Here is a 144,179-nt window from a genome sequence, read left to right as displayed (position 1 = left end):
AAATTTTTAAAGTAATTTAATTATGTAATTAGTTACATAAAACGTTATGTAACCCAGTCCAGATTAAATTTTCCAAGTATATACAGCTACAACTTATCCCATGGCTACCAAATCTGCCATTTTGCTTCTACAGCAGGATATCATAGCTAATTAAAGGGATAACAAATAAAATGTTCTGTTTGTTTAGGACATTTTATGTTTAAATAAATGCTAAATTTGTAATGTATGTTTAATCCTTATGCTTTTTAAAATATATTTAGTTTCAGGCAGCCTGCAAGCTCCCTTGCTAAATTCTTTAGACACCACTGGTAATTGGTAAATATTTACATATGCCTCTCCTATTTGAGGTACAGTCATTTCCATCCCTGTATTGCTCAGTTTTAATTGGAATGTACTAAAAAGGAATGACAAGGGTGAATGACAAAATTAAATGCTCATAGACCTTTTTTATTGAGCTAAATACATAAAATGTTTAAAAATAAAAATTTCTTAACCCCTTAATGACCACAGCACTTTTCCATTTTCTGTCCGTTTGGGACCAAGGCTATTTTTACATTTCTGCGGTGTTTGTGTTTAGCTGTAATTTTCCCCTTGCTCATTTAATGTACCCACACATATTATATACCGTTTTTCTCGCCATTAAATGGACTTTCAAAATATACCATTATTTTCCTCATATCTTATAATTTACTATAAATTTTTTTATAAAATATGAGGAAAAAATAGAAAAAAACACACTTTTTCTAACTTTGACCCCCAAAATCTGTTATACATCTACAACCACCAAACAAAAACCATGCTAAATAGTTTCTAAATTTTGTCCTGAGTTTAGAAATACCCAATGTTTACATGTTCTTTGCTTTTTTTGCAAGTTATAGGGCCATAAATACAAGTAGCACTTTGCTATTTCCAAACCACTTTTTTTCAAAATTAGCGCTAGTTACATTGGAACACTGATATCTTTCAGGAATCCCTGAATATCCCTTGACATGTATATATTTTTTTTTAGAAGACATCCCAAAGTATTGATCTAGGCCCATTTTGGTATATTTCATGCCACCATTTCACCGCCAAATGCGATCAAATAAAAAAAAATGTTCACTTTTTCACAATTTTTTTCACAAACTTTAGGTTTCTCACTGAAATTATTTACAAAAAACTTATGCAATTATAGCATACATGGTTGTAAATGCTTCTCTGGGATCCCCTTTGTTCATAAATAGCAGACATATATGGCTTTGGTTTTGCTTTTTAATAATTAGAAGGCTGCTAAATGCGACTGCGCACCACACGTGTATTATGCCCAGCAGTGAAGGGGTTAATTAGGGAGCATGTAGGGAGCTTCTAGGGTTAATTTTAGCTTCAGTGTAGTGTAGTAGACAACCCCAAGTATTGATCTAGGCCCATTTTGGTATATTTCATGCCACCATTTCACCGCCAAATGCAATCAAATTAAAAAAAACGCTAAATTTTTCACAATTTTAGGTTTCTCACTGAAATTATTTACAAACAGCATGTGCAATTATGGCACAAATAGTTGTAAATGCTTCTCTGGGATCCCCTTTGTTCAGAAATAGCAGACATATATGACTTTGGGGTTGCTTTTTGGTAATTAGAAGGCCGCAAAGTGCTGCTGCGCATCACACATGTATTATGGCTAGCAGTCAAGGGGTTAATTAGGTAGTTTGTAGGGAGCTTGCGGGGTTAATTTTAGCTTTAGTGTAGAGATCAGCCTCCCACCTGACACATCAGACCCCCTGATATCTCCCAAACAGCTCCCTTCCCTCCCCCACCCCACAATTGTCCCCGCCATCTTAAGTACTGGCAGAAAGTCTGCCAGTACTAAAATAAAAGTTTTTTTTTTTAAAAAAAAAATACATCTTTAGCATATTTACATATGCTACTTTGTAGGATCCCCCCTTAGCCCCCAACCTCCCTGATCCCCCCCAAAAACAGCTCTCTAACCCCCCCCCCTGCCTTATTGGGGGCCATCTTGGGTACTGGCAGCTGTCTGTCAGTACCCAGTTAACAATATTTTTTCCTCTTTTTGTATTTATTTTTTTTACATTTTGCTGTAGTGTAGCTTCCCCACGACCAACCCCTACCCCCACCCCCTCCCAGATCCCTTAGATTAGTTTTTGGGGGCATTTACTCCCCCTCTTCCTCCCACTTACTACATAATTATTTCTGTAGTGTAAGTGGTTCCCACCCGCTCCCTCCCGTGCACGCGCCCGCCCGCCGATCCCCCGTGCACGCGCGCGTGTCTGTGCGCGCCCCTGACTCTCCCGCCCCCGATCCCGCCCCCCTCTGTGAATCTGAAGCCATCGATGGCCGCCCACCCGCCTCCCACTGCAGCTCCCACCCACCAACGATTGCGGCCATCGATGGCCGGTGTAGAGAGGGCCACAGAGTGGCTCTCTCTGCACCGGAGGGGTACAAATTGTTATTGCAGGATGCCTCGATATTGAGGCATCCTGCAATAACCGGAAAGCAGCTGGAAGCGATGAGGATCGCTTCCAGCTGCTTTCCAAACCGAGGACGTACGCCACACGTCCTCAGGCGTTAACTGCCTTTTTTCTGAGGACGTGTGGCGTACGTCCTCGGTCATTAAGGGGTTAATGGGATACTAAACCCAATTTTTTTTCTTTCATGATTGAGATAGAGCATGAGATTTTAAGCACCTTTCTAATTTACTCCTATTATCATTTTTTCTTTGTTCTCATGCTATCTTGATTTGAAAAAGCAGTACTGTAGGCTTTAGAGCCAGACCATTTTTTGTTCAGCACATAGGTAGCACTTGCTGATTTGTGGCTAAATGTAGCAAACCAATCAGCAGCTCTACCAAGGTGCTGAACTAAAAAATGGGCCGGTTCCTAACCTTTTATTACTGCTTTTTCAAATCAAGATAACATGAGAACAAAGAAAAATTGATAATAGGAGTAAATTAGAAAGTTGCTTAAAATTGCATGCTCTATCTGAATCATGAAAGAAAAAACGTGGGGTTAGTATCCCTTTAAGAAAAATAGCAATTTATTTTTATTTGATAATGTCCCTTTAAAGCCAGGGTTTATGTTGCCATAGATTTCAAGACATATTTTTCTTTAACCCTTTCCTGCCTGGGTTAAAGTGTCTACATTGGAACAACTGTTCCGATGTAAACAATTTACAATCTCACAATCATGCACGTGATAACGAGATTTCAATGATGGGATCACGTCAGCAGGGCGTCCTTATGATGCTAGGCACTCCCCCCAGACCGTGATCCCATCAGGGAAGTGCCAGTGGCTTCAGGAAAGCCAAGCCGTTAGGACGTTCTATTCCGTCCATCGGCGCTAAAGCCCAGAAAAATTCAGATGGAATACAACGGTGTTAAAGGGTTAAATTAAACACACAGTTTTGAATGCACACCTGGGGGTAAACAGCAGAGTTATTTATCCATTCTTAGCTCCCTTCTCATCAGCCCCCTACACTACACAATGCACGGCCCCTAAACAATAGATATTTAGTAGTAAACAAGCCTATGTCTTAAAGGGATAGTCTACTCCAGATTTGTATTGTTTAAAAAGATAGATAATCCCTTTATTTACCATTCCCCAGTTTTGCATAACCAACACTGTTATATTAGTACACTTTTTACCTCTGTGATTACCTTGTATCTAAGCCTCTGCAGACTGCCCACTTTTTTCAGTTATTTAAAGTTTCATTTTAGCTAATCAGTGCTGATTCATAAATAACAACACAGGAGTGAGCACAATGGTATCTATATGGCACACCTGAGCTAGCACTGTCAAGCTTTGAAATAAAAACTGTCAAAATGCACTGACATAAGAGGCGGTCTCCAAGGGTTTAGAAATTAGCATATTAACCTACCTAGGTTTAGCTTTCCACAAAGAATACCAAGAGAACAAAGCAAATTTGATGATAAAAACAAATTGGAAAGTTGTTTAAAATTGCATGTCCTATCTGAATCATGAAAGTTTAATTTTGACTAGACTGTCCCTTTAATGAGGTATGTTAGTAAACTTCCAAATCCCACTAGTTTTCTAATACATTTACCAACTTTATCATGCTTTTTATTAAATAAAATATTACCTAATACACGTGCTTTTTGTGCAGTTACTGTGCTCGTCCTTTTTCTTTTAATTTTTTAGTACAAAAACAAACAGCCAATCTAGATGCATATTCTAATGTAGTATAATGAGTGCTGATTGCGTGTACAAAAGAAGCGACAATCAGTTTTTTTATGCATCTCTATAAAAGAACGCATAAGCGGTTTTCCACAAAAACTTAGGAAATGGACAGAAAAAGAGAAGGATAAAAGTACAAGGGCTAGGAGGAGACAGATACACGGCCGGCGTTGCTTCATTTTAAAGGGACATTAAACACTAAATACATTTTATATACATAGTATTGAGGTTATTTCCCACCTCCCTCTAGACATGGGTGCCGCCATGTTGAAATTTAGTTGTCACTACTTCTACTGCTGATGTGTTTGCACGTGTGCAGTAACTCTGCCTGCAGTGTAACCTATAGGTTCCATAATGGCAGCACCATTTATTACATTACTGGCATTTTGTACTGGTCACTAACATATTTATTTCAAACATATTCTTACACATTGTTGCAGATGTAGCGCACACTCACAAGTCAGTGACATTACTGGCATTTTGTACTGGTCACTAACATATTGTATCACACATATCCTTACACATTGTTACAGACGTAGCTCACACTCACAGGTCAGTATCATTGCTGGCATTTTGTACTGGTGACCAACATATTGTATCACACATATCCTTACACATTGTTACAGAAGTAGTGCACACTAACAGGTCAGTATCATTGCTGGCATTTTGTACTGGTGACCAACATATTGTATCACACATATCCTTACACATTGTTACAGACGTGCACAATCACAGGTCAGTGACATTACTGTCTTTTTGTACTGGTCACTAACATATCACACATATCCTAACACATTGTTACAGAAGTAGTGCACAATCACAGGTCAGTGACATTACTGGCATTTTGTACTGGTCACTAACATATTGTATCACACATATCCTTACACATTGTTACAGACGTAGCGCACAATCACAGGTCAGTGACATTACTGGCATTTTGTACTAGTCACTAACATATTGTATCACACATATCCTTACACATTGTTACAGAAGTAGTGCACAATCACAGGTCAGTGACATTACTGGCCTTTTGTACTGGTCACTAACATATCACACATATCCTTACACATTGTTACAGAAGTAGCGCACAATCACAGGTCAGTGACATTACTGGCATTTTGTACTAGTCACTAACATATTGTATCACACATATCCTTACACATTGTTACAGACGTAGCGCACAATCACAGGTCAGTGACATTACTGGCATTTTGTACTGGTCACTAACATATTGTATCACACATATCCTTACACATTGTTACAGACGTAGCGCACAATCACAGGTCAGTGACATTACTGGCATTTTGTACTGGTCACTAACATATTGTATCACACATATCCTTACACATTGTTACAGAAGTAGTGCACAATCACAGGTCAGTGACATTACTGGCTTTTTGACAGATGTACCTTGCACTTTGGTTTAGGTCACACAATAGGGAGCAGAAGTTTTTTAATTACATTTTTTTTTTTAGAAAGTTTAAAAATTACATAACAAATATAGTAAAGAGAAGTATAGCCACTTCACAAATGTAAAGCTCCTGCTCTTTATTGTGTAGGTTAAACTGAAATTCAGCTTGCTCTGTCAATGTGCACCGCTTACACCGCACGCCGCGACAATACACGATGGATGCGCCCAGTGTGGTGATGCAGAACTTCAAAAACTGGCACCAGTAAGGGTTTAAAACAAGAGAACAGCTTTAAAGGGAAATGAAACCCAACACTTTTCTTTCATGATTCAGATAGAGATTACAATTTTAAACAGCATTCCAGATTACTTCTATTATCTAATTTGCTTCATTCTTTAGGTATCCTTTGTTGAATAAATAACAATACACATGGGTAATCCAATAACATAAGGCATGTATGTGCAGCCACCAATTAGCAGCTACTGAGTCTATTTAGATATGCTTTTCAATCAAGGATATAAAGATAATGAAACAAATTAGAACATAGAAGTAAATTGGAAAGTTTTTAAAATTGCATGCTCTTTCTAAATCACAAAAGAAAATTTGTAGGCACCAACTGGACCATGCAGAAACAAGAGTCTTTAATGAGGTTAGAAGTTCTCTGTGAAACCCATCTGAATCCCAGGATCCCCTGAAACTGTCCAGGCCCCTAGACGTAAGGACTCTTGAAGGAACAACGGATGAGGATTGTCGAGGGGATCTAGGAGGAGATGAGGAATATTGGGTATCAGAAGGGGATGTTCGAAACACATCTGAAGGAGGGACGAAAACCATGACTGGGAGGACCAGAGAGGGGTGATGAGAACTAGAGAAACTTCTTCCTGACAACATTTTGCAAGGACTCTTGGGATCATTGCAAAGGGGCTTAGTTTGGAGAAATGCATCTGTGGCTAAGGTTAGAGGGTCTGGCCTCCAGCTGTAAAAATGTGGAATTTGAGAATTTAGTCTGGAGGCAAAAAGATCTATGGAGAAAGGACCTTGCAGTAACAAGATTTTTTGTAAAGTATGTTCATGTAACATACAATCACTGGAATTTGAAAGATGTTGGGAGCCTCAATCCACTGCTGCATTTGAAAGACCTGGAAGATATTCTGCTGAAATAGATATGTTTTTTTTCTAAGCAAAAATGAATAAAATGTTAGATTAGAGCGGATTTTTGAATTGTTACCTCCAAAGCGATTTATGTAAACTGCAGACAGATTGTCCATCTTAAAAAGGATGGAAATTGTGAAATTTGATTTTGAGAAGATTTTTACGGCAAGAGAAATGGTGATTAGCTCTAAATAGTTTATATGAAGGTGTTTCTACGAATGGGACCATTTGCCTCCCATAATACTTCGCCACAACAAGCACCACTGCCTAGGGAGCTGGCATCTGACTCTATAATAATGTCTGGAGCATTCCTGAAAACTGCTCAGCCATTCCAGTCATCTATATGAACAAGCTACCATTAAAGTTATCTTGCTTCTGAGGAGAGGTATATGATGTAAGAGTATGAGAGGCCTTCCTGAAGGTTTAAAATTTTCAATCTTTGGAGAGCACAGTAGAAGTGCTGGGAATATGACTTGAATTGTGGCCAATAGTAGGTCCACAATTCAAACCAAATTCCTCAGAGGAAAACTGTTCTTTTTCAAAAAGGTAGAAATCTCTTTTTTGATAAGTTTTATTTATTTCCTAAGATATGGTGAGTCCACGGCTTGAGTAATTACTGTTGGGAATATCACTCCTGGCCAGCAGGAGGAGGCAAAGAGCACCACAATTAAACTGCTAAGCATCACTCCCTTACCCACAACCCCCAGTCATTCTCTTTGTCTTCGGTGCATGGAGGAGGTGAAGTTTTGGAGTCTGAAGAAATTTTTTTATTTCATCTACAAGCAAGTTTTGTGGTATAGCCGTATTCCACGTCATTCCTTGCAGTTGGGTATTGGTGGCTTTAAAGCAGTTAGGAACTTGTAAAGAGGTACTTACTGCGTTTTCCTAACAATTGCTGCCCTTGTTTAGAAAGCCAGAGTTGGCTACTCTGTTCTTTCTTTTCCAAAGGTCTCTGTGAAGAACTGTGTCTTCTCATACCTTGTAACAGTCTACATGCCAGACAGCGGAGCAGGTAAGTGCTTTTTCTTCCAGTTGGGGAGACCATACACTTAAGAAATTAAAATACACTGCTTTTTTATTGGGACATAGATAATCCTGTTGTATGGGTTACACTGGGGCATGAAGCAGGCACTGTAGCATGTGTGAGACTAACATTTAAACTCTTAAAAAGAAAGGGTAAAATGTTTTTATTAGGCTTTATTTTCTAACACATATTTACTTGATAAAACAATACAAGTTTAAACTGAAAGTAAGGCTGATTTTTCTATTTCAGCAGCTTATTCATTTCCCCTTTGTTTTAAAATAAAACAATGCAACATTTTAAACTGTCCGGTTTGAAAAACTGGTTATTTCTGGTACTCAGTGTACCAGGAAGCTATTTTTAGTGCCTTTCTGTGTCGCAGCAGTAATTTGAGCTCGACCGGCTTTACTTCATAACGCTTCTGAGGAAAAAGTTGTTTTTCACCATTTTTGGGTGATCCGGTCTTAATTGGTAGCGGTAAGGCACCTCAGTAATTGAGGTGTGGGGTTGCCTGAGGGGTATTTTAGAAGTTTATTTGATGTTAATTAAATGTTTTTTCTTAACTTTTCTCAAATAATTTTAGCTGGGGATCGATCCTAATTTGGGCTAAAAGTTAAAGTGTATTTTTTCCTTGGCTTATTTTAATTGAATATTAAAATCTTTGAAACTTATCTGATATGGAGCAAGAGCCCGCTCTCATGAATTCATGCATATTATGTTTAGATGCACAAATTGCAGCTCCTATGCAATTTTGTTCTTCATGTGCCAAGAAAACCTTGCAAAATAAAGGTAACATTTTTGAGCCTAATGTCTCTCAGGATGATACTGTTAAAATAATACCTCAGCTTTCTCCTGCTACGTCCCAAGCCTCAATGACATCACATGCAATGCCCTGCAGTTCCTCTATAACTCCTAGTGGAGTTTATTTAAAAGCAGAAATTGCTGCCATTCCCAGATTACAGGGAAAATGCAAGAGGACATCTAGAAATTCAGAAAGTAAGGTGCCTGTCCTGAGTTCTGCTTCCCAAGTTGCCTTTTCTTATAAGTCTGATGAGGAAGATACATCGGGACTTTCTGAGGGTGAAATCTCAGATTCGGACAGTATAATTCCTTCTTCTGAGACTGAGGTTGTATGCTTCAGATTTAAGCTTGAACACCTTTGTGTATTGTTAAAGAAGGTTTTAGCTACTTTAGATGACTCCGATACCCCTGTTGTTATCAATCCTAAGAAATCTAGTAAACTTAATAGGTTCTTTGATGAACCTTCCACTTTGGAGGTTTTTCCTGTGCCGGACCGTGCTAGGGAGATTATCTCACAGGAATGGGAGAAAACATAATTTATGTAAGAATTTACCTCAAAAATTCATTTCTTTCATATTGGCAAGAGTCCATGAGCTAATGACGTATGGGATATACATTCCTACCAAACCTCAAAATGCCTATAAATACACCCCCACCACACCCACAATTCAGTTTAACGAATAGCCAAGAAGTGGGGTGATAAGAAAGGAGCGAAAGCATCAACAAGGAATTGGAATAATTGTATACAAAAAAATCATAACCACCACAAAAAGGGTGGGCCTCATGGACTCTTGCCAATATGAAAGAAATTAATTTATCACGTAAATTCTTACATAAATTATGTTTTCTTTCATGTAATTGGCAAGAGTCCATGAGCTAGTGACGTATGGGATAGCAAATACCGAAGACGTGGAACTCCACGCAAGAGTCACTAGAGAGGGAGGGATAAAAATAAAGACAGCCAATTCCGCTGAAAAAGAATCCACAACCCAAATCAAAAGTTTTAATCTTTATAATGAAAAAAACTGAAATTATAAGCAGAAGAATCAAACTAAAACAACTGCCTGAAGTACTTTTCTACCAAAACCTGCTTCTGAAGAAGAGAAAACATCAAAATGGTAGAATTTAGTAAAAGTATGCAAAGAAGACCAAGTTGCTGCTTTGCAAATCTGATCAACAGAAGCTTCATTCTTAAATGCCCAGGAAGTAGAAACTGACCTAGTAGAATGAGCCGTAATCCTTCGAGGCGGGGACTTACCCGACTCCAAATAAGCATGATGAATCAAAAGCTTTAACCAAGACGCCAAAGAAATGGCAGAAGCCTTCTGACCTTTCCTAGAACCAGAAAAGATAACAAATAGACTAGAAGTCTTTCTGAAATCTTTAGTAGCTTCAACATAATATTTCAAAGCTCTTACCACATCCAAAGAATGTAAAGATCTTTCCAAAGAATTCTTAGGATTAGGACACAATGAAGGGACAACACTTTCTCTAATAATGTTGTTGGAATTCACAACTTTAGGTAAAAATTTAAATGAAGTCTGCAAAACCGCCTGATGAAAAATCAGAAAAGGAGACTCACAAGAAAGAGAAGATAATTCAGAAACTCTTCTAGCAGAAGAGATGGCCAAAAGGAACAATACTTTCCAAGAAAGTAATTTAATGTCCAATGAATGCATAGGCTCAAACGGAGGAGCCTGTAAAGCCCTCAAAACCAAATTAAGACTCCAAGGAGGAGAAATTTTCATGGTAGTTATGATTTTTTTTGTATAAAGCACAATTATTCCAATTCCTGTGGCTAAAAAAGTCCATAGTGAAAAACGGAGGGACCAGAGGTGTTGAATGAATAGGTATTCATGTTAAAATCAATCAGCTTTTGTTATAGTGTAACACAGAGTGTTACAATTAAACCGGTAATAAACCCGTATCTCTAAATCTTACTGCGGTATATTAGAGGGTGTATTAGAACCATATCACCACATATGTGGACGATGTTTTGACCATATCACACTGTGGGGGGTAATTCCAGACTTATTGCGAGACTGGTCATATTGTTTTAAGTCTAATCTTCCTGCTTAAAAAGAGAGAGACACCTCTGGTCCCTCCGTTTTTCACTATGGACTTTTTTAGCCACAGCATCAAGAACTAAATATATAGGAGGCATCTTCTTGAGATTACAAAATGAATGTATACACAGCTAACGTTTCATATAACACTGTTATGGAATACGTTTGTATAAAAGATTAGTTGGGGCTTCTAGGCGCATATATATTTATATAAACAAGATCGATATAAGTAAGACTTTTAATTATTATTTCTATTTTTCTATTAAAGAACAATCAGTGAGTTATTTCAAAAGGAGACAAGTTTGAAATTAATGTCAACAAGATCAGCACTGAAACCGACCAGTTTGCACACACCTCTAGTATCAATCAATAGAAATTTACACCTCCAGTATCAACCAATAGAAACTTACTTCTCACACACCTCTGAAAATAACCAATGGCAGCTATTCTGTTTTCATCTACTGTTTGTAAGATGACTGTCTTCTGATGGAAAGTTAGACATGCAATTTACTTACAGTTTAGTAGAATCCAGCAGTAGCTTTAACTCAAACAAATTGCAAACAAGAATTCTGAGGTTCCAGAAGTGGTAATTGCCAGATAAAAAGAATTTGCCTCTAAAAAGCTATTAGCAGAAAGTTCTAGCAAACTTTACACATTGAAAGTGAAACTAATTTACACACACAAGTGAAACAAAAATGGAGGCAGGAAGTGACCTCAAAAAGGTCAGAGGTAGAACAGAGAATATACATTAAATTGAATACAATAATAAAACATAACACTAGAGGGAACACAAGAACTAAAATAGCACTTAAAGATGTACATATTAATATATGGACAGAACACTCCCCGTCTGGTATCTGTAGATACCACTATATAAATCAACCAATAAACATAAAAATGTTGATTGAAGCGTCTTTGTCCATGAGACCTGCAAGACAAAGAATGAGAGAAAAATATACAAAATGCAATCGCAAACATAAGTCCATGTTGTGTTCACATGATAATTCTTGAAGAGAAGCAGGGCTGGCACTGTCCCATGTAGTCATCTCTCTATTGTAATCCTTACAAATTGTCAACCAGTGTCTACGAGTATAATCACAGTCCATGTGAAATAGAAGAAGTACAACTTCTGTAATCCAAGACCAGGTACACTGGTAAGAAGTGTAGTAGCTTTCTCTTTATCAAGTCCCACAAACTCAAATGTAGTACTGGTTGATGTTGTAACTGTAGCGTTTAACAAGAATGCGGGTCCTGTCAACCATGTCAATTTCATGAATTGTGCTGAAGTTAATGACCTGGTTGCAAGATCTGCAGTATTTTGGTCAGTAGGTACGTAATACCATTGCTCTGGTTTTGTAGATCTCCTGATGTGTTCTACTCGGTTGCTGATAAATCCTTCATGTGGTTTTTCTTCAATGTCGGTCACTTTTCGGTAGGCCACAGCTGCATTAGCTTCTGTAGATGCATCTGAGAAGATGTAGATCTCTGTTACTGTAGCTGTTGATAGAGATGTAGAAGCATAACAACGTGTAATACAGAGCTTTTCAAGAGCCTTCAAAGAATCCGTCCACTTTTCCCACATCTGACGTTTCTCTGTAGGTAGTAAAGTATCCCAGGATTTTGACTCAGATGAAAGCTGTCTAAGCAGAGACTTTCCTTGTATAGTCACTGGAGCTACAAACCCCAGTGGGTCATAAAGACTGTTAATAATTGATAAAACACAACGTCTAGTGTATGACTTTTCATCAGTAGAAACTTTGAAAACAAATTCATCAGTTTATATGTTCCAATGTAGACCAAGACTTTGTTGTACAGGTGGTGTATCTGTACCTATATCTAAGTCTTTGAGGTCCGTTGCATGGTCTGCTGGAGGAAAGGCTTTCAACACCTTGCTGCTGTTTGAGACTATTTTATGAAGCCTTAAGTTTGCTACAGATAGCATCTTTTGTGTTCTTTTAAGCAGATCAATGGCTTCTTCATCTGTCGGTACAGACTTGATTCCATCATCCACATAGAAGTTTCTTTCTACATATTGTCTGGCTTCTGTTCCATATTTATTATCTCAGCACTAGTATCATTGTTGCGATGCCACAAAAACCTGAGGTAATTCCTATTGCCTTCTCTAACAATGAAACAATAGAACATCTGTTGTATGTCAGCCATGAATGCTACAGGTTCTTTCCTGAACCTGATCAATACTCCTAAGAGACTGTTAGTAAGGTTAGGTCCAGTAATAAGAACACTATTGAGTGACATGCCTTCATACTGTGCACTTGAATCAAACACAACCCTTATTTGACCTGGTTTGCATGGATGATAGACGCCAAATGAAGGAAGATACCAACATTCTTCACCTTCTTTTAGTGGAGGAGCTGGCTCTGCATGCTTATTTTCAAATATCTTCTGCATGAATGATACAAAGTGTTCTTTTATCTTTGGATCTTTCTCTAGAGTAGGTTGTAAGGAAGAAAGTCTAGAGAGTGCTTGAACTCTGTTGTTAGGTAACCTTTGTCTTGGATTGCGAAATGGCAGAGGGGCTTCCCAACTGTTTGAGTCATCCTTGTAAAACTCTTTGTCCATTAACTTGAGAAATTCTTTATCTTCGATAGAAGGAGCTAGTTTATTGTCATGCTGTGTTGTGTGGAACACTGTACTTCCAATGTTGTCATCATCTGGTAAGGGAGTAACTATATCATCTTGACTGGCATAGTATGAATGTTCATAGATTCCAGGTTTTTCCTTTACATGGTAGTGATTTGGGCATGGCTCAAAGTAAGATGGACGTCCATTAATTAACACATTAGTTTTCAAGGAGTTAGTAATATCTGTTCTGTAGATCTTTCCTATACAGGCATCTCCAACTATTACCCAGCCAAGGTCAAGTCTCTGAGCATATGGAGAATTATGAGGTCCATTACATTGCTGGCGTACCTTGTGTATTCGTAGAATGTCTCTAGCAAGTAAAAGCAATATCTGGGCATTCTTCTCTAGAGCTGGTATGCAACTAGCTATGTGTTTCATATGAGGATGGTAATGGGCTATTTCTGGCGTAGGAATCTCATCCCTGTTATCTGGTATTTGATTGCATTCAATAAGTGTAGGTAAAGGCAACTGTATACCATCTGTAATAGAAGCTATTATGAAATCACTAGCTCTTCTTCCTTTTGTTTCAAACTGACCTGCACATGTACCAAGGGTGTAAGATGAAGGATTACCATTTACCTTGAATATGTTGAAGAATTCAGTTCTAGCCAGTGATCGATTACTTTGATCATCCAGAATTGCATACATTCTTACTGATTTATCAGGCTCTCCCTTAGGATACACTTTAACAAGACATATTTTAGAGCAGGACCGTCCACTAAGTCCTTCTCCGCATATTTCAGTACATTTAGAAGCAACAGATGTTTTGTTTGTTGTCTCTTCTTCTTTCTCCCCGCCATGCTTTTCAGCAGGGGCAATACTTTCAAGTGGAAGGGAACTTGAAGACTCTGGGTGGAGAGCAAACACATGTCTGTCACTATTGCATTCTGAACATCTAATATTGACTTTACAGTTTCTAGAAAGATGATCTGTTGAAGCACAGCACCTGAAGCATAGTCCATAATTTTTAAGAAGCTCTATGCGTTCTTGCAAAGGTTTTTCTCTAAAGCTACAACATTTCTTAAGTGGGTGAGGCTTCTTGTGCAATGTGCATTCTTGAATTAAATTCTTTAATTTCTCACTTTGCATTTCCTGTCTGGAAGGTGCTACATCTGTATTTTGGACAAATACTGATTTCTTTGAGTTCTTGAATCTTGAAGTTTCTTTCTCATGTTCTGGAGAAGTCACCGCCCACTGATTTAATTTGGTTAAAGAGAAACTTGGATCATTTCTTGTCTTTGCTATATCTTGGATGAACTTACTGAAAAAGGAAAAGGGAGGGAATGATACATTATTCTCTTGCTTGTATCTTGATCCTTGTGTTGCCCATTTATCTTGAAGAGCATGAGGTAACTTAGCCACAATTGGATTCACACCTTGTGCAGTATCAAGATAACTCAGTCCTGATAGACATGGATCTGCTTTAGCTGCTTCTAGTTCCAGCAGAAGATCACTTAACTCTTGTAGCGTGCGATTGTCCCTAACTGTGACTTTTGGAAATTTTTGGATTTTCTTTAAAAGGGAATTTTCAATTACTTCTGGACTACCATAGGTCTGATCCAAACGTTCCCAAACCATTTTTAAACCTGCAACTAGGTTGTCTACATGGACAGCTCTGAGCCTCTTTACACGTTCTGCAGATTCAGCACCTAACCACTTTACCAGCAGATCAAGCTCTTCTCTAGCAGATAATACCTAAATCTTCAACAGCAGTCTTGAATGTAGACTTCCAAGACCTGTAGTTCTCTGGCAGATCATCAAATTTTGTAAGACTTGTATTAGTAAGCTCACGTCGAATCATATACCTTGCAAACTCAGACATCTCTAACCTTTCAGTCTTTGTTACTTGAGGTGCCTGAAGATCACTTGGGTAATAGGAATTGAATGCTGATGGATAGTATGGGTTCGCGGATACATTTAATCCAGCTGAAGCCTTTTCTTTTTCCTTCTCCTGTTTTGCTGCCTCCATTTTCAGTGTTGCTTCTTTTTTGCTAAAAGAGGCGCGCACCATTGCAGCTTCTGCTTCTGCACGTGCTTTGATAATGGCGGAGCTTATAGATGAAGAGGAAGTACTTCTAGATTTAGCAGAGCGAATTGTTGAAGCAGCACGCTGTGATCTGGATTCTAGCAAGTCTGCAATCCTGCTTTCAACTGTTGCTAATGTGCTTTGCACTACTTTCTTGCGCTGTAGATTAGATTCATTAAACTGGGTTTGAATTTGCACAGTTTCCTCAACATTAGTTTTTGATAGCAGATTAAAATATTTGCGTGACAACCTTTCATAATTTTCATAACAAGCATTAAGTCTGTCAGCAATCTTGTTTAACTGTTCTTTGTCATTAATAGTTTCATTTGCTAAAGACACACATTTTCTAAGCTTCTCCCACATTTCATCCAATGCATCCACTAATTCATCTTTCTCAGCTTGATAACTTTGAATGACTTTCTCAGTGGGTTTTATTGTATGCTGTGGTCTAATGCTCTGCTCTTTCTCCTGTGACAGTGTACCTTGTATTGCAATTTCTTTTTCAGACATTTTAAGTAACTAGATTAGAGCTATTTAACTGCAGTCATAAATTTCTCTGAGGAAACTGACAGTTTATACAAAAGTTCAGTGTACACTTCTCAGCTGCAGATATCTTGTGTGAGTGCATATGCTTAATGGAATCTTCCTTGTTAAATGCAGAGACATTTACTGAGCTGTGTGCAGCAAGCAATGCAGCTTTTCATTATATAAAGTCCTTAGTTACACACTGAGCTGTGTACAGTTTAACAAATATGAGTCTTTCTATTGAAGATTAATAACTCTGAAGGTATTCTTTTTACTATTCTGTTTTCATCTACTGTTTGCAAGATGACTGTCTTCTGATTGAAAGTTAGACACGCAATTTACTTACAGTTTATTAGAATCCAGCAGTAGCTTTAACTCAAACAAATTCCACAGCAGAGATTTATGAATCCTTCAAGCTTTATTGTTGCAAACAAGAATTCTGAGGTTCCAGAAGTGGTAATTGCCAGATAAAAAGAATTTGCCTCTACAAAGCTATTAGCAGAAAGTTCTAGCAAACTTTACACATTGAAAGTGAAACTAATTTACACACACAAGTGAAACAAAAATGGAGGCAGGAAGTGACCTCAAAAAGGTCAGAGGTAGAACAGAGAATATACATTAAATTGAATACAATAATAAAACATAACACTAGAGGGAACACAAGAACTAAAATAGCACTTAAAGATGTACATATTAATATATGGACAGAACACTCCCCGTCTGGTATCTGTAGATACCACTATATAAATCAACCAATAAACATAAAAATGTTGATTGAAGCGTCTTTGTCCATGAGACCTGCAAGACAAAGAATGAGAGAAAAATATACAAAATGCAATCGCAAACATAAGTCCATGTTGTGTTCACATGATAATTCTTGAAGAGAAGCAGGGCTGGCACTGTCCCATGTAGTCATCTCTCTATTGTAATCCTTACAAATTGTCAACCAGTGTCTACGAGTATAATCACAGTCCATGTGAAATAGAAGAAGTACAACTTCTGTAATCCAAGACCAGGTACACTGGTAAGAAGTGTAGTAGCTTTCTCTTTATCAAGTCCCACAAACTCAAATGTAGTACTGGTTGATGTTGTAACTGTAGCGTTTAACAAGAATGCGGGTCCTGTCAACCATGTCAATTTCATGAATTGTGCTGAAGTTAATGACCTGGTTGCAAGATCTGCAGTATTTTGGTCAGTAGGTACGTAATACCATTGCTCTGGTTTTGTAGATCTCCTGATGTGTTCTACTCGGTTGCTGATAAATCCTTCATGTGGTTTTTCTTCAATGTCGGTCACTTTTCGGTAGGCCACAGCTGCATTAGCTTCTGTAGATGCATCTGAGAAGATGTAGATCTCTGTTACTGTAGCTGTTGATAGAGATGTAGAAGCATAACAACGTGTAATACAGAGCTTTTCAAGAGCCTTCAAAGAATCCGTCCACTTTTCCCACATCTGACGTTTCTCTGTAGGTAGTAAAGTATCCCAGGATTTTGACTCAGATGAAAGCTGTCTAAGCAGAGACTTTCCTTGTATAGTCACTGGAGCTACAAACCCCAGTGGGTCATAAAGACTGTTAATAATTGATAAAACACAACGTCTAGTGTATGACTTTTCATCAGTAGAAACTTTGAAAACAAATTCATCAGTTTATATGTTCCAATGTAGACCAAGACTTTGTTGTACAGGTGGTGTATCTGTACCTATATCTAAGTCTTTGAGGTCCGTTGCATGGTCTGCTGGAGGAAAGGCTTTCAACACCTTGCTGCTGTTTGAGACTATTTTATGAAGCCTTAAGTTTGCTACAGATAGCATCTTTTGTGTTCTTTTAAGCAGATCAATGGCTTCTTCATCTGTCGGTACAGACTTGATTCCATCATCCACATAGAAGTTTCTTTCTACATATTGTCTGGCTTCTGTTCCATATTTATTATCTCAGCACTAGTATCATTGTTGCGATGCCACAAAAACCTGAGGTAATTCCTATTGCCTTCTCTAACAATGAAACAATAGAACATCTGTTGTATGTCAGCCATGAATGCTACAGGTTCTTTCCTGAACCTGATCAATACTCCTAAGAGACTGTTAGTAAGGTTAGGTCCAGTAATAAGAACACTATTGAGTGACATGCCTTCATACTGTGCACTTGAATCAAACACAACCCTTATTTGACCTGGTTTGCATGGATGATAGACGCCAAATGAAGGAAGATACCAACATTCTTCACCTTCTTTTAGTGGAGGAGCTGGCTCTGCATGCTTATTTTCAAATATCTTCTGCATGAATGATACAAAGTGTTCTTTTATCTTTGGATCTTTCTCTAGAGTAGGTTGTAAGGAAGAAAGTCTAGAGAGTGCTTGAACTCTGTTGTTAGGTAACCTTTGTCTTGGATTGCGAAATGGCAGAGGGGCTTCCCAACTGTTTGAGTCATCCTTGTAAAACTCTTTGTCCATTAACTTGAGAAATTCTTTATCTTCGATAGAAGGAGCTAGTTTATTGTCATGCTGTGTTGTGTGGAACACTGTACTTCCAATGTTGTCATCATCTGGTAAGGGAGTAACTATATCATCTTGACTGGCATAGTATGAATGTTCATAGATTCCAGGTTTTTCCTTTACATGGTAGTGATTTGGGCATGGCTCAAAGTAAGATGGACGTCCATTAATTAACACATTAGTTTTCAAGGAGTTAGTAATATCTGTTCTGTAGATCTTTCCTATACAGGCATCTCCAACTATTACCCAGCCAAGGTCAAGTCTCTGAGCATATGGAGAATTATGAGGTCCATTACATTGCTGGCGTACCTTGTGTATTCGTAGAATGTCTCTAGCAAGTAAAAGCAATATCTGGGCATTCTTCTCTAGAGCTGGTATGCAACTAGCTATGTGTTTCATATGAGGATGGTAATGGGCTATTTCTGGCGTAGGAATCTCATCCCTGTTATCTGGTATTTGATTGCATTCAATAAGTGTAGGTAAAGGCAACTGTATACCATCTGTAATAGAAGCTATTATGAAATCACTAGCTCTTCTTCCTTTTGTTTCAAACTGACCTGCACATGTACCAAGGGTGTAAGATGAAGGATTACCATTTACCTTGAATATGTTGAAGAATTCAGTTCTAGCCAGTGATCGATTACTTTGATCATCCAGAATTGCATACATTCTTACTGATTTATCAGGCTCTCCCTTAGGATACACTTTAACAAGACATATTTTAGAGCAGGACCGTCCACTAAGTCCTTCTCCGCATATTTCAGTACATTTAGAAGCAACAGATGTTTTGTTTGTTGTCTCTTCTTCTTTCTCCCCGCCATGCTTTTCAGCAGGGGCAATACTTTCAAGTGGAAGGGAACTTGAAGACTCTGGGTGGAGAGCAAACACATGTCTGTCACTATTGCATTCTGAACATCTAATATTGACTTTACAGTTTCTAGAAAGATGATCTGTTGAAGCACAGCACCTGAAGCATAGTCCATAATTTTTAAGAAGCTCTATGCGTTCTTGCAAAGGTTTTTCTCTAAAGCTACAACATTTCTTAAGTGGGTGAGGCTTCTTGTGCAATGGGCATTCTTGAATTAAATTCTTTAATTTCTCACTTTGCATTTCCTGTCTGGAAGGTGCTACATCTGTATTTTGGACAAATACTGATTTCTTTGAGTTCTTGAATCTTGAAGTTTCTTTCTCATGTTCTGGAGAAGTCACCGCCCACTGATTTAATTTGGTTAAAGAGAAACTTGGATCATTTCTTGTCTTTGCTATATCTTGGATGAACTTACTGAAAAAGGAAAAGGGAGGGAATGATACATTATTCTCTTGCTTGTATCTTGATCCTTGTGTTGCCCATTTATCTTGAAGAGCATGAGGTAACTTAGCCACAATTGGATTCACACCTTGTGCAGTATCAAGATAACTCAGTCCTGATAGACATGGATCTGCTTTAGCTGCTTCTAGTTCCAGCAGAAGATCACTTAACTCTTGTAGCGTGCGATTGTCCCTAACTGTGACTTTTGGAAATTTTTGGATTTTCTTTAAAAGGGAATTTTCAATTACTTCTGGACTACCATAGGTCTGATCCAAACGTTCCCAAACCATTTTTAAACCTGCAACTAGGTTGTCTACATGGACAGCTCTGAGCCTCTTTACACGTTCTGCAGATTCAGCACCTAACCACTTTACCAGCAGATCAAGCTCTTCTCTAGCAGATAATACCTAAATCTTCAACAGCAGTCTTGAATGTAGACTTCCAAGACCTGTAGTTCTCTGGCAGATCATCAAATTTTGTAAGACTTGTATTAGTAAGCTCACGTCGAATCATATACCTTGCAAACTCAGACATCTCTAACCTTTCAGTCTTTGTTACTTGAGGTGCCTGAAGATCACTTGGGTAATAGGAATTGAATGCTGATGGATAGTATGGGTTCGCGGATACATTTAATCCAGCTGAAGCCTTTTCTTTTTCCTTCTCCTGTTTTGCTGCCTCCATTTTCAGTGTTGCTTCTTTTTTGCTAAAAGAGGCGCGCACCATTGCAGCTTCTGCTTCTGCACGTGCTTTGATAATGGCGGAGCTTATAGATGAAGAGGAAGTACTTCTAGATTTAGCAGAGCGAATTGTTGAAGCAGCACGCTGTGATCTGGATTCTAGCAAGTCTGCAATCCTGCTTTCAACTGTTGCTAATGTGCTTTGCACTACTTTCTTGCGCTGTAGATTAGATTCATTAAACTGGGTTTGAATTTGCACAGTTTCCTCAACATTAGTTTTTGATAGCAGATTAAAATATTTGCGTGACAACCTTTCATAATTTTCATAACAAGCATTAAGTCTGTCAGCAATCTTGTTTAACTGTTCTTTGTCATTAATAGTTTCATTTGCTAAAGACACACATTTTCTAAGCTTCTCCCACATTTCATCCAATGCATCCACTAATTCATCTTTCTCAGCTTGATAACTTTGAATGACTTTCTCAGTGGGTTTTATTGTATGCTGTGGTCTAATGCTCTGCTCTTTCTCCTGTGACAGTGTACCTTGTATTGCAATTTCTTTTTCAGACATTTTAAGTAACTAGATTAGAGCTATTTAACTGCAGTCATAAATTTCTCTGAGGAAACTGACAGTTTATACAAAAGTTCAGTGTACACTTCTCAGCTGCAGATATCTTGTGTGAGTGCATATGCTTAATGGAATCTTCCTTGTTAAATGCAGAGACATTTACTGAGCTGTGTGCAGCAAGCAATGCAGCTTTTCATTATATAAAGTCCTTAGTTACACACTGAGCTGTGTACAGTTTAACAAATATGAGTCTTTCTATTGAAGATTAATAACTCTGAAGGTATTCTTTTTACTATTCTGTTTTCATCTACTGTTTGCAAGATGACTGTCTTCTGATTGAAAGTTAGACACGCAATTTACTTACAGTTTATTAGAATCCAGCAGTAGCTTTAACTCAAACAAATTCCACAGCAGAGATTTATGAATCCTTCAAGCTTTATTGTTGCAAACAAGAATTCTGAGGTTCCAGAAGTGGTAATTGCCAGATAAAAAGAATTTGCCTCTACAAAGCTATTAGCAGAAAGTTCTAGCAAACTTTACACATTGAAAGTGAAACTAATTTACACACACAAGTGAAACAAAAATGGAGGCAGGAAGTGACCTCAAAAAGGTCAGAGATAGAACAGAGAATATACATTAAATTGAATACAATAATAAAACATAACACTAGAGGGGACACAAGAACTAAAATAGCACTTAAAGATGTATATATGAATATATGGACAGAACAGCAGCGGTACAATACAAGTCAAAGTACCAATAGAACCAATAGAAACTTACTCTTCACACACCTCTGAAAGGAACCAATGACAGGGGAACAATATACGTTAAAAGTACCAAATAGGTAAATAAATAAAAAAGAACCGATCCAGGATCATGTTATCTGTTAAAAGAAAGAAGCGGTTGATTTAACATAACACATTACCCTGAATTAAAAAAAAACAGAATTTATGCTTACCTGATAAATTACTTTCTCCAACGGTGTGTCCGGTCCACGGTGTCATCCATAACTTGTGGGAATATTCTCCTCCCCAACAGGAAATGGCAAAGAGCACAGCAAAAACTGTCCATATAGTCCCTCCCAGGCTCCGCCCCCCAGTCATTTGACCGACGGACAGGAGAAAAAAAGGAGAAACTATAGGGTGCCGTGGTGACTGTAGTTAAAGAAAGAAATTTATCAAACCTGATTAAAAAACCAGGGCGGGCCGTGGACCGGACACACCGTTGGAGAAAGTAATTTATCAGGTAAGCATAAATTCTGTTTTCTCCAACATTGGTGTGTCCGGTCCACGGCGTCATCCATAACTTGTGGGAACCAATACCAAAGCTTTAGGACACGGATGAAGGGAGGGAGCAAATCAGGTTACCTAAACAGAAGGCACCACGGCTTGCAAAACCTTTCTCCCAAAAATAGCCTCCGAAGAAGCAAAAGTATCAAATTTGTAGAATTTGGCAAAAGTGTGCAGAGAAGACCAAGTCGCTGCCTTACATATCTGATCAACAGAAGCCTCGTTCTTGAAGGCCCAAGTGGAAGCCACAGCCCTAGTAGAGTGAGCTGTGATTCGTTCGGGAGGCTGCCGTCCGGCAGTCTCGTAAGCCAATCGGATGATGCTTTTCAGCCAAAAGGAAAGAGAGGTAGCAGTAGCTTTTTGACCTCTCCTCTTGCCAGAATAAACGACAAACAGAGAAGACGTTTGTCTGAATGAAATCCTTTGTTGCTTCTAAATAGAACTTTAAAGCACGGACTACATCTAAATTGTGTAACAAACGTTCCTTCTTTGAAACTGGATTCGGGCACAAAGAAGGCACAACTATTTCCTGGTTAATATTCTTGTTGGAAACAACTTTTGGAAGGAAACCAGGTTTAGTACGCAAAACAACCTTATCTGAATGGAACACCAGATAGGGCGGATTACACTGTAGAGCAGATAATTCAGAAACTCTTCTAGCAGAAGAAATAGCAACCAAAAACAGAACTTTCCAAGATAACAACTTGATATCTATGGAATGTAAGGGTTCAAACGGAACCCCTTGAAGAACTGAAAGAACTAAATTTAGACTCCAGGGAGGAGTCAAAGGTCTGTAAACAGGCTTGATCCTGACCAAAGCCTGAACAAAAGCTTGAACATCTGGCACAGCTGCCAGTCGTTTGTGTAACAAGACAGATAAAGCAGAAATCTGTCCTTTTAGAGAACTCGCTGACAATCCCTTATCCAAACCTTCTTGGAGAAAGGAAAGGATCCTAGGAATTTTAATCTTACTCCATGAGAATCCCTTGGATTCACACCAACAGATATATCTTTTCCATATTTTATGGTAAATCTTTCTAGTCACAGGTTTTCTGGCTTGTACCAGAGTATCTATCACAGAATCCGAAAACCCACGCTTAGATAAAATCAAGCGTTCAATTTCCAAGCAGTCAGCTGGAGAGAAACTAGATTTGGATGTTCGAATGGACCTTGTACTAGAAGATCCTGTCTCAAAGGTGGAGCCGATGACATATTCACCAGGTCTGCATACCAAGTCCTGCGTGGCCACGCAGGAGCTATCAAAATCACAGAGGCCTTCTCCTGTTTGATCCTGGCTACCAGCCTGGGAATGAGAGGGAACGGTGGAAACGCATAAGCTAGGTTGAAGGCCCAAGGCGCCACCAATGCATCCACTAGAGTCGCCTTGGGATCCCTGGATCTGGACCCGTAGCAAGGAACCTTGAAGTTCTGACGAGACGCCATCAGATCCATGTCTGGAATGCCCCATAATTGGGTCAACTGGGCAAACACCTCCGGGTGGAGTTCCCACTCCCCCGGATGGAAAGTCTGACGACTCAGATAATCCGCCTCCCAGTTGTCTACTCCTGGGATGTGGATCGCAGATAGGTGGCAGGAGTGATCCTCCGCCCATTTGATGATTTTGGTCACCTCTCTCATCGCCAGAGAACTCCTTGTTCCCCCCTGATGGTTGATGTAAGCAACAGTCGTCATGTTGTCTGATTGGAATCTTATGAATCTGGCCTTTGCTAGTTGAGGCCAAGCCCGGAGAGCATTGAATATCGCTCTCAGTTCCAGAATGTTTATCGGGAGAAGAGACTCTTCCCGGGACCATAGACCCTGAGCTTTCAGGGAATCCCAGACCGCGCCCCAGCCTAATAGACTGGCGTCGGTCGTGACGATAACCCACTCTGGTCTGCGGAAGCTCATTCCCTGGGACAGGTGATCCTGGGTCAGCCACCAACGGAGTGAGTCTCTGGTCTTCTGATCTACTTGAATCATTGGAGACAAGTCTGTATAGTATCCATTCCACTGTTTGAGCATGCACAGTTGTAATGGTCTTAGATGAATTCGCGCAAAAGGAACTATGTCCATTGCTGCAACCATCAACCCTACTACTTCCATGCACTGAGCTATGGAAGGCCGTAGAACAGAGTGAAGAACTTGACAAGCGTTTAGAAGCTTTGACTTTCTGACATCTGTCAGGAAAATCTTAATTTCTAAAGAATCTATTGTCGACGGAGACAGGGAACTTTTTTCTATGTTCACCTTCCACCAGTGAGATCTGAGAAAGGCTAGAACAATGTCTGTGTGAGCCTTTGCTTTTGAAAGAGACGACGCTTGAATTAGGATGTCGTCCAAGTTAGGTGCCACTGAAAATGCCCCTTGGAACCGCTAGAAGGGACCCGAGCACCTTTGTGAAAATCCTTGGAGCAGTGGCTAGTCCAAATGGGAGAGCCACAAACTGGTAATGTTTGTCCAGAAAGGCGAACCTTAGGAACTGATGATGATCTTTGTGGATAGGAATATGTAGATACGCATCCTTTAGATCCACGGTAGTCATAAATTGACCCTCCTGGATTGTAGGTAAAATCGTTCGAATAGTTTCCATTTTGAACGATGGCACTCTGAGAAATTTGTTTAGAATTTTTAAATCCAGAATTGGTCTGAAAGTTCCCTCTTTTTTGGGAACTACAAACAGATTTGAGTAAAACCCCAGACCTTGTTCCACAGTTGGAACTGGGTGTATCACTCCCATTTTTAACAGGTTTTCTACACAATGTAAGAATGCCTGTCTCTTTATTTGGTTTGAAGATAAGCGAGACATGTGGAACCTTCCCCTTGGGGGTAGTTCCTTGAATTCTAGAAGATAACCCTGAGAGACTATTTCTAGTGCCCAGGGATCCTGAACATCTCTTGCCCAAGCCTGAGCAAAGAGAGAGAGTCTGCCCCCTACTAGATCCGGTCCCAGATCGGGGGCTACCCCTTCATGCTGTTTTGGTAGCAGCAGCAGGTTTCTTGGCCTGCTTACCCTTGTTCCAGCCTTGCATCGGTTTCCAAGCTGGTTTAGTCTGGGAAGCATTACCCTCTTGTCTAGAGGCTGCAGAGTTGGAGACCGGTCCGTTCCTGAAATTGCGAAAGGAACGAAAATTGGACTTATTCTTAGCCTTGAAAGGCCTATATTGTGGGAGGGCATGGCCCTTACCCCCAGTGATGTCTGAAATAATCTCTCAATTCTGGCCCAAAGAGGGTCTTACCTTTGAAAGGGATATCAAGCAATTTTGTCTTGGAAGATACATCCGCTGACCAAGACTTTAGCCAGAGCGCTCTGCGCGCCACAATTGCAAACCCTGAATTTTTCGCCGCTAATCTCGCTAACTGCAAAGCGGCATCTAAAATAAAGGAATTAGCTAACTTAAGTGCGTGAATTCTGTCCATAACTTCCTCATATGGAGTCTCTCTACTGAGCGATTTTTCTAGTTCTTCGAACCAGAACCACGCTGCTGTAGTGACAGGAATAATACACGAAATAGGTTGAAGGAGGTAACCTTGCTGTACAAAAATCTTTTTAAGCAAACCCTCCAATTTTTTATCCATAGGATCTTTGAAAGCACAATTGTCCTCAATAGGAATGGTCGTGCGTTTGGCTAGTGTAGAAACCGCCCCCTCGACCTTAGGAACTGTTTGCCATAAGTCCTTTCTGGGGTCGACTATGGGAAATAATTTCTTAAATATAGGAGGAGGGACAAAAGGTATGCCTGGCTTCTCCCACTCCTTATTCACTATGTCCGCCACCCGCTTGGGTATTGGAAAAGCATCGGGGGGCACCGGGACCTCTAGGAACTTGTCCATCTTGCACAATTTTTCTGGGATGACCAGATTGTCACAATCATCCAGAGTAGATAGCACCTCCTTAAGCAGTGCGCGGAGATGCTCTAATTTAAATTTAAATGTCACAACATCAGGTTCTGCCTGCTGAGAAATTCTTCCTGAATCAGAAATTTCCCCATCTGACAAAACCTCCCTCATTGCCACTTCAGATTGGTGTGAGGGTATGACAGAAAAATTATCATCATTGCCTTCCTGCTCTACAGTGTTTAAAACAGAGCAATCGCGCTTTCTCTGAAATGCAGGCATTTTGGATAAAATATTTGCTATGGAGTTATCCATTACTGCCGTCAATTATTGCATAGTAACAAGCATTGGCGCGCTAGAAGTACTAGGGGTCTCCTGCGTGGGCAAAACTGGTGTAGACACAGAAGGAGATGATGTAGAACTATGTCTACTCCCTTCATCTGAGGAATCATCTTGGGCAACTTTACTATCTGTGACAGTACTGTCCTTACTTTGTTTGGACGCTATGGCACAATTATCACACATTTTAGAAGGGGGAGACACATTGGCTTCCATACATACAGAACATGATCTAACTGAAGGCACAGACATGATAAACAGGCTTAAACTTGTTAATAAAGTACAAAAAACGTTTTAAAACAAAACCGTTACTGTCTCTTTAAATTTTAAACAGGGCACACTTTATTACTGAATATGTGAAAAACTATGAAGGAATTATTCAATCTTAACCAAAATTTCACCACAGTGTCTTAAAGCATTCAAAGCATTGCACCCCAAATTTCAGGCTGTTAACCCTTAAAATGTGGAAACCGGAGCCGTTTACAATTTTAACCCCCTTACAGTCCCAGCCCCAGCCTTTGCTGCGACTTCACCAAACCCAGGGGAGTATACGATACCAAATGAAGCCTTCTAGGAACCTTTTCAATGAATTCCAGACCCACACACATGCAGCTGCATGTACTGATCTCAAAAGTAACTGTGCAGTAATGGCGCGAAAATGAGGCTCTGTCTACTACAGAGAAAGGCCCTTCCTGACTGGGAAGGTGTCTAAACAAGTGCCTGACGTAAAAAACGTTCCCCAAAGTTATAAAGTGTGAAAATCAACTTCAAACTGTATAAAATACCTAAATAAAGCAATCGATTTAGCCCATAAAAGTGTCTACCAGTTTATAGCCCATATTAAGCCCTTTATTCTGTTTGAGACTAAGAAAATGGCTTACCGATCCCCATGAGGGGAAAAATGACAGCCTTCCAGCATTACACAGTCTTGTTAGAAAAATGGCTAGTCATACCTTAAGCAGAAAAATCTGCAAACTGTTCCCCCCAACTGAAGTTCTCTCAGCTCAACAGTCCTGTGTGGGAACAGCAATCGATTTTAGTTACTGCTGCTAAAATCATACTCCTCTCATAAACAGAACTCTTCATCTCTTTCTGTTTCAGAGTAAATAGTACATACCAGCACTATTTTAAAATAACAAACTCTTGATAGTAGAATAAAAACTACAACTAAACACCACATACTCTTCACCATCTCCGTGGAGATGCTACTTGTTCAGAGCGGCAAAGAGAATGACTGGGGGGGCGGAGCCTGGGAGGGACTATATGGACAGTTTTTGCTGTGCTCTTTGCCATTTCCTGTTGGGGAGGAGAATATTCCCACAAGTTATGGATGACGCCGTGGACGGGACACACCAATGTTGGAGAAAACAAATGAAGAATGCCAGGTCTGAATGAGAAATGATCGCATAAAAGACTAATCATATGAAAATATAAACCAATTTAATCGCTAAGATATACATAAACAGAACGATTAATATAAACCTTATAATGAGTACATATACCTAGTAAGGAGTTTTTTATTATTGTTTAATGAAGTCATATTTAGAAAATGTTTAACAAAATACCGGAAGCAATACAATCAAATACGTCCGGTTCACTAAAGACACCGGTCATAACTCCGGTATATAAGATCAGATTATATAACACATACCAGTCTTGATAAAGGTCTTGGTTAAGACCAAAACGTGTCGGCTGGTGAGTACTACTCCTTTTATACTAAGAGAACAAAAACAATCTGCACTATTGTATATTTCTTTCCCCACTTTAGGGATAGCTTGGGGACGGCCATCTAGAAACGTTGATACACTATTGGTATCTAAGAAGAGGGACCCAGATTATCTGGATCTCACAACTCCACGATCATAGGTTACAATTTTCAAGGATACAACACATATGACTGTAATAGGCTATAACTTCTAAGGATATTGCACATAAGACTGTGGAACTTTCAAATATATTTTCAATTTTATTTTTTATTTTTTTCACGGACTGAACACAACATCTTTTTTGTCTTGGCCATTTTTTTCTCTCTTTTTTTCATTGTTTGGGTGATCACCACAAAATTTTTTATTCAAGAATAATTCATATTGTTTTTATATTGTATTTTCCATTTGATATTGTTGCTTTGAACTGTATGAGAATGTGCACCGTTGAATTTTAATTTTAAGTTTTTTTCACTATCCCACTATTGTTGCGATATTATAGAGTATGTGTCACATTATAATCATTGCTGCACTTAACACATAGCAACCCCTGTTTGCAATTAACACTGCACAGCACCTATTATCCACATAGGGATATTTCAAAAGTCTTGTTAAACACATAGGCCTCGCTTCCATTGAGTTGTAATTCAGTTTGCGTGCACTCGCAAACCGTTAAATATGCTGTCGAAAGCAATAGCGTTTAACGACTGTTTCCAATGGCGCGTTATACCTCAATATCGGCTGCCGGACTTCGGCTGTCGAAAAGATTTTCGCGTCCCATAGAAAGTAATAGAAGCCGTTAATCGATAAATTATACCAGGTTTCCATTGAAAGCGCTAACCGTTAATACACTGTCGGAGGCTGTCGATACATTGAGAAATATTACCCCCAGCTCAACTAGGTGTAAAGGAGGAAAAAAGAGCTTTTTGAGGCCTGTTTCTCATTGAAATTGCAAATCACAAAAAAATTATGAGTGTTTCAATGTACAAATAACATTATATATGCTACATTTATTGGTCCTATGTATAGGAATATTTGCACCCATGTTGTCATAGAAATTTCAATATGTATGTGCATATAAAAATATATGCAAGCACCACAATTATGGAACGACCTCCCGCACATTTTTAAACCTTCCCCATGCCTAATATCCTTTAAGAGATCCCTCTCTACATATCTCAAAACAGAATGCACCTGTCATTGTTGATTATATATTTCCTACCGGTTCTATGTTAAATTTTTGTGCATATATCGTTTATTATTATTGTTTTTTATTTTATTGTACCCATTGTATCAATGCAATGTTTTGTGGACCCAGGACATACTTGAAAACTATAGAAATCTCAATGTATCTTTCCTGGTAAAATATTATAAAAATAAATAAAATATCTACCTATTCAAAATGAAACCTTTGCCCAGGGATGCTATATATAATCTCAATACATATAGAAAAATAATTCAAAGGAAATAAGTTGTTTATCATGAAGATGAGTTTTATTATTACAGATTTACCCTCATTCAAATGTAATTTTCAATGTGAAAATCATATTTATTCAATACAAAATGATGACACATTAAAGTTATGTGTCATAGTACTAATATTTATAAAATATATGTAATGTCATGTCTGCTAAAGCAGATAATACATTTGCAATATTTAGACTATTAACCAAAATACACAAGTGCTTAATATTACATACTTCAAGAGATATGAAGTATTGTCTTTAACATGGAGTTATTGAAACATTTTAAAAGTGCATTGTGCATTGGTCCCAGGGAGAGTCTGTGTCTGTTCATATGATGTCAATTAAAATGTATTAATCACCTCTATATCATGGCAATCACATATATGTTGTGTATACATCAGTGCTTAAATATCATAAAGATACATTTATCTAATTATTCTAAATATTGAATAATAATCTTGACAAAAAGGAGTGTATTAGTCATAATAGGTATTAGTCATGATAGGTATATATTTCAGATATTACATTCCACATAGGACTATAAGAATGAATGCAAGGTATTTGGCCATATCAACAGGAAGGAGTATTTACTTTTCAACTCTTCTGTAACTGTATAACCCTTATTAGCTTCATCTGAAGGAGCAAACAACATATGCTTGTGGAATATAAATCATAACATTTACATGTCACGTTGACTAATGTTAGAGAGCATATACTGTATAAATTTCAGACACGTATCCCCAAGTATTCTTAAACGGCATAATATCCTCAATAAAAGGACACATAAATTTATCAACAATGTACACCTGCATATTAATTGACATCATGTGAAATAAAAATGAATAAAGCTGTTCATTTTTAGCAGATAAACAGCTATTAGAATAATATTAAGATATATGTTCAAATTTGGATTAGAAAAATGGATGCATATTTATGAGATGAAAATCGCACTTAAAAAAGTGCTTTAGTGCAAAAATTAGATATGATATATCTTGGGTGGAAAAAAAAGAATATTAATTAATTCTTGCGGCGGGATTTTGACTTTGGAGGAGAGGTACTTAGGGGGGCAGTGTGGCGTCTTGTGCGACGCCCACCAGCTGAATGTGAGGCTAATAACCGGGATTCAGGGTCCTGCAGGGAGATGACAGAGGATGCAAGGGAGGATGGAGTTTGGGGCCTATCCGCGAGACTCTCCACTGCCTCTGCCAGGCGGACGAGTGAGGCATTATGGATGTCCATTTGGCTCTGTATCCTTCTCAAATCCTGCTGCTGCTGGAGCCTGGACAGCCTAAGCTCTCTATGTATGAGCCTCAGTAGATCATCCTGCTGGGACTGTGCCGGACCCTGTTGTACAGTTGGTGTCTCAGGAACTAATAATTGGCTGTTTCCAGGGCTGTCTCTCCGTATTGGTGACTGTGAGGTTGTCTGTGATGGCACTGTTGGCAATACATTGGTGGGTGCAGTGGGTGGTGGTGTGGATTCCTGTTGTGCCATAGGAGTGGGAGGCATATAGTACAGATGATGCAGATCTGTATGCTGCTGTGGTGGGTGCATCATCTGCTGCTGAGGATAATGATGTCGTGGTGGGTGCATCATCTGCTGCTGAGGAGGATGTTGTGGGGGGTGCATCATCTGCTGCTGAGGAGGATGTTGTGGGGGGTGCATCATCTGCTGCTGAGGATGTTGTGGGGGGTGCATCATCTGCTGCGGTGGGTGCAGCTGTCGGGGCTGTGCCATTTGTTGCTGCGAAGTATGCATGAACTGCCATTGTTGAGGAGGATGAGTCTGCTGGGGTTCAGAACCCAAAACATGAAATGTGGTCTCCGAGGTAGATGGAGAAGGGCATGATACATCCTCCACCTCATATGCCCTAGGCTGCTGCATATAATCTTCTAAGAGGCTGATATAGGAGGTAGTGTCACCATAGATATCCTCATCCTCCTCAGTGAATGTAGGAACATCCTGCTGTGGTGTTGGTGCAGCTTCATACTCCTCCTGTTCGTAACCTACAAATAAATATACGGTATGTTTACATTATCTATCTAATAGAATATATTACTTTGTAGCATAACAATACAGACTGTGTCTTAAAGGAACATTGTTAAAGGGACACTGTACCCAAATATTTTCTTTTGTGCTTCAGATAGAGCATGCAATTTTAATCAACTTTCGGATTTACTCCTATTTTCAAATGTTCTTTATTCTCTTGGTATCTTTATTTGAAATGCAAGAATGTAAGTTTAGATGGTGGCCCATTTTTGGTGAACAACCTAGGTTGTCCTTGCTGATTGGTGGATAAATGCATCCACCAATCAAAAACTGCTGTCCAGAGTTCTGAACTTAGAAAAAAGCTTAGATGCCTTCTTTTTCATATAAAGATAGCAAGAGAACGAAGAGAAATTGATTATAGTAGTAAATTAGAAAGTTGCTTAAAATTGCATGCTGCATCTGATTCACAAAATAATAAATTTGGGTACAGTGTCCCTTTAAGGACAATGACACATGATTTATATGAAATGCTTAATATTCTTGGATATTATATTATCAATATTCTTGCTTGTCGGAGCAGATATACAATACAGAGTGCTTGCTGAACATATTAAATACAACTATGTAAATTTAGATTCATAGCTAAACACAGATGAGTATTTATGATATACAACATATATACATCACATATATGGTTATATTTAATATTGAATATTCACCTTCATACACCTCTTCAGGTGGCACAGAGGTGTCCATTGTCCCCTTACATCCGTGAACAGATTCATCCGAGATTACATTGGACAGCATCTCCTCCCATGACCTTAGGTGTATTCTCTTGCTAGGACCACCACCTGTCCCACGTGCATATTTGGCCTGCTGTGCCAGCTTAGCTTTGGTTTCCCTCCTGCAGTCATGATAGCGGTGTTTAATGCTGGCAGTAGAACGATTACGTCCTAAGCAGCTGACTGCCACTCAAATCTCCTCCCACAGCTTATTCCGGACACCCGGCCTCAGGTTAGGGTTCTCCAGCTGAGCTGCCCTCTCCAAGTAGGCCTCAACAAGAGCCTCCTTCTCCTCCTCAGAGTACCTCTCCTCTCTTAGCCTGCCCTTCACACCTGAAGGGCCAGCAGACACAGACTCTCCCTCCTGTGACTGGGGACCAGCCCTCTCTACCTCCTCTGTCCCTGCAGGCTGTGACAGGCTACCACCAGCCCCACCCCCACTTGCCACAGTCTGCCCCACTTTCCCTTTTCTTTTTGTGCCTAGCTGAGGCTGACTCCTCCTCACTCCTCCCACCTCCATTCCTCTTCCACCCTCTCTCCTTCCCTCCTCTGCCAGGGTTTGAGGAAGGACAAATCCTCCACCCAAACCTCGGCCCCTATTCCTGCCCATACTACTCCCTACTTCCCGCCTCCCCCTCCCTCTATCCACCCTCTCCACTGCCCTCCCCCTAGCCATCCCCTTCCCAACTCCACTAGGCCTATCCATCCCTTTCTCCTTCCTCCCTAACTCTAACCTAACACTAAAGTCCCTAGCTTACCTAACTACACTAATTCACCTAACTAAACCCTAAATTAAATAGCCCCAAAACTAACTACCTAACCTATCTAGACCCTAACTATCTCTATTCTATATCCCTCCAAATAAAAATAAAATGTGGGGGTGAAAATAAACAAAGGGATGTAAATGAAAAAGGAAAAACTAAGGAGGATTAGAACAAAATTATAGAAAAATAATAAGGGATGCACATGAAGAAAGGGGTGGGCTATATAGTCAAATGAAACAAAAAATATGGGATGTAAAAAAAAAAAAATAGGATGGGCAAAATGTATATAAAAAAAAAAGTTATATAGTGAGGAAGGGAAGGGTAGTCAAAGGGGGGATGGGAAGTGGAATAAGGGGATTAATGAAAGGAGTAATAAAGGAAGATGGGGATATGGGGGTTAATGAAATAAAAAAAAATGTGAATGTGTTTGTATCAAATAAAAGTGTGTATGTGTGTGTTTGTGTGTATAAACTAATGTGTGTTAATTAACTAATGTATGGATGTGTGTGTGTGTGTGTGTGTTTTCCTAATATTATATGAGGCCTACAATAAGAATATATGAAAATAAAATATCAAACTCTCCACTAACTCTCAAACAACTCTCAAAAACCCAAAACTCCTACCAACGCAACTAGCTCCCGTGTCTTTCTCTCTAGAGGCGATCACAGGTAAAGAGCGCAGGCGCAAACCGTTATTCTTATAGACAGAGGTCGGGTTACCATGGCAATGCACTTGTTATGGCGCGCTTTTCGACAAATCCGACATCGGTTGGCAACGCAAACTTACGTACGGCCGAAAAGAGCGACTGCGCGCAACACGCTAATCTTTTCAATGGAAACCTGGTACTAAAATGGAGCCGTAAATTACTTTTAGCTGTCGTCCGCTTCGGTAGCTTACGGCTCCATTTTTAACGACTCAATGGAAGCGAGGCCATAGTTAGTGCATCACACATCAACATCATTGTTTTTTAAAACCACGTTGTAGGTGTGTATAGTACCACACACGATCACTATTATACACATAATCAGTGTTTTAGTCACCCACCAATTCGTAAAACCACATTGTAGGTGTGTATAGTATCACACACGATCTTTGTCAATCCCACAAATAGTGCTTAAATAATCCATTTTTCTCTACACACAATATTAGCACAACCTTGCAGTATTGCTGTCTTTTAAACTCAAATAGGATTACATATTGGACCATGTTCCTCTAGCATCGTAGATTGGTTTGCTTAGCATCGCATTAACAGCTAGACTTAACACACAGCCACTGTAACAGTGCGGTCTATCCGGAGTGGACTGACTAACTGGATATTCATTCTGTGATTGCTGCAGAGAGCTGAATATCAATATCGAGTATATTGTTTTTATTTCATCCCACTGTTTTTATTCACTATAACCAGAAACCAGTACTGGAATTTTATGATTATATGCTCAGTATTTGTATTGTATTAAGTAGGGATATTGCCCAGAATTTGTCGGCTACACGCAAATCTACTATTCTTTATCTCCAAAATCGCTATTTGTTTTTAATATCTCACCTGGATCCATGTTTGTTATAAGTGTAATAATAAATTCTATATTGTTTTTATAACTCTGCACAAGGTTATAAATTTATTTTAAAAACTCTGAATAAGGTTAAATCATTTGACAATCATTCAGACCTGGCCTCTATTGGTGGTGCTTTGGTTTATACACTATTTACATTACATTTTTATAGACACTAGGAGTCTATTAATAACCAGAGCAAAGGTCTCTATCAGCAGGCGCTAAGTGTATTTATCACAGAAAGTTTTGTGTCTTGTTGCTATCTCTTCTGCTCAAAGAGTCTCGGAACTCTCAGCTCTGCAGTGTAATTCCCCTTATCTTATTTTTCATGCCAATAAGGCGGTTCTTCGTACTGTTAGGTTTCCTTCCTAAGGTTGTTTCGTATAGAAATATCAATCAGTTGTTCCCTCTCTGTGTCCTAATCCTTCTTCTTCCAAAGAACTTTTGTTACACAATTTGGATGTTGTATGTGCTCTTAAATTCTACTTACAGGCGACTAAGGATTTTTGCCAGTCCTCTGCCCTCTTTGTCTGTTTCTCTGGGAAACGTAAAGGTCAGAAAGCTACTGCTACTACTCTTTCTTTTTGTTTACAAAGTATAATTCGTTTGGCTTATGAGACTGCTGGACAGCAGCCTCCTTAGAGAATTAAGGCTCATTCCACAAGAGCTGTTTCCTCTTGTTGGGCTTTCAAAAATGAAGCTTCTGTGGAACAAATTTGCAAGGCTGCAACTTGGTCTTCTCTACATACTTTTTCCAAATTTGATACTTTTTAAATTTGATACTATTTATTTCCGGATATGGTGAGTCCACGGCCCCACCCTTTATTGTAATACAGTTGTTCTTTTGACTATAACCTCAGACACCTTGTGTTACTCCTTTTTCTCCATTTCCCTTCGGTCAAATGACTGGGGGTTGTGTGTAAGGGAGTGATACTTAGCAGTTTAACTGTGGTGCTCTTTGCCTCCTCCTGCTGGCCAGGAGTGGTATTCCCAACAGTAATTACTCAAGTCGTGGACTCACCATATACGGAAATAAATAAATTTATCAGGTAAGCATAAATTTAGTTTTTTTCTTCAGGTAAGCTTAAAGGGATACTAAACTCATTTTTTTTTCTTTCATGATTCAGAGTGAGAATGCAATTTTAAGCAACTTTCTAATTTACTCCTATTATCATTTTTTCTTTGTTCTCTTGCTATCTTTATCTTCGTTCTCTTGCTATCTTTATTTAAAAAAGCAGGAATCTAAGCTTAGGAGCCATTTTTGGTTCAGAACACTGGGTAGCATGGATAGGCAAGGTGTCCGTACACGGACACTGGTGTCCGTGACTAGCCCTTGCAGTGTCCGCCACAACCTTAGTATATCTTTTCTTTCTGAATAAATAATAGGAATAAAAAAAATATATAGTGTAAATAAAGTTAGTGGCTTGTCAAGAGACTGCTAGCGATATTGGGTGATAAGTTATGGAATAAATAAAGCCTTAGTGAAATACTGGGTGTGTATCTGCATCTGTATAATAACACCCAGCACTATATAATGACACAGTAGTGACACTGGCACATGCGTATAGCAAGACAAGGGCTGGTTATAGGGTCAGTGGTAGCTGCATCAGTATAATAACACCCAGCACTATATAATGACACAGTAGTGACACTGGCACATGAGTATAGCCAGACAAGGGCTGGTTATAGGGTCGGTCGTATCTGCATCAATATAATAACACCCAGCACTATATAATGACACAGTAGTGACACTGGCACATGGGTATAGCCAGAGGAGGGCTGGTTATAGGGTCAGTGGTATCTGCATCAGTATAATAACACCCAGCGCTATATAATGACACAGTAGTGACACTGGCACATGGGTATAGCCAGACAAGGGCTGGTTATAGGGTCGGTCGTATCTGCATCAGTATAATAACACCAAGCACTATATAATGACACAGTAGTGACACTGGCACATGGGTATAGCCAGAGGAGGGCTGGTTATAGAATTAGTGGTATCTGCATCAGTATAATAACACCCAGCACTATATAATGTCACAGTAGTGACACTGGCACATGAGTATGGCCAAAGGAGGGCTGGGTATAAAATCAGTGGTATCTACATCAGTATAATAACACCAAGCACTATAAAATAATGTTTTTAATTTCAAATGTACCTTGGTGTCCTTCACTAAGGTCTGTACTTTGGAAAATGTCCGCCACAGCCTTTGTCTGTGCCTATCCCTGCTGGGTAGCTCTTGCTGATTGGTGGCTGCATTTTTGAGCAGTAAAGAAAATAATGCAAAATACGAGTCTTTGGTCTTGTAATAAAACCAACAAATGCATTTATAACAGCACAACGCAAGAGCCCTTACTCTGACTTTTAAGTAAACAGGAATTTATTTTTACACATCTAAAACTTGCCTTACATTTGCTGGGCCCCTGTATCATGTGACATCCATTAGCCAATCACAGACTCATATACTGTATGTATACAACATGAACTCTTGCATAGGCTCAATCGGGGCTGGTGCCTCAGAAAGTGTGCATATAAAAACACTGCACAGTTTGATAATAGAAGTGAACTGGAACTGCATACTTTATCTGAATCATGAAAGTTTAGTTTTGACTTTAGAGTCCCTTAATTCTTCTTTGAACTAAAGTGGTTTTATTTTAGCAGTTAATTCCTCCTTAGCATATCGCTTCTCGTGTTGTTTTTTTCTTCACTGTCGTGGCAGTGGGATCCTGAGCTTCTGCTAACCGGGATCCTGTGGCAGTGGGATCCTGAGCTTCTGCTTACTGGGATCCTGTGGCAGTGGGATCCTGAGCTTCTGCTAACTGTAGCTGGTGTGGAAGCCAAGATGTTGCTGAAGACTCCGTGGCAAAGGGATTTTGAATACAGGAATCATTTTAAAACAATTTACAGTAACATGAGGAAAATCTCTGAATAAGAACAGAAACTAATATATAAGACCACAGCAAATGTGAACCAAACCTATATCCTAAGATGATTTGTTACAACATTTGAAAGGCACAATTCAGATCATATAAATGAGGGGTCTAATTTTTCTCTGGGTAAATAGGAAAGATAGCATTTTTCTGGCGCATTGTGTACAGACATCTTAAAAAAGCATTACTCATTTCAGTTATAGTGGAGATAAAACGGAGGGAGTCTTGCACATTGGGCCCCCCCTTTGGCCAGGAGCGGTAAGCCCTCAGCAGAGCTGAGATATAACGGTGCCAGGTTTAGAGGTTTATTTCTCATATTTTATTTTTGCCTACTACGTTTTTGACAGTTCTATGTTAGCATAAGGCAGAGCATTAGACTGGGAAACAAAAAACATAATTTATGCTTACCTGATAAATTCCTTTCTCCTGTAGTGTAGTCAGTCCACGGGTCATCCATTACTTATGGGATATTAACTCCTCCCCAACAGGAAGTGCAAGAGGATCACCCAAGCAGAGCTGCTATATAGCTCCTCCCCTCTACGTCACACCCAGTCATTCGACCGAAAACCAAACGAGAAAGGAGAAACTATAGGATGCAGTGGTGACTGGAGTATAATTTAAAATTTAGACCTGCCATAAAAAACAGGGCAGGCCGTGGACTGACTACACTACAGGAGAAAGGAATTTATCAGGTAAGCATAAATTATGTTTTCTCCTGTTAAGTGTAGTCAGTCCACGGGTCATCCATTACTTATGGGATACCAATACCAAAGCTAAAGTACACGGATGACGGGAGGGACAGGCAGGATCTTTATACGGAAGGAACCACTGCCTGAAGAACCTTTCTCCCAAAAACAGCCTCCGAGGAAGCAAAAGTGTCAAATTTGTAAAATTTGGAAAAAGTATGAAGAGAAGACCAAGTTGCAGCCTTGCAAATCTGTTCAACAGAGGCCTCATTCTTAAAGGCCCAAGTGGAAGCCACAGCTCTAGTAGAATGAGCTGTAATCCTTTCAGGAGGTTGCTGTCCAGCAGTCTCATAGGCTAAACGTATTATGCTACGAAGCCAAAAGGATAGAGAGGTAGCAGATGCTTTTTGACCTCTCCTCTGTCCAGAATAAACGACAAACAGGGAAGAAGTTTGGCGAAAATCTTTAGTTGCCTGTAAATAAAATTTCAGGGCACGGACTACGTCTAGATTGTGCAGAAGTCGTTCCTTCCTTGAAGAAGGGTTAGGGCACAATGATGGAACAACAATCTCTTGATTGATATTCTTGTTAGTGACTACCTTAGGTAAGAACCCAGGTTTAGTACGCAGAACTACCTTATCTGAATGAAAAATCAGATAAGGAGAATCACAATGTAAGGCTGATAACTCAGAGACTCTACGAGCCGAGGAAATAGCCATTAAAAACAGAACTTTCCAAGATAACAGCTTGATATCAATGGAATGAAGGGGTTCAAACGGAACCCCCTGTAAAACGTTAAGAACTAAGTTTAAGCTCCACGGTGGAGCTACAGTCTTAAACACAGGCTTAATCCTAGCCAAAGCCTGACAAAAAGCCTGAACGTCTGGAACTTCTGACAGACGTTTGTGTAAAAGGATGGACAGAGCTGAGATCTGTCCCTTTAAAGAACTTGCAGATAAACCCTTTTCTAAACCTTCTTGTAGAAAAGACAATATCCTAGGAATCCTAACCTTACTCCATGAGTAACTCTTGGATTCGCACCAGTGTAAGTATTTACGCCATATCTTATGGTAAATCTTCCTGGTAACAGGTTTCCTAGCCTGTATTAAGGTATCAATTACTGACTCCGAAAATCCACGCTTTGATAAAATCAAGCGTTCAATTTCCATGCAGTCAGCTTCAGAGAAATTAGATTTTGATGTTTGAAAGGACCCTGAATTAGAAGGTCCTGTCTCAGAGGCAGAGACCAAGGTGGACAGGATGACATGTCCACTAGATCTGCATACCAGGTCCTGCGTGGCCACGCAGGCGCTATTAGAATCACCAATGCTTTCTCCTGTTTGATCCTGGCAATCAAACGAGGAAGCATCGGGAAGGGTGGAAACACATAAGCCATCCTGAAGGTCCAAGGTGCTGTCAAAGCATCTATCAGGACCGCTCCCGGGTCCCTGGACCTGGACCCGTAACAAGGAAGCTTGGCGTTCTGGCGAGACGCCATGAGATCCATATCTGGTTTGCCCCAACGTCGAAGTATTTGGGCAAAGACCTCCGGATGAAGTTCCCACTCCCCCGGATGAAAAGTCTGGCGACTTAGGAAATCCGCCTCCCAGTTCTCCACTCCTGGGATGTGGATCGCTGACAGGTGGCAAGAGTGAGACTCTGCCCAGCGAATTATCTTTGATACTTCCATCATCGCTAGGGAACTCCTTGTCCCTCCCTGATGGTTGATGTAAGCCACAGTCGTGATGTTGTCCGACTGAAACCTGATGAACCTCAGAGTTGCTAACTGAGGCCAAGCCAGAAGGGCATTGAGAACTGCTCTCAATTCCAGAATGTTTATTGGAAGGAGACTCTCCTCTTGAGTCCACGATCCCTGAGCCTTCAGGGAATTCCAGACAGCGCCCCAACCTAGTAGGCTGGCGTCTGTTGTTACAATTGTCCAGTCTGGCCTGCTGAAGGGCATCCCCCTGGACAGATGTGGCCGAGAAAGCCACCATAGAAGAGAATCTCTGGTCTCTTGATCCAGATTCAGCGTAGGGGACAAATCTGAGTAATCCCCATTCCACTGACTTAGCATGCACAATTGCAGCGGTCTGAGATGCAGGCGTGCAAAAGGAACTATGTCCATTGCCGCTACCATTAAGCCAATTACCTCCATGCATTGAGCCACTGACGGGTGTTGAATGGAATGAAGGACACGGCAAGCATTTAGAAGCTTTGTTAACCTGTCCTCTGTCAGGTAAATTTTCATTTCTACAGAATCTATATTAGTCCCGAAGAAGGGAACTCTTGTGAGTGGTAAGAGAGAACTCTTCTCCGCGTTCACTTTCCACCCATGCGACCTTAGAAATGCCAGTACTAACTCTGTGTGAGACTTGGCAGTTTGGAAGCTTGACGCTTGTATCAGAATGTCATCTAGGTACGGAGCTACCGAAATTCCTCGCGGTCTTAGTACCGCCAGAAGAGAGCCCAGAACCTTTGTAAAGATTCTTGGAGCCGTAGCCAACCCGAAGGGAAGAGCTACAAACTGGTAATGCCTGTCTAGGAAGGCAAACCTTAGATACCGGTAATGTTCTTTGTGAATCGGTATGTGAAGGTAAGCATCCTTTAAATCCACTGTGGTCATGTACTGACCTCTTTGGATCATGGGTAAGATTGTCCGAATAGTTTCCATTTTGAACGATGGAACTCTTAGGAATTTGTTTAGGATCTTTAAATCCAATATTCGTCTGAAGGTTCCCTCTTTTTTGGGAACCACAAACAGATGAGTAAAACCCTTGTCCGTGTTCCAACCGCGGAACTGGGTGGATCACTCCCATTAGAAAAAGGTCTTGTACACAGCGTAGAAACGCCTCTTTCTTTATCTGGTTTGTTGACAACCTTGAAAGGTGAAATCTCCCTTGTGGAGGAGAAGCTTTGAAGTCCAGAAGATATCCCTGAGATATGATCTCCAACGCCCAGGGATCCTGGACATCTCTTGCCCAAGCCTGGGCGAAGAGAGAGAGTCTGCCCCCCACTAGATCCGTTTCCGGATCGGGGGCCCTCACTTCATGCTGTCTTAGGGGCAGCAGCAGGTTTTCTGGCCTGCTTGCCCTTGTTCCAGGTCTGGTTAGGTTACCAGCCTTGTCTGTAGCGAGCAACAGCTCCTTCCTGTTTTGGAGCAGAGGAAGTTGATGCTGCTCCTGCCTTGAAGTTACGAAAGGCACAAAAATTAGACTGTCTAGCCCTAGGTTTGGCTCTGTCTTGAGGCAGGGCATGGCCTTTACCTCCCGTAATATCAGCGATAATGTCTTTCAAACCGGGCCCGAATAAAGTCTGCCCCTTGAAAGGTGTGTTAAGTAATTTAGATTTAGAAGTTACATCAGCTGACCAGGATTTTAGCCACAGCGCTCTGCGTGCCTGAATGGCGAATCCGGAATTCTTAGCCGTAAGTTTAGTTAAATGTACTACGGCATCAGAAATAAATGAATTAGCTAGCTTAAGGGTTTTAAGCTTGTGTGTAATCTCATCTAATGGCGCTGAGTCAAGGGTCTCTTCCAGAGACTCAAACCAAAATGCTGCCGCAGCCGTGACAGGCGCAATGCATGCAAGGGGTTGCAATATAAAACCTTGTTGAACAAACATTTTCTTAAGGTAACCCTCTAACTTTTTATCCATTGGATCTGAAAAGGCACAGCTATCCTCCACCGGGATAGTGGTACGCTTAGCTAAAGTAGAAACTGCTCCCTCCACCTTAGGGACCGTTTGCCATAAGTCCCGTGTGGTGGCGTCTATTGGAAACATTTTTCTGAATATAGGAGGGGGTGAGAAAGGCACACCAGGTCTATCCCACTCCTTAGTAACAATTTCAGTAAGTCTCTTAGGTATAGGAAAAACGTCAGTACTCGTCGGTACCGCAAAATATTTATCCAACCTACACATTTTCTCTGGGATTGCAACTGTGTTACAATCATTCAGAGCCGCTAACACCTCCCCTAGCAATACACGGAGGTTTTCCAGCTTAAACTTAAAATTTGAAATGTCTGAATCCAGTTTATTTGGATCAGATCCGTCACCCGCAGAATGAAGCTCTCCGTCCTCATGTTCTGCAAATTGTGACGCAGTATCAGACATGGCCCTAGCATTATCAGCGCACTCTGTTCTCACCCCAGAGTGATCTCGTTTACCCCTAAGTTCTGGCAATTTAGACAAAACTTCAGTCATAACATTAGCCATGTCTTGTAGAGTGATTTGTAATGGCCGCCCTGATATACTTGGCGTTACAATATCACGCACCTCCTGAGCGGGAGATGCAGGTACTGACACGTGAGGCAAGTTAGTCGGCATAACTTCCCCCTCGTTGTCTGGTGAATGTTGCTTAACATGTACAGATTGACTTTTATTTAAAGTAGCATCAATGCAATTAGTACATAAATTTCTATTGGGCTCCACCTTGGCTTTGAACATATTGCACAAAGAGATTCCTCTGTGTCAGACATGTTTAACAAACTAGCAATTAGACTAGCAAGCTTGGAAATACTTTTCAACTAAATTTACAAGCAATATGCAAAACGTTACTGTGCCTTTAAGAAGCACAGAAAAACGGTCACGGTTGAATAACAATGAACCGGATTAGTTATAGAAACCAAATTTTCACAGTAAAAGCATAAATTTAGCAAAGGATTGCACACATTAGCAATGGATGATTAACCCTTAATATCAGAAAAAACGTATAACAATTGAAAATATAAGCGTTTTTATCACAGTCAAAGCACAGTCTCACAGGTCTGCTGTGAGTGATTACCTCCCTCAAAACTAGTTTTGAAAACCCCTGAGCTCTGTGGAGACGTCCTGGATCATGCAGGGAGAAAAAGGCAGACTGTGACTGAATTTCTGATGCGTAGGAAAAAGCGCCAAAATAGGCCCCTCCCACTCACAATAGAACAGTGAGGGAAGCTCAGTAAACTGTTTTAATTTAAAACAAACGACAGCCATGTGGAAAATAACGCCCAAAACAATTTTTCACCAAGTACCTCAGATAATTAAACGATTTAACATGCCAGCAAACGTTTAAAATCTAATTTATGAAATGTCATTAAAAGCCTGCTGCTAGTCGTTCACACTGCAAGTTAGGCTAAAAGTTATATGCATACAGTATTTTCCCAGTGAAGTGCCATTCACCAGAAATACTTAAGTGTAAACATACATACATATCAGCCTGATACCAGTTGCTACTACTGCATTTAAGGCTGTACTTACATTATATCGGTATTAGCAGTATTTTCTCAGTCAATTCCATTCCTTAGAAAATAATATACTGCAACATACCTCTTTGCAGGTGAACCTGCCCGCTGTCCCCTGATCTGAAGTTACCTCACTCCTCAGAATGGCCGAGAACAGCAAATGGATCTTAGTTACGTCCGCTAAGATCATACAAAAAAACTCAGGTAGATTCTTCTTCAAATTCTGCCTGAGAAGAAAAACAACACACTCCGGTGCCGTTTAAAATAACAAACTTTTGATTGAAGATATAAAAACTAAGTTTAATCACCACAGTCCTCTCACACATCCTATCTATTAGTTGGGTGCAAGAGAATGACTGGGTGTGACGTAGAGGGGAGGAGCTATATAGCAGCTCTGCTTGGGTGATCCTCTTGCACTTCCTGTTGGGGAGGAGTTAATATCCCATAAGTAATGGATGACCCGTGGACTGACTACACTTAACAGGAGAAACATTCGTTTTTCCTTTTTATTGTTTCTTGCAACTTTATTTTTTTTTAGACACTAATGACAATTTGTCTGTTGAGAAATGTTTGTTTTGCTTGGAGGCTCAAGTTGTTCCTCCAGTGCAGTTTTGCTCCTCTTGTTTAAATAAGACTATCAGCTAGATTACGAGTTATGCGAACTACAGGGAAATTAACGAACGCAACAAAAGTTGCATTATTTAACCCCCTATAGCGCAGCCATTACAAGTTTTCAAACAGCCGGCTTGTGCGTGCGATATGGCTGCGTTGAGCTCCATACCGCACACAATCCAATCGCTGTTTTTTTTTTTTTTACTTATTATTTTTATTGAGGTTTTAAGAAAAATACAAGCAGGTGGTTACACAAAACACCACGCAAACAGAAAATTGGCATTTAGTAATCACATAACACATATTGCTTGAAAATGTAAATACACATTTAACATTGAACCTCAGTTTTTTTTTTATACCTCCTAATATATGAAAGTATATGATACGGAGTTGAATAATTTCCTCCCAAAGAAAAATAACGAGGCCTCTCTTGGACCTCCTGAACTGCATTATAGACATAATGGGGGACTTTAAGGAGGGGAAAAATAATAATAAATAGGCCACTCTTGGGCCTAGGGTTTGAAATAATAAGATATATTACAATATGCGATGTGTATAGCATGGTAGAGAGAAAACCTATGGAGTTATGTACACTCACAATAACTTATGAGAACCAGACATGGATAAGCTGAAATATATATGGGATTGTAACTTGTTATGTGCCTGTTAATATATATACAGTGGGACGATCAACCTCATCTCCCAAGAACTATTTCTGTAACTTCCAATGGGAATAGGAGCAGTAAAATCTATCTCTGAGCTTATGCGGCTGCTACAGGACTCTACCAACTATATGCACCTGAAATGGTAAACAAATAAAGACTCGTGGTGGCATGTCAGGGATATATATGATTCCAGGTGAACCAAGCGCACAGTAGCAAAAATAGTTCTCAGTATTACCTGATAGGCCCTGAGTTTCTTAATTACTAACGCTATTAATGCTAAGGCCAGGGCTTCAGGTCTATAAAGTGTCCTGCAGAGTCAACACGTTACTCCTTGGTATATAAAAGCCACATAAATGTAGGATTATATGGGAAAAAGGGAATCAACAACATCAATCCTTATTATCTCCATTGTCATCATTTGTTCAGGTAGTTATAACTGTTAGCTTTAGGACTGTTTACTTAAACTATAGGGCATTTATTGTCAAGGGTTAAAGTTGGATCAAACATGCAAGACGTCTCAGTGAGAATCCAGCCGGCCACCAATATCTATAAAACAGTTAACCTCCCATATCCCAAATATTGTGTACATATTTCAATTATATAGTGAAGGAGGGGGTAAGAGAGGGAGAAGCGATAAGAGCAATATAGAAAATAAAACAGCGTAAGGGTACAAAATGGTATCGGGGCTAAACCTAAGTAAACTTTTAACTCATTCTCATTCTTTTTCCAAGGGGCTGAGTCAGTCAATATAGTCTTTCAGTTGATCCCCTGTTCATGCAAAGTCCGGGGGCTGATGAGGATTTTGTTGGTATGAGAATACTATAACTATCATGGACATAATAGCATGTTATATATTACAGGGATCACGCTAACAACATGTCTCTGCAGTTCCACTCGAATTTAAGATTGTGCACTAAGTACCGAGGGTATCAGTCTTTGTTGTCGCTTCTGTCTTAACCCACTCCGTGTCGCACATTCTGTGGGGCACTCTCTAGGAAAGAAGAGAGGCTGCGTAGCAATGGAAAGTTCCCGAGTGCCACAGGGCCTAAGCAGCATCCCTCCTCTCCGGCGTCGGCTTTGTTGCGTAGCCAGGGTGGAGAAGCGGAGCCGCGATCTCTAGGGATTACAGACAGCAGAAGTCCGGTAACAGAGCCCATCCTGAAGCCGGTTATTGCCCTTATATAGACAATGATTTTGTGACTGGCGGCTCTCACCTTAATGCTAGGATCATCAGCAGGGCTATTGAAACTCGCCGGCGCTGGTTGAGGACTCCTATATTTCCTCCAGGGTCTTACCGGAATCCTGAATTTTTCTGCAGCTGGGTGGTGAGTGGAAACCTGCGGGTTGTAAGAGCCTAAGATTAGGTCCCCTTTGGTTGCAGAGACGCCAGTGGGTAGATCTATGTTGATACGGCCTGCTGTAGTTGCCGTGGTCGCGGGTGCATCATGGTTAGGAATCGCCTCTGTCACACTTTTAGTATTTGCTGCAGCATGGTAAAGGATTGCCTCAGCAGCACTTATACTAGTCGAGTCTGAGGCTAGGTAGTCCGCTTTCGATGGAGGTCTCTGCAGTAATCGGTTCAGAGGTAAGCTAGCTATTTGCACCTCAGTAGCACTTGCTTGCGTCTCTGGTACAAAACTGGTGCTTGAGGTTTCATGGGTGTCCGCTTGTAGAGATTTACAGAGGCTTTCTTCAACATGGGTGAGATGAAATAGCAGTAAATTCTCCAGCTCTCGAAGAATCTGCTCAGCCATATTTGCGGTGTCTGGTTATTAGTGGTTAGCAGTGTCAAAGCACTGTATACTCGGCGTCAAGATACCGGGAGGGGTGTTGAGTGCCTCTCAGTGAAGAGTCTGCCGTAGGCCCCAACGCTCTGGATCGGTGGACAAAGATAAAGTACCCAAGTGTAGCATATCAAAAGAATCAGCTTAAAGTACTAACTCAGAGTAACTACAAGAGAATATTAGATGGGCTATTATGTCACTGATAATCGGCAAATTATCTATGATTTATTCAGAGCCACCAATATTGCGTCCATTGAAGGTGCTGCCCAGAGACACGCCCCCTCCAATCGCTGTTTTGACGTGCTCATGCACTCTTTCCCCATAGACATCAGTGGGGAGAGTGGGTCAGAAAAAGTCTAACACCTGCGATCGCGGAATGAAAAGCTCCGTAACGCAGCCCCATTGATGTCTATGGGGAAAAAAAAAAACTAACGTTTAAACCTAACACCCTAACATAAACCCTGAGTCTCTGCCCCCCACCAACTTCGCCGGCATCTACATAATGTAATTAACCCCTAATCTGCCACCCCCGATATTGCCGCCACCTAAATAAAACTATTAACCACTAATCTGCCGCTCCCGATATCGCAGCCACTATACTAAAGTTATTAACCCCTATTCTGCCGCACCCCAACATTGCCCACACTATATTAAAGTTATTAACCCCTATTCCGCCGCTCCTCGACATTGCCGCCACTAAATAAAAGGTATTAACCCCTAAACCTCTGGCCTCCCACATCACTACCACTACCATCCAATAGAATGAGAGCTGCTTAAATCCTATTGGCTGATTTGAACAACCAATAAGATTTTAGCAGCTCTAATTCCTATTGGCTGATTCAAATTTTTTGGCCAATAGGAATGCAAAGGATGCCATCTTGAATCGCGTATCTTGCACTGAAGATTTAGTGTACGGCGGCGACCGTATGAAGAGGATGCTCCGCGCCGGATGTCTTCAGGATGGCCCTGCTCCGCGTCGCTGGGATCAAGAAAGAAGATGCCGCCTGGATGAAGTTAGAAGAGACCGTCTGGATGAAGACTTCTCACCGCCTGGATGAGGACTTTGCCACCTGGATGAACATAGAAGAGGCCGTCTGGATGAAGACTTCTCGCCGCCTGGATGAAGATCGTTCAAGCGGGACTTTAAAAACTGTAAGTGGATCCTCGGGGGTGTTAGATTTTTTTCAAGGTTTTTTTGGGTGTTGTTTTTTTTTTAGATTAGGGTTTGGGCAGCAAAAGAGCTAAATGCCCTTTTAAGGGCAATGCCCATACAAATGCCCTTTTCAGGACAATGGGTATCTTAGGTTTTTTTAGAATTAGGTTTTTTATTTTGGGGGGTTTATTGGGTGGTGGGTTTTACTGTTGAGAGGGGTCTTTGTATTTTTTTCAGGGAAAAGAGCTGATATCTTTGGGACAATGCCCCACAAAGAGCACTTTTAAGGGTTATTGGTAGTCTGTTGTAAGGTAGGCTAGGATTTTTTATTTATTTTGGGTGGGCTTTTTTTATTTTGATAGGGCTATTAGATTAGGTGTAATTCTTTTTTATTTTGGATAATTTAGTTTGTTACTTTTTGTAATTTAGTGTTTGTTATTTTTTGTAATTTAGTCTTTTTTATTTTTTGTAAATAGATACTTTGTAATTTTTAGAGTAGTGTTAGGATTTTTTTAACGTGTAGTTTAGTTTTATTTAATTGGTAGTTAGTTTAATTTTAGTTTAATAATTCTATTAGTTTAATTGTTAGTTTAAACTTAATTCTTTTAATTTGACAGGTAAGTTTTAATTTAATTTAAGTTAGAGAAATTGTAATTTTAATATAAAGTTAGGGGGGGCGTTAGGTTTAGGGGTTACTAGTTTAATTTAGTTTATTGCAATGTGGGGGCTTTCGGTTTAGGGGTTAATCGTTTACTTTAGTATATTTCATTGTGGAGGGCTTGCAGTTTAGGGGTTAATAGGTTTAATATAGTGGCGGCAGTGTAGGGTTTAATAATTAGTATAGTGTGGGCGGACGGCAGATTAGGGGTTAATATTTAAATATTGTTTGCGATGTGGGAGGGCGGCAGTTTAGGGGTTAATAACTTTATTATAGTGGTGACGATGTCGGGGAGCGGCGGAATAGCGGTTAATATTTTTTTAGTGGCAGCAATGTCGGGAGCGGCAGATTAGGGGTTAATAACTTTAATATAGTATTTGCAATGCAGGAGGGCCTCAGTTTAGAGGTTAATAGGTAGTTTATGGGTGTTAGTGTACTTTGTGACAGTTTAGTTATGAGTTTTATGTAACATATTTGTAGCGTAAAACTCATAACTACTGCTTTTAGATTGCGTAACAGATCTTGTCGGTATAGGCTGGAATGCAGGTTTTTTAGCCTCACCGCAAAACTCATAATGGCAGTGCTATGGAAGTCCCATGAAAAAAACATAATTTTTACGTGTGCGGGACTGACGTTGAGTTACAGGCTAAAAGGCTTGCGGTACAGCTATACCGACAAGACTTGTAATGGCTGCGGTGCTGTTTTAATGCTGAAATGACCATTTTTTCACTGTAAAAGCATGAACGCACAACTCGTAATCTAGGTGATGGATATTTAAAGATAAGATTTCTCCCTCAGGGCCTTCTGTCTCTCAGGATGTTGTCCTAGCAATGCCTTAGCTTTCCCCTCAAACAGCCCAAGCTTTATCAGTTTCACATGCAGTGCACTGCGGTTCCTCTCAACAACGTCCTGGGGGTGTTTATTTACCAGGAGATTTTGCTGCGCAGATAATGTCTGCGGTTTCTGCAGCTTTATCAGCTTTCCCTGTTACTGGTAAGCGTAAGAAGAAATGTAAAAATATTTCTGTTAGTAAGGGTTCTGACTCTGCTAAGACTGCATTAGTCAGTTTCTCTCAATTGTCTGAGTATATGATGTCATTCCTTCATCTGTGGAAGTTTTTCCAGTTCCAGACCGTATGTTGGAAATTTTAGCTCAGGAATGGGAAAAGCCAGGGATTCCTTTTTCCCAGTCCCCTGCTTTTAAAAAAATGTTTCCTGTTGCTGACTCTGTACAGGGCTTGTGGCGCACAGTGCCCAAGGTAGAGAGAGCTATCTCTACGCTAGCCAAGAGAACTACTATTCCTATTGAGGATAGTTGTTCTTTCAAGGATCCCATGGATAAGAAGCTGGAGGCTTACTTAAGAAAGATGTACATTCATCAGGGATTACAGTGTATTGCTACGGTTGCGGGGGCAGCATCTTATTGGTGCAATGCCTTGTCTGACCTGATTTCAGAAGAGACTACTATAGAGGAGTTCCAGGATAGGATCAAGGCTCTTAAGTTGGCCAATACTTTTATCTGTGATGCCAACATGCAAGTTGTTAGACTGGGAGCCAAGATTACTAGCCTTGCTGTTCTAGCTCGCAGAATCTAAAATCTTGGTCTGCAGATGTATCATCCAAGTCCAAACATCTGTCTTTACCTTATAAGGGAAAGACTTTATTTGGTCCTGGTCTAGCTGAGATCATTTCCAAGATTACGGGTGGAAAGGGATCTTTCTTACCTCAGGACAAGAAGAATAGACCTAGGGGTCGCCATTGTTCCTTTTGCAGTTTCAAAGGACAAAAGACTTCCTCTTCCAAGCTAGAGCAATCCAGATCCTCATGGAAGTCCAGTCAGCCTTGAAATAAGGGGAGCAAACCAAAAAGCTTGGGAATCAGCATGAAGAGATCGCCCTTGATCCAGTCTTGGATCAAGTGGGGGGCAGACTTTACTTTTTTCGGCAGGCTTGGATCCGCAATGTCCCAGATCCTTGGACCGTGGACATAGTATCCCAGGGTTACAGAATAGGATTCAAGTCTTGCCCCCCAAGAGCAGATTTATCCTGTCAAGGTTATCTGCAAACCAGGTAAAGAGAGAGGCCTTCTTAAACTGCGTGATTGTTCCAGTTCCCATAGAGAAACAGGGTTGGGGATTCTATTCAATTCTTTTTGTGGTTCACAAAAAGGAGGGAACTTTCCGTCCCATCCTAGACCTAAAGTGTCTAAACAAATTCCTCAAGGTTCCGTCCTTCAAAATGGAAACTATTCCATTCTTCCTTTGGTCCAGGAGGATCAGTTCATAACGACCATAGATCTGAAGGACGCGTATCTTCATGTTCCCATTCACAGGGAACATCACTAGTTTCTGAGGTTTGCATTTCTGGACAAACATTTCCAGTTTGTTGTCCTTCCTTTTGGCCTTGCTACGGCTCCTCAAATCTTTACAAAGATTCTAGGGGCTCTTTTGGCAGTGGTCAGATCTCAGGGAATAGCGGTGGCGCCTTACCTGAATGACATCTTGGTTCAAGCGCCATCTTTTCAGCTAGAAAGATCTCATACAGAGATGTTGTTGTCTATTTTAAGTTTCCACGGGTGCAAAGTGAATCTGGAAAAGAGTTTCCTAGTACCAGATACCAGGGTGTGTTTCTTCAGAACAATTATAGATTCTCTATCCATGAAAAATATTCTGACGGATGTCAGAAAATCCAAACTTCTTGCCTTTCACTTCAGTCTTCAATCCGTCCATCAGTGGCTCACTACATGGAGATGATTGGCCTGATGGTTGCTTCCATGGACATCATTCTTTTTGCTTGGTTCCATCTGAGACCTCTACAGCTATGCATGCTCAGTCAATGGAACAGAGACCACTCAGATCTCTCCCAGAGGATAGCTCTTGATCCCCTAACAAGAGACTCTCTCGTGGTGGATTTCCCAGGATCATCTGTCTCGGGGTACATGCTTTCTAAGACCTTCCTGGGTGATTGTGACCACGGACGCCAGCCTGTTAGGCTGGGGAGCAGTTTGGGGCTCCCTTAAAAGCTCAGCAATCTTCAAACCTTGACAGCTTGGCCTCAACTAGCTTTGGTCCAGTTTATCAGATTCCAATCGGACAACATCATCTCGTGGCATACATCAACCACCAGGGAGGAACTCAGAGTTCATTAGCAATGGAGGTGACCCACATTCTACAGTGGGTGGATTTTCTGAGCAGGCAGACCTTTCATCCTGGGGATTGGGCACTCCATCCAGAGGTATTCTCAATGATAACCCTCAGGTGGGGGGGATCCGGAGTTGGATCTGATGGCTTTGCGTCGAAACGTCAAGCTTCCAAAGTATGGTTCAAGATCAAGAGATCCACAAGCCGTTCTGATAGATGCTTTGGTGGTACCTTGGAACTTTGGTCTAGCATACCTGTTTCCTCCGTTTGCTCTCCTTCCATGAGTCATTGCTCGTATCAAACAGGAGAGAGCATCTGTGATTCTAATAGCTCCTGCCTGGCCTCACAGGATCTGGTTTGCGGATCTGGTGAAGATGTCATCTCTTCCACCTTGGAGGTTACATCTGAGGAAGAAGCTTCTACTTCAGGGTCCCTTCCTCCACCCAAATCTGGATTCTCTGAAGCTGACTGCTTGGAAATTGAACGCCTAGTTTTGGCTAGGCGTGGCTTCTCTGAGAAGGCCATTGATATCATGCTTCAGGCTTGTTACCATAAGATATGGCGTAAATACCTTTATTGGTGTGAATAGAAAGTTTTCTCTTGGAACAGGGTAAGGGTACCCTGAATTCTGTCTTTTCTTCAGGAGGGCCTGGAGAAAGGTTTGTCAGTGCAGAAATCTGACCCTTCAGAGTACTGACTGTCTATCCTTTTGCAAAAACGTCTGGCAGATCTGCCAGATGTTCACTCTTTTGTTCAGGCATTGGTCAGGATCAGGCCTGTATTTAAATCTGTTGCTCCTCCTTGGAGCCTTAATCTTGTTTTTAAACATTCTGTTGATATTAAATTGTTATCATGGAAGGTTTTGTTTCTTCTTGCTACTTCTTCTGCTCGCAGAGTTTCGGAGCCTTCGGCTCTGCAGTGTGATTCCACTTACCTTATTTTTCATGCGGATAAGGCGATCCTTCATACTAAGCTGGGATTTCTTCCTAAGGTAGTGTTGGATCGCAATATTAATCAGGACATTTTTGTTCCTTCTTTTTGTCCCAATCCTTCTCAAAAGGAATGTCTTGTGCATAACCTGGATGTTGTGCGTACTCTAAAATTTTTACCTTCAAGTAACTAAAGATTTTCGGCAATCTTCTGCCCTGTTCGTTGTTTTCTCTGGTAAGCGTAAGGGTCAGAAGACCACTTTTACTACTCTTTCTCTCTGGTTGAGAAGTGTTATCCGGTTAGCTTATGAGACAGCTGGACAACAGCCTCCTGAGAGAATTACGGCTCATTCCACTAGGTCTGTCTCTTCTTCCTGGGCTTTCAAAAATTAAGCTTCTGTGGAGCAAATCTGCAAGGCGGCCACATGGTCCTCATTGCATACCTATTCCAAATTCTAAAAATTTTATACTTTTGCCTCGGCTGATTCTTCCTTTGGGAGAAAAGTTCTTCAAGCGGAGGTGCCTTCTTTTTAGGTCCGCCTGTCTTGTTCTTCCTCCCTTCCAGTCTGTGTCCTCTAGCTTGGGTATTGCTTCCCACTAGTAATTGGAATTAAATTGTGGACTCTCCAAGCCATAGGAAAGAAAACAAAAATGCTTACCTGATAAACTTCTTTCTTTCTGGGCATGGAGAATCCACGACCCACCCTTATTTAAATTTAAGACAGCAGTTTTTTTTGTACAAACCTCAAGCACCTTTGTACCCTTATGTTGTCTTCTTTTTCCATTTTCCTTTGGCGGAATGACTGGGGATTATGGGTAAGGGAAGTGACACATAACAGCTCTGCTGGTGTGCTCTTTGCCTCCTCCTGCTGGCCAGGAGTTGAATATCCCACTAGTAATTGGAATGAAATCGTGGACTCTCCATGCCCGGACAGAAAGACATTTATCAGGTAACCATAAATTTTGTTTTTGTTTATTTTTTATGCATTTTCCATACTGTCCCAACTTTTTTGAAATGGGGTTGTAGATATTCAATATCTCACTGTTTTAAAGTACTGTTTTAAAGTACTGTTCTAAACACAGCAACTCCTTTATGCTGTATGGTTTTCTTGCTGCATCCTATCCCATAAAGGAAATTTCTGTGTTTTATAAACAATACTTGGAACAAAAATACTTCCTTATATTTGCTAATTTTCAATTCAATAATTTAAATTGCTTACCTTCATGGTACATCTTAGATCAGACATACTCCCTGCGTCCTAATGTGAAGTCCCATACCCTTTTAAGTGGAGCTCTCAAAAGGGTAGTATTTAAGTATGGTCACCTGCTGTTGGACCCTTCCTTACTGCATTAAACTGGAGTGGGCAATCTATACCAAAAAAGTTATCAAAATGCAGTAATCAAGCTGCAGTGATATACAGTTTCTAAGGTTCAATAGTGACTGGTGATATCTGTGTAATTGACGGGGCATGGCTATCTCAATAGACTTTTTTGGAAGGATTTTTTTTTTTAAACTAGGTACGAAGTGTGAGACAACAGAAGAGGGGAAAATAATTCTGAAGTATTCGTGTTTGTAACAGTAGGATAAGGCTTGTGTACTGAATAGGAAAAAGCTAGAAACGTTTTAGATACAATCATCTTTGTTTATTCCATTGGCAAGTAGTTAAAAAAGAGAAAAGTCTGTTGGTGTGGTTATCATAATATTTTGTCATGTGTGCTAGAATTTTATAGTCAGGCTGTAGATGTATAATCTTCTGTTTAATGACATAAGTAACAATGGGTAATGCTGCAGTATATGAGACAGTCTACAGCACAATCTGAGGTCACAAGCAGAGATGAGTCTGAAAGAGGGGTCTGGTCTAAGCTCATAAGTGGGCATGGGGCTGACAGAGCGGTCTGGTGTCATAAGGGGGCATTGGGCTGACAGAGCGGTCTGGTGTCATAAGGGGGCTGACAAGGGTCTGAGGTCACAAGCAGACATTTTCCTGATTTTTCTGACCAGTATGTTCAATGTATCAACTTTAAAACTACATTTTCTTCATAAATTATATATATATATATATATATATATATATATATATATATATATAGTATGTATTTGTTATTAATAATAATGATAAACTAAATATTCATTTCTTAACAATCAATTCCTTGTTCCTTATATAAATACATTTCGACACAGCACTAACAAAAGTTTGCCTACCTCGACATAGAACATTAAACATGCATTGTCCCTGCTTGATATGCACTTATAGCATTGACCAGCTGAGACTATAAAGGATGTACAGTAGTGACAAGGTGACGGACAATACTTAAGTAACCTCTATTAAAAGGACGGTAAACACTTTTACCGATTTTGATATAATTGTGTGATTATGTGCAGTAAAATAACTTTGAAATATATTTTTATTATTTATTTTGGCCCTTTTTTTGTAATTCAAGTCTGCACATTAAGAAGTTTTTCAATTCTGACACCTGGAAGTGCACATGGCAGGTTTCACAAGCCTAACATAATAGGGTTTAACAGAGATTACCAGGCAAGTGGTGGTGTAAAAAAATCTATTGCAGAATGTGAGATGTTTACGCACTAAAATCTATTTTAAACTCACCCACTATGTTAGTTTATTTTATAGTTTAGGACACTCTGAACATGTGAACTGTTTTACCTATCTGGAAAAATTACAAACGGCACTTCTATTAGCATACAAAAATATTCACAATCACATGACAGTTTGTACTCCATGGTGAATCTTTAGGTGTTTTAGAAGATACGATTTCTGTTTAAATGTTTTCCGGCAATCAGTACATGCGAATGGTTTCTCCTTGTTGTGGGTCACTAAATGATTGATAAGATGACTCTTTTTTGTAAAACATTTCCCACATTCTGTGCATGTGAAAGGCCTCTCCCCTGTGTGAATCATTTGGTGTTGTAAGAGATCTGACTTCTTTTTTAATCTTTTCCCACACTCTGTACAAGTGAAAGGTCTCTCCCCTGTGTGTATCATTTTATGAGATTTGAGATGATTCCTTTCTACGAAACATTTTCCACACTCTGTGCAGGTGAACGGTTTCTCCCCGGTGTGAATCCTCTGGTGTGTTCGGAGGTATGACTTGTCTGCAAAGCTTTTTCCACACTCCATACACATAAATGGCCTAACCCCTGTATGAACTCTTTGATGTTTCAGGAGGTCTGACTTATCTATAAAACCTTTGCCACATTCCGTGCAGGTGAATGGTTTCACCCCTGTATGAATCCTTTTATGACATGTGAGACTACTTTTATCTTTGAAACATTTGCCACACATTGTACAAAGGAAAGGCTTTTCTCCTGTATGAACCCTTAGGTGGTTTCGGAAATCTGACTTGCGTGTACAGCTTTTTCCACATTCTTTACAGGTGAAAACTTTTATCCCTGTGTGAATATTTTGATGACTTAGAAGAACTGACCTCCATGGAAAACTTTTGCCACATTCCGTACAAGTGAATGGTTTCTCCCCTGTGTGGATCCTTTCATGACGTATTAGGTGACTCTTTTCACTGAAATCTTTCCCACATGCTTTACATGAGAAAGGCTTCTCCCCTGTATGAATCCGTTGGTGTCTTAGAAGACTTGATTTTCGTGTAAAGTTTTTTCTACATTCTATACAGGTGAATCGTTTCCCCTCTGTTTGAAAATTTTGCTGAGATTGAAGACTTTCCCTTTGTTCCATACTTTTTAAATATTCGTTAACTATAAAAGTTGTGTCCTCTGTGGCCATCTTTTGTTGAGATAAGAGGCGAAAAATGTCTTTTTGTTGCAAAACTGTATTGGTCTTTGTGCATGCTGTATGTTCTCCAACAGTAACTTGCAATATCTTCTCGGATACATCCAATGTTTGGTAATAATCATTAGCTTTTAGGACTTTTGGGCTCTGTGGTATCAGCGTAGTTCTCTGGTATGGGTGTGTAATATTCAAGATGTTCTCTAATAAATAAAAAAATTAATAGCATATATGAACAAATATTATAATCAGATTTCTAGAAAAAACTGCTTAATTAATTATGCTTGGCTCAGTAAATATCTATTAAAAATGTGTGTATAAAATGTACATCTGTAAATCATTAGATAAAAAAAAAAGTTGATGTTATTAGGGGCAATAGGGGCTTTAGCCCATTTCCTTCAGATGTAAGGCTCAATGCACGAAAATCATAATTCAGACAGAGCATGCAATTTTAATATACTTTTAATTTACTTCTATTATCAAACTTTAGTTGTTCTCATACAGCTAGTTTACGAGTTTTGAGCGATATAGGGATTTTAACGACCACCACAAAAGCAGCGTTATTTCGACCCCTATAGCGCTGCTATTACAAGTTTACAAAAAGCAGGCTTGCGCGGGCAATATGGTTGCGTTGAGCTCCATACCTCACCCAAATACAAGCGTTGCTTTGACGTGCTCGTGTATGATTTCACCATAGACATCAACGGGGAGAGCCGGCAAAAAAAAAACTAACACCTGCGATCGCGGAAAACAAAAGCTCTGTAACGCAGTCCCATTGATGTTTATGGGGAAAGAAAAAGTTATGTTTAAACTTCTGCCTGCTTGGATGAAGACTTCTGCCCGCTTCAATGAGGACTTCTGCCCGCTTAGATGAAGACTTGTCCAGTTGGATGAAGATGGATGTCCGGACTTCGAAAACTGTAAGTGGATCTTCGGGGGTTAGTGTTAGGTTTTTTTTTAAGGGCTTTTTGAGTGGGTTTTACTTTTAGCTTAGGGTTTGGGCACTTCGTAAAAGAGCTGATTGCCCTTTTCAGGGCATGGCAAAAGAGCTAAATGCCCTTTTAAGGGCAATGCCCATCCAAATGCTGTTTTCAGGGCAATGGTTAGCTTAGGTTTATTTAGACAGAATTTTATTTGGGGGGTTTGGTTGTGTGGGTGGTGGGTTTTACTGTTGGGGGATTTTTGTATTTCTAACTGCTATGTAAAAGAGCTGTTATCTTTTAGGCAATGCCCCGCAAAAGGCCCTTTTAAGGGCTATTGGCAGTTTAGTGTGTGGGGGGGGTGCTTTTATATTTTGATAGGACTATTAGATTAGGTGTAATTCGTTTTTATTTTTGATAATTAATGTTTTTTAATTTGCGTAATTTAGTGTTTATTTTTTTTTAATTTAGTACATAGTATTTTATTAATTTAATTTATTTTATTGTACTTTGTTATTTTACAGGTAAGTTTGTATTTATTTTAAGTAGGTAGCTAGTAAGTAGTTAATAACTATTTAATGAGTAGTCTACCTAGTTAATATAAATACAAATTTACCTGTGAAATAAAAATAAAACCTAAGCTAGCTACAATGTAACTATTAGTTATATTGTAGCTAGCTTAGGTTTTGTTTTACAGGTAATTATGCATTTAGTTTTAAATAGGAATTATTTAGGTAATAATTGTAAGTTTTATTTAGCTTTATTTTAATTATATTTAAGTTAGGGGGTGTTAGGGTTAGACTTAGGGTTACGTTAGGGTTAGGTTTTGGGGTTAATATATTTATGTAGTGATGTGGGAGGCCAGATGTTTAGGGGTTAATAGTTTAATTTAGTATATTTCGTTGTGAGGGGCTTGCGGTTTAGTGGTTAATAGGTTTATTATAGCGGCGGTGTGGGAGGACGGCAGATTAGGGGTTAATAATCTTTAAATAGTGTTTGCGATGCGGGAGGGTGGCGGTTTAGAGGTTAATAGGTAGTTTATTGGTGTTAGTTATGAGTTTTATGCTACAGCTTTGTAACATAAAACTCATAACTACTGACTTTAGATAGCGGTACGGATCTTGTCAGTATAGAGTGTACTGCTCACTTTTAAGCCTCACCGCAAAACTCGTAACACCGGCGCTATGGGAGTCCCATTGAAAAAGGACTTTTTTAAAAGTGCGGTACTGACGTTGTGTGACGGCCAAAAAGGTGTGCGGTACACCTATACCTACAAGACTTGTAATAGCGGCGTTATAACAATGCTTTTTCACTCATAACGCAAAACTCGTATTCTAGCTGAATGTATGAAAAACATGCTTAGGGACACCAATGCACTGCTGTGAGCTAGCTCCTTACTGGGGGCTAGACACATGTGTCTCTTGTCATTGGCTCACTAGATGTGCTCAGCTAGCTCCCAGTAGTTCATTGACGGGGGTTAAACGCACAGTTAAATGCAAGTCACAGTGCAATAATAAAATGCTCTGCAGTGTGCTCCAAGTATATTGTGAGGTATAAACAAGTAATAATGAGACTAGAAAGTACCAGCTGAAGGTAAAGCTGAGCATGCCATGAGCAGAGTTGTGTGAGGTCCATAGGCAAAGCTGAACATGCCATGTGCAGTCATGTGGGGTCCATAGGTAAAGCTGAGCATGCCATGTGCAGTCATGTGGGGTCCATAGGTAAAGCTGAGCATGTCATGTGTAGAGTCGTGTGGGGTCCATAGGCAAAGCTGAGCATGCCATGTGCAGTCATGTGGGTTCCATAGGCAAAGCTGAACATGCCATGTGCAGTCATGTGAGGTCCATAGGAAAAGCTGAACATGCCATGTGTACAGTCATGTGGGGTCCATAGGCAAAGCTGAACATGCCATGTGTACAGTCATGTGGGGTCCATAGGCAAAGCTGAACATGCCATGTGTACAGTCATGTGGGGTCCATAGGCAAAGCTGAACATGCCATGTGTACAGTCATGTGGGGTCCATAGGTAAAGCTGAACATGCCATGTGTACAGTCATGTGGGGTCCATAGGCAAAGCTGAACATGGCATGTGCAGTCATGTGGGGTCCATAGGCAAAGCTGAACATGCCATGTGCAGTCATGTGAGGTCCATAGGTAAAGCTGAACATGTCATGTGCAGTCATGTGAGGTCCATAGGTAAAGCTGAACATGCCATGTGCAGTCATGTGGGTTCCATAGGCAAAGCTGAACATGCCATGTGCAGTCATGTGGGTTCCATAGGTAAAGCTGAACATGCCATGTGCAGTCATATGGGGTCCATAGGTAAAGCTGAACATGTCATGTGTAGAGTTGTGTGGGGTCCATAGGTAAAGCTGAACATGCCATGTGCAGTCATGTGGGTTCCATAGGTAAAGCTGAACATGTCATGTGTAGAGTCGTGTGGGGTCCATAGGTAAAGCTGAACATGCCATGTGCAGTCATGTGGGTTCCATAGGTAAAGCTGAACATGTCATGTGTAGAGTCGTGTGGGGTCCATAGGTAAAGCTGAACATGCCATGTGCAGTCATGTGGGTTCCATAGGTAAAGCTGAACATGCCATGTGCAGTCATGTGGGTTCTATAGGTAAAGCTGAACATGCCATGTGCAGTCATGTGGCTTCCATAGGCAAAGCTGAACATGCCATGTGCAGTCATGTGGCTTCCATAGGCAAAGCTGAACATGCCATGTGCAGTCATGTGGGTTCCATAGGTAAAGCTGAACATGCCATGTGTAGAGTCGTGTGGGTTCCATAGGTAAAGCTGAACATGCCATGTGCAGTCATGTGGGTTCCATAGGTAAAGCTGAACATGCCATGTGCAGTCATGTGGGTTCCATAGGTAAAGCTGAACATGCCATGTGCAGTCATGTGGGTTCCATAGGCAAAGCTTAACATGCCATGTGTAGAGTCGTGTGGGGTCCATAGGCAAAGCTGAACATGCCATGTGCAGTCATGTGGGTTCCATAGGCAAAGCTGAACATGCCATGTGCAGTCATGTGGGTTCCATAGGCAAAGCTGAACATGCCATGTGTAGAGTCGTGTGGGGTCCATAGGCAAAGCTGAACATGCCATGTGCAGTCATGTGGGTTCCATAGGTAAAGCTGAACATGCCATGTGCAGTCATGTGGGTTCCATAGGTAAAGCTGAATATGCCATGTGCAGTCATGTGGGTTCCATAGGTAAAGCTGAACATGCCATGTGCAGTCATGTGGGTTCCATAGGCAAAGCTGAACATGCCATGTGTAGAGTCGTGTGGGGTCCATAGGCAAAGCTGAACATGCCATGTGCAGTCATGTGGGTTCCATAGGTAAAGCTGAACATGCCATGTGCAGTCATGTGGGTTCCATAGGTAAAGCTGAACATGCCATGTGCAGTCATGTGGGTTCCATAGGCAAAGCTGAACATGCCATGTGTAGAGTCGTGTGGGGTCCATAGGCAAAGCTGAACATGCCATGTGCAGTCATGTGGGTTCCATAGGTAAAGCTGAACATGCCATGTGCAGTCATGTGGGTTCCATAGGTAAAGCTGAACATGCCATGTGCAGTCATGTGGGTTCCATAGGTAAAGCTGAACATGCCATGTGCAGTCATGTGGGTTCCATAGGCAAAGCTTAACATGCCATGTGTAGAGTCGTGTGGGGTCCATAGGCAAAGCTGAACATGCCATGTGCAGTCATGTGGGTTCCATAGGCAAAGCTGAACATGCCATGTGCAGTCATGTGGGTTCCATAGGCAAAGCTGAACATGCCATGTGTAGAGTCGTGTGGGGTCCATAGGCAAAGCTGAACATGCCATGTGTAGAGTTATGTGAGGTCCATAGGCAAAGCTGAACATGCCATGTACAGTCATGTGGGTTCCATAGGCAAAGCTGAACATGCCATGTGCAGTCATGTGGGGTCCATAGGTAAAACTGAACATGCCATGTGCAGAGTCATGTTGGTTCCATAGGCAAAGCTGAACATGCCATGTACAGAGAAAATAAATGTGTTCAGAGCGCCTCAAATGGGCTAGGTGTTGTACAATGTGTAGAGTGTGTATTTAGAACTATTTTAATTGTAAATCTAGTACTTTACACAAGAATAAAACATGCCAAAGTGGGTACAGTGGTAATAAATGACAATAAAAACAATAAGATGTGGATCCACTCTTGTACAAATTAAATATTGAATATATCTATATAAAAACACTGAATATAAAATGATACAGAGGCAATAATAATGGTAGCCCCAATAAAAATATGAGAAAGTTAACATTCTAAACAAACAATGTCTGAAAGATTTGTGGATTAATAAAATGCAGTAAATCAAATGAATGGATTGCTGATATTGACTAGGAGGAGGATACCGTAAGAGATATTATGTACCAGTGTTGGCGGTGATAATGTGTATAAAAAGGGAGTGAAAAATTATCCTTAGTGATTGCAAATATAAAGAAAACAGACAGTATCAACTTGCTTATTCAAAAGTGAAAACAATGATGTGAAAAATTGAAAAAATTACAAAGGAAAAAATGAAAAAATGCTGCTTAAAAAATGATCAAAAAAAAAAAAAAGGAAAAAAAAGAGAACAAAGTCAGTGATTGTAATCCAAGAAACAAAATCCTAAAAATGGCTAAATGTGAATTATACAGAAAAATATAATTACAAAATAAAAACAAATAATAAAAACAGACAGCTGCCAGTACCTAAGATGGCCACCAGTAGTAAGAGGTGGAGGGTTAAAGAGCTCTTTGGGGGAATAGATTGCTGGAAGAGTTGAGGAGTGATCACTACACTGTGTAGACAATAATAATAATACAAAATAAGCCCTAAACTGCATTCTGGTAGACCTTCTGCCAGTACCTAAGATGGGGGTGACCAGTGGTGGGGGGGGGGGGGGTGAGGGAGGGAAGAGAGCTGTTTGGGAGGGATAAAGTAGGGATTATGGAGTGGGAGATGTCAGGAGGGAGAGTAATCTCTACTCTGCATTAAAATTAACCTTACAAGCTAACTAAGGTTAACGGAAGGTGCACTGCTGCAATTAGCAGCATTCTATGTGCCAAAAAACTATAGCAAAGCCATGTATGTTTGCCGTTTCTGAACAATGGGGATCCCAGAGAAGCTTTTACAACCATTTGTCATGTGACTGCAGTAGTTGTGTGCAAGTAATTTCAGTGAGAAACCTAAAGTCTCTGAAAAAGTTAAAAAAAAAATGTATATGATCGTATCTGGATGCCAAATATACAAAAATGAGCCTAGATCAATACCTTGGGTTGTATACTTTTAAAATATATATAGTTTTCATAGGTAAATCAAAAAATCAAAAGCTCTATTTCTTTTTAATCAGAGTAACAGCAAAAATGATGAAAATTCTCTGGTACTTTGGACAAGTTATTCTCTGAAATTCTTGGGAGCAAAGGGGTTAATGAATTTTAATTGTAGAAAACACGCTCTATAAAAAGAGCACTGACCACAAGGCAGAATTTTACATATTACACTTATTAGCTTCTCACCATCATCCGGGAATGGATCTTTAACAATCTTTATTGCCATTAAGTGGTCTTCTGTGGCTATCGATTCTAACTCTGTCTTTATATAAAAACTCTCTGGTACGTCTTGTGGAAAACCTGTGAAAAAAAGTAGTAAAAAGTATAAATTTGTCTCACTTTGTTATATTCAACTATAATGTAAAATAAATACAAGTTAATAATAAACTGGTGCAGAGGATGTTCCCCCTTCTCAGATTTTGCCCACTAGTCTGCAGCTGTATATCCTAGTCAATATCAGCAATCCATTCATTTGATTTACTGCATTTTATTAATCCACACATTGGATTGATTTCTTTCAGACATTGTTTGGAATGTTAACTTTCTCATATTTTTATTGGGGCTACCATTATTATTGCCTCTGTATCATTTTATATTCAGTGTTTTTATATAGTTATATTCAATATTTAATTTGTACAAGAGTGGATCCACATCTTATTGTTTTTATTGTCATTAATTACCACTGTACCCACCGTGGCATGTTTTATTCTTGTGTAAAGTACTAGATTTACAATTAAAATATTTCTAAATACACACAAAATCCATGCCATGTACAGAGTTATGTGAGGTCATAGGCAAAGCGGATCATGCCATGTACAGAGTCGAGTGAGGTCCATAGGCAAAGCTGAAAATGCCATGTACAGAGTTGTGTTAGGTCCATAGGCAAAGCTGAACATGCCATGTGCAGAGTCATGTGGGGTACATAGGTAAAGCTTGAACATGCCATGTGCAGTCATGTGGGGTCCATAGGCAAAGCTGAACATGCCATGTGCAGTCATGTGGGTTCCATAGGCAAAGCTGAACATGCCATGTGCAGTCATGTGGGTTCCATAGGCAAAGCTGAACATGTCATGTGCAGTCATGTGGGGTCCATAGGCAAAGCTGAACATGCCATGGGCAGAATCATGTGAGGTCTATGGGTGAAGCTGAACATGTCATGTGCACAGTCATGTAGGGTCCATGAACAAAGTTTAACATGCCATGTGTAGTTGTGTGGGGTTCGTGAGCAAAGCTGAACATGCAAGGTGCAGTCATGTGGGGTCCATAGGCAAAGCTGATCATGCCAGGTGCAGTTGTGTGGGGTCCATGGGCAAAGCTTAACATGCTATGTGTAGTTGTGTGGGGTCCAAATGCAGAGTAGAACATTTCATGCGCACAGTTGTGTGGGGTCCATGCACAAAGATGAACTTGCCATGTGGAGAGTTGTGTGAGGTCCCTGCACAAAGCTGAACGTGCCATGTGGAGAGTTGTGTGAGGTCCATGGGTGAAGCTGAACATCACATGTGGAGAGTTGTGTGAGTTCCATGGGTAAAGCTGAACATCACATGTGGAGAGTTGTGTGAGGTCCATGGGTGAAGCTGAACTTGCCATGTGGAGAGTTGTGTGAGGTCCATGGGTGAAGCTGAACTTGCCATCTTGCCATATGGAGAGTTGTGTGAGGTCCATGGGTGAAGCTGAACTTGCCATGTGGAGAGTTGTGTGAGGTCCATGGGTGAAGCTGAACTTGCCATCTTGCCATATGGAGAGTTGTGTGAGGTCCATGGGTGAAGCTGAACTTGCCATGTGGAGAGTTGTGTGAGGTCCATGGGTGAAGCTGAACTTGCCATGTGTAGAGTTGTGTGGGGTCCATTGGCAATTACCCATAATAATTTTACAGAATACACTAAAGACATATCAATCAATTCTATTAACTTTAGTCTATTTGTCTTGTGTAGCAATGTTTTAAATAAAGTTTATATAACAAATATCTAAATAAAAAAAATATTTTAGCTAAGTTTAACAGTTTGGCATTGGTTGATAGGCAATTGCAGCATCTGGCACATCTGCATTGATGAATTTTTATGAGGAAGTATGCACAAAACACATACATGACTTGCCTCTTGGTTCATTGTACACCCTTAATTTGTTTTAGACTAAACTATATAAATAAACAAATAATTGTTATATTCACATATATCTTTGGTGATTATTTTTATTGTGCCTCGGGGGTTAACAAGCAGATAATGTGAGGCTACTTTAATGTTGAGGGTTATAACAGATCCAACAGTCTCGGCTGTAAAGTTACAGCCAATCGCTGCAGTTCCTGAGCTCCATGAATCTGTCAGCATATGGAACCGGAGCTCGATCGGTGCTCCGGTTCCATATGAAGATAGATGCCAGATTGTTACAGACAGTGACACTGTGTGTGTCACCATCTGTAATTATCGCTGCTGGTGCCGGCAGGAGGTGTGAGAAGGAGTGGGAGGGGCTCTACACTACAAACATTTTTTTTTAAGGGAGAGGGAGGGAGGGATGGAAAGCTACACTACGGAAAAAAAACAGAATTGCAATGGGGTGGCATAATTAATGATCATGGGGAGGAGGGAGCTAGGGGGAAGAACTACACTACGGAAAAAAATTATTACGAAATAAATAAAAATAATAAAAACAGACAGCTGCCAGTACCTAAGATGGCCACCAGTAGTAAGAGGGGGAGGGTTAAAGAGCTCTTTGGGGGAATAGATTGCTGGGAGAGTTGAGGAGTGATCACTACACTGTGTAGACAATAATAATAATAAAAAATAATACAAAATAAGCCCTAAACTGCATTCTGGTAGACCTTCTGCCAGTACCTAAGATGGGGGTAACCAGTGGGGGGGGGGGGGGGGGTGAGGGAGGGAAGAGAGCTGTTTGGGAGGGATAAAGTAGGGATTATGGAGTGGGAGATGTCAGGAGGGAGAGTAATCTCTACTCTGCATTAAAATTAATCTTACAAGCTAACTATAAGGTAAACGGAAGGTGCATTGCTTCAATTAGCAGCATTCTATGTGCCAAAAAACTATAGCAAAGCCATGTATGTTTGCTGTTTCTGAACAATGGGGATCCCAGAGAAGCTTTTACAACCATTTGTCATGTGACTGCAGTAGTTGTGTGCAAATAATTTCAGTGAGAAACCTAAAGTCTCTGAAAAAGTTAAAAAAAAAATGTATATGATCGTATCTGGATGCCAAATATACAAAAATGAGCCTAGATCAATACCTTGGGTTGTATACTTTAGAAATATATATAGTTTTCATAGGTAAATCAAAAAATCAAAAGCTCTATTTCTTTTTAATCAGAGTGACAGCAAAAATGATGAAAATTCTCTGGTACTTTGGACAAGTTATTCTCTGAAATTCTTGGGAGCAAAGGGGTTAATGAATTTTAATTTTAGAAAACACACTCTATAAAAAGAGCACTGACCACAAGGCAGAATTTTACATATTACACTTATTAGCTTCTCACCATCATCCGGGGATGGATCTTTAACAATCTTTATTGCCATTAAGTGGTCCTCTGTGGCTATCGATTCTAACTCTGTCTTTATATAAAAACTCTCTGGTACGTCTTGTGGAAAACCTGTGAAAAAAAGTAGTAAAAAGTATAAATTTGTCTCACTTTGTTATATTCACCTATAATGTAAAATAAATACAAGTTAATAATAAACTGGTGCGGAAGATGTTCCCCCTTCTCAGATTTTGCCCACTAGTCTGCAGCTGAGGTCTAGTAGGATAAACCTAAGTAAACTTCAAAAAATACAGCAACGCCCTAGTCATACAGCATATATATGTAGATATGAACCAGAGGCCAAGACAGACAAGTCTGCCTATATTTTCTATAAACTATAGCTTCATTAGTATGTAGGATAACCTTATGCTTATCCCAGGCATTAATTTGTTTGTATGATAGCCTTATGCTTATCCCAGGCATTAACTAGTATGTAGGATAGCCTTATGCTTAACCCAGGCATTAATTTGTTTATATGATAGCCTTATGCTTATCCCAGGCATTAATTTGTTTGTATGATAGCCTTATGCTTATCCCAGGCATTAACTAGTATGTAGGATAGCCTTATGCTTTGACCCATTGAGTCGTCCAATCACCGGCTCTTAATAAACCAGATAATATAACCTTTCACATAAATAAATAACAACAGAGACTTAAAATTGTGGTATAAAAATCTGGCCACAGCCTGTTTATTAAATAACACATAATAAATAACATTTTTAAATAACCACTGTTAAAAAAACAGCCTTAAAATAGTGCAAAAGACCACAAACCATCATTCTTCTGTGCTAGCCCCAATATCCTTTAATATTTAAACTGTCAAGATTAACAACTTTAATTTTGACCAGGCTGTACTTAAATTCCAGCAGGACATAGCAAGGCGCTAAGTCCGTTAGTTCTTTTACTTCTACTCAGCTCCAAGGGACCCCGTGCCCAAGTAGCTACTTACCCAGCTCTCCCACCCTTTGGGGAGGCAACCACAAAAACCCCTCTTTTGCCATGGTCTGCAAATTATTGGTGACTAGCACACCCACCACAAACTGGGAGGTAAACCCCCCAGTTCCGCCACCCTTCACAACAATCATTTTAGTTTCTCCTGGATATTCAGAATGAAGAGCCGCAGACCAAACTCATTCAAATGCACACCATCACCCAAATAGAACTCACCGTTACCAACATCCTCCAAGTCATCATGATAAACCACCTCACCCCAAGTCTCCTCAAAAAGGAAGCTTGTTAACCTTACGCCTACTGTTATTTAAGCAATAATGGTCCCAGGCTGCCCGCCAGATCAAAAGTGGAACTATGTTGGACCACACAATCCAACAAGTTGGGAAATAAAACCATCAACCTCGCACAATCCTCCTTAATCCGCCTCACCAACTCCTTCTAAGGCAAGAATCCCAGATCATTACCCCCGCATGAACCACCAGAACATCTGGAGAGGGAAAACGTCTCGCATGCTCCACCATTGTACCCAAAAGTTGGTCCCAATGGAGTCCCCGTATCCCGAACCAATGCCTTGTCAACGCTAAAACCAAGCTGCAGGCCATTCTCCTTAGACAAGGCCCCTCTCTTTGCCCAGTAAATAAAAAAGTAGCCCAACACCCAAACCTGAATTGGACCTGAACAAATAAAACATAAACCACTGCCATTAAACCTGCAACTGTGGACGAACATAGGAACGAAAACAATTAGACCGCCATCTCCCAACACCCTTCATGACCTCCTCACTCAACCCCAAAGTAACCACCTCCGTTGCTGCCCCAATCCTAAATGAGTGCCGAAATCATTAGGATCCAAACCCAAATTCACCATGGCCCTCCCCAAAACTGCCCTAAACTGAAACTGAGAAAGAGCCCTGCCGTCTTCATGCACCAGCAATGAACCGCCTATTTTTCAGAAACCTACGCAGTGCAAGGCACGGGAATATACTCAACCCCATAGGGTACAACAATACCGATACAACCTTACCCAACTGATCCGTTTTGGATCTCCATAAAAAGATGGAAACCTGTGAGTCCGTAACAATAACATCAGATACACCCAGGCCACCATGAGCTTCCCGCGAATTGCTGACCAATTCAGAAATGTGAAAAGCACCAAAAAAGGCTAAAGCGTAAGCTGTCTGAAAAAGCAACACTTTGTATGTTGACGTGCACACCACTCCCAACACTTCCCAAACTTTTGACAATAAGGAAAAGGAAACTGGACGACGGCCATCACCCATACATCTTTTTGGGCCCTTTCACAATCTGTCTAATACAAAAGGATTTTGTAAGGTCAACCACATTGAGCAACTTGAAACAAAATGACAGGGCAGACATACGTTTGTCAATCGATGAGGGAGACATGTTCTCAAGTTTCCAGTTCAATATCCATTCCAGCAGCACTCTCTGGCAAGCTGAGTCTCCTTCTACCAATTCTTGCTTCAAAAGCAATGCCTCTCAGGCCAACCAGACCTTAGAATAGGCCTTCCAAGAACTCAGGGCCAAGGAGGTTCTTACCAAAGCGACAAGTCCTCCATACCAAGGGTCCACAATGCTACCTGCTGTATTTGATCCGCCGGCCACAGACCAAAAGGGCTGCAAAGCCCTCAAAGGAGTCATTACTTTTAACCAGAGACCTATATCAGTCATCCCATTTCATGTTGGGCTTCACGGCGAGATGTTGACGAAAATGCTTGTCATACGTCCAGCAAGCCATGCCTCCGTACGTCCGTTGGGCAGCCGCAATCTCATCTAGGCAACAAAACAAAGGAGCCCCTTGATCTGGGAATCTAGCTACCATGACACTGGCGTAAATCACAAATGCCTGGAACCAGTTGGTCTTCCTTTTTACTAGCCTCCTTCTTAGTATCATCAAGTACCTCAAAGGACTGCTCCAAAGGCAGTAAAGAAAAGAGCTCTATATATTAAAAAAAGGAAGTAAAGCCGCTACCAAGCAACATAAGAAAAACTAACTTAACATAATGGGCAGACATAAAGTTGATAAAATATGCAATGTGCTAAGGGTATGCAAATTATGACTAGCACAGCCTGTGATTTCAAAGTCATAGTAATATATATTAAAAATAAGAAAATAAAAATAATAACCACTAAATATACAAACACATACAATAAAAACAACTTGGTAGGTAAAATATAATGAATAAATTGTCTTCCAGAAGGCTACCTGTTGCTTGCAAACGGCAGTTTAACAGCTGAGTGAAATGTCTTTGTATTTTCTTGGAGTTCTGGGCAGGAATATATTTCAAATTAGGCTGTTGCTTGCAAAGAGCAGTTTAACAGATTTTTTTTTTTTACTAATGTCCCAAAATTTAAAATCAAAGTAATAGATATAGCCAGAATACCACAGAGGGGAGGCAACAAAGCCAAATTTTAGACAAAATGGAACTATTTTGGATTTATAAACTGAAAACAAAATCACCTTATGGTATGAATTTAGAATTATTTCACCCCCTTGTAATACCTCAGCCTTATCTCTGTAATATTTTGATCTTTTGTTTTTGCTTGAATGACCCTAAATGCACCCTCCCCATTCCTTTAAAACACTTTTTGCAGGCCTATCATGACCATAATATATCTCTCTCCTTCAGCCTAATTTGAAATATATTCCTGCCCCAGAACTCCAAGAAAATACAAGGATATTTCACTCAGCTGTTAAACTGCCTTTTGCAAGCAACAGGTAGCCTTCTGGAAGACAATTTCCCTCCCACCAACCCCCCCCCCCCCCCCAGCTTATTTCCTCATTTATAGATAGTCTCCCACACAACTTTCATTCTCCTGAAATGACAGGTGCAATCACTGATCAGCCTTCCATTCACTTAACCCTATAGAATACATACCCTCCCTCCCTATAAGTAGCTATATATCACACCTCAATATCATATACTTTTTTATTTATTTTTTATTTTTTACTATTTGTGTTTTTGTTTTCATCCACACACCTCATACCACTAACATGAATCCAAATATGACCATACTCTTATTCGTAATAACCCTTTTCTCACTCCAATTTTGTTCACATCACTACCACCATAAGCACACACCTCAAACTGGAAAACAAATTATCATACACCATGGACTGCTCTGTTGCCATAACTTATCTGCCGAGTGCTGGTGTAGAGTTATAAAAAACAGTCCCCCTACCCCCTCCTCACAAAATTATAAAGTATCCCATTCACTTTATGGCCAATCAAAATATGATGTCCAAATTTCTATTCCTTATGTTACTTGCTCTTGCAAATGATGTAGAGTCCAACCCTGGTCCCCCAACAAATTCCATTCCTAGCCTTCCAGCTAAAAAAGGCCTCTCCTTTGTGCGCTGTAATATCCACAGCTTACTACCAAAAATCGATGCACTGCAAGCATGGTGTTCACATTACAAGCCCAAAATCATTGTGATCTCTGAATCGTGGCTAACCGCAAAAATACCTGACTCTGCCATTGCTGTATATGGGTATTCATGCCATAGAAATGACAGAGCAAAAAGAGGAGGCAGCATTGTAATTTATGTTGACAATTCCATAAAGTTCACCCCCTTACAAAAATCTAGCTCTCCTGCCACCTTTGATTTCCTTTCTGGCACAATTGAGATCCGTGTAGTAAATAAATCATTGTTGCAGGAATCTACCACCCACCTAGCTCCCCTGTGCATTCCCTTTCTGACATAGCCCATCTCCTTAGTGAAACCATAGCTCAAAACCCAAAAAGTGAAATTTTGGTCTTTGGAGATTTTAATATTGATTGTCTGAATCCTAAAAACAATATTTATTGCTCACCATTTAAGACTTTGCAGCTAACGCAATTAATCTCCTCCACAACTTGCATAAACATTAAAAGCCATAACCACACCCTCCTCGATTAGATTCTCTCCACTTCCCCTGACCGAATCCAGGAGGCAGGTGTTTTCCCTAACAGTTTCAGTGACCACTGCTTAGTATACTGCGTGCGCAAAATAAGGGCTACTAAATCCTCTCCCAAGGTTAAAATGACAAGGTCCTTAAATTTTTTTAATCTTCAATCATTTCTAAATGACATCAAGAACCTCCCCTGGCACAGATTAAACCTAATTCCAGATTTAGACTCTGCAGTTGAATTCCTTCAGTCCGAACTCCTACAAGTTTGGAATTTGCATGCCCCGCTGCTTAAGGTGAGAGTAAAAGGAGCGAATATGAATTGGATCACAGCTGACCTCATTCAAATGTACCAGTTTCGGGATTCATTGTGGTCAAATTTCAAGCATACTGGCTCTATGAACGATCACGGTGTATATAGAAAATGGCGAAATATATGCACTAAACAAACAAAATTGGCCAAGGCCCAATATTTCTGTGAAAATCTGAAAAAGAAAATATATGCTTACCTGATAAATTTGTTTCTTTTTAGACACGATGAGTCCACGGATCATCATCATTACTTATGGGATATTCACCTCCTGGTCAGCAGGAGGAGGCAAAGAGCACCACAGCAGAGCTATAGCTCCTCTCTTCCCTCCCACTCCAGTCATTCAACCGAAGTTAGGAAGAGAAAGGAAAAGCCAAGGTGCAGAGGTGTCTGAAGTTTGCAAAAAATATCAACCTGTCTTAAAAGAACAGAGCAGGCCGTGGACTCATCGTGTCATCATCATTACTTATTGGATACAATACCCAAGCTAGGGGACACAGATGATACGGGAGGGACAAGACAGGGAACCTAAACGGAAGGCACCACTGCTTCAAGAACCTTTCTCCCAAAAGCAGCCTCAGCCGAGGCAAAAGTATCAAATTTGTAAAATTTAGAAAAAGTGTGAAGAGAGGACCAAGCTGCAGCCTTGCAAATCTGATCTACAGAAGCTTCATTTTTGAATGCCCATGAAGAAGCAACAGCTCTAGTGGAATGAGCCATAACCCTCTCAGGAGACTGCTGTCCAGCAGTCTCATATGCAAAATGGATGATACTCTTCAGCAAAAAAAGAAAGAGGTAGCCTTAGCTTTCTGACCCTTACATTTTCCAGAGAAAATTACAAACAAAGAAGAGGACTGACGAAAGTCCTTAGTCGCTTGTAAATAAAATTTTAAAGCACGGACCACGTCCAAATTGTGCAGAAGACGTTCCTTTTGAGAAGAAGGATTAGGAGACAAGGAAGGAACAACAATCTCCTGATTAATGTTCCTGTCTGAAACAACCTTAGGAAGAAAACCTAGTGTAGTCCGCAAAACTACCTTAACTGAATGGAAAATAAGGTAAGGCGAAGTGTATTGCAACGCCGAGAGCTCAGACACTCTACGAGCTGAAGAAATTGCAACAAGAAATAAAACTTTCTAAGATAACAACTTAATATCTAAGGAATGCATAGGCTCAAACGGAACTTTGAGAATTAAATTCAGACTCTATGGAGGAGTAACTGTTTTGAACACAGGCCTGATCGTAACCAAGGCCTGACAAAATGATTGTACATCTGGGACATCAGCCAGACGTATGTGTAACAAAATAGATAAGGCAGAAATTTGACCCTTTAGGGAACTTTTCGACAAACCCTTCTCCAAACCTTCTTGGAGAAAAGACAAAATTCTGGGAATCCTAACTCTACTCCATGAGTAGTCCTTGGATTCACACCAATAAAGATATTTACGCCATATCTTATGGTAAATCTTTCTAGTTACAGGTTTACGAGCCTGAATCATGGTCTCTATGACCGAAACAGAAAAAACACGCTTGGATAGGATTAAGCAATCAATCTCCAAGCAGTCAGTTTCAGAGAAACTACATTTGGGTGAAGGAAGGGCCCTTGAATGAGAAGGTCCTTCCTCAACGGAAGTCTCCAAGGTGGCAGGGATGACATGTCCACCAGATCTGCATACCAAATCCTGCGAGGCCAAGCAGGAGCAATGAGGATCACCGGTGCCCTCTCCTGCTTGATTCGAGCAATGACCCGAGGAAGAAGCGCAAACGGAGGGAATAGGTATGCAAGATTGAAGGACCAAGGAACCGCCAGAGCATCTATCAGTTCCGCCTGGGGATCACTGGACCTCGACCCGTATCTCGGGAGCTTGGCATTCTGACGAGATGCCATGAGATCCAACTCCGGCCGACCCCATTTGAGAATCAGGTTGGAGAACACCTCCTGATTGAGTTCCCACTCTCCCGGATGAAAAGTCTGCCTGCTCAGAAAGTCCGCCTCCCAGTTGTCCACCCCTGGGATGTGGATCGTTGACAGATGGCAAGAGTGGGCCTCCGCCCACCGAATTATATTGGCTACCTCGGTCATCGCTAAGGAACTCCTCGTTCCTCCCTGATGATTGATGTAAGCCACTGTCGTTATGTTGTCCGACTGGAATCTGATGAACTGGGCCAAAGCCAACTGAGGCCAGGCCAGAAGAGCATTGAAGATTGCTCTGAGTTCCAGGATGTTGATAGGAAGAACAGACTCTGCCTGAGTCCACACTCCCTGAGCCTTTAGGGAACCCCAGACAGCGCCCCACCCTAAAAGACTGGCATCTGTTGTCACAATCAGCCAGGAAGGTCTGCGAAAGCAGGTTCCCTGGGATAGATGATCCAGAGACAACCACCATTGAACAGAGTCCCTCGTCTCCTGTTCCAGGGTAATTCGAGGAGACAAATCTGCATAATCTCCATTCCACTGTCTGAGCATGTTTAACTGCAGGGCTTGAGGTAAAACCGAGCAAACGGAATGATGTCCATTGCCACCACCATCAGTCCGATTACTTCCATGCACTGAGCCAGTGCTTTTGTCCAGAAAAGCAAACTTCAGGAACCTGTGATGATCTCTGTGGATAGGGACATGTAGATATGCATCCTTTAAATTCACTGTCGATATAAATTGACCCTCCTGGATCAATGGAAGAATGGTACGAATAGTTTCCATCTTGAATGACGGAACTCTGAGAAACTTGTTTAGACTCTTGAGGTCTAATATAGGTCTGAAGGTTCCCTCTTTTTTGGGAACCACAAACAGATTTGAATAAAAACCCTGCCCCTGTTCCTGTACTGGAACGGGAACAATTACTCCCAGGGAGGAGAGGTCTCTTACACAATGTAAGAACGCCTCTTTTTTTATCTGGTTTGCAGATAATCTTGAAAGAAGAAATCTTCCTCTGGGAGGAAAATTCTTTAATTCCAGTTTGTATCCGTGAGACACTATTTCTACCGCCCAGGGATCCTGAACGAAGAATGAGAGCCTGCCCCCAACCAGATCCGGTCCCGGATCAGGGGCATGCCCTTCATGCTGTTTTGGATTCAACAGCAGGCTTCTTGTATTGTTTACCCTTGTTGCAAGACTAGTTGGGTCTCCAAGTAGGCTTAGATTGCGAATAGTTCCCTTCCTGTTTAGAGGAGTAAGAGAAAGAATTTCCCTTGAAATTTCGAAAGGAACGAAAATTATTTGTCGTCCTTTTTGTTTACTTCTCTTATCCTGAGGAAGGATATGATCCTTACCTCTCGTGATATCAGAGATAATTTCCTTCAGGCCTGGTCCAAACAAGGTCTTCCCCTTGTAAGGAATTGCTAGAAGCTTAGACTTGGATAATACGTCCGTAGACCAGGGTTAGAGGGAACTTCAAAATATCTTTCCAATTTACTCGACTTCGCAGGAGCGACCACTACTGTAGAATCACAGTCGTCTAAGGTAACCAAAACCTCCCTGAGTAACAGTGTCATAATCCAGCCTAGAATTGAACCTGGGACCAGTCTCTATTTCTGCTGCTGTTCTTCCCAGCCTGTTGTTTTACCACTTTGCCACCAGTTGGCTTGATCACAGGCTAAGAATATTGGGTTCTTCTGTTTGCTGCAACTTTGGCTCTCTGGCTCCACCTGCTTTCCAGCTGAAACAAATCATATAATCAGCAGCCTGCTATATCTGGGAGGTTTGTTTTCAGTTCTGGGCCTTGACATTGAGTGTTCGACTCTGAAAGACCCTCTGGTCCTGTTTCCTGAGTGAAATACAGATTTGTTGGATTTCCTGGTTCCTGAGTTCTGCTTCATTTCCTGACTACTCTTCTGGATATTCCCTTGGCACTGTGTTACGTTTTTGGACTGATTTCCTGGTAATTGATCTTGCCTAATTCTCTATTTCCTAAAGACTGACTCAGTTCCAGTCTACAGCATATGCAAATATCCTGCCTGATATACAAAGGTCCGCATTCCTGCCTGTTATTACACAGTTCAGGTCTATAGCATATGCAAGCATCCTGCCTGTTATACAAAGCTCTGCATTCCTGCCTGTTATTACACAGTTCCAGTCTACAGCATATGCAAGTATCCTGTCTGTTATTACAAAGCTCCGCATTCCTGCCTGTTATAACACAGTTCCAGTCTACAGCATATGCAAGTATTCTGCCTGTTATACAAAGCTCTGCATTCCTGCCTATTACACAGTTCCAGTCAACAGCATATGCAAGTATCCTGCCTGTTATACAAAGCCCTGCATTCCTGCCTGTTATTACACAGTTCCAGTCTACAGCATATGCAAGTATCCTGCCTGTTATTACAAAGCCCTGCATTCCTGCCTGTTATTACACAGTTCCAGTCTACAGCATATGCAAGTATCCTGCCTGTTATTACAAAGCCCTGCATTCCAGCCTGTTATTACACAGTTCCAATCTACAACATATGCAAGTATCCTGCCTGTTATTACAAAGATCTGTATTCCTGCCTAATACTACAGCCTATAGACATTGTCTTATCTAATTGCATATCTCTGCATTGCTAATTATCCTATAAATAAAACCATCACCTTTTATTTCCTAAAACCTTGTACCTGTTGAATTATGCCAAAAAGGAAAGACACACGCAGACAAAACACAACTTTAACCCCAGAACCTGACACCTCTGCACAACAGCTCCCAACTCCTGAACCTGCTCATTTGCAGAGTATGACAAACAGGCAAGAGGTGTTCTAGTTTAAACCTGAAAGATACAACCTCTGAATCAGTCAAAGGCAATGAACCTTCTGAGTCTGAAATTTCCCCTTTTGATAGAACCTTTTTACCCTCCATCTCAGTTCCCTGGGAGGGTACATCCGAGATTGCCACCATTGCATCAGAAACCTCACTGTCAACATGGTTGTCCTTCCTCTTGCGTTTGCCTTGTAGCATAGGAAAGGCAGACAACGCATCAGAAATTGTGGAAGACATAAGCGCAGCTATGTCTTTTAAGGTAACTCCAGCAGGCGCTAGAGCAGAAGTACAGGGCACTGCTTGGGACGCTTGGGGAGAAAGCTGCGGCATACTCTGAATCTTATTCATTAGACCCCTGAGAAGCATCCGCCTTTGAAAAATTTTGCTCATGAAAAATCTTTTCCCTATAACTTAAAACCCTCTCAATACATGAGGGACAGAAAGGGATTGGTGGTTCCACATTGGCATCCAAATACATGGAGCAAGTAACATTTTGTACGGCTCCTATGTCCATACTAAAGCACAATAAGAACAAGACAATGTAATAAAAAAAAATTTCTTTTTTTTTTTAAAGACAAAACGTTACAGTCTCTTTAAGAATTTACAAAGGTAACCCTTATTACTATATAAGAAATATATGCTCAAAGAAAAAGATAATCAAATTACTCTCAAAAAATTTGATGACAGAAAAAATAAAATCAAAACGATACTGTGCCTTTAAATTTTAAACATCAACTTTTTTACTGCATTAGAGAAAAAAACGTATCCCAACAGTTACACAAAATTACATTCAGACACCATTACACCTCAGCAACTCTGCTGAGGTGCCCACCTGCCAATCGGACCCACTCCCTGATCTCAATACGTCTATATCTGAAACGATCCGGAAGCTCAGGGGCACAACCGCTTGCCTAAATAGTCAGAAAAAACATAATTTATGTAAGAACTTACCTGATAAATTCATTTCTTTCATATTAGCAAGAGTCCATGAGCTAGTGACGTATGGGATATACATTCCTACCAGGAGGGGCAAAGTTTCCCAAACCTTAAAATGCCTATAAATACACCCCTCACCACACCCACAATTCAGTTTAACGAATAGCCAAGAAGTGGGGTGATAAAAAAAGTGCGAAAGCATATAAAATAAGGAATTGGAATAATTGTGCTTTATACAAAAAAATCATAACCACCACAAAAAGGGTGGGCCTCATGGACTCTTGCTAATATGAAAGAAATGAATTTATCAGGTAAGTTCTTACATAAATTATGTTTTCTTTCATGTAATTAGCAAGAGTCCATGAGCTAGTGACGTATGGGATAATGACTACCCAAGATGTGGATCTTTCCACACAAGAGTCACTAGAGAGGGAGGGATAAAATAAAGACAGCCAATTCCTGCTGAAAATAATCCACACCCAAAATAAAGTTTAATAAAAAACATAAGCAGAAGATTCAGACTGAAACCGCTGCCTGAAGTACTTTTCTACCAAAAATTGCTTCAGAAGAAGAAAATACATCAAAAAGGTAGAATTGAAAAAGTATGCAAAGAGGACCAAGTTGCTGCTTTGCAAATCTGATCAACCGAAGCTTCATTCCTAAACGCCCAGGAAGTAGAAACTGACCTGGTAGAATGAGCTGTAATCCTCTGAGGCGGAGTTTTACCCGACTCAACATAGGCAAGATGAATTAAAGATTTCAACCAAGATGCCAAAGAAATTGCAGAAGCTTTCTGGCCTTTTCTAGAACCGGAAAAGATAACAAATAGACTAGAAGTCTTTCGGAAAGACTTAGTAGCTTCAACATAATATTTCAAAGCTCTAACAACATGCAAAGAATGCAATGCTTTCTCCTTAGAATTCTTAAGATTAGGACATAATGAAGGAACCACAATTTCTCTACTAATGTTGTAGGAAATCACAACTTTAGGTAAAAATTCAAAAGAAGTTCGCAACACCGCCATATCCTGATGAAAAATCAGAAAAGGAGACTCACAAGAAAAGAGCAGATAATTCAGAAACTCTTCTGGCAGAAGAGATGGCCAAAAGGAACAAAACTTCCCAAGAAAGTAATTTAATGACCAATGAATGCATAGGTTCAAAGGGAGGAGCTTGAAGAGCTCCCAGAACCAAAATCAAACTCCAAGGAGGAGAAATTGACTTAATGACAGGTTTTATACGAACCAAAGCTTGTACAAAACAATGAATATCAGGAAGAATAGCAATCTTTCTGTGAAAAAGAACAGAAAGAGCAGAGATTTGTCCTTTCAAGGAACTTGCAGACAAACCCTTATCTAAACCATCCTGAAAAAAATTCTCGGCATTCTAAAAGAATGCCAAGAAAAATGATGAGAAAGACACCAAAAAATATAAGTCTTCCAGACTCTATAATATATCTCTCTAGATACAGATTTACGAGCCTGTAACATAGTATTAATCACAGAGTCAGAGAAATCTCTTTGACCAAGAATCAAGCGTTCAATCTCCATACCTATAAATTTAAGGATTTCAGATCCTGATGGAAAAAAGGACCTTGCGACAGAAAGTCTGATCTAACGGAAGAGTCCATGGTTGGCAAGAGGCCATCCGGACAAGATCCGCATACCAAACCTGTGAGGCCATGCCGGAGCTACCAGCAGAACAAACGAGCATTCCTTCAGAATCTTGGAGATTACTCTTGGAAGAAGAACTAGAGGCGGAAAGATATAGGCAGGATGATACTTCCAAGGAAGTGAAAATGCATCCACTGCCTCCGCCTGAGGATCCCGGGATCTGGACAGATATCTGGGAAGTTTCTTGTTTAGATGAGACGCCATCAGATCTATTTCTGGAAGTTCCCACATTTGAACAATCTGAAGAAATACCTCTGGGTGAAGAGACCATTCGCCCGGATGGAACATTTGGCGGCTGAGATAATCCGCTTCCCAATTGTCTACACCTGGGATATAAACCGCAGAGATTAGACAGGAGCTGGATTCCGCCCAAACCAAAAAAATTCGAGATACTTCTTTCATAGCCAGAGGACTGTGAGTCCCTCCTTGATGATTGATGTATGCCACAGTTGTGACATTGTCTGTCTAAAAACAAATGAACGATTCTCTCTACAGAAGAGGCCAAAACTGAAGAGCTCTGAAAATTGCACGGAGTTCCAAAATATTGATCGGTAATCTCACCTCCTGAGATTCCCAAACTCCTTGTGCCGTCAGAGATCCCCACACAGCTCCCCAACCTGTGAGACTTGTATCTGTTGAAATTACAGTCCAGGTCGGAAGCACAAAAAGAAGCCCCCTAAATTAAACGATGGTGATCTGTCCACCACGTTAGAGAGTGTCGAACAATCGGTTTTTAAAGATATCTTTGTGTAATCCTTGCACCATTGATTCAGCATACAGAGCTGAAGAGGTCGCATGTGAAAACGAGCAAAGGGGATCGCGTCCGATGCAGCAGTCATAAAACCTAGAATTTCCATGCATAAGGTTACCGAAGGGAATGATTGTGACTGAAGGTTTCGACAAGCTGAAATCAATTTTAGACGTCTTTTGTCTGTTAAAGACAGAGTCATGGACACTGAATCTATCTGGAAACCCAGAAAGGCTACCCTTGACTGAGGAATCAATGAACTTTTTGGTAAATTGATCCTCCAACCATGATCTTGAAGAAACAACACAAATCGATTCGCATGAGATTCTTCGAATGAGAAGACTGAGCAAATACCAAGATAATCGTCCAAAATAAGGAAATACCAAAACCCCGTTCTCTGAATACAGAAAGAAGGGCACCGAGAATCTTTGAAAAAAATTCTTGGAACTGAGGCTAGGCCAAACGGTAGAGCCACAAAACTGGTAATGCTTGTCTAAAAAGAGAATCTCAGACACTAAAAATGATCTGGATGAATCGGAATATGCAGATACACATCCTATAAATCTATTGTAGACATATAATGCCCTTACTAAACAAAAGGCAGAATAGTCCTACAGGAACCATCTTGAATGTTGGTATCCTTACATAACGAATCAATATTGATAGATCCGGAACTGGTCTGAAGGAATTGACCTTCTGTGGTACAATGAAGAGATAAAATAAAACCCTAGTCCCTGTTCCAGAACTGGAACTGGCATAATTACTCCAGCCAACTCTAGATCTGAAACACATTTCAGAAATGCTGAGCCTTGCTGTGTTAACTGGGACACGGGAAAGAAAAAAATCTTTTAGCAGGAGGCCTTAACTTGAAGCCAATTCTGTACCTTTCTGAAACAATGTTCTGAAACCAGAGATTGAGAACGGAATTGATCCAAATTCCTTTGAAGAAAACGTAATCTGCCCAATACCAGCTGAACTGGAAAAAAGGGCCGCACCTTCATGGGTACTTAGGAGCTGACTATAGGTTTCTATAAGGCTTGGATATATTCCAAACTGGACAAAGTTTCCAAACTGATACCGCTCCTGAGGATGAAGGATCAGGCTTTTGTTCCTTATTATGAAAAAAAGAACGAAAAAATGATTATTACCCTGGACAAAAAGGGAAAACAACGTTGACTTAGAAGACATATCAGCATTCCAAGTTTAATCCATAAAGCTTTTCTAGCTAAAATAGCTAGAGACATATACCTGACATCAACACTAATGATATCAAAAGATGGTATCACCAATAAAATTATTAGCATGTTATAAAATAATAATGCTATAAAATTATGATCTGTTACTTGTTGTGCTAAAACTTCTAACCAAAAAGTTGAAGCTGCAGCAACATCCGGTAAAAATATAGCAGGTCTAAGAAGATTACCTGAACATAAGTAAACTTTTCTTAGAAAGGATTCAATTTTCTTATCTAAAGGATCCTTAAATTTAGTACTATCTGCCGTAGAAATAGTAGTACATTTTAGCAGGAATAGAGACAGCCCCAAACCTTAGGGATTTTGTCCCAAAAAACTCTAATCTGTCAGATGGCACAGGATATAATTGCTTAAACGTTTAGAAGGAGTAAAAGAATTACCCAAATTATTCCATTCCCTGGAAATTACTTCAGAAAAAACATCAGGGAGATTAAACACTTCTGGAATAACTACAGGAGATTTAAAAACCCTATTTAAACGTTTGGATTCAGTATCAAGAGGACCAGAATCCTCTATATCTAAAGCAATTAATACTTCTTTAAAATAAAGAACGAATAAATTCCATCTTGAACAAATACAAAGATTTATCAGCATCAACCTCTGAGACAGAAACCTCTGAACCAGAAGAACCATTATCAGTATCAGAATGATGATGTTCATTTAAAAATTCATCTGAAAAAAAGAGAAGTTTTAAAGGACTTTTATGTAAACTAGAAGGAGAAATAACAGACATAGCCTTCTAAATGGATTTAAAAAATAAAATCTCTTATGTTTATCAGGAACACTCTGAAATTTAGATGTTGACGGAACAGCAACAGGTAATATAACAGTACTAAAGGAAATTTTATCTGCATTAATAAGTTTGTCATGACATGCAATACAAACAACAGCTGGAGAAACAGATACCAAAAATTTATAGCAGATACACTTAGCTTGGTAGCTCCAGCCCCGGCAGTGATTTTCCTAAAGTATCTTCTGACTCAGTTTGCAACGTGGAACATCTTGCAATATGTAATAGAAAAAACAACATATAAAGCAAAATTGAACAAAATCCTTAAATGACAGTTTCAGGAATGGGAAAAAAAAATGCCAGTGAACAAGCTTCTAGCAACCAGAAGCAATAAATAATGAGACTTAAATAATGTGGAGACAAAAGCGACGCCCATATTTTTTTAGCGCCAAACAAGACGCCCACATTATTTGGCGCCTAAATGCTTTTGGCGCCAAAAATGACGCCACATCCGGAACGCCGACATTTTTGGCGCAAAATAACGTCAAAAAAATGACGCAACTTCCGGCGACACGTATGACGCCGGAAACGGAAAAGAATTTTTGCGCCAAAAAAATCCGCGCCAAGAATGACGCAATAAAATGAAGCATTTTCAGCCCCCGCGAGCCTAACAGCCCACAGGGAAAAAAGAGTCAAATTTTTGAAAGGTAAGAAAAAATGATTAATTCAAATGCATTATCCCAAATATGAAACTGATTGTCTGAAAAATAAGGAAAGTTGAACATTCTGAGTCAAGGCAAATAAATGTTTGAATACATATATTTAGAACTTTATAAACAAAGTGCCCAACCATAGCTTAGAGTGTCACAGAAAATAAGATTTACTTACCCCAGGACACTCATCTACATGTTTGTAGAAAGCCAAACCAGTACTGAAACGAGAATCAGCAGAGGTAATGGTATATATAAGAGTATATCGTCGATCTGAAAAGGGAGGTAAGAGATGAATCTCTACGACCGATAACAGAGAACCTATGAAATAGACCCCGTAGAAGGAGATCACTGCATTCAAATAGGCAATACTCTCCTCACATCCCTCTGACATTCACTGCACGCTGAGAGGAAAACCGGGCTCCAACTTGCTGCGGAGCGCATATCAACGTAGAATCTAGCACAAACTTACTTCACCACCTCCATCGGAGGCAAAGTTTGTAAAAACAAACTGAATTGTGGGTGTGGTGAGGGGTGTATTTATAGGCATTTTAAGGTTTGGGAAACTTTGCCCCTCCTGGTAGGAATGTATATCCCATACGTCACTAGCTCATGGACTCTTGCTAATTACATGAAAGAAACATGCGGTTGTAGAGCCACAGTGTGCAGACGTCTACTTCTGTCGGCTGAGTACTGCGCAGTGAACTAAAGGCAGTGTGCAAAACTGTAGCCCCGCCCATCGTGAGCATACTCAAAAAAACACATTACCCGACCGGAGTAAAAGTAAGAACCGCAACCACCATAACCAATAAAATGAGCAATCTCCCAGCCCCAGTGCCTGTACTCATGGCTGTCCTCCAAAAACCCTCCAAGATAAGAGGGATTGATGTGCCAACATAAGAGGCTGTGTATAAGTCTTATGTAAAATCAAAATAAAGATAAAGTGCCCACTTTCCTCTGAGTCAATTCCCCAGAATGAACAAAGTTAGCACTTACCTTAAATGCTGTCCGACAGCAGGACAGTCCAGCAGGTTTAAGAGGTCCTCTCCCTCCCATAGCCCTGTGGAATAAGATAAGCCTGAGTTAAATGTGCTTAGGCTATCTGGATTAGGGCAGCATAAATGTATAGGAGGCGCAGTGAGAATTATGTCCCACCAGTTCCTATTGCTCTAAAGCCACCAAAAGCTCTCCTGTAGAGACTGATATGGACTACGGCTACACCCTAGAACAAAGCAGCACAATCTTGCACTACTTTAAAAATAATAAACTCTTGCTTGAAGAATCTATACTAACACCTCACTTTACCTCTTCCTATCACTAACGTAGGCAAAGAGAATGACTGAAGTGGGATGGAAGGGAGGATCTAGTTAACAGCTCTGCTGTGGTGCTCTTTGCCGCCTCCTGCAGACAAGGAGGTGAATATCCCATAAGTAATGATGATGATCCGTGGACTCATTGTGTCTTTAAAAAGAAAATAACATATCAAACCCTAGAAAGTTTTGGAAAGTCATAAATAACTTACACATTCCCCCAATCCACTCCCAACCCTCCACTGTCAAAGTGGACAACTAAACCCTGCAGCTTCCTTTAGAAGTAGCAAATGCCTTTAACAATTATTTTGTCAGATGTTCCACCACCCTGATTGACAAACTAATAAATGACACACATCCTGAAACTACAAATGTAGATCAAGCCCCACTAAATCTACAAAGACCCAATATAGAAAAGTTCAATTTTAGACCTGTACCCATCAATGTCATCAAAGGAATAGTAAAGTCAAAACTAAACTTTCATGATTCAGATAGGGCATGCAATTTTAAACAACTTTCCAATTTACTTTTATCATCAAATTTGCTTTGTTCCCTTGGTGGTATTTTTGAAAAGCTAAACCTAGTTAGGCTCAAACTGATTTCTAAACCGTTGAAAACCGCCTCTTAGCTCAGAGTATTTTGAAAGTTTTTCACAGTTAGACAGTGTTAGTTCATGTGTGTGATATAGATAACATTGTGCTCACTCCCATGAAGTTATTTAGGAGCCTTCACTGATTGACTACACTGCATGTCTGTCAAAAGCACTTAGATAAGGAGGCTGTCTGCAGAGGCTTAGATACAAGGTAATCACAGAGGTAAAAAGCATATTAATATAACTGTTGGTTGTGCAAAAATGGGGAATGGGTAATAAAGGGATTATCTATCTTTTTAAATAAGAAAAAATTTGGTTTAGACTGTCCCTTTAAGAAACATCTTAATAATCTACAAATGAAAAACCAGTCTGGACCTTATCAAATCCCAGCAATGCTGTTGAAGCTCAGTGCGCCAGCAATTGCTAAACCTGTCACAACCCTAATTAACAAATCCTTGGTGTCTGGATACATACCCAAACTTTGGAAGACTGCAAGAGTAGTGCCTATCCATAAAAGTGGTGAGTTAACCATGGTTACTAACTATCGCCCAATATCATTGCTCACAGTATTGTAAAAAAATCTTAGAAAAATGCGTCCATACACAACTATGTGAGTATTACCAACAATCTAACTATCTGACACCTGATCAATCAGGTTTTCGCCCGAATCACTCCACTACAACTGCCCTCCTAAACGTTTGCAACGACATCCAAACTGGCATGGAACAAGGAGACCTAACTGGAGCTATTTTTCTTGATTTTGCAAAGGCCTTTGACACAGTAGACCACGACATACTACTGCTCAAACTAAAAAAACTCAGGTATTGGTGATCATCCGCTAACCTGGTTTCAATCATATGTATTGGATCGATCACAGTATGTCTCCATTTCTGACAGCGACTCCCTCTCCCAGTCACGTGTGGTGTTCCCCAATGTTCCATTTTCGGCCCCTACTATTCACATTATTTATAAATAATCTGCCAAATGTCTGCAAGTCCTCAACTGTACACATGTACGCAGACGACACGGTAATCTATGCAAACAAATCTGATCTGCCGCAGCTTGAGGCAGTGCTCCAAGACCAGTTCACAGAGGTAGAAAAGTGGATCTCAAAAAACAAACTCTTCCTAAACACTGACAAAACTGTCACAATGATCTTTGGAACGGGTCCTAAATTACACAAATTACAAAATTCCCATCTAAAACAAAATCAAATTGCACACTGACCGCAGTCCACTCTTTCAAATACTTGGGTATGTTGTTAGACCCCAATCTATCTTTTGGCCTCCACATAGAAAAACTTGCATCTAAACTCTATTCAAAACTAGGTGCCCTGTACAGAAACAAATCCTGCCTCAGCCCTACAATAAAGGAAAAGATTGTATAGCAAATGCGGATGCCAATCATAGATTATGGAGATGTAGTATATGCACCTGCACCGCAAACTCACCGTAATAAACTTAATACACTGTATAACTCGTTCTGCCGCTTTGTGATACAATGTAACTACAGGACCCACCATTGTGACATGCTAAAAGAATTAAATTGTCTGTCGCTGGAATCCAGACGCACCCTCCATCTTTCCAGCCGTGTGTTTAAGAGCTTTTCTGGGAAGCTCCCACCCTACCTGAGCAGAATGCTCTAACCGGCTGTTCCCACCTCCCATAACCTCCGATCCAGTACCAGCACATTATTTAGTCTGCCTCCATACAAAAAGAAAGCAGCTCAATCCTCCTTTTCCTACAAAGCACCACAATTATGGAACGACCTCCCGCACACTTTCAAACCTTCCCCAAGCCTAAAATCCTTTAAGAGATCCCTCTCTATATATCTCAAAACAAAATGCACCTGTCATGGTTGATTATATATTTCCTACCTGTTCTATGATAAATGTTGCATATGTTATGTATCACAGCATCAAATAATGAACCATTTTATGTACATAAGATATATAAGGTATTTATGTGTTTGTGTATTGATTGTATTATACTTCACCATTTCATCTGTTGGATACCTGCAGCGGTATACACTTTCTCTTGTTAGCTCTATACATTCCCTCCTACATACTTTTCCTTAATCTCCTTAGTTAAAGGGACACTGTACCCAAAAAATTTCTTTCGTGATTCAGATTGAGCATGAAATTTTAAGCAACTTTCTAATTTACTCCTATTATCAAATTGTCTTCATTCTCTTGGTATCTTTATTTGAAATGCAAGAATGTAAGTTTAAATGCCGGCCCATTTTTGGTGAACAACCTGGGTTGTCCTTGCTGATTGGTGGATAAATTCCTCCACCAATAAAAAAGTGCTGTCCAGAGTACTGAAACCAAAAAAAAGCTTAGATGCCTTCTTTTTCAAATAATGATAGCAAGAGAACGAAGAAAAATTGATAATAGGAGTAAATTAGAAAGTTGCTTAAAATTTCACGCTCAATCTGAATCACGAAATAAATATTTTGGGTACAGTGTCCCTTTAAGTGTAGCCCCAACGGACCTATCGAGCATAGGCATGACCGTGACAGAGCGGTATCTGCTACCCTAATCTCAGGAACGATGCCCGAAACCACACTCAACCCCACCTGTGGACTAGTCTGTACGACAGAGGGAACCACTTCCTGGACAACATTCCCCGTAGAGACCCCAGGTGCTCCAGACGTATGAACCGGCGGTGCAGCGGCCACCATAAGCGCCCAAACTCCAGCCACCGTGGATTGAGGTGCTAAATGAGACATGGAGGATTCAATCCTCCTCAACAGATCCCTCAAAACTTCTAGCAAGTTCCCCGCAATTGTATTGCTCCCAGTCCCCTTAGTCACACCCCACAAGATACTTACCGACAGTGGCCCGTGGGTCATCTCACCTGCCACAGCTGCCACGTCCTATGCATCCCGAAAGCTAGCATTCGTCCGCACTGCTCCCGCAGAAGCGTGAAACATTTGTACGATTAACCTCACAGAAAGCCCCGCGACCCCTTAGGGCCGCCTCACGGGGCTGCAGTGGCAATACATTTCCCCCCAAACCCCTTGCTCTCTTTGTGCCATGCATATTTAAATCTGAAGGCATTTTTCAGACTCGCTCACTCACCTTGACGGTACCCCTGCCCAAACTGGCCAAATCAGCGGTAAAACTAGCTCCCGCATCAACAGCCTATCCATATCACCTCCCCTCCTCATAGGCCTAGTAGCTGCCCGTGTCCCAGCACTAGATCCCAATCTACCCCTAGACATGTGACCAAAACCCCTCACCGGTACCGTGACATGATGTGCCTCGCCCTGCACTGGGCCGTCCCCAGGATCAAACCTAATAGAATCCTTCCAGGATTCCGCCAGGCATAAGGAGTCCTCCTCTCCGCCGTCAATGGGACCCAGTGAACCTTGTTGCTCCAGAGCTGCACCCCTGGGTGCTACATTTGTACCTGTCAGAGGAAAATCCACATTAGCACCCAACAAAAAAATTTCTCAGAAAAACGGTCACCAACTATAACATCGTCATGGTGGTGAGCCTGACTGAAACCCCCCAGAGATAAGCCTAACCTCACCCTGGGTACGGATATTCCTGGGGAAGGACCGACCATATCCTCACCATCTGAAGAGCTAGGGAAGTTCTCTATTACAACAGGCTCTGAACATACCCTAAGAGTACCACTCCCCTAGTACCCTTTCCCACAGCAACTTTTTCCCCAGACCCACCAACTCTAGTGCCCCCCTTCCTAGAAAGGGCTGGGGCTTTTTGGACCTTATTACTCCCTTTAATGACTGCCCTACCTGCAGGAATATTCCCACGACCTCTAGAGGACACACTTATCCCAGGGTTGACCCTATCCTCAGCCACCTCCTCAGCTCCTGGCCAAGAATCTATAATCATAAAATCCTCCTCTAATGGGGCTAATCCCATAACCTGGGGCCTAACTGCCTAACCAGATCCCCAGCTAATGCACTAAAAACCTGCCCCTCACTCGTAGAGTCCATAAACCCCTCCACAGACCCAGCAAGGCTGTGTGACTGCTCCTGTGCGTCCCTCTCATGTGATACCCCTCTCTGGGCTGAGTGAACCTCAGCCGTCACCGGAAGAGGCCGCCTCTTCTCCCTCAGCTCCACAGCAACTGCCACCTCCTCAGATTTCACCACCATGGCCAATGCCCTCCTCGCTGTGTCCTTCCTCACTCTACTTGGGCTACCTCTACGACGGCCCCCTGCCGTGATTTGCTCCAGGCTGAGGTGCTCCGGAGGGCGGGATCGCCATGTAGGTCTGCCCTTCTGCTCCTCACCACGTGTCACCCCATCGTTTTCCAGGATCTCAGCCACCTGCACTTGCATCCAATCTGGGCCCCTTTCACCAGCCATCAACCGCAGCCTGCCCAACAACTCCTCAAGCTCCATAAGGGAAGCATCGCAAGAATTCCAGACCGGAGCTGCAAGAAAAGAGAGCCCTATCTATGCTCCCACTGCTCCGGTGCTGAGCCCTATCTATGCTCCCACTGTTCCGGTGCTGAAACTTTTTTCTAATGGCGCCAAACGCAATAACCTCTACCTACTTCCTAGACCTGGACCCGCCTACTTACTTTAGCCTATCTCCTCCCATTAGGTCAAGGGCCCATCCTCCTAAGTGCCTCTGTTTGCAGGGTTGTTTGATCCCAGGCATTAATTACTACGTAGGATAGCCTTATGCTTATCTCAGGCATTAATTAGTACATAATATAGCCTTATGCTTATCCTAGACATGCATTAGTATTTAGGATAGCCTTATGGTTATCCTAGGCATTAATTAGTACATCAAAGATAGCCTTATGCTTATCCCGGGCATTAATTAGTATGTAGGATAGTCTTATGCTTATCATAGGCATTAATTAGTTTGTAGGGTAGTCTTATGCTTATCCCAGACAGTAATTAATATGTAGGATAGCCTTATGCTTATCCCAGGCATTAATTAGTAAGTAGGATAGTCTTATGCTTATCCCAGACATTAATTAATATGTAGGATAGCCTTATGCTTATCCCAAGCATTAATTAGTATGTAGGATAGTCTTATGCTTATCCCAGACAGTAATTAATATGTAGGATAGCCTTATGCTTATCCCAGGCATCAATTAATATGTAGGATATTCTTATGCTTATCACAGGCAATAATTTGGTGCCATATAGTGCTCTAGTTGTTCTCAAGTAAGTTCTTCAAGAAACGATAGTAGGAGATTGAAGTCAATATTAACAACAGAAGCAAATTACAAAGTTGTTTTTTTAATGGATTGCTCTGTCTGACACATGAAAGTTGAACATGAAGCTTCACATCCCGTTAGGCAAGACAGCAATGACAGAAGTCAATGTGAAGTAGGGCAGGAGATGCAAAATCTGCAAGGGTTAGAATAAAAACATAAATAAAATGCTCACCATTGGTTATAGATGTAACACTTTCAGTCTTTATTTTGGTATCTGGCTCTTCTGTCTTCACCATTAAACTTTCTGGTGGGACCACTGGAAAACCTGTGTATGTAAGAGTGTAGCCTTATAAATATATACCCTCAAATGTTACTATAATTCAGTAGTAAACACCCGTGTACGTGAGAGTGTAGTCCCATATAAATATACACCCTCTAATGTCACTATAATTCAGTAGTAAAAACCTGTGTACGTGAGAGTGTAGTCTCATATAAATATACACCCTCTAATGTTACTATAATTCAGTAGTAAAAACCTGTGTACGTGAGAGTGTAGCCTCATATAAATATACACCCTCTAATGTTACTATAATTCAGTAGTAAACACCTGTGTATGTGAGAGTGTAGCCTTATAAATATACACCCTCTAATGTTACTATAATTCAGTAATAAACACCTGTGTACGTAAGAGTGTAGCCTCATATAAATATACACTGTCTAATGTTACTATAATTCAGTAGTAAACACCTGTGTATGTGAGAGTGTAGCCTCATATAAATATACACCCTCTAATGTCACTATAATTCAGTAGTAAACACCAGTGTATGTGAGAGTGTAGCCTCATACAAATAAACACCCTCTAATGTTACTATAATTCAGTAGTAAACACCTGTGTACGTGAGAGTGTAGCCTTATAAATATACACCCTCAAATGTTACTATAATTCAGTAGTAAACACCTGTGTATGTGAGAGTGTAGCCTCATATAAATATACACCCTGTAATGTTACTATAATTCAGTAGTAAACACCTGCGTAAGTGAGATTGTAGCCTCATATAAATATACACCCTGTAAAGTTACTATAATTCAGTAGTAAACACCTATGTACGTGAAAGTGTAGCCTCATATAAATATACACCCTCTAATGTTACTATAATTCAGTAGTAAACACCAGTGTATGTGAGAGTGTAGCCTCATATAAATATACACCCTCTAATGTTACTATAATTCAGTAGTAAACACCTGTGTATGTGAGAGTGTAGCCTTATAAATATACACCCTCAAATGTTACTATAATTCAGTAGTAAACACCTGTGTATGTGCGAGTGTAGCCTCATATAAATATACACCCTCTAATGTTACTATAATTAAGTAGTAAACACCTGTGTATGTGAGAGTGTAGCCTCATATAAATATACACCCTGTAATGTTACTATAATTCAGCAGTAAACACCTGTGTACGTGAGAGTGTACCCTCTTATAAATATACACCCTCTAATGTTACTATAATTCAGTAGTAAACACCTGTGTATGTGAGAGTGTAGCCTCATGTAAATATACACCCTCTAATGTTACTATAATTCAGTAGTAAACACCTGTGTATGTGAGAGTGTAGCCTCATATAAATATACACCCTCTAATGTTACTATAATTCAGTAGTAAACACCTGTGTATGTGAGATTGTAGCCTCATATAAATATACACCCTCTAATGTTACTATAATTCAGTAGTAAACACCTGTGTATGTGAGAGTGTAGCCTCATAAATATACACCCTCTAATGTTACTATAATTCAGTAGTAAACACCTGTGTACATGAGAGTGTAGCCTCATAAATATACACCCTCTAATGTTACTATAATTCAGTAGTAAACACCAGTGTATGTGAGAGTGTAGCCTCATATAAATATACACCCTCTAATGTTACTATAATTCAGTAGTAAACACCTGTGTACGTGAGAGTGTAGTCTCATATAAATATACACCCTGTAATGTTACTATAATTCAGTAGTAAAAACCTGTGTATGTGAGAGTGTAGCCTCATATAAATATAAACCCTCAAATGTTACTATAATTCAGTAGTAAACACCTGTGTATGTGAGAGTGTAGCCTCATAAATATACACCCTCTAATGTTACTATAATTCAGTAGTAAACACTGTGTATGTGAGAGTGTAGCCTCATAAATATACACCCTCTAATGTTACTATAATTCAGTAGTAAACACCAGTGTATGTGAGAGTGTAGCCTCATATAAAAATACACCCTCTAATGTTACTATAATTCAGTAGTAAACACCAGTGTATGTGAGAGTGTAGCCTCATATAAATATACACCCTCAAATGTTACTATAATTCAGTACTAAACACCTGTGTATGTGAGAGTGTAGCCTCATAAATATACACCCTCTAATGTTACTATAATTCAGTAGTAAACACCTGCGTACGTGAGAGTGTAGCCTCATATAAAAATACACCCTCTAATGTTACTATAATTCAGTAGTAAACACCCGTGTACGTGAGAGTGTAGCCTCATATAAATAAATATACACCCTCTAATGTTACTATAATTCAGTAGTAAACACCCGTGTACGTGAAATTATAGCCTCATATAAATATACACCCTGTAATGTTACTATAATTCAGTAGTAAACACCTGTATATGTAAGAGTGTAACCTCATATAAATATACATCCTCTAATGTTACTATAATTCAGTAGTAAACACCTGTGTACGTGAGAGTGTAGCCTTATAAATATACACCCTCTAATGTTACTATAATTCAGTAATAAACACCTGTGTACGTAAGAGTGTAGCCTCATATAAATATACACTCTCTAATGTTACTATAATTCAGTAGTAAACACCTGTGTATGTGAGAGTGTAGCCTCATATAAATATACACCCTCTAATGTTACTATAATTCAGTAGTAAACACCTGTGTACGTGAGAGTGTAGCCTCATATAAATATACACTCTCTAATGTTACTATAATTCAGTAGTAAACACCAGTGTATGTGAGAGTGTAGCCTCATATAAATATGCACCCTCTAATGTTACTATAATTCAGTAGTAAACACCTGTGTACGTGAGAGTGTAGCCTTATAAATATACACCCTCAAATGTTACTATAATTCAGTAGTAAACACCTGTGTATGTGAGAGTGTAGCCTCATATAAATATACACCCTGTAATGTTACTATAATTCAGTAGTAAACACCTGCGTAAGTGAGATTGTAGCCTCATATAAATATACACCCTGTAAAGTTACTATAATTCAGTAGTAAACACCAGTGTATGTGAGAGTGTAGCCTCATATAAATATACACCCTCTAATGTTACTATAATTCAGTAGTAAACACCTGTGTATGTGAGAGTGTAGCCTTATAAATATACACCCTCAAATGTTACTATAATTCAGTAGTAAACACCTGTGTATGTGCGAGTGTAGCCTCATATAAATATACACCCTCTAATGTTACTATAATTAAGTAGTAAACACCTGTGTATGTGAGAGTGTAGCCTCATATAAATATACACCCTGTAATGTTACTATAATTCAGCAGTAAACACCTGTGTACGTGAGAGTGTACCCTCTTATAAATATACACCCTCTAATGTTACTATAATTCAGTAGTAAACACCTGTGTATGTGAGAGTGTAGCCTCATGTAAATATACACCCTCTAATGTTACTATAATTCAGTAGTAAACACCTGTGTATGTGAGAGTGTAGCCTCATATAAATATACAGCCTCTAATGTTACTATAATTCAGTAGTAAACACCTATGTACGTGAAAGTGTAGCCTCATATAAATATACACCCTCTAATGTTACTATAATTCAGTAGTAAACACCAGTGTATGTGAGAGTGTAGCCTCATATAAATATACACCCTCTAATGTTACTATAATTCAGTAGTAAACACCTGTGTATGTGAGAGTGTAGCCTTATAAATATACACCCTCAAATGTTACTATAATTCAGTAGTAAACACCTGTGTATGTGCGAGTGTAGCCTCATATAAATATACACCCTCTAATGTTACTATAATTAAGTAGTAAACACCTGTGTATGTGAGAGTGTAGCCTCATATAAATATACACCCTGTAATGTTACTATAATTCAGCAGTAAACACCTGTGTACGTGAGAGTGTACCCTCTTATAAATATACACCCTCTAATGTTACTATAATTCAGTAGTAAACACCTGTGTATGTGAGAGTGTAGCCTCATGTAAATATACACCCTCTAATGTTACTATAATTCAGTAGTAAACACCTGTGTATGTGAGAGTGTAGCCTCATATAAATATACAGCCTCTAATGTTACTATAATTCAGTAGTAAACACCTGTGTATGTGAGATTGTAGCCTCATATAAATATACACCCTCTAATGTTACTATAATTCAGTAGTAAACACCTGTGTATGTGAGAGTGTAGCCTCATAAATATACACCCTCTAATGTTACTATAATTCAGTAGTAAACACCTGTGTACATGAGAGTGTAGCCTCATAAATATACACCCTCTAATGTTACTATAATTCAGTAGTAAACACCAGTGTATGTGAGAGTGTAGCCTCATATAAATATACACCCTCTAATGTTACTATAATTCAGTAGTAAACACCTGTGTACGTGAGAGTGTAGTCTCATATAAATATACACCCTGTAATGTTACTATAATTCAGTAGTAAACACCTGTGTATGTGAGAGTGTAGCCTCATATAAATATAAACCCTCAAATGTTACTATAATTCAGTAGTAAACACCTGTGTATGTGAGAGTGTAGCATCATAAATATACACCCTCTAATGTTACTATAATTCAGTAGTAAACACTGTGTATGTGAGAGTGTAGCCTCATAAATATACACCCTCTAATGTTACTATAATTCAGTAGTAAACACCAGTGTATGTGAGAGTGTAGCCTCATATAAAAATACACCCTCTAATGTTACTATAATTCAGTAGTAAACACCAGTGTATGTGAGAGTGTAGCCTCATATAAATATACACCCTCAAATGTTACTATAATTCAGTAGTAAACACCTGTGTATGTGAGAGTGTAGCCTCATATAAATATACACCCTCTAATGTTACTATAATTCAGTAGTAAACACCTGTGTATGTGAGAGTGTAGCCTCATATAAAAATACACCCTCTAATGTTACTATAATTCAGTAGTAAACACCCGTGTACGTGAGAGTGTAGCCTCATATAAATAAATATACACCCTCTAATGTTACTATAATTCAGTAGTAAACACCCGTGTACGTGAAATTATAGCCTCATATAAAAATACACCCTCTAATGTTACTATAATTCAGTAGTAAACACCAGTGTATGTGAGAGTGTAGCCTCATATAAATATACACCCTCAAATGTTACTATAATTCAGTAGTAAACACCTGTGTATGTGAGAGTGTAGCCTCATATAAATATACACCCTCTAATGTTACTATAATTCAGTAGTAAACACCTGCGTACGTGAGAGTGTAGCCTCATATAAAAATACACCCTCTAATGTTACTATAATTCAGTAGTAAACACCCGTGTACGTGAGAGTGTAGCCTCATATAAATAAATATACACCCTCTAATGTTACTATAATTCAGTAGTAAACACCCGTGTACGTGAAATTATAGCCTCATATAAATATACACCCTGTAATGTTACTATAATTCAGTAGTAAACACCTGTGTATGTAAGAGTGTAACCTCATATAAATATACATCCTCTAATGTTACTATAATTCAGTAGTAAACACCTGTGTACGTGAGAGTGTAGCCTCATATAAATATACACCCTCTAATGTTACTATAATTCAGTAGTAAACACCCGTGTACATGAGAGTGTAACCTCATATAAATATACATCCTCTAATGTTACTATAATTCAGTAGTAAACACCCGTGTACGTGAGAGTGTAGCCTCATATAAATAAATATACACCCTCTAATGTTACTATAATTCAGTAGTAAACACCCGTGTACGTGAAATTATAGCCTCATATAAATATACACCCTCTAATGTTACTATACTTCAGTAGTAAACACCTGTGTATGTAAGAGTGTAACCTCATATAAATATACATCGTCTAATGTTACTATAATTCAGTAGTAAACACCAGTGTACGTGAGAGTGTAACCTCATATAAATATACACCCTCTAATGTTACTATAATTCAGTAGTAAACACCCGTGTATGTGAGAGTGTAGTCTCATATAAATATACACCCTGTAATGTTACTATAATTCAGTAGTAAACACCTGTGTACGTGAGAGTGTAGTCTCATATAAATATACACCCTCTAATGTTACTATAATTCAGTAGTAAACACCTGTGTACGTGAGAGTGTAGCCTCATATAAATATACATCCTCTAATGTTACTATAATTCAGTAGTAAACACCCGTGTACGTGAGAGTGTAGCCTCATATAAATATACACCCTCTAATGTTACTATAATTCAGTAGTAAACACCCGTGTACATGAGATTGTAGCCTCATATAAATATACACCCTCTAATGTTACTATAATTCAGTAGTAAACACCTGCGTTTGTGAGATTGTAGCCTCATATAAAAATACACCCTGTAATGTTACTATAATTCAGTAGTAAACACCAGTGTACGTGAGAGTGTAGCCTCATATAAATATACACCCTGTAATGTTACTATAATTCAGTAGTAAACACCTGTGTATGTGAGAGTGTAGTCTCATATAAATATACACCCTGTAATGTTACTATAATTCAGTAGTAAACACCTGTGTACGTGAGAGTGTAGTCTCATATAAATATACACCCTGTAATGTTACTATAATTCAGCAGTAAACACCTGTGTACATGAGAGTGTAGTCTCATATAAATATACACCCTCTAATGTTACTATAATTCAGTAGTAAACACCTGTGTATGTGAGAGTGTAGCCTCATATAAATATACACCCTGTAATGTTGCTATAATTCAGTAGTAAAAACCTGTGTAGTGAGAGTGTAGCCTCATATAAATATACACCCTGTAAAGTTACTATAATTCAGTAGTAAACACCTGTGTATGTGCGAGTGTAGCCTCATATAAATATACACCCTCTAATGTTACTATAATTCAGTAGTAAACACCTGTGTACATGAGAGTGTAGCCTCATATAAATATACACCCTCTAATGTTACTATAATTCAGTAGTAAACACCTGTGTATGTGAGAGTGTAGCCTCATATAAATATACACCCTGTAATGTTGCTATAATTCAGTAGTAAAAACCTGTGTAGTGAGAGTGTAGCCTCATATAAATATACACCCTCTAATGTTACTATAATTCAGTAGTAAACACCTGTGTACGTGAGATTGTAGCCTCATATAAATATACACCCTCTAATGTTACTATAATTCAGTAGTAAACACCTGTGTATGTGAGAGTGTAGCCTCATATAAATATACACTCTCTAATGTTACTATAATTCAGTAGTAAACACCTGTGTATGTGAGAGTGTAGTCTCATATAAATATACACCCTCTAATGTTACTATAATTCAGTAGTAAACACCCGTGTACGTGAGAGTTTAGCCTCATATAAATATACACCCTCTAATGTTACTATAATTCAGTAGTAAACACCCGTGTATGTGAGAGTGTAGCCTCATATAAATATACACCCTCTAATGTTACTATAATTCAGTAGTAAACACCTGTGTATGTGAGAGTGTAGTCTCATATAAATATACACCCTCTAATGTTACTATAATTCAGTAGTAAACACCTGTGTATGTGAGAGTGTAGTCTCATATAAATATACACCCTGTAATGTTACTATAATTCAGCAGTAAACACCTGTGTACATGAGAGTGTAGTCTCATATAAATATACACCCTCTAATGTTACTATAATTCAGTAGTAAACACCTGTGTATGTGAGAGTGTAGCCTCATATAAATATACACCCTGTAATGTTGCTATAATTCAGTAGTAAAAACCTGTGTAGTGAGAGTGTAGCCTCATATAAATATACACCCTGTAAAGTTACTATAATTCAGTAGTAAACACCTGTGTATGTGCGAGTGTAGCCTCATATAAATATACACCCTCTAATGTTACTATAATTCAGTAGTAAACACCTGTGTACATGAGAGTGTAGCCTCATATAAATATACACCCTCTAATGTTACTATAATTCAGTAGTAAACACCTGTGTATGTGAGAGTGTAGCCTCATATAAATATACACCCTGTAATGTTGCTATAATTCAGTAGTAAAAACCTGTGTAGTGAGAGTGTAGCCTCATATAAATATACACCCTCTAATGTTACTATAATTCAGTAGTAAACACCTGTGTACGTGAGATTGTAGCCTCATATAAATATACACCCTCTAATGTTACTATAATTCAGTAGTAAACACCTGTGTATGTGAGAGTGTAGCCTCATATAAATATACACTCTCTAATGTTACTATAATTCAGTAGTAAACACCTGTGTATGTGAGAGTGTAGTCTCATATAAATATACACCCTCTAATGTTACTATAATTCAGTAGTAAACACCCGTGTACGTGAGAGTTTAGCCTCATATAAATATACACCCTCTAATGTTACTATAATTCAGTAGTAAACACCCGTGTATGTGAGAGTGTAGCCTCATATAAATATACACCCTCTAATGTTACTATAATTCAGTAGTAAACACCTGTGTATGTGAGAGTGTAGTCTCATATAAATATACACCCTCTAATGTTACTATAATTCAGTAGTAAACACCTGTGTATGTGAGAGTGTAGTCTCATATAAATATACACCCTGTAATGTTACTATAATTCAGTAGTAAACACCCGTGTATGTGAGAGTGTAGTCTCATATAAATATACACCCTGTAATGTTACTATAATTCAGTAGTAAACACCTGTGTATGTGAGAGTGTAGTCTCATATAAATATACACCCTGTAATGTTACTATAATTCAGTAGTAAACACCCGTGTATGTGAGAGTGTAGTCTCATATAAATATACACCCTGTAATGTTACTATAATTTAGTAGTAAACACCCGTGTATGTGAGAGTGTAGTCTCATATAAATATACACCCTGTAATGTTACTATAATTCAGTAGTAAACACCTGTGTACGTGAGAGTGTAGCCTCATATAAATATACACCCTCTAATGTTACTATAATTCAGTAGTAAACACCTGTGTATGTGAGAGTGTAGCCTCATATAAATATACACCCTCTAATGTTACTATAATTCAGTAGTAAACACCTGTGTATGTGAGATTGTAGCCTTATATAAATATACACCCTGTAATGTTACTATAATTCAGTAGTAAACACCTTTGTACATGAGAGTGTAGCCTCATATAAATATACACCCTCTAATGTTACTATAATTCAGTAGTAAACACCTGTGTATGTGAGAGTGTAGCCTCATATAAATATACACCCTCTAATGTTACTATAATTCAGTAGTAAACACCTGTGTATGTGAGAGTGTAGCCTCATATAAATATACACCCTGTAATGTTGCTATAATTCAGTAGTAAAAACCTGTGTAGTGAGAGTGTAGCCTCATATAAATATACACCCTGTAAAGTTACTATAATTCAGTAGTAAACACCTATGTACGTGAAAGTGTAGCCTCATATAAATATACACCCTCTAATGTTACTATAATTCAGTAGTAAACACCTGTGTATGTGAGAGTGTAGCCTCATATAAATATACACCCTCTAATGTTACTATAATTCAGTAGTAAACACCTGTGTATGTGAGAGTGTAGCATCATATAAATATACACCCTGTAATGTTGCTATAATTCAGTAGTAAAAACCTGTGTAGTGAGAGTGTAGCCTCATATAAATATACACCCTGTAAAGTTACCATAATGTTAGTAAAAACCTGTGTAGGTGATAGTGTAGCCTCATATAAATATACACGTACACAGGTTATTACTAACATTATAGTAACATTAGAGGGTGTATAAACACCAAATAAATAACAAATAAATATAAAGATAACTTTCTATGAGATATTGTTTTTTGAGGTATAAATGTAGCTATTTCTTGGACATTAACAGTTGAAAAATAAAAGATTAGCTTTAGAGAAATGTGCTTGTTCATGGACAGTAATGAAATGGTATAAATAAAGTTTGGAAAAATCTGAATAACCGCAACATCGTTGACTGTTAGGGTATCATATTCATATCCGCGTCAGCGATGTCTGGCGAGCACATTGACCCCTGGCGAATGCACAGAGATTGACACTTTGATAAATTGACCCCCTGCTATCAATTTTTTTTTGTTCTCTTGCTATGTTTATTTAAAAAACAGGAATTTAAAGCTTAGGAGCCAGCCCATTTTAGGTTCAGCACCCTGGATAGCGCTTGCTTATTGGTGGCTACATTTAGCAAACCAATAAGCAAGCATAACCCAGGTTCTTAAAGGGACACTGAACCCACATTTTTTCTTTAATGATTACAATATAGCATGCAATTTTAAACAACTTTCTAATTTACTCCTATTATCAATTTTTCATCGTTCTCTTGCTATCTTTCTTTAAAAAGCAGGAATGTGATGCATAGGAGCCGGCCCATTTTTGGTTGAGAACCTGGGTTATGCTTGCTTATTGGTGGGTAAATATCATCCTCCAATAAGCAAGCACTATCCATGGTACTGAACCTAAAATGGGCTGGCTGCTCAGAATTACATTCATGATTTTCAAATAAAGATATTAAGAGAGAATGAAGAAAAATGATAATAGGAGTAAATTAGAAAGTTGCTTAACATTGCATGCTCTATCTGAAACATGAACAAAATAATTTGGGTTCAGTGTCCCTTTAAGCTTTACATTTCTGTTTTTTAACTAAAGAAAGCAAGAGAATGAAGAAAAAATGATAATAGGAGTAAATTAGAAAGTTGCTTAAAATTGCTGCTCTATCTGAATCATGAAAGAAAAAAATTGGGTTTACTATCCCTTTAAGTGTCCAATCAGGATGCTTTTTTGGGGACTTGCAAGGAAGTGTGTATCTGGCACGTGCAGCACATTCACTTCTCTCATCAGTTTAAAGGGACACTGTACCAAAAAAAATTATTTCGTGATTCAGATTGAGCATGACATTTTAAGCAACTTTCTAATTTACTCCTATTATCAAATTTTCTTCATTCTCATGGTATCTTTATTTGAAATGCAAGAATGTAAGTTTAGATGCCGGCCCATTTTTGGTGAACCTGGGTTGTCCTTGCTGATTGGTGGATAAATTCATCCACCAATAAAAAAGTGCTGTCCAGAGGTCTAAACCAAAAAAAAAGCTTAGATGCCTTCTTTTTCAAATAATGATAGCAAGAGAACGAAGAAAAATTGATAATAGGAGTAAATTAGAAAGTCGTTTAAAATTGCACGCTCTATCTGAATCACAAAGAAAAAATTTGGGTTCAGTGTCCCTTTAAGGACGTTTATGGTGAAATCCCATGAGATTATGGTGAAATCCCATGAGATTATGGTGAAATCCCATGAGATTATGGTGAAATCCCATGAGATTATGGTGAAATCCCATGAGCTCACAGTAAAGCAACGTGTGAAGTCAGCACTGATGAGGATGCTGATTGGCTTGTTTTAAGCATGTAGATGACAGAAGCTGAAGAATAACTGAACAACATAGCACTAACGCCTGAGCAGATGTTCGTGTGACATTTTCTAGTCAGCTTTTTACAGATATCCCTTTAAAGAGCACTTTTTAGCTTTGAGATTGTGGGGTTTCCCCGTGTGCTTGAGACGCATCAACCTAAATAAGTTAGGGGTTGATCAAAATGTATTGGTTATTTTAAGCCAATAATGATTTCTAAACATTAGCCAATATTGGGCAAGATTACAAGTGGCGCACTATTTACCGCTTTTGCTTGCGCACAGACTTCGCTAGAAGTAAGCTTTTTATACGGGGCGGGTTAGCGTAAATAGTTTGCGCACAAGAGAAACCCGATGCACGTTAACTGCTGGACTCCCCATAAACTTACATGGAGTGCGCAAACTGAAAATAGAACCCCTATCGATCGCGTGCTAATCTGATTGTGTTTAACCAAGAGCGCTAAATCCGACATGAATTATCAATATTTTACATTATTATTATAGTTACCAGTATTCCTATTTTTAGACAATTCAATAATTTTTGAAATAAATTCTTATGCTGGATTTTAAATTCACTATTTTATTCATAACCCATGCTACAATGTCCTTTTCATACTATTAAGCATGCCCCAAAAAGTAATACATGTAACCCAGAATATGAAGATTAAAAGCATCTCACCATCATCAGTGAATGTATCGTTTTCACGCTTGATGGTGGTCACATGACCCTCAGTGTGCGTCTTGTCATTCTCGGTCTTCACCTCTAACCTCTCCTGTACGACCACTGGAGAACCTGTAAACACGAAATGAGGAAGCTATGACGATTAAGCCTTTCCACTCACTTTACTCGTCACAAATGGGGAGAGGTGTGGGCATGAAGGCGTTAATAGCAATAGGCCACCGGTTCCCTAAAACCTTTTAACTCTACAAAGGAACACCAAATTAACCCCCAAATCCTGTCCACACCACCTTGTTTAATACTCCACTGCCACCACCAAGACCTCTAAATAAAAGGGGGTGTCTTGGAACCCCAATAGCTCACACATTTTAACAATCAGAGTGTGAATTCAGATATTAGAGCCCAAAGACAGAATTAGATTTTCTATTTGTTTAATAACAAAAATGTCAATACAGGTTACACAGTGCCAAATTATAAAGAAATTCTAAATAACATACAGCTGCACAGATTTAGTTATTTAAAATAAAATAGGGGCATAAGATAAACAAACACAATATCTAACTTATTACCAAGTTCCTTTAAATATAAGAAGATCCCCCTTCCATGATGTTAGCTGCTTGTGCCCCAGGGTAGTTCTAACCCCAGTCTCTGTAATATTAAAGGGACAGTCTAGTCAAAATCAAACTTTCATGATTCAGATAGGGCAGGCACTTTTAAACAACTTACCTAGCTAGGCTCAAACTGATTTCTAAACTGTTGAAAACCACCTCTTAGCTCAGAGCATTTTGAAAGTGTTTCACAGTTAGACAGTACTAGTTCATGTGTGTCATATAGATAACATTGTGCTCACTCCCGTGGGGTTATTTAGGAGTATGCACTAATTGGCTAAACTGCATGTCTGTCAAAAGCACTGAGATAAGGGGGCAGTCTGCAGAAGCTTAGATACAAGGTAATCACATAGTGTTGGTTGTGCAAAACTGGAGAATGGGTAATAAAGGGATTATCTATCTTTTTAATCAATAAAAATTCTGGCGTAGACTACCCTTTAATTTTAAAAAAGCTCCTTCTTTGTCTTGTCAACCCCGCCATTGTGATAATTTATGAGCAGTTAACCATACATAGTCAGACTTGGCTCACAGTATTAGGAGGTACCACCCCCAAGAGGTGGTACCTCCTACACACACGTTACACAAAGAGCATTACACATTAAGCCTGGCACTGCTGAGGAGGGGAGAAGGAACGGTCTCAAAACTGCAGCATTCCTGAACACACAAAGAACATTTCAGATTACACTGGCAATGCTGAGATCACAATACCACCTCTGCTGGGTAGCCAATCCATGTATCAACTACTCCACATGATTGTATCATGACAGAAGCTGTCTTGTATAGCTGGTAATGAGGCTAGATTGTATCAACCAATAAAATAGGCTATAAACACTGATTTGTGTCCTCACACAATACATTTATACATTTTAATCAGTATAAACACTCAAAAGCCAACAGCTATATGCAGCGCGGGAGAACGTTACATTAAGCTGAACGGTGCAATCAATCAGGCTGTGCTTGGGCAGCAAGACTGTGATGCATTTAAAAACAAATATAAAATTTATGCTTACCTGATAAATGTTTTTCTTTCCGAATATGGTGAGTCCACAACGTCCTCAATTACTAGTGGAAATATCACTCCTGGCAAGCAGGAGGAGGCAAAGAGCACCACAGCCAAAGCTGTTAAGTTTCCCTTACCCATAATCCCCAGTCATACAGCTGAAGGGAAATCGAAAAAGAAGATAACACAAAGGTGTAGAGGTGCCTGAGGTTTAGACAGAAATAACTGTCTTAATAAAAGTGTGGGGTCGTGGACTCTCCATATCTGGAAAGAAATAAAGTTATCAGGTAAGCATACATTTTGTTTTCTTTCTTAAGATATGGAGAGTCCACGACGTCCTCAATTACTAGTGGGAACCAATACCCAAGCTAGAGGACACGGAATGAAAAGGGAGGGAGAACAAGACAGGCACCACCGCTTGAAGAAACTTTCTCCCAAAAGAAGCTTCGGCCGAGGCAAAACTATCAAATTTGGAAAAAGTATGCAAAGAGGACCAAGTTGCAGCCTTGCAAATCTGTTCCACAGAAGCTTCATTTTTGAATGAGAGAAACAGCAAAACCCCATTTCAGAGAGGGATTGCCTGGTATTGCGGGACTGTACTGTACTGTTAAGTCAGGGTTAGACTGATATGCTTCAGGAAAGCTCTTCTCTGTGAAAGGCACATGTAGAGCAAAAAGAGGCTGCTTCTTGGGTGGTAACTAGCCATAGAACAAGCCATTATGATATTGTTCGTTCCCAGGTTGAGCGCTTCTCTCTTTTTATTTATGCAAATTATGACACTTAGGGAAGTCTCCCTAAGTGAGATGCGGGAATCCAGACGTGGACCCGTTGCTCAGTGTGCCTAGAGGGATATGATTGCACCTCACTGACGAGGCCCACACAATAGGCCGAAACGTACGTCTGGGGTTTTGCTGTTTCTCTTGTTCAGAGAAGGATTGCCTGGTATTTCGGGGCTGGACTGTACTGTTAAGTCAGGATCAGATTGATATTCTTCAGGAAAGTTCTTCTCTGTGAAAGGCACATGTTGAGCAAAAAGAGGCTGCTTCTTGGGTGGTAACTAGCCATAGAACAAGCTATTATGCTATTGCTTGTTCCCAGGTTGAGCACTTCTCTCTTTTTATTTATATATTTACATCCTCATGATGACAAGATAACAAAAGTACACTACTTTAAAGCTACACATATATATATATATATATATATATATATATATATATATATATATATATATACCAAGGGAAATTAGTCAGTCTACAAAGTAGCTTATGTCCCATTCCTTATTTAGACCCATAGGTACCCTGGTATCCAATTTCCAAATCCAGTACAATTCCTTTTTGGACAGAATTTATCTATTCCCACTTCTAAGTGGTCTTCTTGCTATATCAATAACCCTGACAATACATTTTGGCTCATTAGTAAAATGCAAGCCATTAAAGTGTCGTGCCACACTTGAATCCTTGTTATAATTCTTGATGTCTCTTTTGTGCTCACCTATCCTGGAACGTAGACAACGTGTAGTTTGTCCAACGTATTGTTCCTGGCAAAGCACACATTCAATCAGATAAACTATGAAGGTTGTGCTATAATTGGCATAATTTTTAATCCTGAAAGTTTCCTTCGTACTAGAACTCCTTAAGTAAACACCTGGTTACATGTTACACAATTTCTGGACATACACTTTAACGTTCCTTTCTTAGTTAACCAATTACCTTGTGCTCTCCCTGAGCCACTATTGATCATACTGGGGGAAAGTTTATTTGCCAAAGTTGGCACTTTATTTTAAACAAATGTAATCTTGTCCACCACGTCTGAGAGCATATCATCTCCTTTCAAAATGTGTAAGTTCTTTTTAATATTATTACACAAATCATTATACTGTAATGAAAATTCTGTTGAAAAAACTATTGTTTCCTTATTAAATGCACTCTTTTAAGGTGTAGGATCAAGAATATTGGTGTTGGTTATTGAAGATTTGGTTTTAACTTCATGAAAAACTTGTTGTAATTCTGAAAATTCATACCCCCTGGCACTTAATCTATCCATAAGCTTATGTGATTGAAGATCAAATAACTCATCCGAGTTAGTATTTCTTCTCAATCTTAAAAATTTACTTTTTGGTATCGATTTGATCAAGTGCTTAGGATGACATGACTTGGCATGAAGGATTGTGTTACCTGCCGTCACCTTTCTGTATGTGTCTGTAAAAATCATATTAGATTCAACAGAACCAACCAATGTCAGATCCAAAAATGGGATTTTAGCGTTTTGCACTTCTCCCATAAACTTTAGCCCTAAGTTGTTATCATTGACAAAATCTAAAAAATTCTCAAAGTCAAAGTAACCTTTGGTCACAAAAATGAGGTCATCGATAAACCTCATATACATACAAATATTGTCAATAAATGGGCTGTTGCCATTGTAGAGACTGACAAGTTCCCACCACCCCACAAACAAATTTGCAAAAGAGGGGGAAAAATCCTTAGTCGCCTGTAGGTAGAATTTTGAGAGCACGCACAACATCCAGGTTGTGCAACAAACTTTCCTTATGAGAAGATGGATTAGGACATGGGGAAGGAAAAACAATTTCCTGATTAACATTCCTATCTTAAACCACTTTAGGAAGAAAACCAAACTTAGTACGAAGAACCGCCTTATCAGCATGAAAAATAAGGCAAGGCGAATCACACTGCAAGTCCGAGAGTTCCTAAACTCTCTGAGCAGAAGAAAGAGCAAAAAGAAACAAAACCTTTTAAGATAAAAAAACTTAATATCTATGGAATGTAAAGGCTCAAACGGAGCCTGCTGCAAAACCTTAAGAACAAGGTTAAAGGACCAATAAACACAGTAGATTTGCATAATTAACAAATGCAAGATAACAAGACAATACAATAGCATTTACTCTGAATTTCAAATGAGTAGTAGATTTTTTTCTAACAAATTTTAAAGTTATGTATATTTCCACTCCTCCTGTAACATGTGGCCAATCACAAATGCATATACGTATAGTCTGAGTTCTTGCACATGCTCAGTAGGAGCTGGTGACTCAAAAAGTGTAAATATAAAAATACTGTGCACATTTTTTTTAATGGAAGTAAATTGGAAAGTTGTTTAAAATGACATGCTGTATCTGAATCATAAAATTTTTATTTGACCTGAGTGTCCCTTTAAGGCTCCAAGGAGGAGCAACAGACTTAAACACAAGCCTGATTCTGACCAGGGCCTGACAAAAAGATTGAACGTTTGGTACATCAGTCAACTTCAGAGAAACGAGATTTGGGAGAAGGAATGGACCCTGAGTTAGAAGGTCCTTCCTCAGCGGCAACCTCCAATGAGGAAGAGATGACATTTTCACTAGGTCTGCATACCAGATCCTGCGAGGCCACAAAATAATTACTGATGCTCTCCCCTGTTTGATACGAGTAATGACTCGTGGAATGAGAGCAAACAGAGTAAACAGGTATGCTCAACCGAAATCTCAAGGAACTGCCAGAGCATCTATCAGGGCAGCCTGTGGATCTCTTGACCTTGAACCGTAGCTTGGAAGCTTGGCGTTCTGCCGAGATGCCATCAGATCAAACTCCGGCATCCCCCATTTGAGGGTTAACCTGGAAAACACCTCCAGATGGAGAGCCTACTCCCCGGGATGAAATGTCTTTCTGCTCAGGAAAACCACTTCCCAGTTGTCCAGCTTCTGCCCACAGAACAATCCGAGCCACCTCCTTCATGGCTTAGGAACTCCAAGTTCCTCCTTGGTGGTTGATGTAAGCCACTGAGCTGATATAGTCCAACTGGACCTGATAACCCGGCTAAGGACAACTTAAGGCCAAGCCATCAGAGTATTGTAAATCGATCTCAACTCCAAGATGTTTATGGCGAGAGCAGACTCCTTCCGAGTCCATAGTCCTTTAAAAAGTCCCAGACTGGTCCCCATGCAGGCTGGCGTTCGTGGTCACAATCACCCAGGAAGGTCTCCGGAAGCCTGTGCCCTGAGACAGATGCTCCTGAGAAAACCACCAAAGGAGAGAGTCTCTTGTCAACTGGTCTAGATCTAACCTCTGAGATAAATCCGTATGGTCTCCGTTCCATTGTCTGAGCATGCATAACTGCAGAGCTCTCAAATGGGATCAAGCAAAGGGATGATGTCCATGGAAGCGACCACCAGACCAATTACCTCCATACATTGAGCCACTGATGGCTGAACAGTAGACTGCAGAGAGAGGGAAGAGGGAAAGAAACTTTGACTTTCTGACCTCTGTCAGAAATATTCTCATAGATAGGGAATCTAATATGGTCCCTAAGAAAACTACCCTTGTAACTGGAACAAGGGAACTCTTTCCAGGCTCAGTTTCCATCCGTGGAAACGAAGAAAAGACAACAAGATCTGTGTATGAGAGTTTGCTTGTTGAACAGATGACACCTGGACCAACATAACATCCAGGTAGGGCACCACTACAATTAAAATTCTGCGAGCTGTGGCAAGGCCAAACTTAAGAGCCACCAACTGAAAATGTTAGCCTAGAAAGGCGATCTCAGGAACATTAAATGATCCCTGTGGATGGGAACATGAAGATACACATCCTTTAGGGCTATTGTAGTCAGGAACGAATAGTATCCATTTTGTAGGACAGTATTCTGAAAAACTTGTTTAGACACCTCAGGTCTAGGATAGGTCGGAAATTTCCCACTTTTTGGGAACCATGAACAGAGTTGAATAGAATCCTAGACCCTGTTCCCTTACAGGAGGAACTATCATTCCCAGGGAGAAAAGAAACTGAACACATTTCAAGAACGCCTCTCTTAATCTGGACTGCAGATAATCTTGAGAGGTCCTGGTATAGGTCTTGAATACAAGATTGAACCCTGAGATACAATGACCACAGCCCAAGGAACATTTCGTATCCATGCTTGATAAAATGAGAAAGTTTGCCCTCCAAGACTGATTGGGTTTCCAAGAAGACTTGAACTGTTCCTGCTTGGAAGAGGAAAACTTCCCTGTGAAGTTACAAAAGTAAGTAAAATTACTCTGACGTCCTTTTAGGTCTATACTTCTTAACTTGTGGTAGAAAAGACCCTTTTCCACCTGTAAAATCAGAAATTATTTCTGCCAGCCCAGGTCCAAACAAGGACCTACCCTGTAAGGAAATGCGAGAAGCTTGGACTTGGAGGAAACATCAGCTGACCAAGATTTCAGCCACAACACCCAATGGGCTAGCACAGCAAAGCCAGAGATCTTGGCTCCCAGTATATTTAGCTAGGCTTTGCACCAAAAGGAAGCCACACTTGAAAATAGTGGCAATACAAACTGCAGGTTTCCATTGAAAACCAAGATGATCAAATAATCTTCTAGCTTCTTGTCCATGGGATCCCTAAAGGAGCAGCTCTCCTCTATAGGGATTGTAGTTGTCTTAGCCAAAGTAGAAAAGTCCCCTTCTACATAAGGCACCATGCACCATGATCTTTAATGGAGTCAGCGACAGGAAAAAATCCTTTAAAAGACAGGAGACAGGAATAAGGTATACCTGGCTTCTCCTATTCCTGTGAAAAATCTCTATAGCACAGTCTAGAATCACTTCCAGGGAGGAAAGAACATCATAGTAAGTAAAGAATGTAATAAACTTACTCGGTTGACAACGACAGGAATATTGGTGTTGTCCAAAGTAGCCAAAACCTCTTTTAACAATACACAAGGTGTTCAAGCATACATCTGAAGGATACCACTTCAGCATCAAATGAAGGAATTTTACTGTCCGAATCTGAGATTACACCCTCAGAGGCTACCAACATATTCTCCTCATCAGACTTATGAGGAAGGACAACCTGAGTAGCAGCAAATGGGACAGAAACCTTACTATCTGAATCTCTTATGTTCCTTATGCGTCTTCCCTTTAGTATAGGAAAAGCATATAATGCTGAAGATAACTCTGAAGATACCTGGGCAACAATACATGAAGCTAGCAAAATATATTTTCCATAATTATTTGAAAAATTGAAATACTTAAAAATGAACACTGTCACCTTAAGAGTATAAAGACTAGCCTTATAACAGGATAGACATAAATGTAAATAAGAACAGATTTCTGTCCCAAAATTATAATCCTAAATATATTTCCCTTTCAGTACAGGGAATGGAACTGGGGACTTTGTATTTCATAAACATAAAATAACCCAAATTCTCTAATTATAGAAATTTCTTTAATGGAGCATTTATGAATAAAATAATTCCCTAAGTGAAGGAAAAACTATCCTGAGCATATGTGCATGGAGGACTTGACTGTTGTATATATGCAAGATACACCAGCTCCATTTTGTCACTTATCAGAACGCAGTACTAAAGCTGCTAATATACCGTTCATATTCTGGCGACATGTAACTAATACTTGGAATACCTGGGCTACATTGTGTGTTCCCATAAAAATACAGTCGCTAAATAAACTGACTGTATACAAGCCCCTCCGCTCCATTCTCATGTCGGAGAAGGAGTCGGGGTCACGTGAGCGTTACAGCCACAAAAATGGCGCCTCTCCAGAAGGAGGAGCCAGAAGGACTGTGCAGAAAAAACATAAAAACATTGCACAGCCAAAATAAACGGCGCGCTGCTCACTACCAGGTTATTAAGTTGGAAGTGCTAAAACATGAACACGCCACAACAAACCAGTACTGCAATATTCAAGGCTCTCATGAACTCCTTGATAGAATGCCCCGACACACCAGATCGCATATTACAGAAAGTGAAGACTCTAGTCAATTCACACATTGCACAAATAACATTTTACCTCATGTAACCGATTAACCCCTTCATCACCATAAAGGGGAGTCAGTCTCTCTCTTACATGTCACATTAAGTTCCTGCACATTGCCATAATTAATATCCTAACTAGGATATATTTTGTCCCAATCACATTTGCATAATTCTTTAAAATGCAGTCTCCCTACTAGAAGACAAAAAGGCACTTACCTGTATCTAGCCGTCCGGCAGGAGGACAGCTTACATGGTATGAGAGGACACATACTCCTCACAGAGACCGGTGGAAAAAACAAAATTTATGCTTACCTGATAAATTCCTTTCTCCTGTAGTGTGGTCAGTCCACGGGTCATCATTACTTCTGGGATATTATCTCCTCCCCTACAGGAAGTGCAAGAGGATTCACCCAGCAGAGCTGCTATATAGCTCCTCCCCTCTACGTCACCTCCAGTCATTCGACCAAAGGACCAACGAGAAAGGAGAAGCCCAAGGGTGTAGTGGTGACTGGAGTATAATCCAAAAAAAATCTTTAGCCTGCCATAAAAAACAGGGCGGGCCGTGGACTGACCACACTACAGGAGAAAGGAATTTATCAGGTAAGCATAAATTTTGTTTTCTCCTGTTAAGTGTGGTCAGTCCACGGGTCATCATTACTTCTGGGATACCAATACCAAAGCAAAAGTACACGGATGACGGGAGGGACAGGCAGGCTCTTTATACGGAGGGAACCACTGCCTGAAGAACCTTTCTCCCAAAAACAGCCTCCGAAGAAGCAAAAGTGTCAAATTTGTAAAATTTGGAAAAAGTATGAAGAGAAGACCAAGTTGCAGCCTTGCAAATCTGTTCAACAGAAGCCTCATTCTTAAAGGCCCAAGTGGAAGCCACAGCTCTAGTAGAATGAGCTGTAATTCTTTCAGGAGGCTGCTGTCCAGCAGTCTCATAGGCTAATCGTATTATGCTACGAAGCCAAAACGAGAGAGAGGTAGCCGAAGCTTTTTGACCTCTCCTCTGGCCAGAATAAACGACAAACAGGGAAGACGTTTGACGAAACTCCTTAGTTGCCTGTAGATAAAATTTCAGGGCACGGACTACATCTAGATTGTGTAGCAGACGTTCCTTCTTCGAGGAAGGATTAGGACACAAGGATGGAACAACAATCTCTTGATTGATATTCCTGTTAGTGACCACCTTAGGTAGGAACCCAGGTTTAGTACGCAGAACTACCTTGTCTGAATGAAAAATCAGATAAGGAGAATCACAATGTAAGGCAGATAACTCAGAGACTCTTCGAGCTGAGGAAATAGCCATTAAAAACAGAACTTTCCAAGATAACAACTTGATATCAATGGAATGAAGGGGTTCAAACGGAACACCCTGTAAAACATTAAGAACTAAGTTCAAACTCCATGGTGGAGCAACAGTTTTAAACACAGGCTTGATCCTAGCTAAAGCCTGACAAAAAGCTTGAACGTCCGGAACTTCTGACAGACGTTTGTGTAAAAGAATGGACAGAGCTGAAATCTGTCCCTTTAAAGAACTAGCGGATAACCCCTTTTCTAAACCTTCTTGTAGAAAAGACAATATCCTTGGGATCCTAACCTTACTCCATGAGTAACTCTTGGATTCGCACCAATATAAGTATTTACGCCATATTTTATGGTAAATCCTTCTGGTAACAGGCTTCCTAGCCTGTATTAAGGTATCAATAACTGGCTCAGAAAACCCACGTTTTGATAAAATCAAGCGTTCAATTTCCAAGCAGTCAGCTTCAGAGAAGTTAGATTTTGATGTTTGAATGGACCCTGGATCAGAAGGTCCTGTTTCAGAGGTAGAGACCAAGGCGGACAGGATGACATGTCCACTAGATCTGCATACCAAGTCCTGCGTGGCCATGCAGGTGCTATTAGAATCACTGATGCTCTCTCCTGCTTGATTCTGGCAATCAATCGAGGAAGCATCGGGAAGGGTGGAAACACATAAGCCATCCCGAAGGTCCAAGGTGCTGTCAAAGCATCTATCAGAACCGCTCCCAGATCCCTGGATCTGGACCCGTAGCGAGGAAGCTTGGTGTTCTGACGAGACGCCATGAGATCTATCTCTGGTTTGCCCCAACGTCGAAGTATCTGGGCAAAGACCTCCGGATGAAGTTCCCACTCCCCCGGATGAAAAGTCTGACGACTTAAGAAATCCGCCTCCCAGTTCTCCACTCCCGGGATGTGGATTGCAGACAGATGGCAAGAGTGAGACTCTGCCCAGCGAATTATCTTTGATACTTCCATCATTGCTAGGGAGCTTCTTGTCCCTCCCTGATGGTTGATGTAAGCTACAGTCGTGATGTTGTCCGACTGAAACCTGATGAACCCCCGAGTTGTTAACTGGGGCCAAGCCAGAAGGGCATTGAGAACTGCTCTCAATTCCAGAATGTTTATTGGAAGGAGACTCTCCTCCTGATTCCATAGTCCCTGAGCCTTCAGAGAATTCCAGACAGCGCCCCAACCTAGTAGGCTGGCGTCTGTTGTTACAATTGACCAGTCTGGCCTGCTGAATGGCATCCCCCTGGACAGGTGTGGCCGATAAAGCCACCATAGAAGAGAGTTTCTGGTCTCTTGATTCAGATTCAGAGTGGGGGACAAATCTGAGTAATCCCCATTCCACTGACTTAGCATGCACAATTGCAGCAGTCTGAGATGTAGGCGTGCAAAAGGTACTACGTCCATTGCCGCTACCATTAAGCCGATCACCTCCATGCATTGAGCTACTGACGGGTGTTGAATGGAATGAAGGACCCGGCATGCATTTTGAAGCTTTGTTAACCTGTCTTCTGTCAGGTAAATCTTCATTTCTACAGAATCTATCAGAGTCCCCAAGAAGGGAACTCTTGTGAGTGGAAAGAGAGAACTCTTCTTTTCGTTCACCTTCCATCCATGCGACCTTAGAAATGCCAGTACTAACTCTGTATGAGACTTGGCAGTTTGAAAGCTTGAAGCTTGTATCAGAATGTCGTCTAGGTACGGAGCTACCGAAATTCCTCGCGGTCTTAGTACAGCCAGAAGAGTACCCAGAACCTTTGTGAAGATTCTTGGAGCCGTAGCCAGTCCGAATGGAACAGCTACAAACTGGTAATGCCTGTCTAGAAAGGCAAACCTTAGATACCGGTAATGATTTCTGTGAATCGGTATGTGAAGGTAAGCATCCTTTAAATCCACTGTGGTCATGTACTGACCCTCTTGGATCATGGGCAAAATTGTTCGAATCGTTTCCATCTTGAACGATGGAACTCTTAGGAATTTGTTTAGGATCTTTAAATCCAAGATTTGCCTGAAAGTTCCCTCTTTTTTGGGAACTACAAACAGATTTGAGTAAAACCCTTGTCCTCGTTCCGACCGCGGAACTGGATGGATCACTCCCATTAATAAAAGATCTTGTACGCAGCGTAGGAACGCTGCTTTCTTTATTTGGTTTGTTGATAACCTTGACAGATGAAATCTCCCTCTTGGGGGAGAGGATTTGAAGTCCAGAAGGTATCCCTGAGATATGATCTCTAACGCCCAGGGATCCTGAACATCTCTTGCCCAAGCCTGGGCGAAGAGAGAAAGTCTGCCCCCTACTAGATCCGGTCCCGGATCGGGGGCCCTCGATTCATGCTGTCTTAGGGGCAGCAGCAGGTTTCCTGGCCTGCTTGCCCTTGTTCCAGGACTGGTTAGGTTTCCAGCCTTGTCTGTAGCGAGCAACAGCTCCTTCCTGTTTTGGTGCAGAGGAGGTTGATGCTGTTCCAGCTTTGAAATTACGAAAGGAACGAAAATTAGACTGTCTAGCCCTAGGTTTGGCTTTGTCCTGAGGCAGGGCATGGCCTTTACCTCCTGTAATGTCAGCGATAATCTCCTTCAACCCGGGCCCGAACAAGGTTTGCCCCTTGAAAGGTATATTAAGCAATTTAGATTTAGAAGTAACATCAGCTGACCAGGATTTTAGCCACAGTGCTCTGCGTGCCTGAATGGCGAATCCGGAATTCTTAGCCGTAAGTTTAGTTAAATGTACTACGGCATCTGAAATAAATGAGTTAGCTAACTTAAGGGCTTTAAGTTTGTCTGTAATCTCATCTAGTGTAGATGATTGAAGTGTCTCTTCCAGAGACTCAAACCAAAATGCTGCTGCAGCCGTGACAGGCGCAATACATGCAAGAGGTTGCAATATAAAACCTTGTTGAACAAACATTTTCTTAAGGTAACCCTCTAATTTTTTATCCATTGGATCTGAAAAGGCACAGCTATCCTCCACCGGGATAGTGGTACGCTTAGCTAAAGTAGAAACTGCTCCCTCCACCTTAGGGACCGTTTGCCATAAGTCCCGTGTGGTGGCGTCTATTGGAAACATTTTTCTAAATATCGGAGGGGGTGAGAACGGTACACCGGGCCTATCCCACTCCTTAGTAACAATTTCAGTAAGTCTCTTAGGTATAGGAAAAACATCAGTACTCGCCGGTACCGCAAAATATTTATCCAACCTACACATTTTCTCTGGTATTGCAACTGTGTTACAATCATTCAGAGCCGCTAACACCTCCCCTAGTAATACACGGAGGTTTTCCAGCTTAAATTTAAAGTTTGAAATATCTGAGTCCAATCTATTTGGATCAGAACCGTCACCCACAGAATGAAGTTCTCCGTCCTCATGTTCTGCCGCTTGTGACGCAGTGTCTGACATGGCCCTAATATTATCAGCGCACTCTGTTCTCACCCCAGAGTGATCACGCTTGCCTCTAAGTTCTGGTAATTTAGCCAAAACTTCAGTCATAACAGTAGCCATATCCTGTAATGTGATTTGAAATGGCCGCCCAGATGTACTCGGCGCTACAATATCACGCACCTCCCGAGCGGGAGATGTAGGTACTGACACGTGAGGCGAGTTAGTCGGCATAACTCTCCCCTCGTTGTCTGGTGAAATATGTTCAATTTGTACAGATTGACTTTTATTTAAAGTAGCATCAATACAGTTAGTACATAAATTTCTATTGGGCTCCACTTTGGCATTAGCACATATAGTACATGTATCTTCCTCTGAATCAGACATGTTTAACACACTAGCAATTAACTAGCAACTTGGAAATGCTTTTTTAAGTAATTTACAATAATATGAAAACGAACTGTGCCTATAAGAAGCACAGAAAAAATTATGACAGTTGAAAATAATTAAGTTATAGCATCAAATCTTTGTAAGAAATAAACAATTTTAGCAAAGGATTGTTCCCATTAGCAAGGATAACTAACCCTGGCAGCAGAAAAAATACACAAACAAACGTTTTTTATCACAGTCAACTACACTCTTCACAGCTCTGCTGTGATGATTACCTCCCTCAAAAAAGGCTTTGGAGATCCCTGAGTTCTGTAGATGAACCGGATCATGCAGGAAGAAAATGAACCTCTGACTGAGTTTTTTGATGCGTAGTAAAAGCGCCAAAAATGGCCCCTCCCCCTCACACATAACAGTGAGAGAGATCAGTGAACTGCTTTAAATTAAACAAAACTATTGCCAAGTGGAAAAAAATAGTGCCCAAACATTTTTTCACCCAGTACCTCAGAGAAATAAACGTTTTTACATGCCAGCAAAAAAACGTTTAACCTCAATAAATTAATTGTTATTTAAAACCTATTGCAAGTCCCTGCAAATTAGGTTAAGTCTATGCATACAGTATAAATCCAGTGAAGTACCATCCCCCAGAATACTGAAGTGTAAAATATACATACATGACAGCCTGATACCAGCTACATCTACTGCATTTAAGGCTGAGTTTACATTATAACGGTATGGCAGGATTTTCTCATCAATTCCATGTCAGAAAATAACAAACTGCTACATACCTCTTTGCAGATTAATCTGCCCGCTGTCCCCTGATCTGAAGTTTACCTCTCCTCAGATGGCCGAGAAACAGCAATATGATCTTAACTACTCCGGCTAAAATCATAGAAAAAACTCCGGTAGATTCTTCTTCAAATTCTACCAGAGAATGAATAACACACTCCGGTGCTATTATAAAATAACAAACTTTTGATTGAAGTTAATAAACTAATTAAATCACCACAGTCCTCTCACACATCCTATCTATTCGTTGGGTGCAAGAGAATGACTGGAGGTGACGTAGAGGGGAGGAGCTATATAGCAGCTCTGCTGGGTGAATCCTCTTGCACTTCCTGTAGGGGAGGAGATAATATCCCAGAAGTAATGATGACCCGTGGACTGACCACACTTAACAGGAGAAAGAAAGAACAGAGTAAACCTACTCTGGCTTTCTATACCATAGGCAGCAAATATGTTAGGAAAACGCAGCAAGACCCACCTTACAAGTTCCTAACTGCTATAAAGCCACCACTGCCCTACTGAAGAGACTAACCTGGAGTACAGCTATACCCAAAAAACTTGCTTGAAGCAAAATAAATCCAGTTTTTTTCAAACAGAACTTCACCTCCTCCATTGACAGAGGCAAAGAGAATGACTGGGGGTTATGGGTAAGGGAAGTGACACTTAACAGCTTTGCTGTGGAGCTCTGTGCCTCCTCTTGCTGGCAAGGAGTGATATTCCCACTAGTAATTGAGGACGTTGTGGACTCACCAAATTTTAGGAAAGAAAAACACTGCACTGGAAAGGAAGGCTTGGGAGAATACATGCTATGACTGTTACCTGCCTAAAAATATGTTATAATCATTTTGCAACTGTAAGCCTAATATTATGCTAAACATTTCCAAATAAACTGCCCACTTGTTTTCAAAAATATAATGTTTACTGTCAATTTACGTTTATTAGGACTATGTAACTTTATTGTTCATATCAGGATTGTTTAGTGCATACATTAAAAGGACATTACAGTGCAAAACTTACAATCACTAATGTCTTATTCTCGCACTAATTGTCATGAAACTGCGTTTAACTCCAACAAAAGATTTTTACTATTTTCCTCTATTTTATGTTAATGTTATATAAATAAAATTACTGCTATTTAAAAAAGTTTGGGCGTGTTCCCTTCTTTCTCTTTATATGTAAATCTAGCACTATTTATTCTACTCACTCAAGTCCTGATCCATTCTGGTAAAGGGCAGCACATCAGGTTCTGCTGGAATAAGATGATCCACACTGGTTTGATAGTCTGAAAAGAAATTCAAGATTATAGTTTGAATAAAACAAATGGTAGCATAAAGTAAATAAAATAACAACAACAAAAAAAAGACTATAGAGTGTCTATACTCATCTTATCAACATGAGTTAAATTAATAGATTCAAGCATCAGTGGTCGAGTTTCCATTGGCACTTTCAACTGTTAGACACAGCGTGTTATTGGCCAACGTTTCTTCACCCATTTTACATACTTCCTAATTCCTGCAAGAGTATGCTACTTAGCAACTCAAACAAGATGGTGTAACAGTGTCACAGCCTATAGACTGTATATCTAATTTCAGGACTAGATGACACACACACACAGATTACATCACATTATACAGTACCACAGCCTATGTATATCTAATCACAGGGCTACATGACACACACAGATTACAGCACATTATACAATACCACAGCCTATATATATCTAATCACAGGACTACATGACACACACACAGATTACAGCACATTATACAGTATCACAGCCTATATATATCTAATCACAGGGCTACATGACACACACACACACACACACACAGATTACATCACATTATACAGTACCACAGCCTATGTATATCTAATCACAGGGCTACATGACACACACAGATTACAGCACATTATACAATACCACAGCCTATATATATCTAATCGCAGGACTACATGACACACACACAGATTACAGCACATTATACAGTATCACAGCCTATATATATCTAATCACAGGGCTACATGACACACACACACACACAGATTACATCACATTATACAGTACCACAGCCTATGTATATCTAATCACAGGGCTACATGACACACACAGATTACAGCACATTATACAGTACCACAGCCTATATATATCTAATCACAGGACTACATGACACACACAGATTACAGCACATTATACAGTACCACAACCTATATATATCTAATCACAGGACTACATGACACACACACAGATTACAGCACATTATACAGTACCACAGCCTATATATATCTAGTCACAGGGCTTCATGACACACACACAGATTACAGCACATTATACAATACCACAGCCTATGTATATCTAATCACAGGGCTACATGATAGACACACACAGATTACAGCACTTTATACAGTACCACAGCCTATATATATCTAATCACAGGGCTACATGATAGACACACACAGATTACAGCACTTTATACAGTACCACAGCCTATGTATATCTAATCACAGGGTTACATGACAAACACAGTACATACAGTATATATATATATATATATATATATATATATATATATATATATATATATATATATATATATATATATTTTTATTATCACAGGGCTACATCTATCTATCTATTGGGTACTTGTAAAGCGCAAACTAATCACCCTTGCAGGTCTCAAGTCGCTATGGGAGGGGGGAGAGGGGGACTAAGGGAAGACGATTCAGTCGAAGAGCCAGGTCTTGAGGTCCTTTCTGAAGTTTGTAAGGGAGGTGGATTGTCTGAGGTGCAGCGGGAGGGAGTTCTATGACATTGCTGCCATATAGGAGAAGGATTTTCCTCCAGCTGTTTTTTTCTTGATGCTGGGGATGACTGCGAGTGCTTGGTCGGCAGAGCGGAGTTGTCTGGAGGGGGTGTAGAAATTGACACGGTGGTTGATATATTCAGGACCGATGTTGTGGAGGGCCTTGAATGCATGGGTTAGGAGCTTGAAGGTGATTCTCCTGTTGACGGGGAGCCAGTGTAGGTTCCTTAGGTGTTCGGTGATGTGGTTTTGGCGAGGGATGTCGAGGATGAGTCTGGCCGAGGTGTTCTGGATGCGTTGGAGTCCTTTCTGGAGCTTGACGGTGGACCCAGCGTAGAGTGCATTGCCGTAGTCCAGTCGACTACTGACGAGGGCGTGGGTGACAGATTTTCTAGTTTCGGTGGGGATCCACTTGAAGATTTTTCGCAGTAGGTGGAGTATGTGAAAACAAGTCGAGACGGCGTTGACTTGGCGGTCCATGGAAAGTGATGAGTCGAGGATGACGCCTAGATTTTGTGCGTGGTGTGTTGGAGTTGGAGGGTGTCCGAGGGCTGTGGGCCACCAGGAGTCATCCCATGCAGATTTGGTGGGTCCGAGGAGGAGGATTTCGGTCTTGTCAGTGTTGAGTTTGAGACAGTTGTTGTTCATCCAGGTGGCAATTGCTGTAAGTCCTTCGTGGACATTTTTCTTGGCGGTGGCGGGGTCTCGGGTGAGTGAGATGATTAACTGGGTATCGTCGGCGTAGGAGAAGATATTGAGGTTGTGTTGTCGGACGATGGCGGCGAGGGGGGCCATGTAGATGTTGAAGAGGGTGGGGCTAAGAGAAGAGCCTTGGGGTACGCCGCAGCTGATTGCTGTGAGATTGGAGAAGGGTGGGAGTCTGACTTTCTGGGTTCTGCCGCTGAGGAAGGAGGTGATCCATTCCAGGGCCTTATTGCGGATGCCAGCATCGTGTAGGCGCGTCAGGAGGCTGCTGTGGGCTACAGTGTCGAATGCGGCTGAGAGGTCTAGAAGAATGAGCGCAGCAGTCTCTCCTTGGTCGAGCAGGGTGCGGATGTCGTCTGTGGCAGCGAGGAGGGCGGTCTCGGTGCTACGATTGCTCCTGAAACCGGATTGGGAGGGGTCCAAGATGTGGTTGGTCTCGATGTGGTCAACAAGTTGTGCGTTGATGGCCTTCTCGATTACTTTGGCTGGAAAGGGGAGAAGAGAGATGGGGTGGTAGTTTTTAGGATCTATGGGGTCAGCTGTGGGTTTCTTCAGCAGGGGTTTCAGCTCTGCATGCTTCCAGTCTTCTGGGAAGGTGCCAGTTTTGATGGAGCAGTTTATGGTGAGGCAGAGTTCGTGGGCGAGGGTAGAACCCGCTTTGTTGAATATGTGGTGCGGGCATGGGTCTGAGGGTGCTCCGGAGTGGATAGATTTCATGATTCTGAGTGTGTCCTCTGTGGTGAGGGGGCTCCAGGTAGTGCGTAGAAGGTGGTGGGTGGTGAGTTTGGGTGAGGTGGTGGTGGGTGGGTCGGCGGTGAGTGGTGAGTTCTGGAGCTCAAGGCTGTCATAGATGTTGATGATCTTGCGGTGGAAGTAAGTAGCGATGTTGTCGCAGAGGTCCCGGGAGGGTGGGATGTCATTAGTATCCCTGTTGGGTTTAGAGAATTCCTTGATGACTGTGAACAGCTCTTTGCTGTTGTGGGTTTTGGCATGGATTCTGTCTAGGATAGCGGTTTTCTTTGTGGTTTTGATGAAGTGGTGGAAGGTGGTGACGGCTTGTCCGAGGGGGTCTTGCTGGATCTCCATATTCTCTCTAATCGTCTGCAGTGGCGTTTGGAGTCCTGGAGGGTGGGGGTGAACCAGCTGGCCTTGTTGGTGGGCTGGAGGCAGGATGTTTTCTTGAGGGGGGTGAGGGTATTTGCGCAGTCTGTGATCCAGCGATGTAGGTGGCGGGCGGAGGAGTTGGCATCAGTGGAGGTCACTGGGGGGGACTTGATCAGGGTGGAGTGCAGTTGTTCTTGGCACACACACACACAGATTACAGCACATTATACAGTACCATAGCCTATATATATCTAATCACAGGGCTACATGACACACACACACTGATTACAGCACATTATACAATACCGCAGCCTATATATATCTCTAATCACAGGGCTAGATGACAACACATTACACAGTACCACAGTCTATATATATCTAATCACAGGGCTACATGACACACAGATTACAGTACATTATACAGTAACACAGCCTATATATATATATATCTAATCACAGGGCTACATGACACACACACAGATTACAGTACATTATACAGTAACACAGCCTATATATATCTAATCACAGGGCTACATGACACACACACAGATTACAACACATTACACAGTAGCACAGCCTATATAGGGTGTGGGTAAAAGCCGGATCCTGAGGGATCCATACCTAATTAAGACAAATACACACAAATTTAAGTGTTTTCCATACAAACACATCCAGACACTTCTGGATCCAAAACATTTTACTCAAAAACATTTGGGTCCTTTCAGAACTAGCACTTTCTTTCATGTAATTAGCAAGAGTCCATGAGCTAGTGACGTATGGGATATACATTCCTACCAGGAGGGGCAAAGTTTCCCAAACCTCAAAATGCCTATAAATACACCCCTCACCACACCCACAAATCAGTTTTACAAACTTTGCCTCCTGTGGAGGTGGTGAAGTAAGTTTGTGCTAGATTCTTCATTGATATGCGCTCCGCAGCAGGTTGGAGCCCGGTTTTCCTCTCAGCGTGCAGTGAATGTCAGAGGGATGTGAAGAGAGTATTGCCTATTTGAATTCAATGATCTCCTTCTACGGGGTCTATTTCATAGGTTCTCTGTTATCGGTCGTAGAGATTCATCTCTTACCTCCCTTTTCAGATCGACGATATACTCTTATATATACCATTACCTCTACTGATTCTCGTTTCAGTACTGGTTTGGCTTTCTACTACATGTAGATGAGTGTCCTGGGGTAAGTAAGTCTTATTTTTTGTGACACTCTAAGCTATGGTTGGGCACTTTTTTATAAAGTTCTAAATATATGTGTTTAAACATTTATTTGCCTTGATTCAGGATGTTCAACGTTCCTTATTTCAGACAGTCAGTTTCATATTTGGGATAATGCATATGAATAAATCATTTTTTTCTTACCTTAAAAATTTGACTTTTTTCCTGTGGGCTGTTAGGCTCGCGGGGGCTGAAAATGCTTCATTTTATTGCGTCATTCTTGGCGCGGACTTTCTTGGCGCAAAATTTTTTTGGCATTTCCGGCGTCATACGTGTCGCCGGAAGTTGCGTCATTTTTTTGACGTTTTTGCGCCAAAAAATGTTGGCGTTACCGGATGTGGCGCCATTTTTGGCGCCAAAAGCATTTAGGCGCCAAATAATGTGGGCGGCTTTTTTGGCGCTAAAAAATTTGAGCGTCATTGTTGTCTCCACAATATTTAAGTCTCATTATTTATTGCTTCTGGTTGCTAGAAGCTTGTTCATTGTCATTTTTTTCCCATTCCTGAAACTGTCATTTAAGGAATTTGATCAATTTTGCTTTATATGTTGTTTTTTTCTATTACATATTGCAAGATGTCTCAGATTGTCCCTGAATCAGAAGCCACTTCTGGAAAAATGCTTAACTGAGTTTCAGTTCTACCAAAGCTAAGTTCATTTATTTTAAATGTTATAAATGTTTATCTTTAGCTATGGTTTGTAATAAGGTATTATGATATACTTTTACATGCAGAATCCATTAGTGTTTATGCTTTATATATTTCCATTCTTAATTTTATGTACAAGAAATATTTAGAAGATTTATAAGAAATATTTTCCGATTCTATTTTAAAGGCTTTGTCTGACTTCGTGCCTTCTAATAAAAATTTTAGGTCTTTTTCACTTCTTTTTTAATTATTGAAGTTTCAAATGACCAACAACATACTGATTTATCCTTCTCTGATGATGTTTTTTCTCTTTCAGAAATTTTCTTCATCAGATATTGACACTAACAAATCTACTTTTTTATTATTTTTCTATTATTAAAGTACATTTGTTCTTTGTTGAAAAGGTGTTGATTATTTTGGATATTAAGGTAACTAGTTCTTTAAGACTAGCTGACACTATTTCTGCCTATTTATTTCTTCTGTGTTTTCAGAGGTTTTTCTTTCCAATTCCCCATTCTAGGGAATGGAATAGGCTGAGAATTGTCTTGTATTCCTTTCTCAAAGGTTTTAAACTATATTCTTTGCCAGCAGTTAAATTCAATTTGGAGGGTTCTCCAATTTATTGGGGCTATCTCTACTTCTACTAATTATGCTATTGTTTCTATAGCAAAATAGTATTTATTTTCCTTTAGATAGTTGTATCTTATTTATGGAAAATTATTTAGTTTCAGGTACTTTTCTTGGTCCTGTGATTTATTTGGATATTGCAATTGCTTCATTGTTTCTGTTTACTTTAAGATCAAGTATCAGATTATGATTTATTTTAGCATTGTTAAAAGACAACATTTACTAGACTAGGTGCTGTTGCATTTGTCTTGTTGTTTTGCATTTATTGATTATGCAAGTCCTCTGTATTAACTGGTCCTTTAAACTGGACTATCATGCTAATAAATTCATTTGTGTCTTCATTTTATTGAATATTTTCGCAAATGAGAGTTAATCTATGTCTTTAGCTATTTTAGCTAGAAGAATTTTGTTCTAAGATAATCAATTATTTGTTTTATAATTGGATTAAATTCTTAACTGTTACTCTGGGCTTCAAGATTGAGTTCTAAGACTAAAACTTTAAGCTTATACTAGTTTAGTTGTTGCTATTAAGGAACGAATTCCTGAGTTCTTTCCCAAGTAACATGTTTGTATTGGGGTTCGAAATCAGCTCCCTAATATTGCGATGTACGTGCCGTATTCCAGCTTGGCTGGTAAGAGGCAGGTTAAGACTTCTTTGAAATTTATTTGGTTCTATTTTGTCCAAATTTCTTTGATTTTATTCCAGTAAGGCTAACACTTTCTTTAAGTGTGTTTCTGTCCTATATATTTTGGGTACTGTTGAAACATGGCTGGGCACCCATGGGGTTCAAGCGCTGCTCAGACCTGGAATCTTCTGGGGTATTTCTTCCAGGAACCGGGTTTTATTCAAACTATTTTGCCTTTTTATGGTCATTGATAGCATTATTTGTTTTCATTAGATACAATAAATGCATATTTTCATTTTTCTGTTTTCATTCAGATTATTTTCTGAGGATGCGGAATCTCATATGATTCACTTGCTCTTCAGGACATAGTTAGAGGATCTTTTTTTCGTAAGCTCTTGATTCCTCACACAAGGGTCACCTTTTTTAGGTTTCCAGAAAGTTTGTGTCACTGTCTTTGTCTCTATCAGACAAGGGATAATTCTATTGGGTTCCGTCTGTCGGTACCTTATGTCTCTATTATTTCCTTCAGTTGCTATATATGCATAGAAGTTTTAGGTCTTATGGCCACGGCATTGGATTCAATTCCCTTTGCTCATTTTCACTAGAAAGAACCTTTCCAGTCTTTTATGAGTGTTGTTTCTTCTAGAATATGGTTGGAGGATCAATTTACCAAAAAGTTTGTTGATTCCTCAGACAAGGGTAACCTTTTTAGGTTTCCTGATAGATTCAGTGTCCTTGACTCTGTCTGACGGACAAGAGACGTCTGAAATTGGTTTCAGCTTGTCGAAACCTTCAGTCTCAATCTTTCCCTTCGGTAGCCTTATGCATGGAAATTCTAGGTCTTATGACTGCTGCATTGGACGCGGTTCCCTTTGCTCGTTTTCACATGCGACCTCTTCAGCTCTGTATGCTGAACCAGTGGTGCAGGGATTATACAAAGATATCTCAATTAATATATTTAAAACGATTGTTCGACACTTTCTGACATGGTGGACAGACCACAATCGTTTAATTCAGGGGGCTTCTTTTGTTCTTCCAACCTGGACTGAGATTTCAACAGATGCAAGTCTGACAGGTTGGGGAGCTGTTTGGGGGTCTCTGACAGCACAAGGGGTTTGGGAATCTCAGGAGGTGAGATTACCAATCAATATTTTGGAACTCCGTGCAATTTTCAGAGCTCTTCAGTCATGGTCTCTTCTAAAGAGAGAGTCGTTCATTTGTTTTCAGACGGACAATGTCACAACTGTGGCATATGTCAATCATCAAGGAGGGACTCACAGTCCTCTGGCTATGAAAGAAGTATCTCGAATTCTGGTTTGGGCGGAATCCAGCTCCTGTCTAATTTCTGTGGTTCATATCCCAGGTATAGACAATTGGGAAGCGGATTATCTCAGTCACCAAATGTTACATCCGGGCGAATGGTCTCTTCACCCAGAGGTATTTCTTCAGATTGTTCAAATGTGGGGACTTCCAGAAATAGATCTTATGGCTTCTCATCTAAACAAGAAGCTTCCCAGGTATCTGTCCAGATCCAGGGGTTCTCAGGTGGAGGCAGTGGATGCATTGTCACTTCCTTGGAAGTATCATCCTGCCTATATCTTTCCACCTCTAGTTCTTCTTCCAAGAGTAATTTCCAAGATTCTAAGGTTTGCTCGTCTGTTCTGCTGGTGGTTCCAGCATGGCCTCACAGGTTTTGGTATGCGGATCTTGTCCGGATGGCCACTTGCCAACCATGGACTCTTCCGTTAAGACCAGACCTTCTATCACAAGGTCCTTTTTTCCATCAGGATCTCAAATCCTTAAATTTGAAGGTATAGAGATTGAACGCTTGATTCTCAGTCATAGAGGTTTCTCTGACTCTCTGATTAATACTATGTTACAGGCTCGTAAATCTGTATCTAGGAAGATATATTATCGAGTCTGGAAGTTTTACATTTCTTGGTGTTTTTCTCACCATTTTTCTTGGCATTCTTTTAGAATTCCTAGACTTTTACAGTTTCTTCAGGATGGTTTGGATAAAGGTTTGTCTGCAAGTTCCTTGAAGGACAAATCTCTGCTCTTTCTGTTCTTTTTCACAAAAAGATTACTAGTCTTCCTGTTATTCATTGTTTTGTACAAGCTTTGGTTCGTATAAAGCCTGTTATTAAGTCAATTTCTCCTCCTTGGAGTTTGAATTTGGTTCTGGGGGCTCTTCAAGCTCCTCCGTTTGAACCTATGCATTTGCTGGACATTAAATTACTTTCTTGGAAAGTTTTTGTTTCTTTTGGCCATCTCTTCTGCTAGAAGAGTTTCTGATTTATCTGCTCTTTCTTGTGAGTCTCCTTTTCTGATTTTTCATCAGGATAAGGCGGTGTTGCGAACTTCTTTTCAATTTTTTCCTAAGGTTGTGCATTCTAACAACATTAGTAGAGAAATTGTGGTTCCTTCATTGTGTCCTAATTCTAAGAATCCTAAGGAAAGATCATTGCATTCTTTGGATGTAGTTAGAGCTTTGAAATATTATGTTGAAGCTACTAAAATTTTCCGAAAAACTTCTAGTCTATTTTGTTATCTTTTCCGGTTCTAGGAAAGGTCAGAAGGCCTCTGCCATTTCTTTGGCGTCTTGGTTAAAGTCTTTGATTCATCATGCTTATGTCGAGTCGGGTAAAACTCCGCCTCAAAGGATTACAGCTCATTCTACTAGGTCAGTTTCTACTTCCTGGGCATTTAGGAATGAAGCTTCGGGTGATCAGATTTGCAAAGCAGCAACTTGGTCTTCTTTGCATATTTTTTCTAAATTCTACCATTTTGATGTGTTTTCTTCTTCTGAAGCAGTTTTTGGTAGAAAAGTACTTCAGGCAGCTGTTTCAGTATGATTCTTCTGCTTATAATTTCAGTTTTTTTCATTATAAGATTTAAACTTTATTTTGGGTGTGGATTATTTTCAGCGGAATTGGCTGTCTTTATTTTATCCCTCCCTCTCTAGTGACTCTTGCGTGGAAGATCCACATCTTGGGTATTCATTATCCCATACGTCACTAGCTCATGGACTCTTGCTAATTACATGAAAGAAAACATAATTTATGTAAGAACTTACCTGATAAATTAATTTCTTTCATATTAGCAAGAGTCCATGAGGCCCACCCTTTTTTGTGGTGGTTATGATTTTTTTGTATAAAGCACAATTATTCCAATTCCTTATTTTTTATGCTTTCGCACTTTTGTCTTATCACCCCACTTCTTGGCTATGCGTTAAACTGATTTGTGGGTGTGGTGAGGGGTGTATTTATAGGCATTTTGAGGTTTGGGAAACTTTGCCCCTCCTGGTAGGAATGTATATCCCATACGTCACTAGCTCATGGACTCTTGCTAATATGAAAGAAATTAATTTATCAGGTAAGTTCTTACATAAATTATGTGTTTTTACAGAAAAACAGCCGGATCCTGCCGGATCCATGCCTAATTTAAACAAATATACACAAATATAATTTTTTTCCACACAAACATATCCAGACACTTTTGGATCCAACAACATTTTATTGCAAAACATTTGGGTCCTTTCAGAACCAGCACTTTTTACAGAAAAACAGCCGGATCCTGCCGGATCCATGCCTAATTTAGACAAATACACACAAATGTAATTGTTTTCCACACAAACATATCCAGACACTTCTGTATGCAACAACATTTTACTCAAAAACATTTGGGTCCTTTCAGAACTAGCACTTTTTTACAGAAAAACAGCCGAATCCTAATGGATCCATGCCTAATTTAGACAGATACACACACACACATTTAAGTGTTTTCCACACAAACACATCCAGATACTTCTGTATGCAACAACATTTTACTCAAAAAAATCTGGGTCCTTTCAGAACCAGCACTTTTTTACAGAAAAAACTGCCGGATCCTGCCGGATCCATGCCTAATTTAGACAGATACACACACATTTAAGTGTTTTCCACACAAACACATTCAGACACTTCTGGATCTATCAATATTTTGCACAAAAACATTTGGGTCCTTTCAGAAACAACACTTTTTTTTACAGAAAAACAGCTGGATCCTACCGGATCCATGCCTAATTTAGACAAATACACACAAATGTAAGTGTTTTCCATACAAACACATCCAGACACTTTTGGATCCAACAACATTTTACTCAAAAACATTTGGGTCCTTTCAGAACCAACACTTTTTTTACAGAAAAACAGCCGGATCCTGCTGAATCCATGCCTAATTTAGACAAATACACACAAATTTAAGTGTTTTCCACAAAACACATTCGGACACTTCTGTATCCAACAACATTTTACTCAAAAACATTTGGGTCCTTTTAGAACCAACAGTTTTGCTGTTTTCCTGTAAAAACTGTTGGTTCTGAAAGGACCTAGATGGATGTGTTTGTGTGGACAAAAATTAAATTTGTGTATATCTGTCTAAATAAGATATGGATATAGTAGGATCAGATTATTTTGTGTAAAAAATGTTTGTTTGTTCTGAAAGGTAAAATAGTGATGGATCAGAAGTATCTGGAGATATTTGTGTGGAAAACACTTACATTTGTGTATATCTGTCTAAATTAGACTCAGATCCGGCAGGATCTGGCTGTTTTTGTGTAAAAAAAGTGTTGGTTCTTAAAAGGACCATATGTTTTTTTGTAAAATATTGCTGGATCCACAAGTTTCTAGATGTATTTGTGTGGAAAACACTTACATTTGTGTATATCTATCTAAATTAGGCATTGATACAGCAGGATCTGTCTGTTTTTCGGAAAAGAAGTGTTGGTTCTGAAAGAACCAAAACGTTTTTGTGTAAAATATTTATGGATCCATAAGTGTCTGGATGTGTTTGTGTGGAAAACAATTAAATTTGTGTGTATCTATTTAAATTAAGCATGGATCTGGCAGGAACCGGCTGTTTTTCTGTAAAAAAGTGTTGATTCTGAAAAGACCCAGATGTTTTTCTGTAAAATGTTGTTGGATACAGAAGTGTCTGGATGTGTTTGTGTGGAAAACACTTAAATTTGTGTGTATCTGTTTAAATTAGGCATGGATCCGGTAGGATCCGACTTTTTTTCTGTAAAAAAAAAGTGTTGATTCTGAAAAGACCCAGATGTTTTTCAGTAAAATGTTGTTGGATACAGAAGTGTCTGGATGTGTTTGTGTGGAAAACACTTAAATTTGTGTGTATCTGTTTAAATTAGGCATGGATCCCGTAGGATCCGACTTTTTTTCTGTAAAAAAGTGCTGGTTCTGAAAGGACACAAATGTTTTGCAGTAAAATGTTGTTGGATACAGAAGTATCTGGAGATATTTGTGTGGAAAACACTTACATTTGTGTATATCTGTCTAAATTAGACACAGATCCGGCAGGATCTGTCTGTTTTTGTGTAAAAAAGTGTTGGTTCTTAAAAGGACCATATGTTTTTTTGTAAAATATTGCTGGATCCACAAGTTTCTAGATGTACTTGTGTGGAAAACACATTTGTGTATATCTGCCTAAATTAGGCATGGATCCGTCAGGATACGGCGGTTTTTCTGTAAAAAATATTATTGGATCCAGAAGTGTCTGGAAGTGTTTGTATAGCAAATATTTAAATTTGAGGATATCTGTCTAAATTAGACATGAATCTGGCAGGATCCGGTTGTTTTGAAGCAAAAAAAAGTATTGGTTCTAAAAGGACACAGATATTTTGGTGTAAAATATTGAAGGATACAGAAGTGTCTGGATGTGTTTGTGTGGAAAACACTTACATTTGTGTATATCTATCTAAATTAGGCATTGATCCAGCAGGATCTGTCTGTTTTTCGGAAAAGAAGTGTTGGTTCTGAAAGAACCAAAACGTTTTTGTGTAAAATATTTATGGATCCATAAGTGTCTGGATGTGTTTGTGTGGAAAACAATTAAATTTGTGTGTATCTATTTAAATTAAGCATGGATCTGGCAGGAACCGGCTGTTTTTCTGTAAAAAAGTGTTGATTCTGAAAAGACCCAGATGTTTTTCTGTAAAATGTTGTTGGATACAGAAGTGTCTGGATGTGTTTGTGTGGAAAACACTTAAATTTGTGTGTATCTGTTTAAATTAGGCATGGATCCGGTAGGATCCGACTTTTTTCTGTAAAAAAGTGCTGGTTCTGAAAGGACACAAATGTTTTGCAGTAAAATGTTGTTGGATACAGAAGTGTCTGGATAGGTTTGTGTGGAAAACAAATGTGTGTATATTTGTCTAAATTAGGCATGGATCCGACAGAATCCGGCTGTTTTTCTGTAAAAAAAGTGCTGGTTCTAAAAGGACCCAAATGTTTGAGTAAATTGTTGTTGGATCCAGAAGAGTCTGGATGTGTTTGTCTGGAAAACAATTACATTTGTGTGTATTTGTCTAAATTAGGCATGGATCCGGCAGGATCCGGCTGTTTTTCTGTAAAAAGTGTTGGTTCTGAAAGGACCCAAATGTTTTGAGTAAAATGTTGTTGGATCCAGAAGTGTCTGGATGTGTTTGTGTGGAAAACAATTAAATTTGTGTGTATCTGTTTAAATTAGGCATGGATCCGGTAGGATCCGACTTTTTTTCTGTAAAAAAGTGCTGGTTCTGAAAGGACACAAATGTTTTGCAGTAAAATGTTGTTGGATACAGAAGTGTCTGGATAGGTTTGTGTGGAAAACAATTACATTTGTGTGTATTTGTCTAAAGTAGGCATGGATCCAGCTTTTTCTCTGTAAAAAAGTGCTGGTTCTGAAAGGACCCAAATGTTTTTGAGTAAAATGTTGTTGGATCCAGTAGTGTCTGGATGTGTTTGTATGGAAAACATTTAAATGTTTGTGTATCTGTCGAAATTAGGCATGGATCCGGCTGTTTTTCTGTAAAAAAGTGTTGGTTCTTAAAGGACCCATATGTTTTTGAGTAAAATGTTGTTGGATCCAGTAGTGTCTGGATGTAATTGTGTGGAAAACACTTAAAATGTGTGTGTATCTGTCGAAATTAGGCATGGATCCGGCAGGATCCGGCTGTTTTTCTGTAAAAAAGTGCTGGTTCTGAAAGGACCCAAATGTTTTGCAATAAAATGTTGTTGGATCCAGAAGTGTCTGGATGTGTTTGTATGGAAAACAATTACATTTGTGTGTATTTGTCTAAAGTAGGCATGGATCCGGCTTTTTCTCTGTAAAAAAGTGCTGGTTCTGAAAGGACCCAGATGTTTTTGAGTAAAATGTTGTTGCATACAGAAGTGTCTGGATATGTTTGTGTGGAAAACAAATTTGTGTATATTTGTCTAAATTAGGCATGGATCCGGTAGGATCCGGCTTTTACCCAAACCTGTATATATATATATCTCTCTATCTAATCACAGGGCTACATGACACACACAGATTACAGCACATTATACAGTACTACAGCCTATATATATATATAACCACAGGGCTACATGACACACACACACACAGATTACAGCACATTATACAGTACTACAGCCTATATATATATAATCACAGGGCTACATGACACACACACACAGATTACAGCACAATATACAGTACCACAGCCTATATATATCTAATCACAGGGCTACATGATACACACACACAGATTACAGCACATTATACAGTAGCACATCCTATATATATCTAATCACAGAACTACATGACACACACACACACAGATTACAGCACAATATACAGTACTACAGCATATATATATATATATATATATATATATATATATATATATATATATATATATAATCACAGGGCTACATGACACACACACACAGATTACAGCACAATATACAGTACCACAGCCTATATATATATCTAATCACAGGACTACATGACACACACAGATTACAGCACATTATACAGTACCACAGCCTATATATATCTAATCACAGGGCTACATGACACACACACACACACACAGATTACAGTACATTATACAGTACCACAGCCTATATATATCTAATCACAGGACTAAATGATATACACACAGATTACAGCACATTATACTGTACCACAGCCTATATATATCTAATCACAGGGCTACATGACACACACACAGATTACAGTACATTATACAGTACCACAGCCTATTATAGCTAATTACAGGGCTACATGACACACACACAGATTACAGCACATTATACAGTACCACAGCCTATATATATCTAATCACAGGGCTACATGACACACACACAGATTACAGCACATTATACAGTACCACAGCCTATATATATCTAATCACAGGGCTACATGACACACACAGATTGCAGCACATTATACAGTACCACAGCATATATATATCTAATTACAGGACTACATGACACACACACAGATTACAGCACATTATACAGTACCGCAGCCTATATATATCTAATCACAGGGCTACATGACACACACATAGATTACAGCACATAATACAGTACCACAGCCTATATATATATATATATCTAATCACAGGGCTACATGACACACACACACACAGATTACAGCACATTATACAGTACCACAGCCTATATATATCTATCTAATTACAGGGCTGCATGACACACACAGGTTACAGCACATTATACAGTACCACAGCCTATATATATCTAATCACAGGGCTACATTATACACACACAGATTACAGCACATTATACAGTACCACAGCCTATATATATCTAATCACAGGGCTACATGACACACACAGATTACAGCACATTATACAGTACCACAGCCTATATATATGTAATCACAGGACTACATGATACACACACACAGATTACAGTACATTATACAGTACTATAGCCTATATATATCTAATCACAGGACTACATGACACACACACAGATTACAGCACATTATACAGTACCACAGCCTATATATATCTAATCACAGGGCTACATGACACACACACAGATTACAGCACATTATACAGTACTACAGCCTATATATATCTAATCACAGGGCTACATGACACACACACACAGATTACAGCACATTATACAGTACCACAGTCTATATATATCTAATCACAGGGCTACATGACACACACACAGATTACAGCACATTATACAGTACCACAACCTATATATATCTAATCACAGGACTACATGACACACACACAGATTACAGCACATTATACAGTACCACAGCCTATATATATCTAATCACAGGACTAAATGACACACACAGACTACAGGACATTATACAGTACCACGGCCTATATATATCTAATCACAGGACTAAATGACACACACACACACAGATTACAGCACATTATACAGTACCACAGCCTATATATATCTAATCACAGGACTACATGACACACACACAGATTACAGCACATTATACAGTACCACAGCCTATATATATCTAATCACAGGACTAAATGACACACACACACAGATTACAGCACATTATACAGTACCAAAGCCTATATATATCTAATCAAAGGACTTCATGACACACACACAGATTACAGCACATTGTACAGTACCACAGCCTATATATATCTAATCACAGGACTACATGACACACACACAGATTACAGCACATTATACAGTACCACAGCCTATATATATCTAATCACAGGACTACATGACACACACACAGATTACAGCACATTATACAGTACCACAGCCTATATATATCTAATCACAGGGCTACATGACACACACAGATTACAACACATTATACAGTACCACAGCCTATATATCTAATCACAGGGCTACATGACACACACAGATTACAACACATTATACAGTACCACAGCCTATATATATCTAATCACAGGGCTACATGACACACACACAGATTACAGCACATTATACAGTACCACAGCATATATATATCTAATCACAGGACTACATGACACACACACAGATTACAGCACATTATACAGTACCACAGCCTATATATATCTAATCACAGGGCTACATGACACACACAGATTACAGCACATTATACAGTACCACAGCCTATATATCTAATCACAGGGCTACATGACACACACAGATTACAACACATTATACAGTACCACAGCCTATATATATCTAATCACAGGGCTACATGACACACACAGATTACAGCACATTATACAGTACCACAGCCTATATATATCTAATCACAGGACTACATGACACACACACATATTACAGCACATTATACAGTACCACAGCCTATATATATCTAATCACAGGGCTACATGACACACACAGATTACAGCACATTATACAGTACCACAGCCTATATATATCTAATCACAGGGCTACATGACACACACACAGATTACAGTACATTATACAGTACCACAGCCTATATATATCTAATCACAGGGCTACATGACACACACACAGATTACAGCACATTATACAGTACCACAACCTATATATATCTAATCACAGGACTACATGACACACACACAGATTACAGCACATTATACAGTACCACAGCCTATATATATCTAATCACAGGGTTACATTACACACACACAGATTACAGCACATTATACAGTACCACAGCCTATATATATCTAATCACAGGACTACATGACACACACAGATTACAGCACATTATACAGTACCACAGCCTATATATATCTAATCACAGGGCTACATGACACACACACAGATTACAGCACATTATACAGTACCACAACCTATATATATCTAATCACATGGCTACATGACACACACAGATTACAGCACATTATACAGTACCACAGCCTATATATATCTAATCACAGGACTACATGACACACACAGATTACAGCACATTATACAGTACCACAGCCTATATATATCTAATCACAGGACTACATGACACACACACACAGATTACAGCACATTATACAGTACCACAGCCTATATATATCTAATCACAGGACTACATGACACACACAGATTACAGCACATTATACAGTACCACAGCCTATATATATCTAATCACAGGGCTACATGACACACACAGATTACAGCACATTATACAGTACCACAGCCTATATATATCTAATCACAGGGCTACATGACACACACAGATTACAGCACATTATACAGTACCACAGCCTATATATATCTAATCACAGGGCTACATGACACACACAGATTACAGCACATTATACAGTACCACAGCCTATATATATCTAATCACAGGACTACATGACACACACAGATTACAGCACATTATACAGTACCACAGCCTATATATATCTAATCACAGGACTACATGACACACACAGATTACAGCACATTATACAGTACCACAGCCTATATATATCTAATCACAGGGCTACATGACACACACAGATTACAGCACATTATACAGTACCACAACCTATATATATCTAATCACAGGACTACATGACACACACAGATTACAGCACATTATACAGTACCACAGCCTATATATATCTAATCACAGGGCTACATGACACACACACAGATTACAGCACATTATACAGTACCACAGCCTATATATATCTAATCACAGGGCTACATGACACACACAGATTACAGCACATTATACAGTACCACAGCCTATATATATCTAATCACAGGACTACATGACACACACAGATTACAGCACATTATACAGTACCACAGCCTATATATATCTAATCACAGGACTACATGACACACACAGATTACTGCACATTATACAGTACCACAGCCTATATATATCTAATCACAGGGCTACATGACACACACACACACAGATTACAGCACATTATACAGTACCACAGCCTATATATATCTAATCACAGGGTTACATGACACACACAGATTACAGCACATTATACAGTACCACAGCCTATATATATCTAATCACAGGACTACATGACACACACACAGATTACAGCACATTATACAGTACCACAACCTATATATATCTAATCACAGGACTACATGACACACACACACAGAGTACAGCACATTATACAGTACTACAGTCTATATATAGCTAATGACTCATGTACTCACTGTTTTGCAGCCTCCAGCCTGTAGTGTACAGGAATTTAGGGTAACACTGAAAAAAACTGCAGGACTACAAATCCCACAATACATAAAGTGAAAGTCATATGTTACAATTCAGCCAATCATAAAAAAAACAGGAGGTGTAATATTTCATTTAGCTTTATTTATATAGTTAAAGTGACAGTGTACAGCGATTTTCTCAAAGGTAGTCCAGCTGCAGACTTGAGCTCCACTCTAGACAGGAAACATGTGACCTCCACTGACTCTAGACAGGAGACATGTGACCTCCACTCAAAAGCTTTTTTTTTTTTTTCATCAACTTTATGGAACAAACAACCTATAGACAATCATTCTGAAAACGAAACATTTTACAGCCTGAGCTTTCTTGTTCTTAATGTTCACTCACAGCATAGTTGCCAAACTGAGTGAGTGGAGCAGTTGAACAGTAGGTCATCAATACTCCAGTAACCCGCTTGCTTGCACTGCTGCAAAGTGTCCCTGGAATTTTTTTTTGAAATGTTGGCAACTATGTCACAGTAGTTTATGCTGATTGTCATTTATAAGGTAACCACTGTGACTGTCACTTATAAGGTAATCACTATGACTGTCACTTATAAGGTAATCACTGTGACTGTCACTTATAAGGTAACCACTGTGACTGTCACTTATAAGGTAATCACTGTGACTGTTACTTATAAGGTAACCACTGTGACTGTCACTTATAAGGTAATCACTGTGACTGTTACTTATAAGGTAACCACTGTGACTGTCACTTATAAGGTAATCACTATGACTGTCACTTATAAGGTAACCACTGTGACTGTCACTTATAAGGTAATCACTATGACTGTCATTTATAAGGTAACCACTGTGACTGTCACTTATAAGGTAATCACTATGACTGTCACTTATAAGGTAATCACTGTGACTGTCACTTATAAGGTAACCACTGTGACTGTCACTTATAAGGTAATCACTGTGACTGTTACTTATAAGGTAACCACTGTGACTGTCACTTATAAGGTAATCACTGTGACTGTTACTTATAAGGTAACCACTGTGACTGTCACTTATAAGGTAATCACTATGACTGTCACTTATAAGGTAATCACTGTGACTGTCACTTATAAGGTAACCACTGTGACTGTCACTTATAAGGTAATCACTGTGACTGTTACTTATAAGGTAACCACTGTGACTGTCACTTATAAGGTAATCACTGTGACTGTTACTTATAAGGTAACCACTGTGAATGAACATTAACCCCTTAATGACAACTGCATACCTCCCAACATTTCAAAATTCAAAAGAGGGACACCCCCCCCCCCAAAAAAAAAATCTGGTGGGCGGGGCTTAAAAAATCATAAGACCAAAGAAATATAAATAAAATTCTAAATAAAGTCATAGATTTTAATACACTTCGGCAGCAAATCAAACACAAGCTCAAACCACTGGCATGGCTATGTGAGCGCTGTATTTAATTAACCTTTGCAGAGACATTGCTAAATATTTTTATCTTAATTGGACATTTAATAATAAATTCTTTAAAACTGCTCTCTGCATTGCCCATTAATAATCTAAATTCTGGCCTTTAACGTCAGCAAAAATGCACAGTAGCACACTACATAGCATACACTTACACATGCAGATACACACAAACTACATAGCATACACTTATACATGCAGATACACACACACACTACATAGTATACACTTACACATGCAGATACACACACACTACATAGCATACACTTATACATGCAGATACACACACACAATACATAGTATACACTTACACATGCAGATACACACACACTACATAGCATACACTTACACATTCAGATACACACACACACACTACATAGCATACACTTATACAGGCAGATACACATACACTACATAGCATACACTTATACATGCAGATACACACACACACACTACATAGTATACACTTATACATGCAGATACACACACACACTACATAGCATACACTTACACATGCAGATACACACACACTACAAAGCATACACTTACACATGCAGATACACACACACTACATAGCATACATTTATACAGGCAGATACACATACACTACATAGCATACACTTATACATGCAGATACACACACACTACATAGCATACACTTATACATGCAGATACACACACACTACATAGCATACACTTACACATGCAGATACACACACACTACATAGCATACACTTATACAGGCAGATACACATACACTACATAGCATACACTTATACATGCAGATACACACACACTACATAGCATACACTTATACATGCAGATACACACACACTACATAGCATGCACTTACACATGCAGATACACACACACTACATAGCATACACTTACACATGCAGATACACACACACTCTACATAGCATACACTTATACATGCAGATACACACACACTACATAGCATACACTTACACATGCAGATACATACACACACTACATAGCTTACACATACACATGCAGATACACACACACTACATAGCATACACTTACACATGCAGATACACACACACACTACATAGCATACACTTATACATGCAGATACACACACACTACATAGCATACACTTATACATGCAGATACACACACATACACTACATAGCATACACTTATACATGCAGATACACACACACTACATCGCATACACTTACACATGCAGATACACACACACACACACTACATAGCATACACTTACACATGCAGATACACACACTACATAGTATACACTTACACATGCAGATACACACACACTACATAGCATACACTTACACATGCAGATACACACACACTACATAGCATACACTTACACATGCAGATACACACACACACTACATAGCATACACTTATACATGCAGATACACACACACTACATAGCATACACTTATACAGGCAGATACACATACACTACATAGCATACACTTATACATGCAGATACACACACACTACATAGCATACACTTATACATGCAGATACACACACACTACATAGCATGCACTTACACATGCAGATACACACACACACTACATAGCATACACTTACACATGCAGATACACACACACTCTACATAGCATACACTTATAGATGCAGATACACACACACTACATAGCATACACTTACACATGCAGATACATACACACACTACATAGCTTACACATACACATGCAGATACACACACACTACATAGCATACACTTACACATGCAGATACACACACACACTACATAGCATACACTTATACATGCAGATACACACACACTACATAGCATACACTTATACATGCAGATACACACACATACACTACATAGCATACACTTATACATGCAGATACACACACACTACATCGCATACACTTACACATGCAGATACACACACACACACACTACATAGCATACACTTACACATGCATATACACACACTACCTAGTATACACTTACACATGCAGATACACACACACTACATAGCATACACTTACACATGCAGATACACACACACTACATAGCATACACTTACACATGCAGATACACACACACTACATAGCATACACTTATACATGCAGATACACACACATACACTACATAGCATACACTTATACATGCAGATACACGCACATATACTTATACATACAGATACACACACACTACATCGCATACACTTACACATGCAGATACACACACACACTACATAGCATACACTTACACATGCAGATACACACACTACAAAGTATACACTTACACATGCAGATACACACACACTACATAGCATACACTTACACATGCAGATACATACACATACACTACATAGCATACACTTATACAGGCAGATACACATACACTACATAGCATACACTTATACATGCAGATACACAAACACTACATAGCATACACTTATACATGCAGATACACACACACTACATAGCATACACTTACACATGCAGATACACACACACTACATAGCATACACTTATACAGGCAGATACACATACACTACATAGCATACACTTATACATGCAGATACACACACACTACATAGCATACACTTATACATGCAGATACACACACACTACATAGCATACACTTACACATGCAGATACACACACACTACATAGCATACACTTACACATGCAGATACACACACACTCTACATAGCATACACTTATACATGCAGATACACACACACTACATAGCATACACTTACACATGCAGATACATACACACACTACATAGCTTAGACATACACATGCAGATACACACACACTACATAGCATACACTTACACATGCAGATACACACACACACTACATAGCATACACTTATACATGCAGATACACACACACTACATAGCATACACTTATACATGCAGATACACACACATACACTACATAGCATACACTTATACATGCAGATACACACACACACTACATCGCATACACTTACACATGCAGATACACACACACACACTACATAGCATACACTTACACATGCAGATACACACACTACATAGTATACGCTTACACATGCAGATACACACACACTACATAGCATACACTTACACATGCAGATACACACACACTACATAGCATACACTTACACATGCAGATACACACACACACTACATAGCATACACTTATACATGCAGATACACACACACTACATAGCATACACTTATACATGCAGATACACACACATACACTACATAGCATACACTTATACATGCAGATACACGCACATATACTTATACATACAGATACACACACACTACATCGCATACACTTACACATGCAGATACACACACACTACATCGCATACACTTACACATGAAGATACACACACACTACATAGCATACACTTATACATGCAGATACACACACACTACATAGCATACACTTATACATGCAGATACACACACACTACATAGTATACACTTACACATGCAGATACACACACACTACATAGTATACACGTACACATGCAGATACACAGACACTACATAGCATACACTTATACATGCAGATACACACACACTACATAGCATACACTTATACATGCGGATACACACACATACTACATAGTATACACTCATACATGCAGATACACACACACTACATAGCATACACTTATACAGGCAGATACACACACACTACATAGTATACACTTATACATGCGGATAAACACACATACTACATAGTATACACTCATACATGCAGATACACACACACACACTACATAGCATACACTTACACATGCAGATACACACACACACACTACATAGCATACACTTACACATGCAGATACACACACACACTACATAGCATATACTTATACATGCAGATACACACACACTACATAGCATACACTTATACATACAGATACACACACACACACTACATAGCATACACTTACACATGCAGATACACACACACTACATAGCATACACTTATACATACAGATACACACACACTACATAGCATACACTTACACATGAAGATACACACACACACTACATAGCATACACTTATACATGCAGATACACACACACTACATAGCATACACTTATACATGCAGATACACACACACTACATAGCATACACTTATACATGCAGATACACACACATTACATAGCATACACTTATACATGCAGATACACAGACACTACATAGTATACACTTATACATGCAGACACACACACACTACATAGCATATACTTATACATGCAGATACACACTTATACATGCTGATACACATACACACACTACATAGCTTACTTTTATACATGCAGACACACACACACACACTACATAGCATAAACTTATACATACAGATACACAGACACACAGTTATGGATACAGATAGACACACGCACTACATCATATATGGGTATTTGTATGAGGTCCTGAGGATGGCAAGCACATTAGCTGGCAGTCTGCGGCTGCCACTGTTCGTTACCCTGGTATTAGCACTGCTCATTGTATAAAACTGAAGGCATGCTAGTATTATCACCAGGGGTTAGACATCATCACTACCAGAGGTAGGTTAGAGAGGTCACCATTACCCGTGGTTAGAGTGTATACAGCCTTCTTACTCCTGCTTAACCCACACACCATTCCTTTTCCACAGGGAATATAACAGGTATCTAACCCTGTGAGAGCAAAGCCAGCTGCTTCTGAGTATGGGCCCAACAGAATTTAAAAAAAAAATAATATATTTTTTTGTAAAATGCCTGGGGCAAATCGGGACAGATGGCTAGCAACCCGGGACAGGAGGACAGACTGCGAAAATCGGGACAGTTGGGGGGTATGCAACTGACATACCAGGTACCTCATGCATTAACAAGCAGTTAATGATAATAGACGTACCTTGTAGGTCAGTTGTCTAACAGAGTGCTGGAAGCAATCGCAATCGCTTCCAGCAGCTCTGAGGGTATTGCAGTGATGCCTCGATATGGAGGCATCCTGCAATACCCCTTTACAAGCCTCCGATGCAGAGAGAGCCACTCTGTGGCCCTCTCTACACCTGAGCGTCGTTGGTGGGTGGGAGCAAAGCAGGGAGGCGGGTGGGCGGCCTGCAATGGGCCTGTGATCATGTGGAGGGGGCAGGATCGGAGGCTGAAGTGCCCGGGGGCGCACGGACGTGTGCGCGTGCATGGGGTGGGGCGGGCGGGCGCGTGCACGGGGCGGGAGCGGGTGGGAATCGCTACACTACAGAAAAATTGAATAAAAAATTGGGAGAAAAGGGGGGGAATTTTAATTTATAAAGCAATCGAAGGGTTCTGGGAGGAGGGGGGATGAAGGGGTAGCTACACTACAGAAAAGGGCAAAAAATTAAAGCATATTTTTTTTTTAATAAACTGGGTACTGGCAGACAGCTGCCAGTACCCAAGATGGCACCCATTAGGCTAGAGGGGGAGGGTTAGAGAACTGTTTGATGGGGGATCCGTGAGATTGGGGGCTAAGGGGGGATTCTACACAGCAGCATATGTAAATATGCTATAAAAAAAACAACCAAAAAAAACAAATATACCTTTTATTTTAGTACTGGCAGACTTTCTGCCAGTACTTAAGATGGCGGGAACAATTGTGGGGTGTGGGGAGGAAGAGAGCTGTTTGGGAGGGATCAGATGGTCTGATGTTTCAGTTGGGAGGCTGATCTCTTCACTAAAGCTAAAATTAACCCTGCAAACTCCCTACAAGCTACCTAATTAACTAGAAAAGACAGAGTGAGGGTAGCGCTAACAAAGCTTAGAGTGTGGTCTATTGTAATGTGCCAATGTGATGGAGGCAGTGCTCTGTAATCACAGATTGAAATAGTGTGTGATGTAACAGGGAGTTGGAAAATGGTATACTAAACCTTAAAGAGACTATATGTAATAGTACACCAAGTCTTATAAAAGCAATGATTATTTAATTGTATATAAAAAATAATAATTACATAAATAAAATACAGATGAAGATAATAGATGAAGATAATAGAAGGTGCCGGCACCGATGTCGGGGTTAAAAATATAATAAACAGTAATATGTTGCAAGTAGAACTTGATAATACATAAGAAACAGGTGGATATATTGTTAGATACAATTAGTATCGTAAGAACAGTCTCTGACATAAAGTATCCAGTGGGTCTATTTTAGTGGGAAAAAAGTATAACAAACAATGGTTCCCAATTTTACCGTTTTAGTGTATCTATATACCGTCCTCAAGTAGATAAAACAGAGCTGTTAGTAGCCGTAGAGGAAAATATGGAAAGAACCGCTCCTGCGGTGGTGTCCAATACTTTGTTGGTAACAGGCGATGTAGTTATTGTATTCCAATTTCAAGATGTAAAATCCCACTTTAACTGGATATCCTGTATGTTGCCGGAAATGTTTTACAGGTAAGTCTTGGGGCCGGGGTAGTTGCTGGCAGCCGTGACTGAGCTCTCTGGGCTGTACCTCCAGGTCCTATTACCTGTTCTGACGTGTGGGATACTATGACTGGAATCCGTTGTATCAGATAGACTCAGTGAGAACTCGGTAAATAGATCCTGGGTGAGGAATTACGCACATGTATACACCGCTTTATTTAAAGACAGCTTTAATGCACCTCACCTACTAGAACCGAATTCTCTGAAGGAAAAATGAGTAGATAGTGGACAGATGAGCAAATCTACGCGTTTCAGCCGGGTGGCCTTTATCAAGATGCTCATCGTGGTGTTGTGTAGATTTAAATATCCTCATGTGGTTCGTGATAGGTCCAAATTTGACTCCCACAGGGTGTGTTGTAGTCGTGAATCATCTGTCTGTTAGACATTGATTAGTGAACAGTTTTTGTAGCAATTTGACAATATAGGAGAGTTGATGTGTTCTAAACAGCAAAGTTATATTACAATTATAAATATATTTTACAATGCTATAGAATAAACATGTTATTACAAAGTAAGTTCTGAGTTAAAAATAAAATAAAATAAAACTTTGATTATTAAAAGAAATCAATAGTATTTCAACTTAACTAGGTGTACTAATCATAATGCAAATAAAAGATTCTAAAAAAACAAGAGGTCATGTTAGTCAGATAGAAGAGAAGAGAATAGGTTATTAGAATTTAAAAAGCATTTATCGATTATGATATTGTACTTTCTCATTATGTGAGTGACTTAAATAAAAAATATGATGACAATGTATTAAGATATGAATATATAATATAGATGATGGTATATTTTATTCCAGACCATAGGATAATGTGCCAAATATGTTAAAAATGTATGGGTGTACTTTTGAAATACTGTAGTCGATTTTGTTTATAAGATGATAAAAAAAAAAAAGGGGAAAAAAAGAAAAAAAGAAAAAAACATATTTGGAGAATAAGAGGTGGTGTTGATATTATAACTAAAAATGTTCCATTCAAAGAGTATATATAAGATATTCCTATTATATATCTTAAACTATTATCTAAAAGTGTGAAGAAAAAACGGTGATTAAATTATCACAGATTTCATTAGGAAAGTGTTGGGCAAAAAACGAATTGATATCTGAGAGACGGCTGCCTTAGATTATAGGAGCATAAACTAATTTAGAGCTAAATTTATTTGTATATATAGAGATCAATA

General features: G+C 39.7%; 1 protein-coding gene across 1 annotated transcript; it reads right to left on the bottom strand.

The window, feature by feature from the left end:
- Positions 1-53,992: 53,992 nt before the first annotated feature.
- LOC128660059 (zinc finger protein OZF-like) lies at positions 53,993-135,151 on the bottom strand. The gene is made up of 7 exons (XM_053713656.1): positions 135,071-135,151; positions 116,609-116,686; positions 101,198-101,311; positions 89,147-89,239; positions 65,874-65,987; positions 62,577-62,690; positions 53,993-56,334 (listed from the first exon to the last, which is right to left on the bottom strand). Exons 2-7 carry the CDS (start codon positions 116,622-116,624, stop codon positions 55,091-55,093), a joined length of 1,695 nt encoding a protein of 564 aa, XP_053569631.1. The 5' UTR covers positions 116,625-116,686; positions 135,071-135,151; the 3' UTR covers positions 53,993-55,090.
- Positions 135,152-144,179: the final 9,028 nt, after the last annotated feature.

The sequence above is a fragment of the Bombina bombina genome, chromosome 5, assembly GCF_027579735.1.
Source record: "Bombina bombina isolate aBomBom1 chromosome 5, aBomBom1.pri, whole genome shotgun sequence".
Taxonomy (NCBI): Eukaryota; Metazoa; Chordata; class Amphibia; order Anura; family Bombinatoridae; genus Bombina; species Bombina bombina.
Note: the sequence above shows the minus strand (reverse complement) of the source record. Positions and strands in the feature narration are given on the sequence as shown.

Bases quoted from the DNA above. Each gene is read 5' to 3' on its own strand.
- LOC128660059 (XM_053713656.1), bottom strand. The intron at 89,240-101,197 runs GTGAGATGCTTT...TTACATACACAG, and splicing joins CGATACATTCACTGATGATG to GTTTTCCAGTGGTCCCACCA. The intron at 56,335-62,576 runs GTGAGAAGCTAA...TTTATTTATTAG, and splicing joins AGATCCATTCCCGGATGATG to AGAACATCTTGAATATTACA.